Source organism: Haliotis rubra, unplaced genomic scaffold, assembly GCF_003918875.1.
Source record: "Haliotis rubra isolate DU_JTF1 unplaced genomic scaffold, ASM391887v1 Scf504, whole genome shotgun sequence".
Classification (NCBI taxonomy): domain Eukaryota; kingdom Metazoa; phylum Mollusca; class Gastropoda; order Lepetellida; family Haliotidae; genus Haliotis; species Haliotis rubra.
This window is the reverse complement of record NW_025767196.1, coordinates 649,960-794,138: the sequence shown is the minus strand read 5'-3', so window position 1 is coordinate 794,138 and position 144,179 is coordinate 649,960. Positions and strand designations below refer to the sequence as shown.

Here is a 144,179-nt window from a genome sequence, read left to right as displayed (position 1 = left end):
TTGACGACAGTCACCGCGCGCATGACAACGAGAAACACGGACTGTATACTGACCAGCGCGTCTCAGAGATGAATTTCCTACACTGACATTTGGGCTTATCCCATTCAGCAAAATCGTGACTGGGAGTTACAAGCAAGGTCATGCTACGAACTCCACACTTTGTTTATATCAATATATAAGTCAGCAAGTATTACCTCTGTCAGAGCATGGAGCCATTGATTGCTGCAAGACGATTGGTCGTGACGATGTGACGTAGTCGTATGACGCAGAGCACTATTACATAAACTCGGTCTGGACGTTGCAAATTAAGAACTGGGGACGTCGTGAGCAAGCCCGTGGTCTCAAGTATATCTGACCAGAGTGATCGTCGACATAGGTATTTGTCGCTAACTTAAAAGGCCGAGGAAATAAATATCAAGGCACTTCAGACCCAACTGACTGAAGGTGAGCATGGTTACAATGTGTGAAACCCAATTCTGGTGTCCCCCGTAGTGATATTGCTGGAATATTTCTGAAAGCGGCGTAAACGTAAACTCACTCACTCATTTCACTGAATCTGAGGGAATTAAGCTTTTCAACCAGTGGACGTATCTGTTTCCAAAATCCTTTTCCCCACCCTTACCATCAGCCTTCTCTAGTAAACATTTCACTAGGGACACAGTTGGTCCACTCGTAATGTCAAAATGTTTCACATGTTGACCACTTTGCTTGGAGTTTCGTCACTTAGTCATGTCGTGGGTTCGACTCCCGTGATTTAACACCAAATGTGAAACTTTACCATTAAATGCGATAAACCTTAACTGTTTTTTATCATACAAATGAATATTGTTGAAAGCGGCGCCTTATATTGTCTCACATTGTTTCCAGAACGAGTTGTCAACACACGTGGCTTTCGTTCCCTCCCCTAACATCCGGGTGCCATCGACGATCACATACTACCATCTTGACATTTCTCAGAACCCTGATATTATCCACCAGATTCTGTAGAAGTAATCAAGAAACATCTTATCTGCAATGCTCAACGATGACGCTTCAAGAATCGTGACTGAAAATCTTGCCCCATCTGAAGACTTCTTGCCAGGACGCCAACCGGAAGTCCAGCCAGAGAGTCCCGTGACCCTGCGTGAGTCAGATGCTGACGATCTGTTCGACTCCCAGTACGTCCTCCCCTCCGACTGCAAATGGTGGCAATACTTGCCAGATCTCCCACATTATGAAACTGACGGCGACTTTAGCGTGATGGACCTCTACGCTGAAGACTACTTGAACTGTTCCAGTCTCCGGGAAGATGTGGACAGTGCAGATGATGACAACGAAGGGGTTGCTGTTCACGAGCGTGTATACCATTTGGACACTAGGTGGACAACAATATGGGGACTGGACATCATCTGGGAGGAATGAAGATGAATAGTGCATATACATGTAGTCGTAAGGGGAATGTTACAGTGAGGTACATATGCCCTGTACGTATCATTGTAATAAAGGGTCGTTATCGTCTGTCACTTTGTTTTTACTGTTTGTTTGTTGTTTACCGCCGCACTCAGCTATAGGCGGCGGTCTGTAAATAATCGAGTCTGGACCAGACAATCCAGTGATCAACAGCATGAGCATCAATCTACGCAATTGGGACACGATGACATACATCAACCACCGGGTGAATGAACACCCGGTATTCTTCTGGCGAAAACACACATCTCAGTTTTCAACATCCTTTGTGGATTTCGTGAGCACGAAGACATCGAACATCATACTCTGCAACGAAAATGACAGCAGAAAATAATACAGTATCACGCACGTCACCTCTAAAATGCACTATTCAAATAATAACATAAGAAATTACATTGTACCTTAGACAAGAAGAAAACTCTTGAAACACCATAAACGTTTTAGAAATAGTCTGGCGGTAAAATAACATGGGTTTTTTTCGAATCTTGAGTTTTACATGAAACCTGTCATTCCCCTGTAGTGTCTTGTCAATGAGAATAAACCGTTATTTACCCCAACTGCGTATACTGATACTCGTAATGTCGATCACCGCATTGTCTGGTCCAGACAAAAAGCGTCATGCAGCAGGAATATCTTTGAGGATATTGTGAAGCAATAAACAAGATATCAAAACAAGCCAGTTCGCAAGCCCGTTGATTAGTTACTGAAAGAAGCGGCTGTTAAATCTAAATAACGAAGTGTTACTAAAAAAAGTACTGTCGGAAATAGAAAAAAACTGGGTTTTTTCGCATTGATATCTACAATTTATGTAGTTAATGTGTGTAAATATGAAATATCTGTTAAACTGAGTTCGGCCTAACTACAGTCTCAGTGGTAGGGAGATAAGAAACGCGGGACTTTACTGAGGAGTGAGTGAGTGAGTGAGTGAGTTTAGTTTTTACGCCGCACTCAGCAATATTCCAGCTATATGGCGGCGGTCTGTAAATAATCGAATCTGGACCAGACAATCCAGTGATCAACAGCATGAGCATCGATCTGCGCAATTGGGAACCGATGACATGTGTCAACCAAGTCAGAGAGCCTGACCACCCGATCCCGTTAGTCGCCTCTTACGACAAGATAGTCGCCTTTTTATGGCAAGCACATGGGTTGCTGAAGACCTATTCTACCCCGGATCTTCACGGGTCCTTTACTGAGATTAGTGCAGAAATGAGAAATGCGGTTTATTTCAAATCCCAAAGCCATTTATTTGGAACAGGAAATGGCTTTATGCAAATTAGTGTTAGATATTATATTACAAAGGACAAATTTTAAATGACCATTTTGAAATTAAACTTAGCTTCATTATAAACGATATCTGACTTAAAAAATAATAACTTTAAAGGTCACATGCAACGTAAAACACAACTTTGCAGATTCTGATACCTTTCGGTGTGGATTTACCGAAACAAATCATCAAAAATGCAAAATCAACTTATAAAGTTGAAAAATAACGAGATAAAAGAAACCGCGCGAAATCGGAGTACAAACGATTCACTAATTTTCCCCAGCGCTTGGGGGGAATTGAAGTGGTTTCAACAGCTGGGCTGGGCTCAAAGCACATGCGCAGTGAAATAGGTTCGCGCAGCTTGGAAGCGGGATGTCCGGTGAATACTCGGTGAAGGCTTTGGTGTGAGCTATTTTGGTGGTTGGGGTCGGGCTGGGGCATAGAGATATAAGGTGAGATAAGATAATCCTTTAGGGGAAGCAAACAGCATGTCATAACAATTTACAAATAATATCCAGTCCTGTCGATCTTCGGGTGGTCATGCCACCTTTATATTTTGAGACATTTAATACGATGGCTGATTTAAGGGCTTTACTGTCCTTTGTCGGCAGGTTTTTGTACTATCTATATATATTCTATTTCAATGTCAAGTGTTCTCGTCACGATATGGCTGAAATATTGCCGATGTGACGTTAAATAATCACTCACTCACTCACTGATTTAAGGTTTCCATGGGTATCATTCCCGTTTGCGTATCTCAACAATACGTTTAGGGTACAGAGCGTCGAATTCAACATAAAAAATCACGTTTCGCGCCTATATGCCTTGGGCGTGATACATACTGCCAGCTAGTAACACCATCATCATCATCATTTGATGTTTAACGTCTGCTTCAGGCTGTAACCAATGTAGTATGGTGATCTACCTTCAGTTGTTGGCGATCTCTAGCCATTTTTTAATATTGTATTGTCCAAATAGTGCTATTAGTTTTAACTTTCTAAGCTAGTTTTAATTCAAATTGTGAAATTCTAGTTGTTTTACTGTCCTTCGTCGGCAGGTTTTTATAATATCTATATATATTCTATTTCAATGTCAAATGTTCTCGTCACGATATGGCTGAAATATTGCCGATGTGACGTTAAATAATAACTCACTCACCTACTCACTGTAACCAATGTCGCCGACGGGGTTGGTGGGATTTAATATAAATAAATAAATATTAACTAAATAAGGAATAAACCACCATACCGAAAAAAAGTAAATGCTGGGGCTAACATTTACCTTAATTTGGAATAAAAGAAGTTTATAAACACGTAGAAAAAAATAAAGAAGAAACCGAGATTAGGAATAGAAAGTAAAAATAAAATGATAGTAAACACAACTTCGTCATGTTTATATTTATCGCCAACTGATGGCAAATATATAACAGCGCTTCTCAAGTACGTAGTTTTGACTAGGGCTGTAACGATGCATAGAACTATCGATGAATTGCAATTGTTGAGTCTCCGATAGCAATTAATCGATGGCAGAAACGAAAAATATCGATAGTACGTGTGACTATCCATAGTTTAGTAATTGACTTCTTTTGATAAATGCCCAGCGCAAAATACAGGAGGTTTGGGTTCAGACTTGCAGCTTCATTGAGTTTATGTGCTAACTTGTTAACTTGATCTGTGTTTCAAGTTTCTTGTCAGTTATGAGAAGAGACTGAACGACGACGAGTTTGATGATTTTACGTCGGCTTCTGGCGGGTGCCAATTTCGCCGACGGGGTAGGTGGGAGCTACGATAATAATTAATAATAATAATAATAATAATTGCTTTGTATAGCCCCTATTTCCAGCTATATGCAGCTGCTCAATGGTGCTTTACACGTTACAGTTCAATCACTAGATGAGAAAAGAAATGTTTTGAGTTTTCTCTTAAAAGTTGGGAGAGAGTCACTGTTCCTGATGTCAAGGGGGACCGCGTTCCACAGGGCGGCAGCTGCAACTGAGAAGGCACGATCTCCAGCCTTTGTTGATGTTGATGGAACAACCAGTTTCTCCTTCTGGGCAGAACGTAAGGTTCTAGATGGGTGGTAGACCGATAGCAGGTCCTTTAAATAAGTAGGCGATGATTCAACATAGAGAGCATTGTACGTCAAGACGAGCAACTTGAAACTGACCCGATGTCTAATGGGCAACCAGTGTAAATCTCTGAGAATTAGCGTAATGAGACAATTAATAAGTTATAATAAGGGATAAACCACCATACCCAAAAAAATGTAAATGCTTGGGCGTTAACCTACATGAATTATAATAGAAACGTTAAAACATAAGAGAAAAATAACAAAAAGCCGAATTTATAAAAGGAAAGGAAGGAAAAACAAAAGGTGGAGACTGAAACTACTTCAACTTGTTTTTTATTTCATATAAACTGTACATTCATTTGAGAAATGACTTCAAATGAGACAATTAAAGGAGAAAAAACTATTGCAATAGTTGGTCGCAATAGTATGTTGCAATAGACTATCGCTATAGTTGTTTCCCCTCAATAGTCACCGCTAGTTTTGACAGTAACTAGCGGATTCCCTTCTTAGAAACAAGCTGCATGCCAGACCTACACAAGGCATTCGGAGTTCACACACCTACGTCACGGCAGTGAACAGCAATCAGGGCAGACGAGACAAATGTCAGTCAGACGGCTGAATACACGTTCACCCATGACGCGATACACGTCTGGAGAATATTTATCTCGTATGACATGACTGGATTACGATGTGATGACAGTAGTATAAGTATTTGTGCGCTTCAACGTCATCGTTCATCTGAGAGAACCACTGTGAGAAGGCAGTTGAGAGAAGAATTCAGATTCTTGGTATAAAAGCGTGAAGTCTTGAATACAGCTTCGCACCACTCTACTGTGTACGAATCGGGTATGTGTCTTGGGTGTTTGACTTTTACTTTATACGTCATCTATTCCACAGCTTGTCAGATTAGTTTTCTTTCATGCAAAACTCTTACCTCTATTAATCATGTATTTAGAAATCTTAAAAGGTATCAGGTAGGACTTGGACGGGTCTAAATGTTCTACCCGGGTAGCCGACCCCCTGTTACCCTACCCAAGGATACCCGATATGTAAATTCCTGACATCAAATTTATAAGAAATGGCAATATGTTCTTCAACTCGGAGGCTAAAATTTCGAGTTTTTCATTATCTTAATCATGTATTACATTCAAAACAGCTGACTGTAAATAATTTCTAAATCTTCTAAGTCAGTGCAAACTTTTAATCATGAAAGAATAACATATTACATTGTTGAATCTATTAGTCACATCATCATAAAGGGTCCGGGTATTGAGACGGCTACCCGCGTCCAACTCATTACCCACCCGTCCGGGTTACCCGTCCCAGCCTTAGTATCAGGATCTTGTATTATACTGAAAACATTTTTCTCTCCAGATTTCCCTTATTCGTTCACCATGGCACCTGATATCACCACCGTCTCCATCGACATCCGAGTCCCACCGATCTTCATCACTGATCCTGCCGTCTTGGACAACTTCCCAGAACTGGGTTATTCTGAACCGGGAAGCTTCGCAACTTTCTACCAATCGAGGTCTCTCAGAAGCACTCCCAAAACGATTGCCATCTCAAAACAGGAAAATATCTCTTCCCCTGAAAATTTGAACGAACTCATAAGTTTGTTACCAGGCGTGACCAACACTGAGGTCATAAGTAAAACACATCTGTCGAGAGTCCAGTGAGTCACGGCGGAGAAGCAGACGATCTTTTTGACTCGGAGTACGTTCTTCCAGACAACTGTCAATGGTGGGAACAGGTAGAGGATCTATCATTTGAAGCGCTACCTGGTGATTTTGATATTGTGGATGTGCCTCACTTTGGGGACAATCTGAATTATCCCGGTCTTTGGGAAGATGTGGACAATTATGTCAGTGTAGTTGACGTCACTGACGATGAGGTCACAGAGGAATGTCCTTTATACGAGCCCGTGTATTGTCTGGACACCGAGAAAGACAACAGTGTGGGGACTAGACATCATCTGGGAGGAAGACGAATGTGTCAGTGAAATGTTGGACTGAAAATATTCTGTGTATATGTAATAAATACCGTTCATATGCGTGAAACTGAGTTCTTTTGTTTTCCTTTTATGGGGTCAATAAATGGTCTTATAGCCGGAAGTGTTTTTCTTTAAAGAAAAACGTTTAATCATACAACCTCTCATAGCGATGATATAAACGGGTGGCCTACAGCGCTTTTATGAATCTTCCATGGCAATTTTCTTCATCCATATATCTAGGCTTAGTCTGTCGTACAGACCCTGAAGCAAATATATCCAAGAAAGCCCACGCAAGTCTAGAAAATGTGGCAAGTCTAGATTTCCACAGCTTCAGGAAAATGAAGAAAGTCTTAGGGCTCCTTTTCATTATATTTTTTTTTTTTTACTATGAACTTTTTTTCAGTAAAATATGTTCATTTCAGAGACTAGTTGTTAGTCTTATCTAGGCTTGAAAGGCTTAAAATCAATCATGTATTTTTCTATTTCTGTATTAATCTTCAGCAGTATTTTTCTCAACTTCACTGAGGTGATGCCCAAAATCTTTATTCTGTAATAATTAAGACTGCACGGTATTACCGGTATATCGCAATACGCTTTTCAAACGATACATATTGCAATATTTTTTCTGAGAACCGGTATAGAATAGAACAGAATGATACTTTATTGCCTTTTCAGGAATTTGTGTTACATCAACAGAGTTACTGACACATCAGAAAGATACAAATGCATAACATAATTTCATAAATTCATGAATTTAAGCATCTTCACATTTGTTTAAAAGAGATATGGTACTTGGAATAAAGGATGTACGGGCTCTCTTAGTTTTCACAATTGGAACTTTGTAGCGGCGGCCTGAAGGGAGGAGGTTGTATTCCGAATTCATGTAGTGAGTTGGGTCAGATATAATTTTGACAGCTTGATTCACGATTTGCAGATCATAAATTGATGATAAACATTCAAATTTGACTCCAGCAATTTTACTTGCAGTGTTATCAATTTTGTCTATTTTAGATTTGAGATGAACTGAGAGAGACACGTACCAACAATGGAAGGAAAATGTCAAAATACTCCGAATAAATGCTGCATAAAATGATGACATCACAGATGGGTTAACATTAAAAGATCTCAGTTTACGCATGAGATGAAGACGTTGCTGACACTTGTTGTATAGAGCTTCAGTGTTAGAGTTCCAGTTCAGCTTAGAGTCAATGAAGGTTCCCAGATACTTATACTCCGACACTGTCTCAACACATTCACCGGAAGCATTTTTGTGGGCTCACTCCGAAAGTCATTTATTAGTATATTGGGTAAAGAACATATGATTTTATGCGATTATCTTTATGGTGTAAATAAAAATCTACACATACTTTTATTCACAGTAAATGGTTTCCTTCAATTTTTAATGACAAAACGGCATACTGTAATGCTATAAATTGTATTAAAATGATAATAGAATCCATGTCAATGCAACCTACTAGATTGTTGTTATCAGAACCATAACATATATGTCTGGGGACTTATTATGTAGAAAATATGTAGAAATGAATTCAATCCTGCTAATGTTGCAGGACTATTATGACTAAAACAACGATGTTGAATTAAACACACCTCTAAACACCCCACTCCGCAGAAAATAGGATTGACATGCACAATTAGTGTCACTGACTGTCAACCACTTAAGTTCCCAATATATCGCAATACGAAACAGAGAAGAAGAAGAACAATATTTTTATTATTGTGTCTCATGCTAATTAATATACGGTACATAAAGACACAATTAAAACGTTTACATAGCATCCGGCAATTTGGTCTATGAGACACATTTATATATCACAATAAAACCTTTAAGATAAATAAAAATGTATATTGCACATACATCACAATGTTTGCACACATAAGTACATTCATGCATGCGTCAAACTCACCCACACACCCACCCAACCCTGTACTATGACATATTTAATACGTATCGCAATACAGGTACCTGAATCACAATATATTGCAATACAATTCATTTGCCAATACACAGTTCAAGTAACAATAGCACCTCACAGCGGGAATCGAATATGCTCCAGGAATTAGATTTTGGCTCTTTATTCATATAGTATGCCCTCGTCAAAAGTAACTTTTTTAATAACGCAACTTGCTCATTCAAAGCATATTTATGTCTTATGTAGGCCCCTACTGCGCGCGATCCACAAAACATTGGCATCCCTTCGCTTGTCGATTTTTTAAAATAGATTTTCGATTGCAAAATATATTGCTTCCCATCAGTAAAGATGATAGTTGTTTGAGACTTTGTTGATAATGAGGTCATAATGAGGTCAAAGTATTAAACATAACTCCATGCTAATCGACATTTATCGCATGCAGCTTCAGGTTCAACGATCAAACATCACGCCTTTGCCACATTGTTTCGTGTCAGATCGTCTGATTGAATTATCCCTGCTAATAAGCACAATCTCAGGTTGACATTAATTGCGAACTGATGATAACTCTACAACAACGCATAGCATCTCTAAACATGTTTTAACAACAAACAAAGGATCTCCCTCCTAGGTAGAAGCTGCACTTGAAGTAGACCTGATTCTGTTAAATTGGGTGATACCGGAAAATCCCGTTGGTTAGTTCATTCATCCGTTAAGACGGGTGACAACTTACAACAACACACTTCCTGACTCCATAGTGTTGACAGTTAACATTGGAAGTCTCTACCCGAGGAAAGTGACGGTCAAATGTCAGACGAGAACGTCACGGTGACCAAATAACGAGTGATACAGATAAACGAGTGATAAAGATAAACGAGTGATAAAGATACACGAGTGATAAAGATAAACGAGTGATAAAGATAAACGAGTGACAAAGATAAACGAGTGATAAAGATAAGCGAGTGATAAAGATAAACGAGTGATAAAGATAAACGATCTTTATCTTTATCATCAGGACGGAAGTGACAAATTGAATGTCTGCGAAGTTACTTTTTAAATACGTTTATTGTGATGTAAATCTCGGTAATACAAAAAAGAGGGAAGTGAATTCAATCCTGCTAATGTTGCAGGACTATTATGACTAGAACAACGATGTTGAATTAAACACACCTCTAAACACCACACTCCGCAGAAAACTGTTCTCGTTTCTGTTCTGTTACTTTTGCTTTAAAGCATATGTTTATTTCGCCAGAGCTAAAACCTGAATAGGCGAACAGGCCTAATGGCTTATACAAACGCCGCTCCAGTACCGTATTCCAATAGCTGGATACATGAATGAAATAATTTAACAACAAAAGAACAATACTGACAAAAAATATAAGATATACGATTGAATAATTGCTATGTTCGTTATGGTGTTGGTTATGCGTAGCAACGAAATGAGCTGCAGCAGAAAATCCAATTACATGTATGTAAAACGTGACGTACATTGAGTATATATGTAGTGGTGTAATGAGTTAAGAATGTTACTATTAGTTGAGTTATTCAATGCGCCGTTACGGTATAGAATAGTTTAACATCGTATCCTTGAATATAAAAAATGCATAGTCGTTCTTATTTTGATAGTTCTGACATGTAAAAGGGTAGTGAAAAACGTCTTCATTAAAATGACCACATGAGTGAGTTTAGTTTAACGCCGCACTCAGCAATATTCCAGCTATAATAATCGAGTTTGGACCAGACAATCCAGTGATCAACAGCATGAGCATCGATCTGCGCAATTGGGAACCGATGACATGTGTCAACCAAGTCAGCGAGCCTGACCACCCGATCCCGTTAGTCGCCTCTTACGACAAGCATGGGTTACTGAAGATCAATATTCTAACCCGGACCTTCACGGGTCATGACCACATGAACGCTAGGATGTTTCCGATATATGTCGATTGTATCTGTCTGTGTTCATTTTCTGTTACAAGTACTAAACACCCTGTGTCTGTGGTTCATCTGTTTTACTTCATCTCAGTGTTCCACGCGTCCTCATGTATCCAACAAGCTCTGCATTTATCCACGAGTAACAATTCTACTGCCAGGTGATCTATCCTAACCTACATATCCTTTATAAAGCCTCCTTGGCAATGTTCTTCATCCATATATTCAGTTCTGAAAGGCTAAACATCAGTAAAATATTTCAGAGTAAAGTCTTGAGCTAGTATCGAGCCCTTATTCTTATGTCCATCGAGGGGAAACGCAGTCTATATTCTTTAACATGTGCACCTTTCAGAGAGAATATGAAAAAACATGCGCTGGAAACTAAATCTTAGCATATGTATGTACATTATCCCTCCGTCATGCCCTTGTCATGGGGCACCACGACTTGCTCATTTTAAAATTACGTACGCTGTCTATGTAGCACCCCTGCCCTCCACTACTACGATCCATAAAAACGACCATATCGCTCCGCTTGTCAATGCTTGAACTCCAAAGAGTATACATGTATTGTTTATTGTTCTTAGCTATCATAGTAATAATAACTTCTATGGGTATATAGTTCTCATATTGTGTGTATATGTTCTTAGCTAATAGTGAGTGAGTGAGTTTGGTTTTACGCCGCTTTTAGCAATATTCCAGCAATATCACGGCGGGGGACACCAGAAATGAGCTTCACACAATTTACCCATGTGGGGATTCGAACCCGGGTCTTCGGCGTGACGAGCGAACGCTTTAACCACTAGGTTACCCCTTCGCCCCTCTTTGCTAATAGTCTCTCGTAACCCAGAAAGGGTGGCTCACTGTTTTATTGTACTTGTATTGTGTATTGTGACTATGCGCTTGTGAGGTGAGACTTTAATAAACTATCTGTCTGTCTGTCTGTCCGTTCAGATAAATTCTTGTTGACATATTAAGGTCATTGTATTTAACATAACTGAACGCGACTTATCGACATCTTTCGCATTTGGCGTCAAATTCAACACACACAAAATCACGTGTCTGGCCCCATTGTCCAGCGCCAAATCGTCCGATTCCATAATCCCTCCTTATAAACACAATCTCGTTATGGGAACTGCGAATGATGACAACGCCACAACAAAGTGGTAACGTAAAACTCCGTAGTTTGGGACAGCTAACAGGGGATCTCCCTCCTCATTATCTGAAAGGAGACGCATCCTGGACCAGCGCGTGACCGTCTGAGGTCAATCAGTGACGTCACGGCCATGAACAGCTATCAAGAGCAGACGAGACAAGTGGCAGTCAGATGGCAGAATACACGTTCACCCATGACGCGATACACGTCTGGAGAATATTAATCTCGTATGACATGAATGGATTACCATGTGGTCACAGTAGTATAAGTATTTGGTCGCTTCAACATCTTCATTCATCTGAGAGAACCTCTGTGAGAAGGAAGTATAGAGAAGGAAGTTGAGAGAAGAAATCAGAATCTTGGTATAAAGTCTTGCAGTCTTGTATCGCAGCATACAGCTTCGCACCACTCTACTGAGTACGAATCGGGTATGTTTCTTGGGTGTTTGATTTGCTTGTCAGTTTGGTTTTCTTTCATGCCAAAAAAGTCACTTCGCCAGATTTTGAGTTATAACTCTTACTTTTATTAATCATTTATCAAATCTTAAAACGCTTCGGGATCTTCTATTAAACTGAAAACATTTTCTCTCCAGATCTCCCTTATTCGTTCACCATGGCACCTGATATCACCACCGTCTCCATCGACATCCGAGTCCCACCGATCTTCATCACTGACCCTGCCGTCTTGGACAACTTCCCAGAACTGGGTTATTCTGAACCGGGAAGCTTCGCAACTTTCTACCAATCGAGGTATCACAGAAGCACTCCTAAAACGATTGCCATCTCAAAACAGGAAAATATCTCTTCCCCTGAAAATTTGAACGAATTCATAAGTTTGTTACCAGGCGTGACCAACACTGAGGTCATAAGTGAAAACACATCTGTCGAGAGTCCAGTGAGTCACGGAGGAGAAGCAGACGATCTTTTTGACTCGGAGTACGTTCTTCCAGACAACTGTCAATGGTGGGAACAGGTAGAGGATCTATCATTTGAAGCGCTACCTGGTGATTTCGATATTGTGGATCTGCCTCACTTTGGGGACAATCTGAATTATTCCGGTCTTTGGGAAGATGTGGACAATTATGTCAGCGTAGTTGACGTCACTGACGATGAGGTCACAGAGGAATGTCCTTTATACGAGCCCGTGTATTGTCTGGACACGAGAAAGACAACAGTGTGGGGACTAGACATCATCTGGGAGGAAGACGAATGTGTCAGTGAAATGCTGGAATGAAAATATTATGTGTATATGTAATAAATACCGTTCATATGCGCGAAACTGATTTCTTTTGTGTTCCTTTTATGGGGGTCAATAAATGGTCTTATAGCCGGATGTGTTTATCTTTAAAGAAAAACGTTTAATCATACAGTCTCTCATAGCGATGATATAAACGGATGGCCTACAGCGCATCTTCCATGGCAATTTTCTTCATCCATATATCTAGGCTTGGTCTTTCGTACAGACCCTGAAGCAAATATATCCAAGAAAGCCTACGCAAGTCTAGAAAATGTGGCAAGTCTAGATTTCCACAGCTTCAGGAAAATGAAGAAAGTCTTAGGGCTCCTTTTCATTATATGTTTTGTCTTTTTTTTGCTATGAACTTTTTTTCAGTAAAATATGTTCATTTCAGAGACTAGTTGTTAGTCTTATCTAGGCTTGAAAGGCTTAAAATCAATGATGTCAGTAAAATCTTCAGCAGTATTTTTCTCAGCTTCACTGCCCAAAATCTTCATTCTGTAACAATTAGGACTGCACGGTATTACCGGTATATCGCAATACGTTTTTCAAACGATACATATTGCAATATTTCTTCTGAGAACCGGTATTGAATAGAACAGAATGATACGATATTGCCTTTTCAGGAATTTGTGTTACATCAACAGAGTTACTGACACATCAGAAAGATACAAATGCATAACATAATTTCATAAATTCATGAATTTAAGCATCTTCACATTTGTTTAAAAGAGATATGGTACTTGGAATATAGGATGTACGGGCTCTCTTAGTTTTCACAACTGAAATTTTGTAGCGGCGGCCTGAATGGGGGAGGTTGTATTCCGAATTCATGTACACGTAGTGAGTTGGGTCAGATATAATTTTGACAGCTTGATACACGATTTGCAGATCATAATTGATGATAAACATTCAAATTTGACTCCAGCAATTTTACTTGCAGTGTTAACAATTTTGTCTATTTTCGATTTGAGATGAACTGAGAGAGACCCATACCAACAATGGAAGGAAAATGTTAAATTACTTCTCCGAATAAATGATGCATAAAATGATCACAGTTTACGCATAAGATGAAGACGTTGCTTACACTTGTACAGATTTTCAGTGTTAGAGTTCCAGGTCAGCTTAGAGTCAATGAAGGTTCCCAGATACTTATACTCCGACACTGTCTCAACACATTCACCGTTGATTATCACTGGAAGCATTTCTGTAGGCTCACTCCGAAAGTCATTTATCAGTATATTGGGTAAAGAACATATATGATTTTATGCGATTATCTTTGTGGTTTAAATTAAAATCTACACATACATTTAGTCACAGCAAATGGTTTCCTTCATCTTTCAATGACGAAACGGCATACTGTAATGCTATAAATTGTATAAAAATGATAATAGAATCCATGACAATGCAACCTACTAGATTGTTGTTATCAGAACCATAACATATATATGTCTGGGGACTTATTATGTAGAAAATGGTTTAAACATATTTTTATTCCTAGAGAATCTGGTTTGGTAAACAAGCAGAACTCTGCTTATATCAATACCTCACCAGTACATAAATCATTTAAACAAATAAACAAGAACTGGATACAAAAAACCGACAAATTAAATCATATATGTGCGTTGTAGGTGCTTATAAACATTGAGCTTGCAGCTACACTTCATTAATTGATTGCATATAATTGTTAGTATAATTTGTCAAATCGTTTAGACTTAAAGATGTATTGATGCAGGGACTCTATTATGTTCTTATTGACGTTGTTGTTTGTCGGAGGTATTCCGTATAACACAGTTTGGAGATTGTGGCCATTTACATAGAAGTAGGTATTATTTCTAATAGCAGTGTATAACTAACATGTAAAAAGATAATGAACAGTGTCTTCATTGTGGTATCCACAAGCGCATCCAGGGTTGTTAGAAATGTGTGAAATGTAGAAAATAGGATTGACATGCACAATTAGTGTCACTGACTATCAACCACTTAAAGAACCACTAAACTTTGTTTTTTGTTACTCTTTTAACCATTACATATGAAAGATTTGTGGTGAGTCTTATGCGGAACACCAAATTTATTCTTTAAAAACTTGTGGTTATTTAATACCGAGCGATTAAAAGTTGCCAAAAAGTCGCCTGCTTCCCTCTCGCCCGCCAACGAAACCACAGACAGGTAACTCTGTCGCCGGAGCACTGCAGTGACGTCATATGAGGAACGATTTTCAGTTAGTTGTATAGAAATGTGTAGCACGCTCATCATTTTGATGATTTCTCGACATCAACGACGACATGCCGAATCGTTGCTTTGTCGTCAATTGCTCCCTAGGGTCGGGCGATGGTGTCCCCATGCACAGATTTCCACAGGACCCGCAGTTCGTGCTAAATGGGTTATGTTTGTGAGTGCGAAGCGAGCGTTGTGGAAGCCTGAAACGATATCTTACTTGTGTTCAAGATCGCTTCACGGAAGTTAAAGGATCAAAACTACTTACTAGTTGTAGTAAAATATGCATATGATTGATGACCATAAAGATTTTCTAAGACACAACTTGTAACATAACGATTTCTTCCTCGGAAGTGAGGTTGTGGTCGAAGTAACAATAATATTGTAAGTAGTATTATATTGACACCCACCTCGCTGCCACGAGAGAAATTGTTATGTTATACGCTTTAATCATGCAAAATCTATTGGCCATCAATAAAATACATATTTTACTACCAGTAGAAAGTAGTTTGATTTTAACTCGGTGGAAACAAACCTAAATACCATTTATCCTCAGACTGGCGGATGTTCCCGACAGGGGCACCGCCATTTTAAAAATAAAAATCTGTTAGAATTAATGAGATTATAGTTTGTTTTCATCAAGTTAGAAAATCAAGACTACTTTCTACTCGTAGTTAAATATGTATTGGAATCATAACCAAACGGATTTTGCATGACACAACTTATAACATAACGATTTCTTCCACGGAAGCGAGGTGGGGTCGAAGTCACAATACTGCGCGATAAATTTCTTGCTACATTCCATGGTTAATGTCCACTCACCAGTATGTAGATACTAGTCAATGTGCGTCTTTATATTTGGTCTTATAATCCTAATTAGTTTATTATCATACTTGTATGCATTTTGAAACTAAATAAAAGCAGACGATCTGCTGATACTTATAGTGAATTTATAACAGAACTGTAATATCTAGACATTTTATAGTTTGCCAATGTGAATCATAATTCGCACACACACCCTAGTGCATGTTGTCTGTCTCATTACACTTCACGGCGAAAACAATGATTCTGTTGAATGCTACGACAAATGAATAAAAACAAAATGCAAATATTAAAAATTAAAACAGATTAAAGTTATAGGAACAATATCAGGCCATTACCTTGTTCGAGGAATGTATCCATCAATATCCACAAAACTGTTCCAAATGATGTGTCTTTTAACAGTTTAATATACGAAAAAGTGATAAATCTTTTCAGGTATTGGTGTATAGTCTCATTGGTCACCCAAGATAGCACACCTGGCAACCAATTGCATAATGTCCGCCTTTCTTTAAAAACAGTAATTTAGTTAGCCAATAATGGGCAATCAATCAATGTATTGCCGGTTAATCCTTTGAAGAAGGACGTTGTTTTACGCAGACACCGACACGACAGAGTGTATTCAGTATAGATTAGTAAATCTACATACATAAACACTACTGCTTTGACAATTCCGCTGTGTAAGATAAAAGTAATTAATCAATCACCGTGTTATCGGTTAATCCTTTGATCGATGTTTATAATGTTGAATATTTACTCCAGACACAAGAAATGCCAAATGGGAACCTTTGTCGGGTAATTTAAGTGTGTTACCACTAATTATACCTGTTATAAATTCATTAACTGACCATCAAGTGAATGATGACAAATAACATGTGTAGTATTAATTGCTGTATTGCATGTGAAAACTTATGGGCCGACACTGTTTTGAGAATACAAACAGAATTTTACATGACATGATTAAATATCGAGGTAAAAAAACACAGAAATGGGATCAATTTGGATCAGTCATTATACAAATAGGGCCTAACGACACCAATCGATTTTGACAGAATCGTCTATGAAAACAAGTTGTAACTCGGAAACTAGGCAAAGCAGGAGACAAAATTAAATGACAGTAGATTGTGAGAACATATAGCTTTCATTTTCCACAACAATTGTCACGATTTCAGGTTTATACAAGCCTGTAAACAACATAATTTAACCCCTAAAATGTAGATGAATTCTGCACAGGCCCTCCAAGCTATTCCTCATATGACGTCACAGAGTCGCGCCGCTCTGATTGGTTGAAATTTCGTTCGCGGGTGAGAATTGTGCACTGTTGTCAAAAAGGTCGATTTAAGTCAATTAAAGGTCGAAATGAGTAGTTTTAATGACGAGGTTTCATTGATAACGATGCGAGTTAGTGATTTATGTATTTTTACCCCCTAGGGTTTATGTGACCTTTAAGTTCCCAATATATCGCAATACGAAGAAGAGAAGAAGAAGAAAAATATTTTATTATTGTGTCACATGCTAATTAATATACGGTACATAAAGACACGATTAAAACGTTTACATAGCATCCCGCAATTTGGCCAATGACACACATGTATATATCACAATAATTCATTTAAGATAAATAAAAATGGATATTGCACATACATCACAATTTTTGCACACATAAGTACATTCATGCATGCGTCAAACTCACCCACACACCCAACCAACCCTGAACTAAGACATATTTAATACATATCGCAATACAGGTACAGGAAATCACAATATATTGCAATACAATTCATTTGCCAATACACAGCTCAAGTTAAAACAATAGCACCTCACAGCGGGAATCGAATTATATGCTCCAGAAATTAGATTTTGGTTCCTTATTCATATAGTATGTTCTCGTCAAAAGTAACTTTTTTAATAACGCAACTTGCTTATTTAAAGCATATTTATGTATTATGTAGGCCCCTACTGCGCGCGATCCACAAAACTTTGGCATCGCCTCGCTTGTCGATTTTTTAAATAGATTTTCGATTGCAAATTATATTGCTTCCCTCAGTAAAGATGAAGTTGTTTAGACTTTGTTGATAACTAGTCACATAATGAGGTCAAAGTATTAAACATAACTCCATGCTAATCGACATTTATCGCATGCAGCTTCAGGTTCAACGATCAAACATCACGCCTTTGCCACATTGTCTCGTGTCAGATCGTCTGATTGAATTATCCCTGCTAATAAGCACAATCTCAGGTTGACATTAATTGCGAACTGATGGTAACTCTACAACAACGCATAGCATCTCTAAACATGTTTTAACAACAAACAAAGGATCTCCCTCCTAGGTAGAAGCTGCACTTGAAGTAGACCTGATTCTGTTAAATTGGGTGATACCGGAAAATCCCGTTGGTTAGTTCATTCATCCGTTGAGACGGGTGACAACTTACAACAACACACTTCCTGACTCCATAGTGTTGACAGTTAACATTGGAAGTCTCTACCCGAGGAAAGTGACGGTCAAATGTCAGACGAGAACGTCACGGTGACCAAATAACGAGTGATACAGATAAACGAGTGATAAAGATAAACGAGTGATAAAGATACACGAGTGATAAAGATAGACGAGTGATAAAGATAAACGAGTGACAAAGATAAACGAGTGATAAAGATAAGCGAGTGATAAAGATAAACGAGTGATAAAGATAAACGAGTGATAAAGATAAACGAACTTTATCATCAGGACGGAAGTGACAAATTGAATGTCTGCGAAGTTACTTTTTATATACGTTTATTGTGATGTAAATCTCGGTAATACAAAAAAGGGAAGTGAATTCAATCCTGCTAATATTGCAGGACTATTATGACTAGAACAACGATGTTGAATTAAACACACCTCTAAACACCACACTCCGTAGAAAACTGTTCTCGTTTCTGTTCTGTTGCTTTTGCTTTAAGCATATGTTTATTTCGCCAAAACTGAAACCTGAATAGACAAACAGGCCTAATGACTTATACAAACGCCGCTCCAGTACCTTTTTCCGATAGCTGGATACATGAATGAAATAATTTAACAACAAAAGAACAATACTGACAAAAAATATAAGATATACGATTGAATAATTGCTATGTTCGTTATGGTGTTGGTTATGCGTAGCAACGAAATGAGCTGCAGCAGAAAATCCAATTACATGTATGTAAAACGTGACGTACATTGAGTATATATGTAGTGGTGTAATGAGTTAAGAATGTTACTATTAGTTGAGTTATTCAATGCGCCGTTACGGTATAGAATAGTTTAACATCGCATCCTTGAATATAAAAAATGCATAGTTGTTCTTATTTTGATAGTTCTGACATGTAAAAGGGTGGTGAAAAACGTCTTCATTAAAATGTGCCAATGTATTCCTTATATGAACCTATCAGTGTATACCATTAGCATTCAGATATTGTTATAAAATAAGTTAAAAATTCCAAATATTATCGTGTAATATGACAAGAGATAGTGTTGCATTCGCTGTGACAAAAAGGTTTCGATATTCAAATATAACATTTAATCAAAGTGACTACGAAGTAGGCCTGCATATCACTCACAACAGAAATAGATACATAATAATGTTTTGTTTCTTTTCCTACACATCAGTTGCGAGAGCAATGTTTATGCTAACTAAGTTTTCGTCAATTTATGTAGCATTTTTAAAAGATGATTTGCTTCAATTAAAACATTCGAAGAATGAAAGAAATGGGCCTATTGCTGAAATGATTAGTAAAAATATAATTAAAAATCCATCTATGGGAAGGGATGCCAGACGGACATATCAAAACAAAATCGGATAATTACTTGGAGTATAGACTTTCAAAAATATATTAATTAACAATGATATCAGTTTTCTCATAAAATCATTACTAATTCTGAAACGTTTCCGATAAACCTGGAATCGTGTTCAGATGTTTTCATAAATACACTCCACACGAACGCCAGTGCACTTTGCGCCCTATTGGATAGTGTTTACAAAATCACGTTTCGCGAAGGCCGGTATTGAAACGCCAATTACATCACTTATATTCTTATTCAGCGGCGACAAATGAAGCACTGAATTCTAAGGCTTGGACGGGTACTCGGGTACTCGAATCCGGGTCGGGTACAGCTGGAATCGAGTCCTATTTCTAGGAATCGAGTATCCGGAATGGGAGAGAGCTCTGTAATGACAAGGGCAGACAATAGCTTGTCTTTTTCATTTTTGAGTGAGTGAGTGAGTTTAGTTTAGTTTTACACGGCACTCAGCAATATTCCAGATATATGGCGGCGGTATGTAAATAATCGAGTCTGGTCCAGACAATCCAGTGATCAACAGCATGAGCATCGATCTGCGCAAATGGGAACCGATGACATGTGTCAACCAAGTCAGCCATCCTGACCACCCGAACCCGTTAGTCGCCTCTTACGACAAGCATGGGTTACTGATGATCAATATTCTAACCCAGACCTTCACGGGTCGTGACCACATGAACGCTAGGATGTTTCCGATATATGTCGATTGTATCTGTCTGTGTTCATTTTCTGTTACAAGTACTAAACACCCTGTGTCTGTGGTTCATCTGTTTTACTTCATCTCAGTGTTCCACGCGTCCTCATGTATCCAACAAGCCCTGCATTTATCCACGAATAACAATTCTACTGCCAGGTGATCAATATCCTAACCTACATATCCTTTATAAAGCCTCCTTGGCAATGTTCTTCCTCCATATATTCGGTTCTGAAAGGCTAAACATCAGTAAAATATTTCAGAGTAAAATCTTGAGCTAGTATCGATCCATAAAAACGACCATATCGCTACGCTTGTCAATGCTTGAACTCCAAAGAGTATACATGTATTGTTTATTGTTCTTCGTTATTATAGTAATAATAACTTCTATGTGTATATAGTTTTCATATTGTGTGTATATGTTCTTAGCTAATAGTCTCTCGTAACCCACAAAGGGTGGCTCACTGTTTTATTGTACTTGTATTGTGTATTGTTACTATGCGCTTTTGAGGTGAGACTTTAATAAACTATCTGTCTTTCTGTCAACTGAGAGGGTACGTAAGCCCCAAAACTTTCAAAGTAAAATATAAATTATCACATTTTAAACGTAGTATTTTTGTTATTTTAACTGTTGGCTACATTTTCCTACAATCGCCAACAACTGAAGGGATGGTGTAAATCCAGCTAGGATCCATGCAGGTAGCAAAAGTAATGTAAGTCCCCATGGTTCCTAGCATGGTGATCTACCTTCAGTTGTTGGCGATCTATAGCCCATTTTTACATTGTATTGTCCAAATATAGTTTTCTACTTTTAAAGTTATAAGCTAGCTAGTTTTAACTCATATTGTGATAATCTAGTGGTTTTACTGTCCTTCGTTGACAGGGTTTTATATATTATCTGTATGTATTATAAATTTAGAACTAGTTTTAGTCACGATATGGCTGAAATATTGCCGATGTGACTTAAAATTTTAACTCACTCACTCACATACTCACTGTATGTCTGTCCGTTCGGATGAAGTTCTTGTTGACATATTAAGGTCATTGTATTTAACATAACTGAACGCGACCTATCGACATCTTTCGCATTCGGCGTCAAATTCAACACACAAAAAATCACGTGTCTGGCCCCATTGTCCAGCGCCAAATCGTCTGATTCCATAATCCCTCCTTATAAACACAATCTCGTTATGGGAACTGGGAACTGATGACAACGCCACAACAAAGTGGTAACGTAAAACTCCGTAGTTTGGACAGCTAACAGGGATCTCCCTCCTCATTATCTGAAAGGAGACGCATCCTGGACCAGCGCGTGACCGTCTGAGGTCAATCAGTGACGTCACGGCCATGAACAGCTATCAAGAGCAGACGAGACAAATGGCAGTCAGATGGCTGAATACACGTTCACCCATGACGCGATACATGTCTGGAGACTATTAATCTCGTATGACATGATTGGATTACGATGTGGCGACAGTAGTATAAGTATTTGGTCGCTATAACATCTTCGTTCATCTGAGAGAACCTCTGTGAGAAGGAAGTATAGAGAAGGAAGTTGAGAGAAGAATTTAGAATCTTGGTATAAAGTCTTGCAGTCTTGTATCGCAGCATACTGAGAACGAATCGGGTATGTTTCTTGGGTGTTTGACTTGCTTGTCAGTTAGGTTTTCTTTCATGCAAAAAAAGTCACTTCGCCAGATTTTGAGTTATAACTCTTACTTTTATTAATCATTTATCAAATCTTCAAACGCATCGGGATCTTCTATTATACTGAAAACATTTTCTCTCCAGATCGCCCTTATTCGTTCACCATGGCACCTGATATCACCACCGTCTCCATCGACATCCGAGTCCCACCGATCTTCATCACTGACCCTGCCGTCTTGGACAACTTCCCAGAACTGGGTTATTCCGAACCGGGAAGCTTCGCAACTTTCTACCAATCGAGGTCTCTCAGGAGCACTCCCAAAACGATTGCCATCTCAAAACAGGAAAATATCTCTTCCCCTGAAAATTTGAACGAATTCATAAGTTTGTTACCAGGCGTGACCAACACTGAGGTCATAAGTGAAAACACATCCGTCGAAAGTCAAGTGAGTCACGGCGGAGAATCAGACGATCTTTTTGACTCGGAGTACGTTCTTCCAGACAACTGTCAATGGTGGGAACAGGTGGAGGATCTATCATTTGAAGCGCCGCATGGTGATTTTGATATTGTGGTTCTGCCTCACTTTGGGGACAGTCTGAATTATTCCGGTCTTTGGGAAGATGTGGACAATTATGTCAGTGTAGTTGACGTCACTGACGATGAGGTCACAGAGGAATGTCCTTTATACGAGCCTGTGTATTGTCTGGACACGAGAAAGACAACAGTGTGGGGACTAGACATCATCTGGGAAGAAGACGAATGTATCAGTGACATGTTGGACTGAAAATATTGTGTACACATGTATAAGTCGTTGTAATAAACATCGTTTATAGTGTAAAACTGAGTTCTCTGGTAATTACTTGGTATTTTAGTCGCACAGATATTTTGTTTCATTACCACAAGACATTACATTTCAAGCAACAGCTTAATTCGTGAATCCCATCACATTTATTATAGGACAAAGGGTTTAACTATTATCTACATGATTTAATAATGCTTTTTTCTGGAAGTATTTTTTCACAGTGTTGATATTGTGTGAACCCTATCTTTGAAAATTGGGTCAGAATGTATTTTTCAGCAACCCATCCAGGCTGCCGTTGTACAAAGCGATCTTAGCGCTAAGGTGACCGTAACTCCCATATCTTAACATAGACTTAAGGTAGTCAACAACACCCAGGTAAGAGGTGAATAACAAGATCGGGTCCCGACCACGTTCTTCTGTTATGTGGTTATAATGAAAGAAAGAAACACTAATGCAAACACTCACAATCGTATTTAAATTTTAGTCTTTCATTTCCAAATTACAAGCCATACTTAAGATATAGGCAGTTCGCAGACGCATTAAAACAACATTTACGGTTCAATGAACAGGTTAGCTGCTACCTGTTACCTACATATTTCAATGGAATAGTCCAAATAAAAACGCAAGATTAAAACTGAAGCTATAGTATTTACTTTGAAAGATGATCGAAATGACATTAATTTGAATTTTGATTGCTGCAATGTAAAAACATTTGGCTTTAACCTTCTCATCCAACGGGAGGTGGTATCATCATATTGAAAACATTGTCAAAAAAGACATTTAAAATGATTGGAGCATTTCGGAAATTAGTTCCTACTATATAGAACAACACCAGTTTTTCTTCAGGATTTACCACCTGTATTAGGCAACCAGACAAGGTATGAGTTAAGAAACCCCGATCATTTTAGCCAACTATGTACAAGACTGATGTTTCTCAACATCATCTTTTATTCCATCAGCAATTAAAATGTGGAATAATATTCCCTTAGCTTTTAGAAATTGCATCGTTCTAATCTGATATCCGCGTGAAAGAAAAGTGTGCACCTAAATATTATTCATATGGAATAAGGAAGTTAAATGTTTTGCACACAACATTAAGATATATGACGAGTACACTAAGTTATCATTTATTTAGAATAAATGTAAAAAATGAAGCATCATGTCAATGTGGCCATGGTTGTCAGAATATTTTTCATTACTTCCTTGAATGTCCATTGTATGCTATTTAAAGACATAAACTGTTAAATATTGTCAGAAAATATTGTTAAAAATAGAACAATGATTGGTGTTAATTTTATCTTACATGTCAATGCAGTTCTCCAAATTACTGAAAATCAGTTGGTTTCAAATATGTACATATCTATATCTCTCAAGCAAAACGTTTTCTCAACTTCTGTTGTACATATACATTTGCATATGTCTGTCACTTGTAAGAAGTACATTGTTGTAGGAAGAATTGTTTAATTATTGGGAGAGGGTTTTATAAGTTTGATAACTTGTGCCTAATCCTTTTCTTCAATGATTAAAATATGTTTCAATTACAATCAATTATCAAACCTCTCAGTGACAAACCTGTTTTATGTTCAGTAGTAATTGATAGTAAAAACAATCTGAGAAGAGAAGACAGATAATCATTTAATCACATCAAAGTCCACACAATCAACTTCTCATTAACAAACCTGTTTCCGGCTCACCCTACTCTACTCACTAGACAGTGGACTGCTCCATTATACCAGTAGGTGTTACCCTAATTTACCTTCTAGTTCAGTGTCTGTCAATCGACTGTCTGTCAATTGGGTGTCAGTCAACTGGGAGATAACCAACACATATACAGTTTTCTCTTACAAATACAAACTTTGGAGTCGATTGCATTTTACCTGAGTGCCTTGTGTTACTGCTTGAAAAGTGAGCGAGCCAAGCCAAATATCCCTTTTGAAAACAGATTCTGTGAATTGTGTGATACACCATATGTTAGTGATGAATTTCATTACTTCTTTGAATGTCAATATTTTAAGGAAGAAAGAGAGTTGTACGTGCCACGTTTCTATTATGTAAACAGGGTTGGATATAGCTTTTTAAGAAAGGGGGTGTACACTATTGAGTAAAGGAGGGGTGCACACTTCATTTCCACCCGAGTTTCCATGCACACACCCTGTGTATCCGCCTATATATACTCCCAACTTTCCTAAGGTTGAATTGCTACTTGGGCAACTGTCTCACCGCCGCATGCCATATATCCGTAAATTATCAAAATTTATCAAATGCATACTATCTACGTTTGTCTAATATTATTACTATTGTTCTCACAAGACATTGTAAATGTGCACAGCCACATCATATTTGTAAAAATGTGTATATCCATGTACCACGGTGAGTGTTTTTTTAAATAAACTTGATTGATTGATTGATTGAGCCTGACCATTAGATCCCGCTAGTTGCCTCTTACAACAAACATGGGTTGCTGAAGACCAATTCTAAGCCGGATCTTTGCGGGCCATTTAAAGTGAAAATTCAAACCAATGAGATCATCTCAATTGTCTACAGGACAGAGAACTGAAGGTTGGTTGTTGACCGCTTTGTCGCGTGAATGCCGGATGATATAAAAATGTTATTTGTTGTAGCACTGCATGACACTCAGCATTTAGAGAATATACAAGGACAGGAGGAGGTAGGTATGCTGTGTCTGAAACTGATCGCTTTATTTTTAGACATTCTTACTTTCTTTTAAATCCGGTATATCAACCACTTTTTAACATTTACACGTATACGTTTTCACCAACGTAATGCTGTCTTCCTTTCAATGAGAACTGCATTCGACTGATAAGCGTGATGTACCTGATGACATTGAATACGATAATTTTCTCTCACAAATAATAAAAAGTTCAGAATCTGTGATAGCCTGGTAACAATATCAAGAAGAGTAATTTACCTATATGTATACTATATACATAAGTGTAGGACACACACGCACACGCGCGCACACACATACGCAAATGAGCTTGTTGTTATTTTACAATAATCCAACAAAATCATGAGGAGGAAATGAGCTTCACGCGTTGTACCCATGTTGGGATCGACCTCGGACAAAAGATTTCCACCCTCAGCTACCTTGTCAACCCTGCACGGGAGCAGAAACATCTAAAATCTGGTATTTTAGAACCTACGGTCTTTTGTCCGGGAAATTCTTACAGGCAAAACACACCCTCAGCGATATTTAGCAAATGTGATCCTTTCACCATACAAACAATTTAATGTGAACGTGACTGTAAAATAACCTCTACATGCAGCAATGAGCAAGAAGTTTCATCGTTAGTTAAATAAGCAGTAAACAGTAGTGTTGTTATTTAACATGTATATACTGACACGTGCTTTGCAAATTCCAAAGAGTCATGCTGTCTCAAAGAATTTTAAAACCTAATTACAAAAGCCGAAAACAAGATTTATATTGATCTTAACTATGGCTCTTGTTTTTGTCAAATCGTTCACTGCCGCCTCAGGCTCGGATCTAGCGACCCAAACGCCGATAACTATAACAGACATTTAATAGACAGTGCATGTTGCTCTTATGGATATCAACTACCCGTTATAACCTGGATAATGTTTTGAACAGAACCAAAGAATTTACTCCTCGTGTAAACCAGAAAATAGTTGAATCCGTCCACGAGTATATCATCAAGACACAACCTTCAGTAATACTTCACCAATCCCAATTCAATGAACTATTTAATGAACTCGTCAATGAACTATATGCCTCCTGTGGGTACTGGGCTGGGCTGATCCCACTTTCATTGTAGGGATGTGGAAACACCACATATGTGCGCTGAACCATTAATTAATGTGTCTCACAACTGGGAGTTCTCACAAATGGGAGGACACCATATATAGTCATAGTGTAAACAATAAATGTAATTAAATTCCACAAACTGACACTTATCACATATAGCGTCAATACAAATAAACAAACGTCAACTGTTTGCTACTATGTCTGGCGCCAGATCGTCTGATCCAACTGATTGAATAATCCCGGCTAATGAACACAATCTCGTCACGTTGATGTTAATGATTTGATGACAACTCTACAACAGCGCACGCTTGACCGGCGCGTGACGGTCAGAGGTCAGACGGTGACGTCATGACCGCGAACACCGATCAAGAGCAGACGAGACAAATGTCAGGCAGTTGAATACACGTTCACTCAAAAGGGAATACACCTCTGGAAAATATTTACCGGCTGTGACATGATTGGATTACGATGTGATGACTGTATATGTATTTGTTCGCTTCAACATCTTCATTCATTCGAGAGAACCATCGGGAGAACGAAGTTGAGAGAAGAGTTCTAGTAACTTGGTATATAGACCTGGATTCTACAGAACCTGAAGAGACAATCTGTATCTGCATCTCAGAAACCAGGTAAGTCCGTGTCTAAGCTGAATTCATTCATCGTTTATCAACTATTAATTTATTGTCCTATTTTAAGATTATTGTCACGATAATCAATAACAGTATGATATATATAGTATTGCTTTGCTTTAATTTGACATGTTTATGACATTCTGAGAAAATGTTTTGTTCGTGAATTTATTTCTTTTTAGTGTGGTCATTTCAAATTTACCCTAACACGTTTAAATTGGCTATGTTGAGTTTTGACTTCTCAGTCATTCAGTGAAAAGGTAAATGCCCGCCATTAATATAGTTATTAAGTTAGTTCTAAGTTGCACGATGAAGGTATTAGAATTTAACGTCGTAAAAATATAACGAAGGTTTATGTATTCTACAAGTCTCCTGTGCAGTTCAGAAGCTGAAGCCATCCCTCTCTTCTATGAAGTTGCAGGTTAAAAAGTTATCCTACTTTTCAAAAAGTTAAATTTTGATTTGTTTCTTTTCAAAATTTAAACTTTGTTTCACTTCTTTTCAGTGTTTTGATCGGTCATAGTTATACCATGTCACCTGACATCACCACCGCTGTCTCAGTCGACATCCGGGTACCCCCGATGTTTATCACAGATGCTGCCATGTTGGACAACTTCCCAGAATTGTTTTACTCCAGTCCAGAGAGAGACTGGCAAACCACAGTAGCATTTCACATGATAATACCAGGAAAAGCAGTCACAAAAAGACCGTAAACAAAGATGCCAGATCGTTAATAGACTCAACCCATACTGAAGGATTTATTAATGATGATTCATCAGAGAAGAGCCTTACGTGTGACGGAGATCTGTTCGACGCCACGTACGTGCTTCCTGACAACTGTCAATGGTGGCAGCAGGTGGAGGATCTTTCATTTGAAGCGTCACCTAGTGATTTTGAAGTTGTGGATCTGCCTCACTTTGGGTACGATCTGAATTATTCGAGTCTTTGGGAAGATGTGGATACTTTCGTCAGCGTTGTTGATGTCACTGATGATGACGTCACGGAGGAACGTGCTGTTTACGAGCCCGTGTACTGTCTAGACACAAGGAGAACAACAGTGTGGGGTCTAGACATCATCTGGGAGGAAGACGAAGAATATCTGTGATATATTACAATGGAAGAAGAAATGTGTATATTCATGCTTTGCTGTAATAAATAGTCATTGGTGTGAAATGGCCTTAGTTACATATATTGTCACATGCTTGCTTGGCATGTTCTCTATTCGCCCACATCCCATCTCGCCCACAGTTTTAAAACAACATATTGGTTAGGGATTACATAATGATCAACTTGTGTCATACCTATGACTGAAGAATGGACTCTCCTATTTTGAAGATGTGGGCGTATTGAGATGTGGGCAAATGAAGACAAAAGTAATTTACATTTTGTTTTTATTTCTGTAACAAAGTTTCATAATGTTCAGTTCAACTTGATCAGGTGTCCAGCCGCGTCCAGAAACTGTAGCGGTGATCTTCTGCCAGTTTCCAGTTGCTGCTGCAGTCTGTGCAGGCGGCTGTCCAGGTTCTTGTAGAGTCTGGATCTTGGGCGGACAGCTGCTCCATGCTCAATCTGTCTTCTGGCCACTCTGTTCGTTGTCTCGAGCTTCTTCATTGTGATCACAAACTCGTAAATGTTCGGGTGGTGCTTCTGAACCAGCTTCTTAAATCCAAGGTGGAATCCCTCCAAGTGATTGTTTGTTCTTGGCCCAGTGTTTCCATGTTGATTCCAAATGCGAGGTGGGAATCTTGCGTCGTAGTCAACCCATGTAGATGTGATGTAGTCGTTGAACTGGCCGATTCCGTCAACGTCGGGAGACTGGTTCAATACTTCCATCCAGGCATCTTGGATCTGATCCACTGGGAGGAGGGGGAGTGCTGCAGCACGTCGCACGTGGGTGTTGAAGGCACGGTTGTCCTTGTAGGTTTTCACAAGGCCTTTCTTTGAAACCTGCCGCCAAACCGCCAGTCCAGGAACCTTAAAAACAAGCAAGTGTGTTAGACGTTGTTTTTGATGAATGAATGAATGAATGAAGTACACTGTCAAGAAATCAATTGAGCATTATGCAAATATCAGTAGATAAGTTAATACTTAAAAAGGTACCTGTGAGGTCTACATCAGCACGGGTACGTGGGACTGGTGGAAGAACCTTGGCACGCTGACGGTAGAGTCCAGACTTGATACTGTAGAAGGAAGCAACAGTAGCAGCAGCTTCTTCGTCTAGGTTCTGGGTCTCTTCATTGTAGATTTGCTGGACAGGCTTGATCTCTTCTTGAACGCGTTGTCTAAGTCTGGTGAGAAGTCGACTCTCTTCTTCATTCACTAGTGGAGGATGGTTGTGTTCTGATACTGAAGTGATGTGATCCCCAATGGTGCTGCATCTACCCTTGCACTTGTCGATGATACACTTCCAGTGAGTGGCTACCTGTCTGTCAACGTGCAGTCGATACTTGTGACCTCCGTGTAGAACCTGTTTTCTCCTCCTCTCTGCGACAACGTGAACTCTGCTTTCTGTAGGTTAGCCATTGCGACTGCCCATACTTTGCAAACTACCATACTTATAGGGTTGCAGTGAGTTACTAAATTGAAAGGAGAGAGAAGTTATTTCCGATTAGTAGATACATTAATTAATAATACTCTCTACTTTATTTAGACAAAATTGAAATATACTTTTAAATCTTCTCTAAGTTTCCTTCTCCATCCTGTATAACTACCACAACACTGAAACAAGAGCACTATGTCAAAGTGACTCAGAGATGTATGTGATTTTAGACTAATCCCCCTTGTCAGGACACCCCATTATGAGAGTAGGGTGCATTGTCTGACCCTAATTAACCTCTGATGTTTTGTAGGGCCAATTGGGATGTGGGCAATTAGGGATGTGGGCGAATAGAGACTAAGCCGCTTGCTAGATGACTCCAGGCAATCACTGAATACATAATGCTATTTACAAAGTGGTCGAATGAAGCATATGCTATAATTCGGATTGCATTTTCTCATTAAAGCGGGCCCGGTGGGGTAGCCTAGAGGTAAAGCGTTCGCTTGTCACGCTGAAGACCCGGGTTCGATTCCCCGCAATGGTACAATGTGTGAAGCCCATTTCTTGTGTCCCCCGCCGTGATATTGCTGGAAAATTGCTAAAAGCGGCGTAATACCTAATTCACTCACTCTCATTGAAGTACAGATTCTAGTACTTTTGTCAGATTAAGTCCAATCCGGGATTCGAACCCACACATACATTATATATCTAGACTGGCATGACTTGGAATTATGATTCATATACTTGATGATCAGCATGCCATAAAATAGCTATGTTCTGTGCTATGAAAAATTAAAAATGAATGTCTACCTCTCGATATCACATTAGAGCAATCGATTTTTGATACTGCTGTACAAACACCACAACGAAGTATGCTAAAATTATAATCGTCTTTTTTCTTTTTAATTTTCACCTGCCATTAAACTATCTACGTGCCACATTTCTGTTCAGGACGAGGAATAAAGCTCGATTATATAACTCTTTTTTTCTGTGTTTTTGATAATTGAAATTTGAGACAACTGGGTCAATCGATGTTTATACATATCTAGCAGTATTGACCAGCTTCAACCAGAGTTAACAGTGAAATCCAAACATAGACTGGTGCATTATCCGAAATAAAGCGCAGAAAATGCAACGTCATAAGTAATACAAAATGGCGGTTAGATGATGGGGAAACACGGCAGCCATGTGCGTTGACGTACACCACAACTACGAGATGTTAATAACCTCAACGCGTGTGTAAGTGTGTGTGTGTGTGTGTGTGTGTGTGTGTTCACTAGATGTGTAACCTACTACATGTATGTATATGTTATTTTAGAAATAGATCACTTTATAATTTCCTTATATTTTAGTTGAGTAAATTGAGTAAATTTATACATTTAAGTGAATTTGAGGTTGGAAAACTATTTCACGTCGGAATGGAAATTTGGGGCTGGGGGGCGACAGATGACGGCAGTACATTTCTTGACAAAGCTGCCATGGAACCCTTTGTATTTAGTCCATGTATAACGAAACGTAAGAACAAAATAACTCGAAGAACTTGAAACAGTGATGCGAAATTGTTGTCAAAATGTATTCTAAAATATTTTTGTCAGTAATGCAAAGTTAAATTGTCTTTATTAATTATGCTTATTAGAATGTTTATGTCCATGACTGAATCAATAAATGAAACGACCTGGCTTCAACGATGACGTCATCTGTATTGTACCCCAGATGTTCGGTAGACACGGTCAGCTTTGGTGAAACGAAGAACGTCGTAAATCAGTTAACACGTGTTAACATTGGTCAACAAAGGTTAACTTCGGTCATACCTTGGTCAGCACGGTTCACCTGGGTCGTCATGTGTTTTGAACTGGCACGCAAATAGTATTTGTACCTTTTAAAGAACTTTGCTCGTTATAAAGATCTTGTAAAATTATACATCAAACCTCAATTTAAAGCTACATACGTTGTCACGAAAAAGGCTTTTAAAAAATACACGAACTATATTCAAGACTCTCAGACAAGGAACGATTTAAGGAACATAGCATTGTCGTCTTTATCCGTTATATTTAGTTTAATTTAATTCGCTTTTATGGACATCTATTGTTTGGCTTTAACCGTATTTGGTTGAATATTGACTCACTACATGAACATTGTCGTACAAGTTTCATGATCTGTGCAAATAATAGATAACTGTCAGCGGCGCTTACTGAGAACGGCGATTTAATTAACAAGATAAGATAAGATTTCATTTAAGTGTCACATGGTATATATTGCTAAAAAGTGTCACACAGATAAAAAGTTAAAGGTATACCATCCGGCCATATGGCCTACGGGACACTATAACAGATAAAATCGTACATAACAGTAAAACACATGTATGCATATGCAGCATTGAAGTTTAGTGTATGTTCTAACTCTATGACACCGGCACCACGGCAGCCCACCCCATTAACGTTTTAGCCACCGTGTTGAAGATTGGTTGTGACGCTCTAACAGTGCGCGGTCGTCAGCGTCATACAGCCTATTGGATCGTCTGTTGCATAAACATATCAACGTGACGAACTTCGTTAACAAGTGTCGACAACACAACCAGTTCCGAGTTAATTACTTCTGGTGGGAATCATCAAATTCATTACCTCCATATGATGTAATTAGACCTCATTCATGACCTCGAGGATTCATGACCTCATCCATGACATTCAAAGATATCAATGAAGACAGACGAATCTTTATTTAAGTTCACTCCATGTCATTAAACTAATGTTACACAATATAATATATACGTAAAGTCACTCCTTGCGGAGTTCGGTAAGAAAGTACTAAAACGTGTTTACAAGTTTAACGTAAAAATAAACAAACAAACACTATGTAACGGCTGCGCATCTTCATTTAAGTCTGACCCCACATCATTACAACAATGTTACACAATATAATATATACGTAGGGTATTCCAGAGAGACTTACTAAAACGTGTTTACAAGTTTAGCATGAAAAATAAACAAACTGAAACAATGTAGCAGCTGTATAAAACAGTTTTTCTTTTCTCTTTTGTTGTAAAATATCGCTGCAGGGCTGGGCGGTCAAATGACATAGACAATAACTGACAAAAATATTGGTTGATAAAATATTGTTATTTTGAGTGTAATGAGAAGAAACAGGTAAGGTAAGCCGTTGTAACCCGAAGGCGAGTAGTCCTTATCCAGTTTTGACCTTGTTTATTAAGGTCTATGCGATCAGTCATCAATAACTGATTGACCTCATAGTAGGCTGTATCACAAGAGATGTGTCAACTAGGGCTGCGCAATGTAACCGGTTTACCAGGTATTACTAAACAAGGTATCAATGATACAGCTCAGCTCCAGGTTATCTGTGTGATCTAGTAGAAGTCTATGTCCCTACAAGAACTCTCCGTTCCAGTGATCAAATGCTACTAAAGGTCCCCAACATCAGGCTCAAGACATTTGGCGGAAGATCATTCGCATATAATGCTGCTGTTGAATGGAACGCTCTCCCATTTGATCTGAAATCAACTCCAACTCTAACTTGTTTCAAGAAACATCTTAAGACCTACCTGTTCAACAGAAATGGACTGTAAACACACATGTGATATCTACGAACTCTGTTAGCGCTTTGAGCACACTTTGGTGTGGAATTTAGCGCAGTATAAGAATCCATATTATTATTATTATTAACCGGTTCAGACATGAAAACGATACGTATTGCGATACGGTGATCGAAAACCGGTATTTTGACATGCATTCGGAAAACTTCGTAACACTCGGAAACCTTGATGATCGTTGCAACTAAGGTAATGGTGGGTGAGAATGATAGTGGTGAAAATTACATTAAACTGAGAAAGCAAAGATTTATGGATGTCAACTTCTATATAGTGAATGAAGTTGACATACATAAATCTTGCTTTTCTCATGCATTCCACTTCTACATGCCCTTCAAAGATTTTACCTTTAAGGTTTGTTAAGTACGATTTGAAGTTGTGTTCTTAATTTTTGTTCAAGTGTTTCGCAATGTTTTAGATGAGAATGTTTTAAATATTTACTCATTAATGACCAATGATCCCTGATATGTCCTGACCAGGTCAAGTTGCTGTCTAAAATCTCAGGGCTTTTTTTGAGAGTGTAGAAAGTAATTCAAACTAGTAACCACTGTTGATGTTACATTATTCTTTTCCTTGTTTCATTTGTGCCAAATATTATTTATATTCTTATTTTGTCATGATTGAAAGATTTTATTAAAGCATAACCGAGCATAGTGACTTTGTTGTGTTTTTGCTTTATAGATAAAGCGTTAACTCGATTATAAGTAGTTTTTTGTAAAAAAAACAACTTCTTGCAATATATTGCAATGCATATCGTAATATATGCTTTCGCATCGCAATATATCGCAATGTGAAAATTCTCTGCAATACCCACCCCTAGTGTCAACACAATAAGAAAATGGATTTTGAATGAATTTCAACAGATTTGTTATGAGTGACCCTCTTAAATATGGGTTCACAGAATAGAATCGAGTGAATTTCTTTCGTCAAGGGTCACAAATCATTTAAAGGTTAACAATGTCGGTGGCGGAGAGTAGTTGCATGGGTGATCGCATGGCGCAGCTTGACTTCTGATTATTTTTAGGGCTTCGGTCCTGCCCTGCAATGTAGCAAGAGTAGGAGAGGTGACTTTATTCAAAACATGTCTGCTCACCCAGGTGCAGGATGAGATTGTGATGTGATTGTTATCTTCCTGAAGCCTGACAAGTCAGTTTAAGTTCAATATTCGCCATAGAGTCGACAATGAAATTCAAGTGCACACCGGTCCATTGCCCGGGGATTAATGTAGCATTTTGCCATCCTTTTTAGCTTAGATTTGGAGCATTATAAAAATATATACATTATTATCATTCCCATATCTATTTTAGGCTGATAATATTCGCGGGGTGTAATGTGTGAAGCGCCAGTAAAATATCCATTGAGATTGATAGGTCGCTTTAAGCAACAGTGACCCGATATTTTAGCGTTACGACACTGACTGACTGACTGAGTATGGTTTTACGCCGTTTTAGCAATATTCCAGCAATATCACGGCGGGGGACAGCAGAAATGGGCTTCACACATTGTACCCATGTGGGGATTCGAACCTGGGCCTTCGGCGTGACGAGCGAACGCTTTAACCACTAGGCTACCCCACCGCCCCTTAGCGTTACGACAAGGACACAAGGGAAAACACCAACAACCTAAAGAGTGAGTGAGTTTTAGTGTTACACCGCTTTTAGCACTATTCCAGCTACATCACGGTGGGGGACACCAGAAAAGGGCTCCACACATTGTACACACGTGTTGAATCGAACCCGGGTCTTCGGCACGACGTGTGAACGCTTAACCACTAGGCTACCCCACTGCCCCCAACAACCTAAAGATTGGCATGGTGCCATAAAATAGAAGTCTAATCACTAGACAATGTTCCTGTAGATTAGAATCAACGGTGGTCTCCATTTTGTTGTATCAAAATGATACAGCAGTTCAATTTCACGAAGACTTAATTGGCGTTGCGATTAATTACTGTCAATAATAATGGTATTGTTTATTGGCATGTGTTACATATAGATTGGTACCAACTGAGAACAACGCTATGTTTGTTTAACTGTATCAACATAGCGACATCTCCGTAGCAGCTCTTGATCGATGTCAACAAGCAGGTTGTTACCATGGAGATTAGTCTTGACGCTTTATGGTAATGGGGTTGTCAGTTTCCAACATATCTATCATAGATAAATATATAACGTAAGAGAATATCCAGTCTCGATTATCTGCCGAAACTCATTCCACAGGACGTAAAAGGCAAAACAGGATGAAAAGCATCTAGTACTTATGACGTGATATTTCCCGGTTGTCGCAAAAAGAAATAGCATGTCCTGTGCTAAAAAAACCAAAAGTATTCGTTCACTGGTTAACGCAACACAGCGCTACTCATGCTGTACGACGACAGCTTGTAATAAATAGTCAATCGTGTTATTATCACAATAATAATGATGAAATAAGAATATGTTTAACAATATTCCAGCACCCGAAATCGGCCTCACATTGTACACACGATGTACTCGAACCCAGAAAAACTCTTTAAATCCTTGGCAAACCTATCATCCCGACACGACAGTAGAAAAATCAAAGTTCATTATCGAAGCGAATCTAGGATTCGAACCCTGATCTTTGATCCAGCATCCTCTGATAGTGCAACTCGAGTCCCCGAAACCAAACAGGAAAAGGGACTTTTACACCATATACACAAATTTTTAAACGAAGATTATGACAAATCCCGACCGTTTCATTTGTGGTTTTAAATGTGGACGTTTCATTGTTCGGTAAACAAGACTTTAGCAGTGACATTTGAAATACAGGTATGTTAATGACACGTAATTTGCAAACGTCAAGTAAAATATGGAATTAAATTTCACCAAATTGCCATTTATCGCATATAGCGTCAATATCAACAAACAAACGTCAATTGTTTGCTACTATATCTGGCGCCAGAGTGTCTCGCCCAACTGATTGAATAATCCCGGCTAATGAACACAAGCTCCTCACGTAGATATTAATGATTTGATGACAACTCTACCACAACGCCTCTCAATCTCCGTTGGTTTGATAGTAAATAGCGGATCTCCCTCCTCAGTGACGAGCTGCATGCTTGACCGGCGCGTGACGGTCAGAGGTCAGACGGCGACGTCACGACCGCGAACAGCGATCAAGAGCAGACGAGACAAATGTCAGGCAGTTGAATACACGTTCACTCAAAAGGGAATACACGTCAGGAAAATATTTACCGGCTGTGACATGATCGGATTACGATGTGATGACTGTAGACTAGTATATGTATTTGTTCGCTTCAACATCCTCATTCATTCGAGAGAACGATCGGGAGAACGAAGTTGAGAGAAGAGTTCTAGTAACTTGTTATATAGACTTCGATTCAACTGAACCTGAAGAGACAATCTGTATCTGCATCTTAGTGACGAGGTAAGTCTGTGTCTAAACTCCATTCATCGTTTATCAACTATTAGTTTATCGTACCATTTTAAGTATTTTCTCACAATAATCCATAACAGTTTGATATATAAAGTATTGACTTCATTTAATTTGACATTTTTGTGACGTTATAAGGAAATGCTTTGCTCTAAACTGAAGGCATTCATTGTTTATCAACTCTTTATTCATCATTCCATGTTAAGGTCACCACAATCCATAACAGTATCATACAAAAGATGTTGACAGGTTTATGACTGACATTTTGAAGACGTTCTCAGAAAACATTTTTATGGGTGGGTTCATTTCAAATCAACGTAACTTTACTCGTTGAATCGCCTATGTTAAGTTCAACCTTTCTATTCTTCGAATGAAAAGATTCCATTATCAATGTATTGCACAGTTCGGTTCTAGTTTGCACGAAGAACAAGTATTTACAGTAATCAAGGAGTGTGTATGCTGTTCCGTTATGATATAGTCTTAAAATATCACTTTCTTTTCAAATGTTCAACTTCAGTTTGCTTCTTTTCAGTGTATTGAACTGTCATACTAATTCACCATGGCACCAGACATTACCACCACTCTCTCCATCGACATCAGGGTACCTCCGACTTCTATCACAGATCCTGCCATTTTGGACCACTTCCCAGAACTGTTTTACTCCAGTCAAGGGAGACTGGCAGCTTCCAGCCTCATTTCACGTGACAGTACAAGTAAAGGCGCTAAACAAATGACTGCAATTTCGGGAGAGGAAAGTGTTTCCATATTGAACAAAGATACATATTTGCTACCTGAAGATTATACCAAAAGTATACATCAGGTAACAGCCCTGCCTGGGAGGGAGGAGATCTGTTTGACTCCGAGTACGTGCTTCCTGACAACTGTCAATGGTGGCAGCAGGTGGGGAGCATTCATTTGAAGCGCCACCTGGTGATTTTGGTGTTGTGATTCTGCCTCACTTTGGGGAAAGTCTTGATTCCTCAAGTCTTTGGGAAGACGTGGACACTTTCGTGAGCGTTGTTGATGTCACTGATGATGACGTCACGGAGGAACGTGCTGTTTACGAGCCCGTGTACTGTCTAGACACGAGGACAACAACAGTGTGGGGTCTAGACATCATCTGGGAGGAGGATGAATCTGCATGAGGAGATATTTGTATATATTTATGCTTTGTAATAAATATTCATTGATGTGAAATGGTCTTAGTTATATTTATAGTCTGGAATATATGTATGTATGTATGCATGTATGCATGTATGTATGTGCATGTGTGTGTGTGTGTATGTACAAAGAATCACATCAAAATGGAAAATACTGCATTCAACGGCCTGAAGTACACACACGCATATATATATATATATATATATATATATATATATATATATATATATATATTATAGATAAATAAAAACAGAATGCCGTTTTTCTCCAACATGTTTCGTTTTTACTCTTCAGGAGATTGACAACTCAATATCTAAATCTCCCTGAAGAACGAAACATGTTGGAGAAAAACGGCATTCTGTTTTATTTATCTATGCAATATTTATGACTGAACACCTGTACTACTTTGGACATTTTGTGCGTGTATATATATATATATATATATATATATATTCTCCCTGAAGATAAAAGTGAAACATGTTGGAGAATATCCGTGTCGTGTCATTATTTCAGAAACTTCTTCTTATATATGTACTACTGTACGCTCGGTATTCTCATCACTCATATATATATAAACACATACACACACACAAAAATCAATGTGTGTGTGTGTATATATACTTGTTTAACAGGGATTACTAAATGGAGCTCAGAGTAATCCTACTCCCATGGCTATTACTTGTCAAGGTTGGGCGTCGTCGCTTCACTGGACCAGGATTGTGCACGTGTCTCACGTGTCTCACGTGATACAACGTTCACGTGGTTTCATTAATGCTATGGCATCGTTCCTCCAACATAATACTGCTTTGAACGGCGAGGTATCCATGGCTCTTTAGAGCGGATTGAGTGTTAATGAACAAGATACCACCCGATACAGCAAGAAGAATGAGCTCTTGTCCACTTCCTCAAATACAAAAAAAACAACCTACAGCTTTTTTGACAACTGTATCTGCGAATTATACCGGCACTGTTGTTGTCTGGACCCGTCACTGTTGATATCCTTTTATAAAAACACATAACCAGAAAACTATTCTTTAAAAAGTATTTTTCATTATTTTGAAGAAATCAAGAAATATATATATATACCTTCTCAACTGTCTCTCTGAGTATCCAATAATAGTTTAAGGTTGGCGATCCACAAAATAGAAGATTATTATTGGAACGGGTTCAAAATGAGTAAAAATGATTAAAAAAAGTAAACCTTTAAACTATTTACGTACTACATATACAAATTATTGTGTTAAGATATAAGACGAAAATATTCAATTCTCTTCGTGCGGAAGACAAATGTAACTCTCCGCGTTCCACGACTGAAATTCGGGTCGACCAATGTTACCACATATCTGGTAACAAGTGTGGACTAAATTCAGTATGAGTTATGCAGAGTGAACCATAGTGGTGATCCGATTAATTGAAATAATCGAAGATTGGTCGCAGTGACTAAACGACCAAGCAATCGATCATGTTTTCTCCTAATCGATCACAAGCAATTCTGGAACACTTGTTTTGATCAACAATATTTTTCACAAGGTTGGTTTTGTCTGTTGCATTTTATAAACACTATAAGCTCGTTCCAAGTCATGATTGAATTTATCTTAAAGACACTAAGAAATTTATGGTAACATACTAGTCATCCTTTAAAGATGTGAAATTTTGCCCAAACCCCCAAAATAACTACATGTTTTTTTCTTTATTTTTGTGTGCATTAACAAATTTCATAAATGAGGCTAACCAATTATTTTCAATGATTGATCGGTGGTAGTGAACCAATCATCAATTATGAGATTTTAACAATTCCCAACACTAGTGAATAAGTATATATAACCTAGGGCTGTATACTCCCTGTAACACCGATGAGTTGTGAGTATAGTCCAATACGTCATAGAGAGCATGAATATGGAACTCGTTTCTCCTTTCGTGTTCAGATGTAATAGGATTTGGCATGTTTGGGAGTGCTGGTAATCAGTTTGAAGACCTGCCCAGAACCAGGCGTATTTTCTGTTCATGTGGATTAATGCCAGTGAATGTTGTGTGTGCGTTTGTAGTCTAATGATTCGAGAGTATTGTGACACTTCTGATATTTAGAATTATTTTATTATACACCCCAGTTGTGTTACTATTTGCTGTATACACATGGAATATATGCGGTAAAAATAGAGATATCGCTTGTCTTTTTGGTTTCCTTAACCGTTCTAAAGGTTAATTGACAGGCACCCCGTAAAGTGCTGGCACTGGCTTATCAGTGTTATCACCAATCAGCACCTTCCTACCTGTCTGAACTCACACAAGTCTACCACCCATCTAGAGTCCTCCGATCTGCCCAACAACATCTCTTCTCTGTTTCCAACCCCACGTCTGAGACGATTTGGTCAGAGATCATTTACTTACAATGCCACCACTCTCTGGAATAAACTCCCAGATTATCTTAAAGGAATCCCTACTCTGCAAATGTTCAAAGACAGTCTCAAAACATTTCTCTTCACTCAGTTCTATAGACTCTAATCATTTCTAGCCGCTATCTCTTAACCTCGTGATGTCAGAATCTCTTATGTAGCGCTATGAGCATACACTTCGTGTCTGATTTGGCGCAATATAAATGTACTTATTATTATTTTTATTAAATGTTGTTATTTTAAGGCGTCTGTGAACTGCCTGTCTGCGTTATGGGAGGATACCGTTCTAAATTACCTATTCTAGGAAACTATATTCGACGCGACCCCCTAATTTTCCCTTTTCTACTGTCCCAAACTGATCGATACTGACGCGAGTTTCACCAGAACGTTATTCAGTTGCATTCAGGAGAAGATTGAGTGAGGTTTTATGCCGAGTTTAGCAATATTCCAGCAATAACACGACCGGGTGAACAAGAATTTTAGCTTCACACATTACACCCCATGGGTAATCGAACCCGTGTCTTTGGCGTGACAAGCGAACGCTTTAACCACAAGGCTAATGCACCTTCCCCTTCAGTAAAAAGAGGAAACACATGTGTACTGCTGTAATATCAAGTATAACATTTCTGGCCAAAGCTGCCATTGTACCATTTTTAGTAAAGTATGTAAACCGACAAGAAAGGTCAAATAACGCGAAGAATATGAAACAATGATGCAAAGTCGTCATTCAAGTTGGTTACAGCGTTCGTTCGTCAGGCCGAAGACCCGGGTTCGAATCCCCACATGGGTACAATGTGTGAAGTCTATTTCTGGTGCACCCGCCGTGTTATTGCTGGAATATTGCTAAACGCGGCGTAAAACCATACTCACACTCTGTAATCTTGGCTGATAATTACTGTCAGTGGCACTTAATGAGAATGGCGACTTAATTAACGCTTTAGGATACGTGTTGATACAAAAAGACAGATTGAGAGGCTCTGACTGTGAGCAGAGTTCAGCGTTAACAGGAGCTAAACATATCAACATGATAAAGATAAATTTCGTTAATAGTGTCCGCAACACAGCTGATTCCGCGTTAATTAGTTCCAGTGAGATTCAACTGTTTCCTTAGAGGCTGTACCAGGGGCGTGTGTAATGTTTGCCCTTGACTCGTGTTTTTTTGAGACCTTCAGAGTGATCCAGACAGTAATCACAATTGATTCCAGTTATGTTGGAGCTGCCTCATAAGTATTGTGTCAACGGACCAACGTTAACCAAGTGAATTTCAACAACCCTGGTATGACTGTCAGTTGGTGTAAGCTAAACTCACTTAAATATATGTTTTGAAATCCAGAATCTTTGGAGTTTCGTTCTTCACAATTGATGTCTACAAAGCAATGACTGCCCCAAACTCAAATCAACTGATCTGACATATTTTCATTTTATTTTTATCACATACAGTATAGCGTTTCTCTTTCCATTTCAACCACATTCCTCAGTATGGCATCAGAATTCACTTACGTCAATGCCCACACATCCGGGTACCGCCGATCATTCTCATCGACCGCACAATCATTGCCGTCTTTCCAGGGCTATCCAAAGCAGGAGAGTCGGCTATAATAAAGGAAGCGCCAGTAAAATATTACATAGTTCTTTTCGATCAGCTCTCTGCGCGCGTTATTTGGCTGTCAGTGTCACAGTGACTGGAATCAATGGATGCTTTGAGTGTGGAAGCAAAGCAAAAACTTTTCACTGTGTAGGATTTGTTGGATGATGCTCTTGGTAAACTTTCATCTGTGCAATGTTTTTGTTTAGAAGTATCCTCCATTGTTGGTTTGTCACTGTAAGTAGTAACACCTTTCACTGTTTTTCAGTTTAAGAGTTCTGGACAAATCGCCTGAATCGGATGGTGATATCCGATGGTAACATATTTACCTTCTTACCTGAATTCAATAACCTTGTGGAAAGTCGTCAAACTGTTCTCGTCTAAACAAACGCGCAATCTTAAAATCTTGCTATGTACATTAATGTAATATTAAGTCTACAAAGATACATTAACCTTTGGTTCTTTTTCGCTTTTATCTGCCATCTTGACATATATATATTTATATGACTATAGTAATATTGTATTCTCATGTACCACCGTTGGTGGTGTTTTGAGTAATAAATTGAATTGATAACGAAACTCTGAGCTGTACAATTTCTCTGTTTGGAAGTATCCTTTGCATTTTTAAGCAACATTGTTGGCCGTATTCCAGCTATGCGACGACAATATTAAATAACGTCTGGATCAGACAGTCCAGTGATTAATATCATGAGCATCGATTCAATAGGATACGGCATGCAGTCAACCACGTCACCGAGCTTAGACGCCTTTTACGACAAGCGCTGGTTGCAAGGTGCATTAATCTCTAAAAGTACTTTCTCTGAAAACTTAAGAAAATGTGCATGGGTCGGTGACAATATCACTTGAAAGCATTTGTTCCACCATTAACAGTAAGAAAAGTAACATTAACCGGTGAAAGCACTGTCCACTTGCATAAAGCAACGTAACTGCTTGTGGCAACATTATTCACGGTTAATAATACAAAATATAATGATTATTCCGTTTTTTAAACAAAAATCCTAAAAATAATAGCAAGATTCAACACGAATAATAAAATATGTATATATTTTTTTAATTAAGCAATATAGGTAATTAAATACAGTATTCAAAAGGAATATCCAAAATTATAATAATCATACATGTTTGAAGAATCAAAACGGGCCTAATTCAAAACGAATTTAAATTAATGTCACACCTTATCGTATCTTACTCACTTTCCTACCGAGAGCCTGGAATGATGTTGTTTTTTGACATGCGCTCATATTTGTCTCAAGCCATGGCCCTTAATTACTGCAATTACTGCCACCGTGTTCAGGGGATGTTGCCACGGTGCCTTAAAAACATGTTGTTTTTTGGCACGTGTAACATATAGATTGGCACCAACTGGTCTCCTCGTTGTGTTTGTTTAACTGTATCAACATAGCGACACCTCTGTAGCAACTCTTGATCGATGTCAGCAACAGGTTGTTACAAAATAGATTAGTTTTGACGCTGTGTGTAGGAGATACGATCGTGATTGTCATGTGTCTATTATAGATAAATATATAAGGTTTTGTATATATAAATCTTGATTATCTGTCGAAACCGAATCTATTGCGCGTAAATTGCAAAGGTGAGGTGAAAAGTATCAAATGGAGCCCTGAAAGTCAGTCACGGCAACAACTTTTCGCAAAAAGGGTATGTCCTGTTCTACACCACACAAATTGCGTGAAAGGTAAGCATTCTTTTACTGGTTAACACCAAATTACAGCAATCGTAGAATACGACAGCCCTTGTAAGCAATCGAGTCTTGAAGAGACAATCAAGTGATTGTGAACCAGAAAATTCTGTGATCCTCTTATCAGATATGTAAATCGGATAAACAATTATATTTTCACTCAAGTCAATTATATTTTCAAGTCAGTAAGAAATCGAAACTTTTGAAATCATAATGTAAGTGTTGTTTCCATCCAACCAGTCATGAAGGTACGTATGACATTTGTGATGGAATAATCTCATCGAATATGAACCTGATTAAATTCAAAATTCGATTTAAAATCAAAATAAATTGGAAGTGTAACGACTCCATCAATGCATCTGTGGTAGTTGAGACGTGCAGAATCTATCGCAACTCTATCAGGATCTGCTGGTCACGACCATATCTGTTTATTTCCGAATATGGGTTCAGAAATAGAATCATGTATATATGCACTGAACTGAGTGGGAACAGTTCTCTCTAAGACATCGCTGAAATTCAATCTTAAACGTGTACAGTAGGCCAAATATGTCTGACACGTGGTAATCAAACATTGTTTTGGCATAGCATTTTTACATCAACTATTACCTTCTGTACACAGGTCCTGTGTTATACTTCTTGTATTAATCATGATTGTAGTGCATAAATGTTTTAAATGTCTTTATCATTGATGAGTTTAGGAGATGTGAGAAATATTGGAGGAATTTTTAAATACCTTCGGCTAGACAAGTATCACTTAGTGCCAACTTATTTGTAGTAAATATATTTTTCTCTTACCTTCGAGTATGAAATTATGAAATTTTAATTTCAGTGCATGATTTACCTTAGACATTAGCGTTATTTATAACAACCCGATACGTAAATATTTTGCAGATACAGAGATGTCTCGAGTTGTCTCCCTTAGATTACACAGCATTTTCGACAGGTGTCCGTTTAGTCAACATGGTCGCTTCAAAGCGAGTACAATGCTGCAGTTCTAAGATATTTTATGAACGAAGAATTTCACCCTTCATTGAACTCCTACGAAGCAATAACCCGCCTTCTGCAGAGCTGAAGGCAAATTCATAACACTCGGTTTACGCGCCACTAACAGAATACCATAGTAACTGGTAAATATTCCCTGCGGAGTGATACACTGTCATGTCAAAGGTCATATAGCACTAACGTGATTGGCTGGACCTGAATGCAATGGCGTGACACAGTTTAGAGAAAATGTGAGGAAGAAACCGCGGAGACTCGAATGTATGCAAGTCGCATATATGTGTCATTTCCTGTCCACTATCTTTCCAAGACCGCACGTACACAGGACTTGACAATGTAAAAGAAAGTTGTCCTTTCCATTGAATTCAGCGAAGTGAACCGGCACGCAATAAGCTGAATGATCCCCCGACGTAATCTGCAAGCTTATTGCCGTCTCAGTGTTGTGAATTTCAAGGCCTGTGCATGCTTCTACCTGTCTGAGATTCTGAGCCATTGTAAACACTGAGTCAAATGGAATGTTATTCATCAGACCAGAAGGAGTATGTGTTTTCGGTGCGGTTAGGACATTCGGATCTTACTTACTCTCGCCTTTTCTCAGAAGAAATTGCAAGATCGAGAGTTGTCAACAACAAATGAATGACATCTAGGAGCTGGATCCCCACGTGTGGATTGTGTGTGTTTCAGTGGAGGAATTTCTTTATCTATTTTGTCTTGATCTTATGGTTAGTTCTATATCTAGTCCAGTGTTTACAAAGCCAGCATCAGCGTGAGTATGAGGCTGATAGAGCGACCAACGAGGATTTACCTGTGAGAAAACCCAAGCTTGAAAATTTTGAAAATGGCAGAGGACAGGGCCTACATGACGAACCCTCTTGTAGTGTGGGTGAGTGTTTTCAGCGGAGTCTGTCGTGTTACGACTGAAATTACATGTATTTTTAATTTTTGTTTCTGACATTATGCAGCACGATAATAATGAATTCATAACCGAGGTTATTGAACTGCGAGCAAGAAAATAATAGGACAAAAATGTTGAAGTATTTTCAACATTTATTTTCGTGTATTCCTTTTGTTTTGGGATAGATGCAGCACGCCAACACATAATTTACGCTAGAGCCAATTTAACGGAAAATTAATTAGACAATTATGTCTTCTGAGGTAATTTTAACATTTAGTTTACTGGCAGTAGACCTAAATATGATATGATTTTAATATTCTTCATATCTACAGGCCAACACTGAATTAAGATTAATTGTGTTATTTTCAATTCAGGTGGAAACTTTTCGAGGCAGTGACAGCCCACCTCTGAAATACAAGGATTTATACGATGGAGTTTTCCTGTGTGATGTCATGCAACAGATGTGAGTAGAATCTAGAAACAATGCCGAGTAAAATTGTGTCCATATCACGTTACCATTGTCAAATTCTCATAAAATTGTGTTAATTTGTTTTAAGACCATTCCATGATATTCCCATTCTGGACATGAAAATCACTCCAGTAAAGAATGCAACAGAATGTCCCCAGCAGCATGGCCAAGTTTCTTTGTGGAGTATTGAGTTGATCACACCGGTTATTCCTCAGATAGGATAAATAATTGATTGTAAAGTGAATAGTCTCATGCTAGCAGGTGCTATATATGTGACTGAATATTTCTCGACTGCGCTTCATACCTGTTGTGACCTTTCATGTCTTGATGCTGGTATGTTACTGATTTGTATTAACTCATGTTGAAATATCACACAATAACTCAACATGGACTATACTAGTATAGTTAGACTAATGCTTAGTTTCTGAATATATATAATTTTGATAGTAACAAACAAGCCCATTTAAAGTGAAAAGGAGCCCTAGGGAGACCAGAGATTCAGAACCTGAGGAAATCTAGACTTACTTATTTAGGGCTTTAGCACTGCAGAGAGAGCTTGGCAGTAGGGAAAATAATGTGGTTCAGGGACTGAGACAGACTATAGTATAGTCATCCAGTCTCTAGTAAATAGATTAGCCTGATAAGGGAATATAAACCGGATATTGTTTGATAGCCATCAATGTGTGGATATTGTTTGATATCGTTCGATTATGTCCCTTATCAAGAAAAACAAAGAGTAGTTGCATTTTTTGCACTTTTTTTAGGTAAAAAAATTAATGTATGTTTTCTTTAAATACGACATGGAAAGTTTAAAGATATATTTGATTTGTTATAATTGGTTCATTGAGTGTCTGTGTCTTTTGGCAGTAGTTTGAAGCCTGACTCTGGTAAAAGTCTGTTCGGTCTAGGAAGCTGAGCAAATAATTGTCCACATAATAACTTAAACTTCTACTGAAAATGATATCGAGCCATGGGCTAGTAGACTCAGGATTTTTTGCCGTAAGCTGCATCAGTTTCCTATTGCAGATATTCTTTGGTACAGCTTATTGTCTAAATAAGAAAACTGGTTCCCCTGACCTACCAACCACTGACCCTTGAAAAACGATTGCCAGCATAGCTTATCTATCAATCGATTAGGGGGTTAAACTGAAGTGATTTGGTTGTCAAGCCGGTTAAGTGGGAACTATTATTTTAATTCGATATTCTGGTCATTTTGTGTCCATGTATTTAGCCACAGGCACCTCAGTCAGTTAAATTCAGCTAGCCTTGCATCATTAACCGTCATCAGTGCCTGCATGTTGGTCACGCTTCACTGACCATGTACAATGGTGAGGAAGTGCGGAGGTGGAGGTAGGTGGGGAAGGGGGTGTTTGTTCCCAGGGGTATTGTAATCTCCAACTGGCTAAACTGCACTCAGCATGTTCACGCTCCACAAAGGTCAATGTCACCCGTGGTACGTGTCAGCGTACCTGTAGTTGCACCTGTGGTTAGATAATTACTTGATTACAGGTAAGAACTTCAAAGGCTGATCTGGGCAGGTAGAGTGTGATGGGAAGAAACTGTGGAGGGGAATACTATAGATATGGGGGATCAGTAAGATTATTTGCACAGATGAGAGGACAAGGGAATTCCTTCAAAATAAACAGAGGTTTGACATATCAGACAAGTTGTTATCATATCAGCAGGGTTATATATTTGCTGGTGCTGTCATGTTGCATCTGGAGACTGATTGAGCCAAAAATGGACCTAAAATTATGAAAAATGGACAGCCTGTTTTGTTTTATAGATGTAAATAATGAAAGCTTTTGTCAGTTGGATCAATGATGTCAATGTTTCACATATTAAAATGTTTTATTCTGTCAATAAATTGAATTCACCTACCTTTCATCAATAGCCACCATCTGTTTTTCAGGAGTTTTAGTCACCTTAAAGTTTTATTTGAATCATTTTGTGATAAAAATAATTAACCAACTTCACTTGGTCTAGGTTTTTGTAAAAATCATCGGACAAAAATGTGAGGTCGGCATCATTTCATCGTCATTTATATTGTCCAAGCACCACAATCAGTGGGATAAGAAGAACTTTGTCATCTGGATTATATTTTATTTTTATGGTCGATGGATCTGTAAAGTAAATATAAAGTCTGTTTTTATAAGCAATTCTGTTAAGTAAAGGGTGTTTAACATGAGTTGAGTCTGTCTGGACAAATGTACCTTCAAGGCTGGAGTATGATTTTAAAAGGGTGTGTCTCAGTTGGCTAAACTTGAAGTGTTTGCTGAGATCATTCAGAATATTTTTCTTCTTTGAAGATTTACTTTAACATGTCTAAGAAAACACAAAACACACCAAGTAATCAAACAGTATATACATCTTGTTCAAACTTCCAGTTGCATTATTACATCAGTCAAACAATATTTGCTATTTGGTTTCGTTGTGGAAGTTTTGTTGAGTCTCTCAGAGTAGGACTATTTACACAAAGTATTCTGTTTACTTATATTGTAATGATAATCTCCAAAACAGTCAGTGACAACTGTCAGCTGATAAGATATTGTATTATTTCCTCATTTATTAGAGGCAGCATTTAGACAACTGGCCAGTAAAATACCAGCAATACTGAGCATGTTCAAATTATATCCTGTAAACAGAAGTGTCGCAGAAAGAAACTTGACTGTCACTGTCAATGGTTCACTGTAGCATATTTGAGTATTGAATTGAAATTTTTAACAATAAATGTGTTAATTAACTAGGGTGAAAGGTATATCATGTAACAGTTTATTTTGTCAAATATAATGCACATCAATATAATTTGGCTTTACCTTTTCTATTTTTAATTAAGTTTATGAATGGCTTTTAAAGCTGTGTATTGCCTGAGATCTTGTGACTATTGTGATGCTGATGTGCAACAAAAGATAGCAATAAATACCTGTTTAAAACCTCTTTCTAAACACTTATTGTTATCATAAAATAATAAATAACAATATGCATGAAACCCACTTTTGTCTGATGATGTTTTAAACCTGAAATGTGCTGAAACTGAAGGCTTAAATGTCACCAGCTCATTTATGTGTTCACCATACTTACACATGGGCTATGTTACTTACGAGAGGGAACTACATCCATTCCTGTTCTATAGACAGCATATCATGATTCCATAAACCAGCATTTAAAGTATTGTTTTTACCTAAGTATCTATGACATCATAAGCATCAGTGTATCGTTATCACACAAAATTGTTGTAAGAAATGTTTTTACATGTATGTGCAGAAAGGTATGAAAAGGAACTGTATAATTATGCAACAATAATATTCATCACTTGTATATAGAACCATAGAATATAACAATTATTAATCCTTGAAGATAGCTTCCAAGGGCTTTAGTTTAGAATCTCGAATGCAACCAACAGTATGACCTTACCCCTGTTGCCTGTGTTGTACAGAACACCTTGAACAATGATTCTGTTTCATGTCTTCTGGAGAGGACATGACAAACAGAGCATTGTTTTACCATGCAATTACATTAATTTACAGGTCTGTGATTAAAATCTGTCAGTGCAGTATTGCATGTGAGTTATTATCACTAAGAGATAATGGCTTTGTTCAACTTGAGGTGAAACGCAAGATAATCAGTGTTGTGTTGCTGAATTAATGAGGCTGGAGGCGTCTGACATTGATGTACTGGTCAGTGGTGATGTAAGAGACGCGTCTGCTCATCAGCACGGCAACACTAACCCAATGGGGATTCCAGGAAATAATAGGTCCTCAGTTTTCCATGCTTATTATAGGAGTGTGCTAATGAAAATCCTTTAGTCTTTCATTGACTTTTGTGATGGCATTAACACTGAGATTTACTGAAAAAGATATTAAGAGATTTGGGTCACTAACCCCATGGGGATTCAGGAAAGAATAGGTCCCTAGTGTTCAATGCTTATTATAGGAGTGTACTAATGAAAATCCTTTGGTCATTCATTGACTTTGTGATGGCATTAACACTGAGGCCTACTGAAAAGGATATTAAGAGATTTGGGTCAGGTCAGGCTAGCTGGTACATTCAAAGTTTTGGAACAGACTGCATGGCGTCATACCTGATAACATGGATCGGCTCTTTAAGTTTAAGTCTATATCAGGTCAAGAGAATCAGCCACCTCATAGTGCTGATCCACTGTCCTTGCACCCTATTGTATTCAAAGTTAGAACTTGTCGAAGTAAGAACCTATACTGGTCCTCAGTGGTGATCCAAGTCATCTGTTGGTCACGCAGTGATTTGGTTCATAGCTTGTCATAATCCCAACAGGGTGGATATATCGATCACAAGATCGCCACAATACAGATCACCAGATTTTCTGGTCCAGATTCAATGATATACAGGCCACCATTATAGTTTTATGATATTGATGACTGTGGGATAGATGCAGCATGCCAACACATAATTTACTTTGAAGCCAATTTAATGGAAAATGAATTAGACAATTGTGCCTTTTGGGGTAATTTTAATAATCTGCTGGAAGTAGACCTACATGACACTGTCCTTGTTCTTGAATTGCGCCTGTTCTATATTTTTATCTTTACTTTAAGCAAGTTGACATGACTGCAATAGTACAATGGTCAGAGAGCTAAAATAGTTTGGTTTTTTAAAACAGGACCCTGGTCAAGGGGTCAAAAGCAGGGTCTCAGCTGACATGATCTCCTTAGGTCATGTGTTTGCCTAACCTTGCACAATCAGCAACAGAACTGTCCACCAACATCAACAAAGCCAAGAGGGGCAAGTGGGCTATGGTCGTTACATGTCATTGATCCTCATGAGGATGTGGACATTGACAACTACAGCACCAACATCAGCGCTAACAACAGCATCAATACAGTTACTCAGTTGTTGCAACTTGCCGCCAGGGTGTCACTTTTCACAGCTTCAGGGGAAAGTGTTGTCAGACATGTAGTGTGTTATTTTACATTGGCAGGAAACTTGCAACACAATATGTCTAGTGACAGAGGGGTCTCGAAGCCCTTGGGGTCAAAATCATTACGAACCAAAATAAACACTCTACAAGCCCCCCTAATAACTTGTTGAGAATGTTTTAGCAGAGATGCTGAACATTTTGTTTCTTTAAATGGAATAAAATCCTATTTAATCATTCTTCAAAATGGATTAAAACAAGAAAATGTGCATTTTTTTAGAACATATGCTAATTTTTGTCAACTTGGTCATTGCAGCTAAAGTGTTATATTTGTCTGAATTATGGTGAAGACAACTTCGCTAAGTGAATCGATTTCAGTTTTAATTATCAATCTTAACTGATGGTATAAGTGTGTTGCTTCCAGATGTTGCAGGTAGTTTCTTCTATTTCAACATGTTCAGTGTGAATGTGACATTTAGTTTTAAATTTAAAGTTTTAAAATTGTCTTGAGTTTATAGACAAAAATCAACAATGCCCCATTGGGCTACATGCTTTCTACATCAGTACATGTGATTCTTTGACAAAGGAAACATGGCAGTCCAGTACTACATCAATACCATGCATTATAGGTGAGGACTCAGTTAATATAACAGGGAAGTTTTTTCAAGGATGAAAGTCAAATTGTTTCCAGAGTCAATGAAATATTCCAATACTTCCATGAGACTGATGTTATGTAGAATTTTGCCAGTCTTCCATTTGCAAATGTGCAAGTGTGCAGCATGTGATACCTAATCGTTCCAGTTCCCCTATCTCTACCCACAATGCACCAGCTTGCTTTAATCACAACCACAGTCTATTTGGGGCAGTTTATCCTATACCTCTCACCTGCTTTGTATTGATTTTATTTCCCATTGGAAGTATAAATGCCAGTGCATTATAATGTGCTCTGGTTAAAGTAATTCTTGGCCAGGACAAGCACCCCTTTTGTTTGCTCACCATTGTGATTGGGGGTCATTCACCAGCAAGAGAAAAGCCATTTACTGAAGCTTGGAGATCAGTCTGACTAACAAAGAGTTTTCTCGTTCAGGTTTGATTTTTATATCTCCATCATGGTGGATAATAGGTGCCAATTCTGAAAGCAGGGTAATATAAATGTCAAGCCGTCAAGATCTTAGATTTTGAAAAACTGCAGGTGTACATATCCCTCCTCACAAAACAAAAACACAAATACATTGACTCTAGAGTAAGGCCTAGTCTCTGAAAATATGCAATTTTTAAAGGAACAGGTAACCACATTTAAATTGAAAAGGAGCTCCATTGAGATTAGACTAACAACTAGTCTCTGAAATGAACATATTTTACTGAAAAAGTTCATAGTAAAAAAAAATAATAATAATGAAAAGGAGCCCTGAGACTTTCTTCATTTTCCTGAAGCTGAGGAAATCTAGACTTGCCACATTTTCTAGAATTGTGTTGGCTTTCTTGGATATGTTTGCTTCAGGGTCTGTACGACAGACTACATTGAGATGTAAGCTTCAGCAATTGAACATGTGGAAAAAAATGTAGATTTGCTTTATTCTACAGCAATATACCAAGGATGGAGATGCACACCCAATTCACCGTCTATCTGGATCAACCAGACCTTCATTAGACTAGTGTTTAGTCTCAGATTTTAATAGAAACAAGCAATTTCATTTATATTGAAAAGGAGTCCCAGTGAGATGGGAGATTCAGAACCTGAGGAAATGTAGACTTTGCTTCACTTAGGGCTTTAGCATTGCAGGGAGGGCTAGGCAGAAGGACAAATATTGCGGTTCAGGGACTGTGCAGTAAAGGTGAGGAGAGGTGATATGGGGTTTAACGTCGTGCTTGAGAATATTTCGCTCATATGACGACGTGCATGCGTGTGTATATGTATGTGTATCTGTGTCTGCTTGTACAAGCCCAGACTTAAGCTGGTTTTATAGTGCTAGCCCACTGAGATACCATGCCGCAGTGAAGCATGAATACCCCACTCAGACACAGTATACTGACTCCGAGCCGACCAGTCCTTGTTGTACCCATTATTGCCAAGTGCCAGGCAGGGACCAACAAGTACCATATTTTAACGTCTTTTGGTATGATGCGGTCGGGGATCGAACCCGCGACCTTCCGCTCTCCGGGCGGAGCTCTAACCACTACACCACGGAGGCGGTCTTCACTTAAGGCTTTAGCATTGTGGGAAGGGCTGGGCAGAAGGGAAAATAACGCGGTTCAGGGACTGTGAGACAGACCAGACCATCATCGCCATAGAAATGTGTCAGAGTTTGGTTCATGTATCAGTTCAAGTGAATAATTGTTTGCAATATTTTGGTCAGAAGTATCGATACAATTAAGAATCTGGTCATCTCTTTTATTGTTCATGTTCCAGCATTAGAGTCAGTATAATAGCATTACATGAGATTTAATGTGTAAACCTACTTAGCCTCACAGCATGAGGTGTGCAGCCCAGCTTGTCCAGCTGAGGTCATTTAATACCTTCTCATTATTCTCCACGAATTCAATCAACACCTTTAGCCCATTCCTAATTACGATCACTTAAATTCATTCATCATTCTGAATCCGATTCATAATTACACCTGGTTGAATCATTCACCTGCTGTTTCCTGTGTGGGATAGTTCAGGCCTGATTACAACCTGCTTATCTGTAAACCTGGTCGTCTGGAACATGACCAGACTGGCTGGAATCTCCTCTCAATCAGAGAATTCGTTCTGGCAAAACCATTGCAAATTTTAGCATTTCCTTGTAATCATAGTATTCTGTAGATTGGTTCCTGAGGTTGACAATGACACCATGGTTAAATATCAGTTGTAATGGTGAAGCTATGAGACTGTGACCCTGCTGGTAATCTTGAGACATGCTATTTGTAGATTTTCTGATTTGTGTTTGCTGTCATTAACATGATTAATAGATTTGGGATGTGGCAGGATTGATTTACACATGGGCATGATAGGATCTTAGATACCAGTATTTCTACCTAAAGCGTGTTCAGATATGTCTATGCTATCTGTGATGTCCCAAGCTGTAACTTGTCCACACTAGGTAACATATTACTGATCACAGCATTGCCATAATTTGAAGCATCTTGATTGCATGGCTGACCAATGGCTTCATCCTTCACAGGCAATGTGGTAGCCTAGTGGTTAAAGCTTTTGCTCGTCACACCGAAGGCCCAGGTTCGATTCTCCACATGGGTACAATGTGTGAAGCCCATTTCTGGTGTCCCCCGCCGTGATATTGCTGGAATATTGCTAAAAGCAGAGTAAAACCCAATTCACTCACTCACTCATCTTCACATGCATTCATTGCAATGGTTTTACTGTAAGATTTAGATCTGAAAGTATGCTGCGAGCAGCTGAAAAGTGTTTAACATGGAACATCATACTCATAGTTTAAATGTATTAATTATTCATTTTCATTTTGATGTGAAAAAGCACTAATAGTACAATGTAGTTTTTCTCCTCTCTTTGTTAAGGAATCTGGTTCATTAATGGCACAAATGTTCTGTATTCAGAACATTAAATTATTTGAATGCGTATCAGTCACCAATATGCTTTGTATCCCCTGTTCTTTATGATGGCATGAGTATGACCCCTGTGAAGGTCCAGGTGAGAACGAGAGCAACCCATGTTTGGCATAAGAGGCAGCAGAGGAGAGCAAGTGGTCAGACCCGCTGACCAGGTTATGTTCTTGCCATCCCATTGATGTAGATTGATGCAGAGTCTTGTCCAGACTCAATTATTGACAGACCGCCATATAAAGCCTTATTATTGCTGTGTGTGGAGTTAAAGAATGAACGAAGAAACCAACAGAATTCAAACCCTCTTATTATCATGATGCTATCCCCTCCCTCATGATAATCATGATGCTGCCAGAGAGAGAATAATGCTATGCCATTTACTCACATAGGTTGTGACTATATAGACTGAATTTTGAAAGAAAAACAACAATTCCTTATGAATTGAAAAGAAGCCCCAGTGAAAAAATGAGTCGAGATTTAGACTTGCTTCATTTAGGGCTTTAGCATTGCAGAAAGAGTTAGGCGGAAGAGAAAATAATGCGGTTCAGGGACTGTGAGACAGACTCACACTTAGTCTCTGGAATATATATAATTTTGCCAGAAAAAAATTAAATTCTTTTTAAAATCGAAAAGGGGCCCAAGTGAGAAGGGACATTTTAGAAATCTAGACTTGCTTCATTTAGGGCTGTAGCATTGCAATAAGGGACAGACTAGTAACTATACAACAGTATACCATTCATCATATTCCTTGCTCATCATACAACTCACGTTCCCCTCTGTGTCTCCACATACAGTTTCTCTGTGTTTAATATAGCTCTACCTGGTCCACAAGCCACCTTTTCATTAGAGTTATTGCTTCACTCTATGTGGACATGAGTTGTGAAGAATTCAGGGTCCATGAACACAGACTCACCAGATCACTGGTCAGGTCCTAGTCTGTCTCACAGTCCCTGAACCACATTAATTTCCCTACTGCCAAGCCATCTCTGCAGTGCTAAAGCCCTAAAAAAGCAAGTCTAGATTTCCTGAGGTTCTGAATCTCTGGTCTCCCTAGGGCTCCTTTTCAATATAAATGGGCTTGTTTGTTACTATCAAAATTATATATATTCAGAGACTAAGCCTTAGTCTAGTCAGGTCCCTGTCTGCTGGATTGGAAACAGTTCGCTGTTGGCAGTTTGCCAGAGGTGGTTCTTTGTCGAGTTCTGTCATAAATCATATGTGAAATACACACTGTGAAATTAAGTTTGAATGACAGAAAGGCAATATGACGCTATTGAAATATTAAGTGACCTCACTTGAGCAGATTCGCTAAGATTAATGGCAGGAGATTATGAACACTTTTTCCGACTCTTGCTGATATTGTTGTATTGTAGTGTTGTCATTGACTCTAGACCTTAGTACATCATCAGTCAGCTCCACAAGAGCATAAGCAGGAAATATATATGCAAGACAAATATGAAGTGGTTATTGTAGTGACAAAAACACTCAGAACCTAACAGTGACAGTGATATACTGGGCCTGTGATTGTAGTGGCATGTCTGTCACAACTATGGCTGAAATATTGCTGATGTGACGTAAACTTAACTCACTCACTCACTTTGTTGGTGTTGAGAGTTACATCAGTCTAGCACTAAGATATTCCTGTGAAAGAGACCAGAAGTGAACCCTTCATTGATGCTGCCTTCGGTCAAAGATATTCATGACTCTTGTACCTTATCAAATTATTTCAACAACGGCATTGCTGCAATCACGTTTTGAAACACAGCCATATCAGTGATGGGATTATGGCTCAAGGGCATGCACTTACAAGAACATTGGGTAAGAGGAGGAACAAAGCAATGGTTGTGCAGGTCACCAGGGGTTTGTGGAGACCTGGTCACCTCACTTGACCCTGAAGTGAAGTGACCCTACTTTGTACTAACTTGGGACTTTTGAAGTTTCCAAATGCAAGTGGACCTAGTGATTTAGAACAGCTGCAAGAACATATGCTAAGGAAGTAATTTGATTTTGAGCCTTGGTGCTTTGGACAGTCTTAGTAATTCCAATTCTGAGGTTTTGTTGGCTTCTACAGCTTGACTGGGACATTGCAAGATCGTATTATCCTTAGTGATGCGTCTGCTTATCTGGCTGCACATCCACCTGTTCCTCCAGGGCATGCATGCATACACATCCATTAGAGACTTACAGGTGTGCAATATTACTCGCATTCCACCATTTCGGATGCATAGAAATTAATGGTATATTATGTTTATCAAAGGCATGCATATTTTCACCTTCTTGGTAAAGTTTATATAATCAAAAAGCAGTAGAACTGTCTTCATAAAGATGAAACTATTGGCAACCATATAATGTGTCAATACAGCATCCAACAAAATAGCAAACGACTTTGAGGTTGCTATAAATGTGGGTTATATTTATTCAGAATCTTCACAAAGTACTTGTGATTGAATGCATGCAATATACCATGGTATGTATTGCAGTTTATGAATCATTATTGTTATTCATTGCAATACAAAAGTCTGGCTAATACTCATCACTACACACGCACACACATTCTGCTCTCATCTGGCAACATGTTCAGGATCACCTCAAGGTGCTCCCTGCGTCTGCTGAAGCTCTGACTTGAACTCCTGCCATCTGGTTCCAGTTTTCATAGTTTATGCCTGTTTTACAAACAAAACAAAGTAATGTCTCCTCCAGGTATTTAGGGAGATATTTCAGCCATGAAGTCACTGTTGGAACAGAGATGTACAGATGGCATCAATCAAGTCTGGATGAAGACTAAACAAGGTTCAAGGGGATACTGGTCAGTTCTTTCAACAGATGATAATGGCCATTTACATACATGCATGGATTACTTACATGTCGGCCTTCAAGTTGTCTTCAAGAGCAGTTAAGGGCCATTACTGTGAATCTGACCATTGCAGTGACATCTGCTGATGCTGCTTGAGGCTTTAATGGGTTTAACTCTCATGGTAATTGTTGGGATTAGGTCTTCCTGGGTTTAATGGGTGCTTTGTGGTTTGATTAGAGTTTCAGGTGACTAATACTGATGGACTGACAGATTAATTCAGTGTAGATACAGGTACTGCTTTTGAAGATAGCCTATCCCTGAGACTGACAACACAATAAGGCCAAATTTAAAAAAATGTTGTAGTTCCAATTACACCTCTTTAAAATTTAGTGTAGGTAGGTCGGATATTTAATTTTTTACATTTTTTTTGAGAAGTAAAGTACAAACTAATGACACATTTATTCAATCAAGCCAAATGACCGATGACCATCGGTGCTGGGAAAGAAATCAGTGGTTTCTGAAAGCTCATTTTATTCATACCGCTTTAAAAAATAGGATCTGCACCAGAATTCAAGGGTTGGTCAGGTAATCGGAACCACAACATTTTCTTTTTTAGGCCTAAAAGGCAATGCATACATCTGCCTTTATCAGGGTTTTACACCACTCAGAAATGTGCATTTAGTCCACAGGAATTTGTAAATGACACAAAAATATTCATTGTCCCATATTGTTGACAAAAAGTATAAGTGTCCCTTAAATTCAGTTCTCATCAAACCTTACGGTAAAGGTGCTCTATGCATCAGTGTACACCATTACCATACTTGACAGGACGTCATATTTCCTACAGGAACCTTTACAATCAATAATTGTGAACTTTGACCCACAGTTTTGTAAGTCAAGGTGAAAACCTAACTATATTCAATGGAAATAATGCTCAGAACTACTTTTCTCTCTCTTAGGATAGTAGGAGTAGAATGTAACATTACTTGAAACCATTTGGATTAACAGTTGATTAAATTTCGGTTTTAATCTGATGAATCAATGTTGTGTACTGTTAAAGTTTTGAAACATGTTAATGAATGGTTGTGGTTTCTCGGGACCTGTGAGTCCTGTTTTCGCATGTGATATGTAGTATGTATATTTGTTAGGCTCAAATTTCTGAAGGATTGGAATTGACTATAAAAGCACTGACAATACTTACTTTCAACTAAGGCAGACCCTGTTCAATATAGACATTACAGTGTTATCACCTGTCTTACATCATGAACTTCTACACAGATAGCTGTCGTAGTGCTGAGAAAGCTTAAGGGAATAGGGCCAAGGCTGTTTAAATTGTCGTTGTCAAATGACAAACTTTTCCTGTTTAGAAGGACAGGAATAAAGGGGTATGCACAAATTAATCCATCAAATGTGAAATATGTTCGAGAATTGTTAAATCTCTTTTAGCACTCTGCAAGTTCAGATGCAGGTAGCATGTGTTTTTAACCCATAAATCTGGTGTTGGCATTATGGCCATTGGGTGTGAAAATGGTGACCTTGCTTTGTTTATAATTAATGCTGGTTGGTGGCAGAGTCATATTGCTTTAGTACACAGCGAGACCTCCTGACATCAGTGACACAGTATTATAAACATAGCATGCCACATTCCAAATGCAGCTAACAGGTTTTGTATGTCTGTAAACATGTATTTCAATAAGCACCAAGATAAAGAATAACATAAATTTTAAAACTGATATGTGATTTTCGATGTGAATGTAGAAACTGTGTCATTTTTAATCCAGTTCATCAGTTGGTTTTAGTTTTGGTTTCACAGAAGTGATTAACATCCGAAGTGGCGGTGGGGTAGCATAGTGGTTAAAGCGTTCGCTCGTCACGCAGAAGACCCGAGTTTGATTCGCCACATGGGTACAATGTGTGAAGCCCATTTCTGGTGTCCCCTACTGTGATATTGCTGGAATATTGCTAAAATGAGTGTAAAACTAAACTCACTCAATCACTCACTCATTGAAACTTACTCAGTCACCACATTAAGTTGACCTACCTTGGTATAACCGGAATACTTTTCAACTGGTATAAAACCTCACTCACTCACTCACTCACTCTCACCTTCTCACTCACTCACTCATATACAATCTACACAGTTATTTCCTGCATAACTTCCCTCAAGTGCAGATTTATGATAGTGTTTGTCAAGCAGCAGTAAAACAATTCAGCCCGAAGTGTAGGAATTGATTTACCATTGTGTTGTGTGAAGTTCCTAACAAGGAGCCGTGAATGAAGATATAAACATTATAGACACACTAACACAATGGACCAAGCTACAAGCACCCTCCAACCATAATATGTCACTGAAATGCTCTTATAACTCATGCCCCTCTACACTCATGTTTACACAATACTGCACAAGGTTTGGTCAGTTACTAACCTTTGAATGTGTGTATGTGTGATGGTACCATGGAAACACAGTAAACAATATAGTCTTTGAAATTCTTTATTTGCATATCTAGTGCCCACTTGGTGTGAAAACAAAATGGACATTGATAAAGCAACTCTGACGTAGGTATTGGATTTCAAGTAAATGGCGATTTGTTCAGGCTGCGAGGTTCTGTTACACGCACCGGGTAGAAACATGGTTACTAAGCTTGCATTGATAGGTTGTCTCGTGTGTGCCGCGTATAGGGGCACAGATAACCAGGTAAATTATAGTTCTGTAACTTTAGGAGTGAGTAATCGGGGTGTAAGTACTTGAAGCGTGTGTCACGATGTGATTGTACAATGTGGAGCGGAACAGATGTAGACACTCGCCCGATTCAAGTCGGGTTGACGTTCACTACGGAAAACTCATGGGTTCCGTCAGGTGTGGTGACACAGTATAGTGAACAGTAATACTTATCATTATCCGATACCAGTTATTACCACAATCAAGATGGTTCATGACTTGAGCATAGAGGTATATCATTGCAAAGATGATGAAGAACACACGTTCCTTGATAGCTGTGTTGCACTAACCACAAGCCAGTAGTAACAATAGTCAGTGAAAAATTGGGGTTTTCTTTACCTTCTTTCAGTAGTAAATATCCAGGTTTAATTTAGCTTGACATAATGTAATAAAGTTTTAATATTTATGGTGAAGACTGTGTGTTTCACCAGGTTGTGAGCACTGGAGTTTTGACAGTAAACATGTTAATGCTTTCATCCTCGATGAGTCAAGAGCTGCTTTATACAATTTGCTGTGTTTAAGTACAAAGAATTGCCATTCCTTCATGAAAGCCCAATAACTTGACAAATTCCTGGGCAGGTCACCAGTAGCTTGTGTTGGTTGTGGACGTAGATCAGTGGTTACGATGACTGAATCATCATCTTTCCATGATACCATTTAAGGAATGTTGTAACTATCAGCATATGTATCTGGTCCACAGACAAATGCAGGGCTTTTCAGGGTATATTTGGAATGACACTGACACACCACTCAATAAGGAAAGATGTTTCATACATTTGGCACCTTCAAGAAAGTGACCAATGAAGTTGTTCAAGCTTTTGTTCGAGTCTGTTCTGTGTCATATTTTATGTATTGTTATTGTTGTATCATATCACAAGCATAAAATTATAATACCCTTTCATCCATGATAGTAATGGAATTATTTATTATCCTGATGGCCTCAACTTAGGGATTCTGGATAAGAAAGGTCGCATGTGACCAATGTTGGTTATAAGAGGTGACCAAACCGTGACTCAGATGGTTCCCTGATTGTAGAGGATGTTTCTTATAATATGAACCACTGATGTACAAACTTTATGGATTACAGCATTTTGTGAGTGCGACGTTTTGATGCACATCCTTGTACCGAATGGTACCTACTTTTCAAATACAACTCGAAGAAGTCGACCATTGATGTGTCTGGCCCCGACTTCATTATGTAGAGGTCGAAGTGATATAAGCTAATTATTGCTGGACAAAACAGCAAACATATAAAATACGATTTTGAGATATGATTTTGTGTTTCAGTGACCCCAGACCTGCATACCAGAATCTACATAGGGTAGTGGAGGATGACGCTTCTATCCGACAGCTGAACTGGGATTTGCTCATCAAGAACATCCGAGCGTACTATCTGGTGAGTCCTTGTTTTGGGGGAGGTTTTGTCTCTTGTTATGTCATGGTCAGGTTATATTAAACAGAACATTGCTTCCAAAGAGACATGGATGCTCTTTGCTTCATATCAAAATCATACCTTTATCCTATTTTTATGAAACACCTCATTTTTGAAAATGCTGGTATTTTTATATGCTTTGTACTAGCAGACATGTAAATTTATTAGCCTGTGACTTCAGCCACTTGTTCGAAAGCTCAGACTCGTAAAATTATATTTGATCTAGAAAGTTCACCTAATAATAATCCTTATCATAACACTAAAACCTAGTCAAAGTAGTGTTGTGAGCCATGTTAAGGCAAACATACTGAGACTTTTCTGGAACAAACTGCCATTTCCAACCCAGGCACCCTGTATATTTCTATGGATGGAATTGCCAATTAGAAATGCAAGCCATCGTGAAAAGTCAATAAGTATTTGCCAACTCAGCACTTCTTGAAAATGTCTGACAGTGCAAGTGTAGCATTGCTCCTATATGTGTGTCCTCTTTCCCTTTATCCCACATCCTAAGTTTTGTCAAATCAGTGATATTTCCCCTGCTCTGTTCTGTACATTGTCTGAGACATCGACCTGAAACTGGTGATGTTGATATTGGACCCAAAGATGTTCTAGTTGTTACCATGGAATTTGCATTGCAAGAATCACTGATGCCTGGCGTGGTATTATTTACCCGACAGATCCGGACAAGGAAGAATAGCTACCAATATCTTATAATTACAATTGATGGCAATCAATGACATTCCTGTACTCATGACAAACTTATGAATTAATTATGAAGAAATTCATTGTTTACACACTCTTGAAGAAATACAAAAGGAAATCAATTGATTGGATGATGAAAGTGTCAAATTGTATGTGATAAATGTTTTCAGGCACGATATGAAAGTTATTCATTATAAAAGGAAATAAATGAAAGAAAGGACAGACAGTTAATGAAAATATTTATATTTTTGTTTAAGGGTCAAAGGGGCGGTGGGGTAGCCTAGTGGTTAAAAGCGCGCTCGTCACGCCGAAGACCCGGGTTCGATTCCTCACATGGGCACAATGTATTAAGCCCATTTCTGGTGTTCCCCGCCGTGATATTGCTGGAATATTGCTAAAAGCGGAGTAAAACTAAACTCAGTCAGTCAGTTTAAGGGTCAAACTGACTTAATTTGATAAAAAGGCAACATATCTTTGAGTTCTTGAAGAAAGTCTAGAGTAGAAATTATTAAAGACTACAGGTCTTGTTTTCTTGATGCTTTTCATTTTTGTTGGGGTTTTTTCTGTTATTTTTTAACTAGGTCTTTGTCATGCCAAGGAAAATATCGATGCATTTGATGTAATAACTTAGGTTCCTGTTGGCATGAAGAATGGTAGTTTTCAACAGGAATTTAGCCAACTGGAACCCTGATGTAAGAGATGTATTGTGATAGTCCAAGGTTGTCAGTGAAGTCAGTGTTTTCCTTTCCCACCAGATAGTGGTGATTGGAATGTCAGTCAGTCAGTGGCGTGGATAGCCCAGATAGGTGCTGCAATCATACACTGGGCACTTGTCCAGCATTATCATTTTATGGGGTCATAATATGCCAAAATCTCTGTCCAGGACACTTTGTATCAATATGTCCCTGTTGCCGAGCATGTGTCGTAAAAGTGTGATATCTGAAGCCCAATTGTGGTGGCATTTCACTTGGCCACCCATGTTGGCTTGAGACGTGAACCAACATGGCCACCATAGGCTGGCATGGATGATTGTGTAACTTGAGTGTGGGTTACTTCATATTGAGTGACCAACACCCAATAACAGATTATTATGACTGCATATTTACAGGATATGTTCTCATAAAGTGAACATTATATGAAAGTCTGATGAGGCTAGATTGGAACATTGTATTGCAGTCTGTTGAGGCTAGATTAGACTTGCACAAGTCTCTTAGGTAATAATTCAAAGTTTACATGATAATTTCTTAAAAATATATATAACAGACTGGCATCCATAGACTGTCAGCTTTTCTAGACTTGCCTCTTTAAATGATAGAATTACTATACTTCCATGGACTTAGCATTCAGTACAGTCTTGTAGCAAGACTAAGGCTAGATGTGGACTTTGTATTACAGTCTCTTGAGACTAGATGTGAACATTGTTTTGCCGTTTGTTCAGTCTAGATGTGAACATTGTTTTGCCGTTTGTTCAGGCTAGATGTGAACATTGTTTTGCTGTCTGTTCAGTCTAGATGTGAACATTGTTTTGCGGTCTGTTCAGGCTAGATGTGAACAGTGTATTACAATCTGTCCATGTTCCATGTCTGTGACACCTCCGTGGTGTAGTGGTTAGAGCATCCGCCCGGAGAGCGGAAGGTCGCGGGTTCGATCCCCGACCGCGTCATACAAATAGACGTTAAAATTAGGTACTTGTTGGTCCCTGCCTGGCGCTCGGCATTAATGGGTACAACAAGGACTGGTCGGCTCGGGAGTCAGTATAATGTGTCTGAGTGTGGTATTCATGCTTCACTGCGGCATGGTATCTCAGTGGGCTAGCACTATAAAACCAGCTTTAGTCTGGGCTAGTACAAGCAGCCGCACATACACATACACACGCATGCACATCGTCATATGAGCGAAATATTCTCAAGCACGACGTTAAACCCAATTTCCCCTCACCTCACTTAGCACTCAGTACAATCTAGACGACTACAGTATGCTACAATGTAGAAGGCGCATGCTACCAGGTGTCAAAACCAACACAACAATCTCATCAAGAGCAAATGTAAACCACAACCTGTTCACGCTGCATGTAAACATCCTACCAAATGTACTGGCATGTTTTGCATCTAGCCTGACCTCTGATCGGGTAAGATTTGAGGCCTGTATGGAGGGTCAGCTTTGACAAGCAAGTAATAAGGGGATATTGAATGCCCAATATGAATGGTGAACCAGTGCAGGGCTTTAATCCTGTTATTGATTGTGTGTTATGGGAGTGTTGGGCAGGGAGTCGTATAGCAATCGGAGCTAGTCAGGGGTGAAATGTATCCGACAATTAAGGGCATAAACGTCTGCTGTCTCAAATACACATCATGGTCACTCATTTTGGACGAACATGGACAAATCCTATTTTATGTGCTAGATTATTGTACTTGTACAATAAATGTTTCTTCAGGTTTGTGTGATTTCTAATTTGCACCTGTTCATGTGCTGGCCCATGTGAGTCACATGTCTCTTAAATTGACTACTTGAGTTACAATAAGTGGGACAAAGAGCTTTTGTGAATTATTCATGATAGTTCACGTAGTGAGTTCATGCATTTCATCAGTAAATAAAACTGTTAAGAATGGAGGCAGGCTGAAGAAGTTACATTGCAAAATATGCACAGTGTTGTAACTGTAGGGTTTAGAAATGGCTCATCATTGGGTAATGGTGGTTCATGTTACCAGGCTAGCTATTCTCGAAGCGTTCGTAGCCCTACGAACTTCTTAAGCCCATTCTTAACACATTGGGTATGATCAAAGTTAAGAATTCTTAGGGCTACGAACGTTTCGAGAATAAGAGCCCTGGTGTGTCCGGGGCAAGTACTGTGACCCTTCTTAATTCAAGTTCAGATTTTCCATAAACGGTTGTAAAATATATATTGACTTATTAATTCCAAATGGCCTGGTTATAACAATTTTAATGTTTTTATCGAAATATGCACTTTTCCGGAGCTCAACATAGCCCATCCCATAATATGGACACTTTGTGTAAGTCATGAAGATGGGAACAGAAGTTCTTAGAACAAATTAATTAATGGCAGCATCAAGAATGTTTTTCATATTGTTTGATTAACTTAGATATTTTGACAGGTTTTATATCCCTGGATAAGCATTAATCGTTAGGACAGTCATATTTATCAAGTTTAGTATCCATATATGTATATACATCCTGATAAATGTAGACTTGGAGAACTGATGGACTCAACAAATCTGATAATTTATCATTCTTATCTAATACATGATACTGAATTGAGCATCTGTTGTCCATGTTTATTACATTCAGTATTCTGGGTGTATCTTCTTGACATGTAAGCTGGATTTGATAGGACAGAGTACTTGTCCTATAGAGTAACAGATAATCTAACTAATTCATCTAGATCGAGTCCAGTCAGTCTGACACAAGGCTGTTGTTGTCCTGGTCCATGTGTAACATAAGCAGATGATGGTGTACGCGACTTCTGTAATCACATCACTGTGTGTTCACATTCATCAACAGATTACAGTGACATTTACTGCAGTGTTTATGTTACCAATTGCATTGTCTCCTACGGGTTCTGGGAAAAGTACAGGTTCCCAGCGACCTGCGAATGTCGTGAGAGGCAGTTAAACGGTCAGACTCAGTGGCTTGGTTGATTGCATGTCATCGTGTTGCTCATGTTCTTAACCACTGGATTAGAAGATCCTGACTCGGATATTTGCAGAGGGTCGTCCTAATCTTTGGGTTTAAACAACAGAAAACCAGGGCAGAAGGCAGATGAAGTTCAAACTTTGTAAACAGTTCTAGACTAATGGGATCGGGTAGTCAGGCTTGCTGACTTGGTTGACACGTCATCGGTTCCCAATTGCGCAGATCAATGCTCATGCTGTTGATCACTGGATTGTCTGGTCCAGACTTGATTATTTACAGACCGCCGCCATATAGCTGGAATATTGCTGAGTGCGGCGTAAAACTAAACTCACTCACTCACTCAAGAATAATTGTTGAAATTTTTGTCTAAGTTGATGATCAGAATGATTTGGGAATTTTGTGTACCATTGTCGAAATTCCATGATATAGTTCCATGGTCGACCAGCTTTCTACCTCAGCATGCTCTTTAAAAATACCGATTGCATTGCAGTAATCTCAATCTGTAATACACGTTGTTACCACTGACTAGAGAGGCAGTAGTTAAAGAGAAGTCTGGTGTGTCACTAGGAAGATGGGGAATAATCACCTATAGTGTCTAAATGTACGATATCTTGGGGTTGGATATGACAATTATAAACGTTAGGGAGAAGTTTGGCATCCAAACTGAATGTGTTTGTTACTTAGGTGGAAAATTCATTACCATCAACAGTCATAGCCAAAATAGGAAGCTACCAGACAGAACTTAAATTTTAGCATCATTACAAGTACATTTTACCCTCGATGCATTGACTGTGGTTTCTAGCCTACTGGACAGAAATCCATTTAACGGTGGACTAGTGGAGGTAAGATCGCTTTAGTACCCTGTAGGGTTGATGTATTTAGTTTCTCTGGCCCCAAACTATGCATATAAATCTTTGATCTGGATCCTTGTGATCCGAGTTCATTATCTCGGATTTTTGAACACCGATGGTATGGCTGTAGCCTGATTGTTTTCTTGTGTTTCAAAGAAAAACATTGTCATGGTGCCACCAGGACTCGCACTTTAGATGCGGCATGTCCTGACTGAACTCTTAAGGCCCTCGTGTATAAGCTACAGCTTTTTGTGACATAAAGATCAACACATGATAAAGTCAGTGCAGGTTATAAGGACCCATACAGATTTGAAACTACGAGCCTGACATGGGGTATTACAGGACACAAATTCCTGCGTCCTAAACACATAAAAATTGACAATGGACCCAACGAAAGTTATTAGCATATCCACAAGGATGCAGAAAAAGTCCAAATACTTTTGTAAAAATTCCAATCAAGTATCAATAAGTTATCACTGAGTTATCTACTAGCTGAGTTATGGTATCATTTGCAATGTCATTACTGTAACAATTAAAGTGTTGATCATGATGCACAATACAATAACAGTATTAGTAATAATATTTAAGTGTCTGGGACCCCCATTTTGTTGTCCAAGACCCCTGAAAATTATAACCATGAGTCCCAAGGACCCTCAAATACAGGACTCAAGGTAAATCCCTGCTGACACAAGATCTTCCTGCTTCTGTCCTTCGGGGAGGAGCATATTTTGAACACTTCCCTTTGGAAGATTTGATAGGGGATGTTCAATATGACTTTTCAGGCTATGTGGTTCCAGGTTGTCAGTGTTAACCCTCCCTAATGGATGTCAATATACACACTGCCTTCAAGCATCTATGTCTTGTTGTATCTGTAATTGATTGCATTCCTGGAACTGTTTGAAATACTCTTATTTGACTGGCAAATTTATTCATGGTAAATAGCCCAGCTCCACACATTGGACAGGCTTCGTGTGCCTGGTCTGTTGTTTGGGATGTGGTTCCATATTGGCATGTTCATTAAACAGCCTCGTTTAATCAGCAGGAAGCACGACAGGAAGCACCTTCCCAAAATAATAATCATAATGTTGGAGTCGATTGATATATTCCTGTGACCTGCATGAATCTGCCAGACGCTGTGTGCTGAGATGTCTATTTTGTATCCTGTCCACTACAGTAAAACAGCCTGATAGTTTATCATCGGGGGTCACTTGTGGCGCAGTTGTCTCATCCCTGATTCATCCTGATTATTGACCTCACACTCTCTAACTCATTTATCCAACGACTCACTCACTCACACACTCACTCACTCACTCAGCTGTGAAGATCCGGTTAGAATTGGTCTTCTGTAACCCATGCTTGTCATAAGAGCTGACCGGATCAGGTGGTAGGGCTCACTGACTTGGTTGACACATGTTATCATATTCCAATTTCATAGATCAATGCTCATGCTGTTGATCACTGGATTGTCAGGTCCACTCTATTATTTACAGACAATATAATAGCCATATAGCTGGAATATTGCTGAGTGTGGTGTTAAACAACAAACAAACCAAACCACTCACTCACTCACTCCATCACTCTGCAAAAATTACTGAAATGTTGAACATTGATGAGGCATCAATGTAATACCCTCGTAAACATGTATACCAGCTCTAAAGACTGTTGAACACAGAAAATGATGGTTTCAAGACTAAATCATGAAGTATTCCTACAGATACCCCAAGTTTTTTATGTCTATTTTATTTGGGGATTTGTGTGGCATGGGGCAGTTTGAACAATCAATTTGTCTTGCAACAGTGGAAATAGAACATATTCAACCCTAAACTCACACAATAAAAGATGGCAAACTGTGAAAGCCCCAGAATGTCGCAGCCCAGATTGCCGGTGCAAGTCACATTACGATCTACCTTTGCTTCAGCTTTTCTCTGATCTTGCAGCTTTCAAAGACAATCTACATACAAATGACCACGGCTTTATCCCAAACAGGCGTTCCCACAGGTAGTCAGGGTGCCCCACAACCCCTGTCGAGAAACTGTTAAGTTTAGGGATTTATTGACCAGCTAAATATACCCTGTTATTGTCGCTAGATTACAGGTAGGTAGTGCTGGCATGTGGGGCTATGGTGAGGATCGGTTTCCATTCTCAGCATATCCAGGGTAAACTCAAGTACCATGGTTCGGGACTTGTCCAGAAATCTTCATTTGGCCCGTTGTTGTGTTCAGGATTATGCGATTATCTCAGCTTTAATCTGCAGCCATGCTGGACTTATCCTGTTGTGACCGATTCGTCGGGGTCATTTGTCACTGTTGACCCCCTGTAAATAGAGGAAAATATGGTGTAGCCTTTATTCTGTTCTTTGTGAATGAGTTTGTCAGAGGTCAGTTCTCCAATGTTATATGACAGGATCATTATTGATAACAACATGGCCTCTTTATGACCTGTTGGTGGTAGATTTGGTGAGATACTGGTATCTCCAGGCCTTTGTTGTAGCCGATAACCCAGATAGTCATCTGTTTGTGTAGTGAGGTATATAACATGATTCTCATCATCTGATGATATTGGACAAGGAATGCAGATACAGGTTAAGATTTCCATAACATGTACCCACTCAGATCCCAGACGATGGCTGATGTATATATATTATGTCTGACAGTGTACTGGGAAGATGACTATCACCTGTCAGTCAGTCACATGCTGTCACAGTCAGGTCTTTGATGTGACACGGTGCTGTCACGAGAACTGCTCATGAAAACATTTCCCTCATTAATCAAGGTTATGGCCATCATCTCAATACAGTGCATGTAACATGAAACTTGGGTTTGATTCCATGGCTGTTCAATCGGCTGGTAATGACAAGGAGGGGATTAGTTGCTTGTTCAACATTGTCCACAAATAGGAAGTTAAGTGCCCATGGTATTGTTATTAGATGGATAAATGGTAATAGAAGTTTGTATTTGTTTGTTACTGGTTGCCAGTAAGATATAGTTTTCAATAGAGATAGGTGAACAAGAATTTAAGCATTTCATGACAGCTTTCCCAAAAGGGGTGGTATGATAAGGTAATGATAAATTAAGTTCCAAAATAATATTTTTTCTTTATTAGCATGAAACTTATGAGACGTATACTAATGGCTTGGGACAGGTGTTTTTTCTATTGTTTTTGGTTTGGTTTGGGTTTTTGGGGGGGTAGTTATTAAAATGCAAATGCAATTGTTTACCTCCCTCATTGCGAAATGCACAAATGTGGGAAAAATGCTTGTAAATGACATAATTTTCAAACTTCAAATGAAAATCCAAGTAAGAGCATGTCCCTGCCCTAAGATAAAAATATTGTCATTAGTTGCAAACATGCAGTTGTTAACTTTCTTAACAATATCTACAGGGTTTGCTTAATTCTTGAATCCTACAGATAATGCATGCATCGTTTAACACAACTCACTCACTCACTCACTCACTCTTATCAAAATCAAATCAAATCAAATCAATCAAATCAAATATTTATTGTGCAAACGTTCCATACAGAAACAGTGACAATATTCTATAAACTACATAAACAAGATATATAATGAATCACATATATATGATAAGCAACAAAACATATAATAATACAAATGTGTATAATAATAATGATGGCCTAGGACAATCAGATCTTCTATATTTGTTTAAAGTTATACATGTGGTAGCAAATAATTTCTATACTATTTGGATCATTATTTCTAAAAAGGAGGTTCAATTTTTCAGTGGTAGTAAGTCTGAGAAAGTTATTAATTTTAGAGGAAAGGGAGTTAAGTAAGGATTTTCTTGCATCTGAATATTTAGTGCAACACATGAAATGTGGAGCAAAACTGAAACCACAAATATATACAAGTACAGACATGATAGACAGAAAATGATCAGATTAATTACATTTTCAGGCTGAAAATTATTGACTTCTTAAAATCTATCCAGAATTGATCTGGTTTACATTCCATCATACAGGTTACAGCATGACTGCTCAGGTCATATTTTACAGCCCTGGAAGGCCATTGTTGTAGAGAAGTTCAATATGTTAATCATTGATACATTGACTGTTCTACTCCACATATGTTACCAGTGGAACGTGCTCGGCCTTGTAATGTTTAATACATATCAGTTAACATACCTCTCGTATACATGTGTTACAGTATGTTTATGTTAAGAGCAAGTTTTGTTCGTGTCAGTGTGTCGATCACCTATTGAAATCCACTGTTGACACAGTCAGGTGCTCCCATGTTGATCTTTTGAAATCTTAAATGGCATGCGAAGAAAAATACTCTGAGTAAATCAATCTCCATTATCCAATATTTACTGAGAAAATACATTATGATTGTAATGGTGAAATAGTGTGTAGAACAGGCTTTTGCTGGGATAATAAACACAGTTTTTATGAAGGCACATGTTCCTACTATAGGGTTCAATGTTTTAGGGTTCAACCCAACATATTATTTTATTTTGGTTATTTGATTATGTTTGCTGAGTCAGTTCATCTAGTGTAAGATGTATTCCCTGGATTATTACGATTTTACGATTTTTAAGTGACATTGTGTTATAACTAATCAAGTGAATGTTTTTAAAGTACATGTTCCTTCTCTGCCTGACAATGGCGGTGATTGTTGCTCATGCTTTTAATCATTGGTTTGGCAGTGCAGGGCAAAAAGATGGTTGGTTGGTTGGTTGCTAAATGGTGCAGCTCAACAGCACTCAGCATTGTTCCAGCTATATGGTGGCGGTCTGTAAATGATCAAGTCTGGACCAGACAGTCCAGTGATCAACAGCATGAGCATCGATCTACGCAATTTGGATACGATGACATGTGTCAACCAAGTCAGCGAGCCTGACCCCCCGATCCTGTTAGTCGCCTTTTGAGACCAGCATGGGTTGCTGAAGACCAATTATAACCCGGATCTTCATGGGTCTCATCTACTGAGCTGTATACAGTAGTATACTGTATATATACATATGTTCTTTTCATAGTTATAATGTAAACATTAGTGATTGTTATTAGAGAACATTTTCTATTCTAAAATCAAACATTTAAATGCCGCAAGGAACACAGACCTCCCTTTGTATCTAAAACTGTTTGTGATGTTCCGATGTAAACCTGAAATTAATCTGATCATCTGGTAGACATTTCACCCTGCAGTCTGTATTTACAGTTGTCAGTTGAACACTGTTCTGTTTCTGTTAGTCTTGTATCTGTAACTACCGTGGACGTTTAACTGTCAGCTGGGTTCAACACTGTTGTATTGCTCCTTGTATCTTTGCAAAGCATGGGTGTTAACAGGTGTTGACAACATGGTGTATTGGAATTGTATCAGCTTACATGATGGTCACTCCTAGCTTGACCTCATCTGACCTGATCCAGACCATGTGTAGACCATGTGTAGACCATTAGTGGACTCATTCAGTGAGGTCTTGCAGGAAATGATGGTGGAGATCTGGTGCAAGTGAAAGGAGATTGGCATCCAAGTTCATGATTCCACTGAAACGTGCAGTAATTATGGATCTGATAGCTTCTGAAAAAAGGGCCATGTTTGTCTTGAGGCATGGGAACAAATTTCTTGAATGATTTGGCAACTTTAGATTGCTTCAGCTCTGCAAATAAGCATTGTTCTAGCCCTATAATCTATATGATTATATTTTCTATATTGGAGATCTGTTTTATGCAAGACGAGTATTTCTAGGACTAAATGTTAGGTCTCCAGACATGAGTATATCTCTCTGTACTTGTGTTGGGGGTGGGGATTCCATTAAGCCAACATGGTAGCCTACTGAGGCAATGGCTCATCATAACAAAGACCCAGGTTCAATCCCCAGTGTGTGAAGACCATTAAACCCCACGTATATGACCCTGGAATATTACACCAAACATGTGATCCTCTATTCACTCCCTTCTTTACTGTTAGAATGTTCACTGCAAATAACTGCAGTGTTAAGTACCAGTAGTATTCACTGACTGACTGTTAGAGTGTAAGGAACGATTCCATGTCATGCTGATAGTTGTAACCACTGTGGTTTCAAGTCACAACTAAGAATACCTACCACAAGAGGATTTACATTAGATCGTTTCCCTCGTGATCCTTGCTGAGTGTGATTGGCCATTGTGAGTGCAAAGCCTGGAGCAATGATGTTACTCTGGTGTGATGTTTGAGCTGCCTGTTAAACCACTGTTTCACCTCTGTTTACCAAACCATGACAAACCCTTGTGTCAACCTGTGTTTCTCTTCTGCCTTGCCCACTGAACCAGTGACTGATTGTGTGTAAACGGGCAACAAGCGGACAATTCCAATATCTGAAGTTAGATCTTTCCAACTTGTTCAATTTTAAAAGATTTGAGAGGCATTTTAGAAGTTGTCAAGATGAAAGAAAACTAAGTTCTATGGATAGTCAACTTCTTTATTGCAATATATGCGACATTTTGGTGTAGATACTAACACCACTTGCTGGATAACTTTGTTAGTGACCCCTCCGTGGTGTAGTGGTTAGAGCGTCCGCCCGGAGAGCGGAAGGTTGCGGGTTCGATCCCCGACCGCGTCATACCAAAAGACGTTAAAATATGGTACTTGTTGGTCCCTGCCTGGCGCTCTGCAGTAATGGGTACAACAAGGACTGGTCGGCTCGGAGTCAGTGTAATGTGTCTGAGTGGGGTATTCATGCTTCACTGCGGCATAGTATCTCAATGGGCTAGCACTATAAAACCAGCTTCAGTCTCGCCTAGTACAAGCAGCTGCACATACACATACACACGCATGCACGTCGTCATATGAGCAAAATATTCTTCAGCACGACGTTAAACCCAATTTCACCTCACCTCACCTCACTAACACCACTTGCTGGATAACTATGTTAGTATCAGCACTGAAACGTTGTATTGATTGCAGTGAAGAAGTTGATATCCATATAACTTAGTTTTCCTTGTTCACTATTGAGTGAGGGATTGATTTAATGCCACATTTGTATCACAGCTTTGTAGGGGAAAGTTAAAACAAAGGTCATGCATGTCTCTAAAACTTTTGAATCTTCCTGCTCGAACATCATTGGTAAAAGCATAAATTTCTGCAGATTAATATATATACATTAGAATATTACTAGCTGAGCATACAAGATGGAACAGAATTTGATGAGACTATATATACTGAGGTAAACAAATAAGGGAACACCACTTCATGGCAGTGTTCCTTTATATAATTCTCAGATTTCTTCCCACAGCCCTATTCAAAGTTGGTGATGAAAACTGGAAAATATTAAAAGGAACGCTTGAATTTTCCTGTGTTCCTTTTTTTGTCTCTCTCAGTATATATCCTTTGGAGAAACCCATTATCCTCAGATTGTACCGACAGACCACTGATTGTTATCAGGGTAAATTCTAGGATTCGAAAGGGGCGGTGGGGTAGCCTAATGGTTAAAGCGTTGGCTCGTCACGCCGAAGACCCGGGTTCGAATCCCCAAATGGGTACAATGTGTGAAGCCCATTTCTGGTGTCCCCCGCCGTGATGTTGCTGGAATATTGCTAAAAGCGGCGTAAAACCAAATCAGTCTAGGATTCGATCCTGAGATAAGCAGATCCTAGGACAGCAAAGTATAGTGAATGGTAGTGCTGTAGGCAACAAGGCAACCCATGCCCTGCACTTTTAAGGAACAATAGATGGGCTGTTTGAGCAGTGACTGCATTGAGCAGTGTCTTTGGAATTGTCCATCACTGGCCTGATCTTGTGATGGGGTAATGTCCACACTGTCAGTGACCATCAGGATGTGTGAAGTCATGTTGGCTGTCCACTGTCGCCTACTCAAACAGGAACAGATCAGGGGAGGATTGTTTTAACATGGCGCTGACCCGAGACATTTCACACCTACATGTCCATAAGGATGTTGGCGTCTAGAGGTAGAGTGATGGCTCATGTATGTATATATATGGTGACCTGTACATAATGGGTATGAAAAACAGTCAGATATGTTTTGAAAGCAAAATGGCTAAACAGATGTAGTTAATTTATTATTATTATTTAACCCTTTTTTGTAGTATCAGTAGTATTTCAATAAGCACACAAAATTATATTTGTCTTTTGAAACCAGTTAATTTCAAGGATGAATTTCTTCACTTACCGGATATTTTATTTAGGTTCACTATGCCAATACAAGAAATGTAACAACCAAGATAAAAGTACTGACTTCGTCAACTCATACTCCGTAAAAAGTTTCTGACTACTGTCACAAATGACTAGTCACATTTTCACCCTATTTCTGACCCTGAAAAAGCTTCTGGAAACCCTAATTTATATTTTCTATGAAATATGTCATGCCATTGTTTTCTGTTAAATTACGCAAGTATCTTTTGTCTGTTGAATACAAATTTCCACACACATGAAGATTAGTTCCAGTATGGCAGCAGCTCATACCCTGTGTCCACCGCCTTCAGAACAGGTCATCTCTCAGCAACACAAACATGGCTGCCTTGGTGCCTGCATACCAAACATTGACATCTTGCTCCAGCAAACTTTGACCAAAACCAAATTTTATTTCATCTTTGTTCATGTGATGCTGACACAAGGAATGGACATATTTCTTTTATTTTTTCCTTCGTTGGGTTTTTCAACGAGTGCCTTGTGGAGGTAACCAAACTGAGTCCAAATATTGTGATTAAAAAAATAAGATATTCAAAGATTTAATGATCGCATACCCGTGTGTTGACCATGGGCATTTGAACAGTCACATCAAACACAGGAGCTTCTGGTTAGCTCAGCTGAAGCAACATAGTTAACTCAAATGAAACCTTTGATATTTCAGACATAAAATTTTATAGAAAATAAACTTGCCCTGAAATGACCTTGAACTGAACCAAAGGTGCCATTGGCAACAGTTCCATGGGTATCATTTTAGTGTTTTCCCAATGAAGATTTGCAAGTGATTTGTAAAGCAGTGATGGAAGGAGAGGGGACCCTCAGGTTGTGTTTGATAAGATTTGCTTTTATTATCTCCAGTTTTCGACAAGAACCCCATTACTTCAATGCTGTTTTGAGAGCACAGCATGACAAACATTCCGTCGATGCCATTACTACAACAGTGTTCTTGATACTCAATGACAAAATGCTGGGGGGAAAGTGAGGATGGTTGTACTCAAAATCTTTATGAATGTATACTGGTACATCACAACCTTCTATAAAACTATGTATGATTTTGTGTTAGGATAATGCATGAGGGGTTAAAGTTCTGATCCTGTTCCACAAAGAGATATTAGTGCTACGATGATCATAAGCCTATCTTAACATATGCAGTTACGATCACCCTCGCTAAAGCGTTATGGAACGTCCCAGATTACCATCATTTGGGTTGTAATGATTCTGAAGAATGTCTTTAGTCATTGGGACTTGAAAGCGTGGCATCAATGATTAGCTGATGCTCTCTGTGGTGAAGAGCCATGCTGGAACTCTTTAAGTCATTGTTATTGATTCCTCCATATGTTGACCTTGAGTGCATGGTTTATGACTGCTGGTATTGATGGGGGATGAAGTATGCATCATTACGTGTGTAATTCAACGTCATGTCCGTGTTGCAGGAAACTCACATAATGATCACTCCACAAACAGTTCCAAGGAAACAGGTGTTTTTATCTTGTTATATAAGTACAATGGATATAATCAGATTCCAATGGCCTTCATACGTCTTGCGAATTCCTTTGTTGTTGCATTGAATCCTACCAAGCCGGCATTTGAAATTAATTTCCTTACAAAGCACAAGTGTCAGCTGTTCAGGGTAGCTGAAATAAGTAACCGAGGACAACACAGGATCAATGCCATCTTGTTTTATCTACTGGGTAATTTTTGTTGTGGTAATAAACAAGGCGGGAGACGTATTTCAGGTTTTAGTGGAGCAGGAGGATCGTTACATACATGTAACATGAAGCAGACTGTTGAGACTTAATTAGCATGACAGAGCTTATTGCGTCTATTACTTAATCAATTCTGTCATTCTGACGGTAAAAGAATCTGTATCCAAACATGGCAAAGATATAAGAGAACTTGTTATCCATAAAGTGTTGTACTCCCCAACTTCCTAAATGCCTCTCAAGGAAGGTAATTTCCAGTAAGAATTTTGATTTCCTCATGTAGGTTTAAGTTGGACAAGACTGATGAAGTTATCATGTTTCAGTTTTTCATTTTGCCTTCTGTCAGTATTGGGGTGGTGGGGTAGCCTAATGGTTAAAGCGTCCTCTCGTCCCGCCGAAGGCCCGGATTCAATTCCCCACATGGGTACAATGTGTGAAGCCCATTCTGGTGTTTAGAAAGGCAGACTTTCTGGGTAGACTTAATTACACTTTTTCCACTAATCCATAGAGTTTATATGGTTTTGAACCTTCAATTCAATTATAAGCAGTAATGTCCACAACATCCATCAGTTTAGGCTTTCCTCTGACAGTGACCCTCTTGCATGGCTGTAGTTAGGCTGAAGGGGTCGTTGTCGGCACGGGTACTACAGATATGTACCCCAGATACGTTTCTATATACAGATATGTACCCTGGCCATAATGAGAATACAGAAACGTAGCCTAGGATGATTCCATTCCCATTGTGTCGTATTCTTGATCGGAACTGTCATACTGTTGTATTAGATACATGTGATTGCGTTATGTAATTAATGAGAATACACAGTAACGGATATTTTGCGATGCATATGAATACCAATCGCAATCAGTTGAACGGGAACAACTACATGCGGTTTTGGTTTCGGATTGCGGAATATGGACTCATCCGCCTTTTAGGGTACCGGCTACGTTTCTGTATTTTGACTTTGTTTAGGGTACATATCTATATACAGAAACGTACCTGGGGTACGTATCTGTAGTACCTGTGCTGACAATGACCCCTTCAGCTGTAGTTAGTGTTCACAAGTCATCAAACCCTACTTACAAGAAAACGGATAATAGAGTAATCACAGATATAGGATCCTTTGTATGCAGAAGAAAACACAGAATATGAAACATGTTAAGAGTTATCTGCAGAGTGAGTGGTGATGTTTGGACACACCTAACCCCCAGGTCAGCAAACAGAGACTGACCACAGAGTATGGAGCTTGACCCTATACACTTGTGTGGGAGGACCCCACCTGGACAGTCCAAACACAGCATCTCACCAGCACACCTGCCTCAACACAGGCTGCCCTGCATGGTGAAGATGGTCAGGGTGTTCACACCTTTTAATGAAGTGTAAATTCCTGGTGAATAAATATTTGGAAGGGGGCCAAAGCTGATTGATAATGTTCCGACAAATGGTCATTGATCGATAATTATCTTTGAGTAGTTTGTGTAGTTAAATTGTTATTTTTTGGTTCGGGGATTGTTAGTGTTTGATACATATCCACTTTAAATATGTTCATGTTTAATCAATGATACATATTTGAGGGTGTCCTGCTTATTGACCCCTAAAAGAATATGGCCCTTGGATTTGATTTTGAACAGGCCATCAGTGTCACATGTACTTGGGAAGGCTTCACAGGTACAGGCTTTAACTCATACATATTCGAGTCAGAAACTCGCCAATTTGTAACTAGCTCATCTTTTGTCCAGGTGCTGAAAAGTCTTCTATTTAACATGCAGTTTGTATAGGCACACTCAACAATGTCCGTCTAACTCCCCCTCGCATCACACCCACGTCTCTGGAGTGAAATCAGCAGGTCACGACCCTTACAATCGGCTGCGATAATGACATAGAGTTACTTCTCTGCATCAGCACGTCCTGCCACTTAGCGACTCTGAATGTTTCATTCGTTGGTGTTGGACAAGCCGCGGTCCATCATTGTCCTTGCTGTCTGCTGTCAATACAGAGTCTTGTGTTGGAGAGGCCATAGCAGTCATTGGTTCTTGCATTAGAGCTGAGTTGGGGCATTTATTAAAGACTTGTCACCCATAAAGCTGTGGAAGGTTTTCAGCGTCATGCTGAGCATGTCCCTGGTTTGAGAGCAGGTGATTATAGTGGTTTATCTTGACTAATGATGTAATTTAGTTTAAAATCCTGGATGAAAAATGTGGCCAAGTTCGACATTATTGAATCTAATTCTGAAAATTTATGTTTGTAAATTGTGTGTAATTTCAAAGAGTACAAAATTTTAAGATTTGTTTAATCCACAAGCATCCACATAAAAATCTGAAACTGCATCACACACTCCATCCAAAAGTCTGAAGGCACAAGCTACTGCTGCTCTAAGTGTCCCTGTCTACAACCAGCAGTCCAGAAGACATTGTCTACATTGGGCCTCCACAGGGCCTCCGAGTCACTGTTTATCTTTGTTCTGCTTGCTTCAGTGATCCAGGGAATCACTCTGGCTCAAGGCTGCACTCAGGAACCATTCAACTGATACTAATTTATAACATCAAATTGGCATGAACAGAACTTCAAAACCAGCAGTCTCCATATTGGTACAAGTTAGCCTGGCAGCAATGACCAGTGACCGTTCCCCCTTCCTTGCTCACCGTTCTCTGTTCCCTGCTCCCCATTCACTGCTCCATTCCCTGCTCCCCGTTCCCTATTCCCTGTTCCCTGCTTCCCGTTCCTTGCTCTCCGTTCCCCATTCCCATTTTCCGTTCCCTGCTCCCTGTTCCCCGTTCCCCGTTCCCTGTTCCCCATTCCCTGTTCCCTGTTCTACAAATAAATTTCAGCAGTTGCATTTCCCCTGCTTTAACATAACTTATGACTGTCATTGTGTTAAAATGGTTTCCTGGAATGGGGCCAAGGCTACAGTAGGGCAGGGGTGATATAGGTGGTTGTTGCTTACAGGCCTTGTAAGGATGACTCATTGAAGGTATATCTTGAGGTGCATGTCATACTCGGGTAGGTTTTACTCCACTGAAGATTGTCAGGTGTCTGGGTTTTTTCAGGACCTTAGGTTTTATTGAGGTTAGTCAAGCAAAAATATACTCTTGCTAATTCTTGAATGATATCAAACAACAAAAGTGTCTATAGATTTCCACAAAAATATAAGTTGATAACAAACCCACATTTAATAGTATTGGAGACAGGGTATTTATTCAGTCTATGCTTCCAAAGATTTGTTTTCATTACTATGTTGGAAAAGTTTAGGATATCCACCATGTCCAGAAATTAAAAAGAATATATTGTCCCCCAAGCCCTATCCTTTAGACAGTCAAATGCTTGCAGACTTGGTTGTGATCTTTTGATCAGTGTAACTATTGAATGTCTGGGGAAAGCAGATGGGTTTCTGTACATCATCCATAGTGTAACTATTGAATGTCTGGTGGAAGCAATGTAGAGTTTCTTTACATCACTTACTGGATAACAATTAAAGGCCCTGTTTCCTGCCTGGGCAAGCCAGGTACAGATATGTATGTTGTCGCCAGGGATGTACCTCAGACACAGTCACACACAGTGTGACATAATGTGCCTGTGTCACAGCTAATAACACTGCAAATATGGCCTCACCTCGTCATGGAGCTTCTCACGTTTGCTGATATCCCAGCCACTCAACAAGCGTTGATCAAGTCACTAAATCAATCAGAGAACACACAACTGTCTCTAGAGTTCTGAAGGATGGAGACACTCCGATGTTTTCTTGTTGACTTGAAAGTTTGCCTCTGTCTCTCGAACACACCCAAGGACATCAGCCAAATTCATGGTTGCAATTCTTAGCTTTTAAGCTTTTAGTTAAAATGTGATGTAATGGCAAATATTCCCATTTGCTTGGTATTAGGTTTCAGAATGGAGATAAGTAAGTCAGTGTGTTCAAACCTGGCCCAAGGTTTACCAAAGTGTTGTATCCATGTGTCATGAGTCTGTTGCTCAGTCTATTAATCACTGGTTTGTCTGGCCCAGATTTCATCATTTCTCTGTTGTATCCATATGTCATGAGTCTCTTGCTCAGGCTATTAATCACTGGTTTGTGTGGTCATTATTTCCTGGATGCAGCATGTTACAGCTATGCTAAAAGTTACTGTAGGACTGTGTATTCAACGATCGCCATGTCACCTTTCTATCTGCCTTTTGTGTATTGACATTCATAGGGGGTGAAATGTGGATCAGATCAACACAATGGCTGTTCTATACCAATACCACATGCACATAACCCATGGGACTGTCAGACTTTAGTGTCAGGGATGTATCCAGGATTGAACTTCCAGCCATGCTGAGAAACTGAGGGGGAAATTGGTTTGTTCTTTTCAAAGAGCTCTTCTAAGATTGCCAGCAGCGCAATACTGGTCTGGTGATTGGTAATTACAGATATTCCTGCAAGCCTCAACTTGGGTTTGGTGTCTAGTATTTAATGAAACTTAAATTGAATATCTGTAATGTGTGAACTTTCCTGACTGCTAATCTTCTGGTCATTGCGTAGGCCAGAAATGGTTTCAGTTATGGGATCAGAGATATTTCTAAGCTTTTATCCACATACTTCCAACACGACATTGTGGTCAAGCCTCTTACATGGGCTTTGATGGTATAGCTAATAGGTAAACTCAACACACTGTCTTTATGTTACACGAGTATTCACCTTGTGCATGGATATGTGAAAGCCCCATTAGACTTGGCAAGTCCTTCAGTAGATAATCATGGGAATGTGTGTGTTAATGGTTGGATTTACTGAGCTTAATCCTCAGTTTGAATTACAAACTTTAGTGTTTTGTTACATAAGGTCTTTGAATTGGTATAACAATACATTGATAGAGAATTATATCACGATACAAGGTCCATGATACAATGCATTATTTACGACAACTGTATTGTAATACAAACGATACATCACATTACAGGTTAAATTAGTGTAAAAACATGTGAATTATAACAGAAGCTGTCCATGAACCAGTTTATACAGATGTCCAGGCTGGCTATAAGTAACAGCATTCACAATGCCATCTAAACGAAGACCCTGGTTCGAATCCCCACATGGGTACAATGAGTGAAGCCCATTTCTGGTGTCCCCCGCCATGATATTGCTGGAATATTGCTAAAAGCGGCATAAAACCAAACTCAGTCAGTCAGTCCTGATGCATCCAGATGATATTGTTACCTGCAGCATGAAGATGATTATTAAATTCAGTATTGGTTATTGAATGAGTTATTTATAGAGTCAATTGTTGAATTCTACATGGTTACTGTTTGTGAAGTCCGTCCTTGGTATTCTCATCTGTAATACATCTTGCTGGTGCAAGGAAACTTAAATTATACTCATTCCCCTCCAGATGAAAGCATGTTGACATATGCTTCCTTATCAGTTGCCCCTAGCAAAGATTCAATGTTGTTTTTTGAGTTATTATTATTTTTCATTTGTGATGAGTGGTTAAATAATGGGATCAGCTCACCTGAAGACACCTGTCGGTGGCTGAAACACACCTGCACAACACACCTGTACAACGCACCTGTTCAGTGACAGTCAGAGGTCCCATGCAGCTGTCTACAAATTATCACTGCACTGATGCAGGGATTATTCCACTCAAATGAATTCATGTCCACTTTAGTATGTGTCTTGATTTAGGTCAATGCCTAAGTGATCATAAATCTCATGATTGGCAGTCAAAAATAAATCTGTGTGATCTGTCTTTGCACGGAAACCAGCGAAACTGGTGTTTAAAATCTTAATATAGATGCTCACTTCTGCTTGACTGTGGACTTTTCAGATACAAGGGACTCACATTATGAAGCGATAAATGGAAAGATGTGTTTTCCTACGTAAGTGGGCATCTCATTGTGAACTACTTAAGAGAAATTAATCTGTATCATAAATTGTAATGCCAGGGGTGGAAATAACCCATTGCCCGACGTCCGAGTCCAGTGTTTTTTTCTGTTGGGCAAGCAAATTTGTATATCACACTGTACCAGTATCCAGTTGACTTTCCAACGTTAATTATGTTGTTTATTTAAAAAATCAACAAGAAAACGGCCGGTATAGTGGAAAAATTATCAGGGCAAGTGATGTTACATGTGCCACTGTACCGGAGTACACTAGCAATTTTAAAGTTATTTCCACCCCTGAATGCATGTGACAAATTGCTTGATAATTAAATTTGTCGCGATGACTTTTTCTATTTGTAAATTAAGTAATGTTATGAGGAAATGTGTATTTTAAGAAACTGCTTAAACTTTGTAATTAAAATGTTTATACATGCAGACTTGGTCTCGTCACTATATGACTGAAATAATGCCAATGCAACGTAACATTTTAACTCACTCACTCCCATACACTAAGACCAAAATGTACAGAAAATGATGATGAAATAATAATGATGATTATAATGGTGCAAGTATGTGTACTCTGTGATGTTGATGTTAGCAGGAAGAATGGAGGTAAGAAATGTGATACTGATAAGTAGAGTTTCATCCAAAAAGATACAAGATTTTGGTTTGTTGACTGATGTTTTTGGCACAAAATGGAACAACAACATGCAACCAATTTATGGATACCAACTTGCTTGTCAGTTGAATTAAATGCTGTGACAGAATGTACTATAGGTGAAGCAAGTCGAGATTAAAGACTGAACCCCTGACTGTCTGGTGACATTTCCACATCAGCTTGTGACACAGGTGTAGGGGATGTGGTCGAGGAGATCCTCTGTGGGGCAGTGGGGTGTGGAGGGAGGCAAGGTTCAGCTTCAGTGATGGGTGTGAATAGCAGTCCTGACTCGCTGAATGCAGGAACATTTTTATTTGAATTTCAGTTCATAATCAAATAGACGGCTTTGTTAACAGACTGCATGAGTAGGGCTGAATACACTTTACTTAATGTGACTATAATGCCTGAGAAGCTAGGGAAAGTATTCTGTTCTATTGAGGAGAATTTTGTGTCGTTAGCATTTTACCTGTCAAAATATATTAGCTGGATAATGTACATAATGGATTTTCTTCCAGAGCTCAAAATTGCATAGGCATTTCCTTTTGAACTGTTTGACATTGCTCTGTGTAGATCTGCACGGGACATGTGGCAGGCTGTGGTTAGGGTGTCACACCACTTACATATGATTTTCCATATGTACATGGGAGGCATTATCCATTCTGAGGTATTTGATAAGTAGCATAAAGACTTGCTTGCTTACTCACTCAGTCACTCACTCACTCACTCACTCACTCTTCAAAATTCATACTAGTTTGCTATCTGGAAATTACTAAATTGAGACGAAGACAAGTAAAAATCCAATGATTGTAGTCCTCATCGATAAAAGGCTTTTGAGGGCAATATTTCTCAACCAGGTCTCAGCGATCCAATTTAGCTGCAGTTCAGAACTGGATAAAACTAACAGGAAAGATATGGGTACCTCTTTTTGCCCCATACAAGCGGGGCATACAGCAAACTCAAGGCAAATGAAATCAGTTTTCCATTCATCAAAGAATGAATTTCTTTCACACTCACTCATTGACTCTGGGTCCTGAGGCTTGGCAAGAAATCAGGTGCCATAAAAATACTTAAAAAAAAAATTAAAGAAATTTTAAAAAAAATATGAATTTAATTGTCACATTAAAATCCTTGTTTATTCCCCACATGGGTAGAATTAACAAAGGTCATACTTGGCTAAAGTAGAATGAATAAATACTAAATACTACTATTAATGGCATTAATCTCACTCACTAATGTAATTACAGCGAAAGTTTTTGGCAATTCATTCTTTCCGTTACTCGTGTGCAGCCGGAGCATGTTAAGGCATGGCTTGGTAAACAATAAAGATCAGATCAGAAAGAAGAGTTCAGAACTTTTTATCGTGTCTCCGGTGTCGATTGTGAATGTTTGTTGAGTTGTGTATCGGAGCATGTCAAGCAGCCGCGTTACGAGGGAAAGAGTTATTTAGACACATTGACCCCATAGTAAACACAGGGCTGGGGGAGATCCTTGTCAATATTGACCAACTATTTAAAGCAAGTTTGGTGTGAGTGCACATTGCGCGGTAGGGAAATGAAAGATAATGCAGTGCGATTGCATTGGGTTTTCAGTGAGCCCTAGCTGAATTCATGGATATGTGTTCGTCAGGGAATGCTCAGATTAAATCAGTTTAATGTTCTCTTTGTAGAATCTTTCCTCGCCTTAAAGGTCATTGACTGAAGTCCGTAGAGATAAGAATGTGAATTGTTCATTTTCTAACAGAGCTCTTTTCCCATCTTGAATGCCATAAAGAAAATATTCAAATTTCAAAGTGTTTGACAGACAATTGGCTTGTGTCCCATTTCTGTTTCTTCTTGTAGAAGAATGTGTTTACTTATGTAATTTAAGTGTATTTATTGGGAATGGAAAACACTTTATTGATTTTAAACGTCTTGAGCTTGGAGCAATTTGGCTGCCTCGTCTTTTGTTGTTGCTAATGTGTAAACTGGATTAACTTTCTGAAGTGGCTGTATCCCTTTCACTGCTCTCCACACCCTTTACTAACTCAAACCTTCTGGCTCCTGCCCATCACAACCCACCAGTGTTCAACATGGCGTAAATTTCTTTCTCACATGGCCTCTTGTCCTGCCCTACTGTCTGTTCAACATGGCCTGGCTCTTCACACTATTCCCTGTTTCTGATATGGCCTCTCATCCTGCTCTGAATCCAACATGGTCGATCTTCTTACTCCTCACCCCTTTCTGTATCTTACATGCCATATCCACCTGGCCCAACATTCTGTCACATTCTCCTCCCATCACTTTCTGTGCTGAACATGCCATATCCTTTTCCCATCCTGGCCCAACATTCTGTCCATCCTGCATTGTATGGCTCTCATCCTGGGTTTCAACCTGTGCTGAACATTGCCACCTCTGCTCTTTCCCTTATCCATGGGTTATATCTCCACTCCTCTGTCCATCCTGGGTTATCTCTACCCCTTTGTCATCGTCCTGAGTTATCTTGTATCTCCCTTCTGTCATCCCTTATCCATATCATATATCTCCACTCCATCTGCCCTTAAACCAAATCTTATATCTCCACCCCTCAGTACACCTTCATGATATTTCTCCACCCCTCAGTACACCTTAGGTCATCTCCACCCGCTCTGTCCTCCCTAAACCAAATCTTGTATCTCCGCTCCCTCTGTCCCTTCATGACTTATCTCCACCCCTCAGTACACCTTGGGTCATCTCCACCCGCTCTGTCCGCCCTAAACCAAATCTTGTATCTCCTCCCCAACCTGTCTCCCCATATGGCCCCCACTGACATGGCTAGTTGGTCGGCGCTGTGATCCCTGGCAGCGCCCTGCTCAAGAGCTGGGATAATCCTGATCAATGTGCAGCTTACTGTCCTCATCCTGGATTTAGAACAATTACATCCAAAGGCAAGAGACGTTAGAGTGAGGATTGGCTACTCTGATTCTGCAACTTGTGCCAACGTTGAAGTTAGTTCCCAGATCTCTCTGTAAATAGGCTTGAGGAAAGATGTCTCCAGAAGTTACTGCGGAGGTATTTTGGACTTTTGGCATAAAATCAGTCAGTTGAAAAACCTGACATTGTTGTCGTGTTTTAACACCAGCGCTTGACAACAGTTTCTGTGCATTGAGACGATCAGGACCTCCTGACTGGATGCAGTCATCTGTTGACATGTGTCATAGTTCAGAGTGAGTGAGTGAGTTTAGTTTTATACCACACTCAGCAATATTCCACCTACATGGCAGCGGTCTGTAAATAATCGAGTCTGGACCAGACAATCCAGTGATCAACAGCATGAGCATCGATCTGCGCAATTGGTAACCAATGACGTGTCAACCAAGTCAGCGAGCCTGACCACCCGATCCCGTTAGTCCATATTTCAGAAGGTGTTTCCAACAGTGTGAAGACATCAGAAAAATACAACTTTGTTCACTTTTATTGTCTCCCTTGATATGACCAGGATACAGACTGTGGAATATGTGACATACAATATACTTGGATATAGAATATACATGCACACAGACACAATTTTGTGAATGCAAGAGTCTACTTTAAACTCCACAGTGATGGTACGTTGTTCTAGATGCATCACCAATCCTGTGTACATGATCCTTAAATATTGCTGACTAGCATCAAGCAACATGCTCTTTATCATTTTGATAATCCACTGTCCAGTTAATGGGGGACTGGGGCGGTGGGGTAGCCTAATGGTTAAAGCGTTGGCTCGTCACGCCGAAGACCCAGGTTCGAATCCCCACATGGGCACAATGTGTGAAGCCCATTTCTGGTGTCCCCCGCCGTGATGTTGCTGGAATATTGCTAAAAGCGGCGTAAAACCAAACTCAGTCAGTCAGTAATGGGGGGACTGGTGTAACCTTCCTGGTATTTCATCCAACAAGTGTAAAGTCACGAGAATCATTATTTATAAGGAATGACGCCTGTAGTGTTTAATGATAGTCACAAGGACTGTAACAATGTAGCAAACTATCCATAAATTGCAGTTGTCAGTGTCCTGATAGACAGTACTGATGATACACCAGGCCAGCAGGAAAGAAATTGCTATGCTGAAACACTAATTCAATACAAGTCTCATGTACTGATAAGAAGTGTAACAGTACTGTATCATAGGTTAATATGGGGGAGTGAACTCTCTTTGTTGCCCCAGTTTTGTTTACACTTGGATTATGTTGATAAATTACAGACATCTCCCTAAGCTGTTGCCAAGCAAGCAAGGAAGCGTTCTTAAATGTTCTAGTGCAGTGTTCAAACTCGTCTTTTGCATCATTTCAATTCCAATATTCAGAAACATTAATGTTCTCAAACTTTAAGTTTCGTAATAAGATTGAATAAGATTGTTGCAAGAGGCAAATGAATAGATAATACCTGAAACAAATTCAGCTGTTTTTTTAATCGGTGAGGATACAAATGTCAAAATCAATATCCATTATGAGATTTACTGAACATTTGCTGTTCATTTGCTTTTTTAAGTCATGAATCAAGTAAATATTGCTAAATTTGTATAGAGCACCCTTCTTCATTAAAATGCTCATGCTATAAAATGTTCATGACCTGATAGTTATTATCTTGTGCAAAACTGTAGTAACAGTGAGAACTTGTGTATTAACACTGTACATGTCAACAGAATGTTGGTTAGTGAAGATTGACATCAATGGGTGTATGGTGAATGTTGTAACCCCAAAACCTACCTACATTCGTCACATACATACATGACAGCTCACAGGTGTCGTTTCCTGTTGATTACCCTGAAGGTCGTTCCTCCTTAAGACTTCATGGTGGTCACACCTGGACATACCTACACGATACCTACACTGGATGTCTAGCTCCATGTCTCATAACACAAACACTGTGTTTTGATAATTCTGTTGGATGTGTTGTGTTAAAATCGGCAAGACTTCCGCCCGTATCCCCCATAAATTTTAACCATGAGGAAAAGTTTCTTTGAGTGGCATTTTTAAAAGTTGGATATGTCTTTCAGTATGTTAAGATACAATTAAAGAAACATGCTAAAACTCATCCTTACCAGATGAGGAATATATATATTCAGGTGATATGATTGACTAGAATGAAATTTAAGGGGGGATACGGGCGGAAGTCTTTCCATAAAATCAGCAATATTACATGTAATATAAACAATAACACAATGTTATATACTCATGGAAACAAATAAGGGAACACATGAAAGTACAAGTGTTCCTTTATTCTTTACCAGGTTTCTTCACAAGGTATGTATTGCACTGTGGTCGAAATTCTGGAAATAAATATAGGAACACTTGTACTTTCGTGTGTTCCCTTATTTGTTTCCATGAGTATATATTAGAAATAATACATTTTGGTAGCTGAAAAAATTACAAAAATTACAAATAATATGTTGTGATGGTTAAAAAAATGTTACAAATAATGTGGCTATAGCATAGTACAAAAGACAGTAACTGAAAGGTTTTACGAATAATGTATCGCAATAGCTAAAAGCAATGTCACTATTGTATCATTTTGCCTGAGAAATCTTACATTTAATATACATACATACAAATATTTATATAGCGCTAGTTTCTGGCATCTGCCACTCAAAAGCGCTGGAAATGAGTCTGGAAAGACATTGGTCAAGTTCGGTAGGCAGCACTGAACAAATGAGTTTTCAGTTGTGACTTAAATGCTGGTAGATTCTCTTGCGATCTCAGGTGCATAGGTCGACTGTTTCACATTACTGGACCAGCTTTTGTGAATGAATATGTGACAATGGTTAAAAATTGTTACAAATAAAATGTCACAGTGGCTAAATATATTACAAACTGTACACCACAGCGGCCTGTAATAGTCATGCACAGTATTCACTAATAGCGTCTGACCCTCTGACAAATCTGGCAGATTCCCCAACGGTCTGATAGAAGTCTACAACCCGCCGTCCCCAGTGTCGGACTGTATATTTCACAATAACTTTGACTGAAGTTGTTATATGTGACATGTGACACTTGTTATAAATCTTATGTTTGTTAATAATTTCAGTGCCAATTATAACAGATGTTAAATCTGAAATGTGTGTTTAATTTTATTCTATGGGTCCTGTGAATTTTCAACGAGTCAGACAGACATCTGAAACTTACAGGACCCATGTCCTGTTACTTGGAAACACCATTAGTGAACACTGCATGCCAACCAGATATTGGGCAACATCAAGGTGTGGTGACTCTATCAACCAACTAACTTGGTCTGAGATCCAACTGGGTTACTTGTTATGACAGGCGAGACAGTACTGGGACTTGTTGTAAATTGGGTCCCCCATAGTGGATAATGAAGGTGGTCAAGGGAGCATGTGGCCATACCGGTATGAACAGAACTTTGTGAAACTGTCATATAGGACTCAGATCACAATTCTACTGCGTCCTCTTGATTCAACTTTGACAGGTGCATTCATGCTATCAAAGGTGTGGTCCTTCCAGATAGACAAAGTCCATACACTATCACAGCTGGGTAGGGCTGTTAGAAAGACATGGTCAATACATTATCACAAAAGGGTGGAGCTATTGGGAAGAGATGGTCAATACACGACATGCTAGTCCTTCGGGACATTCTGGAGGATGAGTCCTGAGTGACTTGTCCGCAATACATGCTTCACTTCTAGTAATGAGCTGGAATCTCCACAAATCTCTGTCTGTTATCCTACCATAGTCAATGGACAGTTCCCCCCTGCCCCCTGCCATGATCCTGGAGACAAGTCAGTGGACAGTTCCCCCCCGCCCCCTGCCATGATCCTGGAGACAAGTCAGTGGACATTCCCCTAGTACCTGCCAGACACAGTAACAGGCTATCAAACCATGGGCCTTAGTCTAAGTTCCCCTGACATCCAGGGGACATCATACACAGACACAGTAACAGGCTTAGTAACCATACATTCATGTATACTCAATACAAACCAATTATAGGCACATTTGGACATGCCTGCTTACCTCAAAGATCCCGCTATAATCTGACTGATAAGTATTGATAATGTGTTCTCATCATATATAATATCTGGCTGTAGTAGATCATGACAGTGTGTGAACATAATTTGATATATAGCCTGGCAATCTGCGGAATCCATGCCAGCTTTGTCCATATGGAACTGGCAGTATTCAAATGCATCGGGATTATTGCAGACTACGTTTTAGTAGGTATGCTTTTCCAGTATCAGAAGACTGGTTGGTGTCAACTCTCTCAGTTACTGACTGTCAATGACTACCACCCCAACCTTTGCTAAAGATGCCCAGAGACATTGATTGTGTACACCTCCTAAAGTCTGTTTGCAGTGAAAACGTAGCGATGAATTTCGCTTTAAACAAAAAAGTAAATCAAATAAAGTGAAATTAAGATTGCGAATCCTCTTAATTTTACCTTGCCAATTGAACATTTAAATATCAGAATTTTATTCATCTTAGGATAAAAGTTGTTTTACAAACGATCATAGATTCCAATCGCTATTATTGGTTTGTATTACAAGGGGGTAAGCGTAGTGGTTGGAACAGTGAAACAAATGCACGTGCGGTACATGATGAGCGTTAACTTAGACCAACCATATTTGTTCTAGGTGTTTCATCTAATGTGCATACCCCCTTGTAGTACAAACCAATAATAGCGGTTTGAAACCATGATCGTTTGTTAAACTTATTTTATTCTAAGTTGAATAAAATTCTGAGAGTTACATGTTCAATTGGCAAGGTAAAATCATGAGGATCCGCAATCATATTTTCACTTTATTCGATTTACTGTTTTGTTTAAAGTGAAATTCATCACTACGTTTTCACTGCAAACAGACTATAGACATTGATAACTTATTCCAACTCCATGTCATGGACCACACTCATACCACTGTGTCCACCCTCCCAGTGTCCACCTACCCAGTTTATACCACTGTGTCCACCCTCCCAGTGTCCACCTACCCAGTTTATGCCAGTGTCCACCCTCCCAGTGTCCACCTACCCAGTTTATACCTGTGTCCACCCTCCCAGTGTCCACCTACCCAGTTTATACCTGTGTCCACCCTCCCAGTGTCCACCTACCCAGTTTATGCCAGTGTCCACCCTCCCAGGTTCACTCCCACACTTCCCAGTTGTCCCATTGTGTACTGTCCCACCCCATCAATCCATCCTCCCACTCCATGATTGTGAAACCTACCCTTCCACTGTTCCACTAACATTAATGCCTTCCAATCAAGTTCATAGTTCCAATACCTGCTGTTTGATACCCAAGTAGCCCTGGGTTTCTAAGCCCTACCTTCCCAGTCCATCATTTTGATGCCCACCCTTGTACTCTGTAATTTGGACAACCAATATTTCATTCCTTGAGGGTGATGGCATACCCCAGTAATTAAAGCATTCGTTCACATGCTGATGCCTGGGTTCAATTCCCCATGGGTTTGTACACGAAGCCCATTAATCCTTTGGAGATCCAACCTCATTTACATCATAGCCATAAATTCCTCTTTGGACCTAAAATAAATCTTTAGAATTTTCAACAGTGGTCCTCTTTACTGCTAACATGGCTAAAGGTTTAGAGATATACCCACTCACTTACATGTCACTCAGCTACAAACCAATTTGGATATGTCTGTGAAAACTATGTACAGGGTGGCTAACATTTACTGACTACATGTTTAATCAACCAGAACCTACTGAGAACTTGTAGCCATGCTACTGGCAGAGAGCCAAGCATGTTTGGGAGACAACATACTCCTGTGTGGCAGGTTATATGGTACACTGCAGAATACTGCAGATAATAGAGTTTGAATCAATGTGTACCCTACCACTCATTTATGGTTGATTTAATGAGAGTACAATCAATATTTGTCATGTATGTAGACATATCCGTGTAGAGATAAGCTGATGACAGTACAGCTGAGGTACTGTTAGCTGCCAGGTAACTCAAAAGTGTTCACTGCAAAAAAATTGATAAAGAAATAATTAAGATGTTAAACTGTGTCCATGTCTTTTAAGACAGTGACAGCTGAAGAGAGTCATATTTGTTTAGTCCAGTAGAGTATTGGAGTCCTCCTCTCTCAATTTTGAGGGTAGACATCATGAGTTAAATATGATTTGTCATTCAACATATATAGAATTGTTATGCATTCTGGACTAACAGCTTAACTTCAGTGTAATTTAAAGATAAACCATTAGTCCTTAAAGCCCTTTATTTAGGACAGTGACTTTAAAACCTAGGCCATGTATGTATGTATAAAAGTGTTTTTGTGTCAATTAGTCTAAACATGTTTTTAGGGCAGTGGGGTAGCCTTGTGGTTTAAGCACTGGCTCATTACGCTGAAGACCCGGGTTCGATTCCCCACATGGGTACAATGTGTGAAGCCCATTTCTGGTATCCCCGACCGTGATATTGCTGGAATATTGCTAAAAGCGGCATTAAAACATACTCACTCACTTACTCACTAAACATGTTTTCAGTATCTTCAGGGGCAGTGGGGAAAGCCTAGTAGTTCAAGTGTTTCTTCATCATGCTGAAGACCTGTGTTCGATTCCTCAAGTGGTTACAATTTGTGAAGCCCAAGTCTTGTGTTTTCTGTGATGACATTGCTGGAATATTTCTAAAAGCTGCATAAACAGGAATCAGTCACTTCTTTCCTTTGTGGTAAATTTCATCTGAATATTTTAGGATAAACATACTTGACTGAAATGTAGTTGAGCTCTTGAAACTGAAATCTCTGAAATTGCATCTAGTCTCAAGATGTGTTTTAGGGGTTTTTTCAATAAATTTGTTATTGTCAATAGAAGTGACCGAAGCCACTGCTTGCTTCGGTAACATTTATGTTGCAATATTTCATTTTAGACTTCAACTGATTTTGACTTTCTTTCTTCCAGGAGGTACTGCAACAACTGCTCATCCTCAAACTTCCCAACATCCACGCCATCTGCCGCGACCCACATAAAGGTAATGTTGTCATTTTGTAGCCATCAAGTTGTATACCAATGCATCCTTTACATGGCCAGTTGGGCTTACCGTCTTCCAGTAGTACACCATCAAACCATGTCATCTGTATTGATTCCAGCCTGTGTGTAGATATAGATGCTATCTGACATGTCTGGGTGCACACAGTACACTGAGGGCCAGTCAGGACTTGAGTGTGTTGAGGAGGGAAACTACTCCACTGATAAAACTGTCATGTCTGTCGAGCAGACGTCTGTCAGCTGAGTTGCTACTGTATTGAATTATTGTAAAATTAATGGGAGTGTTGTCAGTGTGATCGGTTGAAAATGATTTAAACGGGATTTGAAGCCTGGATATATCCTAGACTGTTCACTGCCTAGATTTCCTGATGTTATATCTCGAATTTGAAAAGTGTGGCAGTTGTCATGGCAAGAGAGTACTGCATCCATTGTGTATTGCATAAATATTTATTAAAACAAATTAGATACAGTTATGAAAAAGTCTTAGGATATATTTACTTAACTTTGGGTTAGTCAGTAAATATCTATGTTGAAAGTTAATTGTCCATCTGTGTCAAACTTTTAGTCACAAGTTCCATGCAATTTCTTTACATCTGAGTCGATTGTAACATTGTCTGTTGATCATGTCAATGAAAAAGTTTATGTGACCAGTGAGTCTGTATCCTTTGCCAGTCCAACCTCTATTGCAAGGATTGTAAGGCAGAATAGTATATCATCACCTTCGACTGTTTGAAGTGAGGAACTATTAATGTCAGTGTTTGTGGGTAGTATATGCATGTTTAACAAACAGCTCAGTGCCCTCTTATTACCTGTTTATTGTATTACAGTCTTCTGGATCAGTGCTCACACTATTAGTTGCTCATTTGTGTGCATGGGTCTTCTCCCCTTCAAATTCGCTATACTATATGTGCTATATTGATTACAGTGGAAGAAAAACTAGTTCTTGGAAGTATCCTCTTTTATTTGCTTTCTGTCACTTATGGAAATTCTGGGCTGGAGTAGATTCTCAACCCTGCTTGTGAAAGAAAATTTGCAGACTTGAGGATCAAATAGCTACACCTGGTTGATTATAAGTCTTCGTACACCATCGACCTGGATTGGTTTTCTACTGGATTACATTTACATGCCATGATATTATTGGTGGACGATTGTCACAGTGGCAGGAGACCAAGGAGTCCAAATTGAAACCAAAGGGTTCCATGTGAGTATGGGCCCTTTACCATCACAAGGGAACTAAATGGCTCAGGTGGACAGTGGCTTGGTTGAATACATGACTTGGTACCCTGCAGTATACAGCATTGCTCATGATATCAATCACTGGGTTGTTTGGTCCAGAATCGAATATTTACAGAATACCATCATATTCCTGAATGTGGGATGAGACATAGCAGGAGAATGACATGAGTAGTCATTGTAATAAACTAATTGTGTTGCAGACTCCAGCTTTGAGGAGATCCGCAAGGTGCTGCTGCTGGTGCTGGGATGTGCTGTCCAGTGTGAACACAAGCAGAGCTTCATCGAGAACATCAAGCAGCTCGAGATAGAAGTGCAGCATGCCATCGTGGAACACATCAAGGAGGTACGTACCGTTCAGGAGGCAGCAATCATTCAGCTCAATATTTCTTGGGCATCCAGTATATCACATAGTTGTTATCCTAAGGTTAGCCTCTTCAGCATACCTGCATTTGTTTGGATCGTGTGGAGGTTTTGAGGCATGAGGCAGAACCCTGGCTTAGTAATTGTCCTGACATTCTGTAAGTTGGTTAATTAGTGGACTCTTCCAGTGTAATAGCATCCTAATGGTTTGTGTTTCCTTGTCGAAGCTGATGTTAAATTCACAGTGGGGAAAAGTGTGTGAAGCCTTTCTCAAGTGGTATCATAGGTATATTGCTGAACTCTGTATAATCATATTCATTGTTCAGTGGTCAATGATGTAGTTGTGTTAACAGTCTTTGTCAGAAGACTACCATATTTCATTGTTTGGAGACCTACCATCATGTGATAGTAACCTCAACTGTCATAGAAGATTGTCTTCGGCAGCCCGGGGTGGCGGGGTAGCCTTGTGGTCATAGTAGTCGCTTGTCATGCTGAAGACCCCTACATGGTTACAATGAGTGCAGCCCTTTTCTACAGTGATATTGCTAGAATATTGCTTTCTGACGTCATATTGCTAGAATGTTGCTAAAAGTGGCGTAAAACTAAACACACTCACTCACTCAGTTTGTCAATCTAAGTTTGTAGTAAGTGGTAGAGACTTGTGGGATCGGGTGGTCAGGCTTGCCAACAGCATAGCTTGATGCTCATGATGTCAATCATTGGACTGTCTCGTCCAGACTCTACTATTTACAGACAGCGTGTGCAGCATTCAACAACTATCACACACACAAGTTGTATGGGGGCTCATTACTGTTTCGGGACCGCCTCCGTGGTGTAGTGGTTGAAGCGTCCGCCTGGAGAGCAGAAGGTCGCGGTTTCAATCCCCGACCGCGTCATACCAAAAGACGTTAAAATATGGTACTTGTTGGTCACTGCCTGGCGTTCGGCATTAATGGGTACAACAAGGACTGGTCGGCTCGCAGTCAGTATAATGTGTCTGAGTGGGGTATTCATGCTTCACTGCGGCATGGTATCTCAGTGGACTAGCACTATAAAACCAGCTTCAGTCTAGTCTAGTACAAGCAGCCGCACATACACACGCATGCACGTCGTCATATAAGCGAAATATTCTCAAGCACGACGTTAAACCCAATTTCACTTGACCTCACCTCATTACTGCTTCATAGCTGCCAGTAGATTAATGGCTTGTATTCCCCTTGTCCAGACACAACTGGAACTGAGATCATTTCCCACTGCAATCCAGGTGTCCGATGATGTGTGTCCATTGTAATCAGCTTGTGATAGGTGTCCCACAATAAGGAATGTTTGGTTTTGTTCAGGTTAGATAATACAGGTGTGTGGTATAATTGCTTGACCTGGTGAGACTTTGACTGACAGTGGGTCACGATAACACGTACATGTCTCGACAGAAGACGTTTAGTAAGGCCAGGCAGTCACTTGATACTTGAACTGGTATATTGAAACATGGTGATTGCTCAATTATAGGAAACACATACGGTACGACAAAGGCGACACAACTTTAGGGTGATCCTTAACTCGAGCAGAGCCACCTGCTGGCTTCTCACATTTGCACAAGATACCTCAGAAGTATAACATACTAAATATACCACTCGTCAAGAGGTTGTCATTATTATGTTCTGTATCTACCACTGAGCTACAACTTCAGTGTATTAAGTGCTAAAGATCTCTACCACTTAACTTGTACATATACTGAATATAATGTCCTAAAAGTACCACTTATCTAGGACATCTATAAATTAAGTGTTGTGAAGCTCTATCACACAGCTAGCACAACTGCCGAAAATATTGATGCTGTATGCAAAAGCTAACACTAAATTAGGATTAATTAGGACATGTATAGCTAGCACTTAATTAGGACATTTGAATTGAACATGTTACAGCTAATACTTATCTTGGACATCTCCTGAATATAAGATGCAAAAGCTACCCCTTAACTAGGATATCTCCTGAAAAAAGCAACCACTTAACTGGGATATTTCCTGAAAAAGCAACCACTTAACTGGGATATTTCCTGAATATAGTTTGACTAACACATACAAGCTGATCTCAAATATACATAGAACTTCAGTTTTCTCTTGCTGATGTTTTAAAGCACTTCATTTAATAACTTAAACATCACTGATGTTTGTTTGTTATGAAGTGGTCAGACCTCTGCCATTAAGTGTAGGGAGGTAATCAGAATAGCATTGACCCCCTGAATGTAGAGTCAGTGTCCAGCTGGGCAATGTGTGTGCTAAACAGCTATCAAAGACAATTGCTAGGTGTGTTTAAGGACAGATGTATGGAGTGAACTTTGATGTTGGGGAATTGTCTCATTACAGAGGCACATTTGTGTCTGTGTAGACATCTTCAGTTTATCCCCTCCCTGCTGGAGAGTGAGCCTGCTGTAGGGTAGCAGCTTGCGATTCTTTCATGTTGGGCCTGTGCTGAAAACATATGTCCTTCCTTTAATTAAACTGGATGTTGAATTATTGGCAACACTCTGTGATTGGAATAGAAGGGAAGAGTTGGCATCTTAAAGATCCTTCAGTTATATCTTTCATCTTGAGTATTTTAAATATCTCAGGAGCATGGATAGATTTGTTTGTTGTTTATCGCTGCCCTCAGCAGTATTAATACTTGAGTCTGGACCAGATAGTCCAGTGGTCAACATCATGAGCATCGATCTCAGCAGTATTAATACTTGAGTCTGGACCAGATAGTCCAGTGGTCAACATCATGAGCATCGATCTCAGCAGTATTAATACTTGAGTCTGGACCAGATAGTCCAGTGGTCAACATCATGAGCATCGATCTCAGCAGTATTAATACTTGAGTCTGGACCAGATAGTCCAGTGGTCAACATCATGAGCATCGATCTATGCAGCTGGAATATAATGATGTGTCAACGAAGTCAGCATTTCTGACCACCCAATCTTGTTAGTTGCCTGTTATGAAAGCAGGGGTTGCAGAAGATCAATTCTAACCTGGATCTCAGTTGTCATAACAGCAAACACCCATGAGTTTCAGTTTACTTTTGTGTCTGGTATAGAAGATGATTGCCGTCAGCTACTGGTTTGCCTGGTCCAATGTTCCCTAGTGTTATGACTAGTAATTATGATATAGCCATGTCATTGACTGTTATGATAAGACCAGAGGTGAGGTGAGGTGAAATTTGGTTTAACGTCGTGCTTGAGAATATTTCGCTCATATGACGATGTGCATGCGTGTGTATGTGTATGTGCGGCTGCTTGTACTAGCCTAAACTGAAGCTGGTTTTATAGTGCTAGCCCACTGAGATACCATGCCACAGTGAAGCATGAATACCCCACTCAGACACATTATACTGACTCCGAGCCGACCAGTCCTTGTTGTTCCCATTAATGCCGAGCGCCAGACAGGGACAAACAAGTATCATATTTTAACGTCTTTTGGTATGACGCGGTCGGGGATCGAACCCGCGACCTTCTGCTCTCCGGGCGGACGCTCTAACCACTACACCACAGAGGCGGTCAAGACCAGATGTGACATGTTTGTTGTGTTGTGTTGCATCCCAGGTCACACCATTAACCAGTTCTCCCAGATTATGTTTATAGTTTTGTCATCATCATACCTGTGCTCATGGATTTCACCAAAGCAGTAAGGTAGTATTAAGGGTTTTCTTCCACATTAAGCTGAGATGCAGTGAAATATCTGATATGCTATTCAAAGCTAAACCAAAATACCTGTGTTGATTAACATTTGGAGTGTTACAAATGAAGGAATTGTATGGTTACATAAAAGATTATTAACAAAATATAAGATCTGCATCGCTTTGGGCTTTACTCCCACATCAAGCGGACATGCCGTAAAATGGGCCGTAAAATGGACGGTGGGGTAGTTTAGTGGTTAAAGCGTTCGCTAGTCACGCCGAAGACCCTGGTTCGATTCCCCACATGGGTATAATGTGTGAAGCCCATTTCTGGTGTCCCCCATAGTGATATTGCTGGAATATTACTAAAAGCAACATAAAAGCATACCCACTAACTCACTCACATGCCATAAAAGAATGGAATACTGTTCAATTTAGTGACATTAAACCCAACTCACACAGTATCAGTTAATCTCACACCATCAGCTTAACACTTTACTAGCTTCCTGAAACAGCTTCAGTAATTCTCAACACATTGCTGTGTGTTCAACTGGGAACAGAATACCTGCACAGTAATTGTCATCCATCACACGTCTACCATGTGTACAGTACAAGGAGAAAGTAACACATCCTTAACAAGTCCCTTGGTAAATTCTCATGTATAACACACGTACTCTGGGGATGTTGTAAATACAGGACGGGATCCATCTAGCAGTGCCAGTATAATTGATTCTTTATGCAAAGCCTTCAAAGAGAGGCGGCAAGGGGTAAGTGGCTTGTAAATACTACAGCAGCATGTCAGATGGCAGATTCTTCATTAGTCTGTCTCACAGTCCCTGAACCACATTATGTTCCCCACTACCAAGCCCTCTCTGCAGTGCTAAAGCCCTAAATAAAGCAAGTCTAGATTTCCTCAGGTTCAGGAATCTCTGGTCTCCCTAGGGCTCCTTTTCAATTTAAATGGGCTTGTTTGTTACTATCAAAATTAAATATATTCAGAGACTAAGCATTAGTCTAATTCTTCATCAGCTCCCTCGTGGGTGACGCATGTATGAGCTTTTCAGACACGTGTGTGTGACCACCTTCAACCACCATACCATGCTTGTGTAATGAAGCGTTCTGTTTATCATAAACTTGAAGTTGACATGGCTCTCTAGTTTATCAATAAGTGTCTTCATCTCGAAGGCCTCAGCCAAGATCCATGAGCTTGTGATACTGTCTGGAGTAGAGCTGCCAGTAGGGACTGGAGAAACGTGCTGTCTCTTAGATTAGGCATGGGGACTGATAGTCCCTGAAAATATGTAGTTTTGAAATAAATAGCTTCACTTAAATTGGTAAGGAGCCCCACTGAGACCTGAGGTACAGGCGTGGGAAATCTAGACTTTCTTCATTTAGGGCTGTGAATGGAAAGACAAGAGGACTACTGGTAGATGGAGTATCATTTCAATTCATTTGTTATTCTTGTCTTCTATCAGCACCTTTTGAAGTTGTTTTTTATTCGGACAAAATGGTTTACAGGGATGAGTATTTTCCGCGGAATTCCGGGAATTTCATAAGGCCTAGGGTCATTTTTGTGAATCGTCTAAATCTGTTGACAATTGTATGAATGTGCTTCAGCAGATATAAAGTTTTTTAATGGTTGCTGTGTTCATGATATTGTCATTTCTGAGCCAGGTTTAAAGGTCTAAAAATCAGGAGCTTTGGCTAGTTTTCAGAGTTTTTCTCAAAACTTCATTTTCATCCCTGGGTTTATTCACTTATTATTAAGCGTCCGTTTGATAAGGAATTTTATGTATGTTAGTGTAATTAAGTTTTAGATTCCTTCATCTGTATCTCAATTCATCCATAATGGTTAGACCAATGATTAGAGCTGTACAGTTTGCTATTTGTAATGAGATATGGAAATACAAGCTTGAAAAGTCTCATTCTCTATGGAATAGTCAGGTGGTAGTACGGTGGTAGTACCCTGGTACATGTAGCCCATCACACTGAGCGTCTCTGACATCTGGAAGCTGCTGCTGTATGAGCAGCTAATCTGTATCACCTCACTTCCCCTCACTGGGAGTCACTCAGTCAGAACATTGCCCTCCTCGGCTTCTGACCCATGTCAGCACAACAGTGTTGGACCTCCACTGTATCACTGACAGATAGTCAGCTGATGGCCACCGTATCTGTCAGCTGGGCTCAACACTCTCAAGTAATCGTGGAAATATTCAAGTCCATGTAATGTAAACCAGATTTAGGATGTCAGTGTGTGGAAATCTGATGATGGATATTTATGTGAAATAGATTTTTTCTGTCCTAATGGTATTGACCTGAGTGTGTTGGTGCTCAATGGCTTTCCATTCTACTGCAGGCGGTGGGGTAGCCCTGTGGTTAAACTGTTCACTCTTCAAGCTGAAGACCCGGGTTCGATTCCCCATATGAGTACAATGTTTAAAGCCCCTTTCTAGTGTCCCCAGTCGTGATATTGCTGGAATATTGCTAGTGGCGGTGTAAAATCATACTCACTCACTCACTCCATTCTACTGCAGATAAAGATGATATTCAGATTTGTTCATACAAAGCTGTGACAGTCTGAAGGGTACAAATGATGCTTGAAATGATATGAGAAAAGGTTGGGTTTAATTTTTTGGGGTAAAATATGAAATAGATTCGGGCATGTCAGATATTTACAATCAGTGATTGTTTTCAGACTTTAAACATTACATTGTTGAAAGATTCCAGAAAGATAATTTCAGTGCCGGTGGATTAGAAAGGTATTTTGCTTCACAGGTTTGGTCAGTAAGTTAGAAGTTGTGTTTGATACACAGGCCTGAGGTGTTTGTTGGAAGGTGTATCTGGTCAGTGGTAGAGGGGCAGACGCCACGGATGTTTGCTTTGAGACTGATGGACAACAAACACAGACTGGGGTGGTAACAGTCTCACTTTCTGTTCAAACAAAACAACTAAATACATACACCTTAGTGATATCCTGGCAACTCACTCAGTCAATATAATTTATCTTACCTCACACAGAAATGTCGTTTTCTGATTGGCTGAGCGCTCTTCTATTATTTTCAATGTACCATCTTACAAGCGAGTAACATTTCAGTGTACCCCGCTGTCAATGGCAACTCATTTGGCACTTCGTGGTAGTAATTCTTTATCTCGAATAACATTGAATCATGTATGATGTACGGAAATTACCGATGTTTTGCGAATGCAAATCGATGGAAGGAAGATAACTCTAAATCTGTTTTACTTGTCAGCAAAATCTAGCAATGGCTACAAAAAATTTGTACCCGTGCTTCAAGCAATTCAAAATTAACATTAAGGTGTTCAGTAAGATAAATACTTTGTTCACTGGTCCCTCGGGGTCCATGGGTTGATGTACCCTCGATGTTTGGGCTCAGGGAACATAAACAAACATCGAGGGTACATCAACCCATGCCCCCTCGTGACCAGTGAACAACTTAAAATGTATATGTTATGAATATTTTCATCTTTGCTCACATGACCCTTGACAGTCAAGATAGCTGTTGTAGGTTCAGAATGATCAAATATAAATCTTTCATTTAACTTACCTCTATTTCATAGCCATAATTTCCATTTTGGCTCAATTCACATTATAAAAATTATGGATTTCTGGCAGAGGTCCTGTTTACTGACAGTGATCTAATGAAGCAATCAGAAGGGAGGTAGTATCAAAACTAACTGAATATTTGTGAACCAAATGACCAGAAGTGTGAATATGAGCAGGGTGGAAAATTAGGACAGAGGGACATTTACTCCGAAATGGACAATTATTTGTTGATGTGTTTCAACTCTGTAGTATTATCGTAGAAGAATTATTGAAGAACGATTGTGGGAATTGGGCTGTTTTCCCTGATGATGCATAGGGTTTGGAAAGTCAAAAGAAATCATGAATCATTTAGGTTATGATGTTGCCAGTTCATTGTGGTCGCCAACCATTCTTCTTTGTTACATACTTTCTTAGACTGTCTCCATTAGGTACGGCTATGGCAGGACAAGATATTTATAATTTTGACAATTACTGGCAAACAAGGATAAATTGAGCACCGACCTGACAATTGACCCATATTAGTATGTATGAGTGCTGCCCACTATTGTTGGCAAAGGGGCCCCAGGTTGTCCACAATCAAGAGTAGTGCGACTTGCTCCACCAATGTGAGAGTCTTATGAGCAAGGTGTGTGCATCTACGTGCGAAATCAATTTCATCGTCATGCAATGCACGTGCACGAGCCTACATCTGCTCTACCTTTCACAAACCAAACGGTTTTGCTCATTTCTGTGCACTGCCTACTTTTCGTAAACGCGTTCTCTGCGCTGGTCCAACTTATCCTTGTTTGCTAGTAGTTTCAATATCACAGTCAGTCTTTCACTGTTGATCATTTGATCAGAAATTGGCGAGCTCATGGTTAATTGTAGGATGACCTTGTTAATTATTCTGACATGTTAAGTGATTTGACCTGTCCTGTGTGATCGTGAATCTTGTGATAGGCTGAGGATGGGATGTTCTAAGATAAAATGAAATATACTCACAGAAACGAATAAGGGAACACATGAAAGTAAAAGTGTTCCTTTATATATTTCCAGAATTTCACTCACAGTGCAATACATACCTTGCGAAGAAACCTGGAAAAGAATAAAGGAACACTTGTACTTTCATGTGTTCCCTTATTTGTTTCCATGAGTATATGCATGATGAAATGACATTCATTTTTGGCGTTACGTGTTCCAGATCACAGATGACAGTGAGGCTGTCCTCCCCATCGAGCCCCCAGCAGAGCTGGAAGCGTACACGGAGAAGATGTTTACGCACCTCACCAGGCTGATCAAGGAGAGGGACGATGTCTCAGAGGTACTTCTATTGCCGTTCACTTGGAACGTTTATAATGTTTGAGCACAAGGTGAACATGTCTCAGTCGTGCAAGAGTTGTCTCCCTTTAGTGTATTGACAGTGTTGGTTAAAATCTGGTGTATTAGGCACATGCTCCTTGCTGCAAAATGACAATGGGCCTGTTGAGTCAGGATGGTGACTTGGTTATGTCATTATGTGTCAGAAATATGGGCTTAATATCAACCTCTGGATTGTCTAGTCTAGGCTTAGTTGTTTACAAGGGCCATGGTAGAGCTAAAATAATGGTGACTGCCGCATTGAGCAAAACTTCACTTGCTCACTCACTCACTCACTCACTCACTCCACTCACTTAAACTCACTCACTCATGCTCACTCGCACTCAATCAAACCCACACACTCAATCAAACCCACACACTCACTCACTCACTCTCTAACTCGTGAGATAATGGAAAGAATTGGTACAATCATTTCACTGAATTGTAGACTTTGTTTCCCATTGCTGTTTGTTTCTGGTGGTGTCAAGAAGAGGCCGACCCAATAATTACATGAAGGAAAACATCAATATGGAGCCATCAGAACTAATTGGTATTGATCGGAATGTCTCAGTAATCTTCCATAAAAGATGTGAAGATAATCAATAGTGCATCTGTGTTGATGAAGCTCAGCAAATGATATGCAAACAAAGCAAGATTGAAGCAGAACGGCGACATTAAACAATCAATATTTGTTTCCTGGAGTGTGAAGACCCACAGCCACGCCCTCATCCAAGGACTTTGTAGGTGCAGATCGATGATGAAGCTTATGTGTGTGCTCTCACAAAATGAAGATGTTATCTACCTACAAAGCCAAGCACGGTCTTGCTCCCAATACTTGTCTAACATGTTGTCACCATACTCCAATTCACGCAATCTTCGTTCCAACAGCCAGGATCTTCTCACTGTGCCTTCCTTCAGACTGAAAACTTTCGGACAGCGTTCTTTCACCTATGCAGCCCCTACTCTCTGGAACTCTCTTCCTTATGACCTCAAAACTATTGACAATTTCGACTTGTTCAAGTCCAAACTTAAAACCTACTTCTTCCAGCAGTATCTACCTTAATGTGCTCTTGTATTACTTCTGTACATATGTTCATACTTGACTCTGTAGCGCCTTGAGCATGTCTGTCGAGGTGGATTGGGCGCACATATAAATATGCATTATTATTATTATTATTATTATTACTGTATTTGAGATCAAGTAACAAATTTGATAAACGACCCGGTCAAGTAGGCAATGGAAGGGACAAAATCAGTTTCATGCTCTGAATCTGAGTAATATGCACAAATATGAACAGTCAAAGACTGATTAAGGAAAGATAATGTATTGATTAGAATCAGGATGTGGGAATCACATATTTTATCAGTGTTGATGAGTCAGTGATGCTGCTGTAAAATCTCAGTCTGATGAACCCATCAGGTGTCAGTCTGTCAGTACCTTGTTATGAGTTGAAGCAGTTGTAAAATATCATCAGCTGTGAGTCTGTGAGTGTGTCACCCTGTTCAATTGTAAATGATAAATCCATGTTCCGAATGTACGTGTTTCAGTTTTTCATATGTCATGATTTACTGCTCTTACAAACTTCCTCATTTGTTAAAAATGGAAAAAATTGAATTGGACTATTCTCCTCATGAAAGGTCAGACTTCATTGGGGTGGTGGGGTATCCTAGTGGTTAAAGTATTTTCTCGACAGGCCAAAGGCCCGGTTCAATTCCCAACATGTAGTACATGCTCCCAACATAGTACAATGTATGTAAAAAGCGTGCACTCCGCACACACTCATTCCTGGTTTTTGGCTGGTTGGTGATATTGCTGGAAATATGGCTAAAAGCTGCATAACACCCAATTCACTCACACACACACACACTCAAACAGGTTGGGTTTTTTTTTTTTTTTTTTTCTTTTTTTTTTTTTTTATCATTGCCCCTAAACTGGGTCTGCCTGGTTGTGGTTGTGTTATATCTGGAATACTGCAACATACAACAGCATAGACCACTCAGTTAGATGTTCGGAGTTAGTCACTGGGAACAGGTCGTTGAGCAGGTCCAGTTGATGGTGGGTGACACAGGGTTCCAGGGGCATGATATATATGAAGGAGGAAGCATGGATGGCAGTTGGTGATTCAGTCTGACGTAATGTCTGCAACTGCACACTTGTCAACTACTGTCTGGTGTTGACGTTGCTGCCATCACCCTTTGATGGACGGTGCACTTTCAGAACTCGGGACTGAGTCACTCAGTACAACAGAACTTGCATTGTCATACATGCCTGTATAAGGTTGAAGCCCTGGTGAGGTGGCTAACATTCATGTTATGAAAATAATTACTGCTTTGCCTTTCATCCTTTTAGTTGGTGTATAGATATTGTTTTAAAAATTGAATGATCAGTTTTATGTTTATTTGTTCTTGTTTTGGTATCTTTTAACACCTGTGAAGATCTGGGTTAGGACTGGTCTGTTTTTAGCCATAAGCAGCAACTGATGGGATTGGGAGGTCAAGCTCCCTGACTAGGTTGACGCAAGTCATTGTGTAGATCGATGCTCATGATGTCAGTCACTAGATCGTCTGGTCCAGACTTAAATATTTACAGGCCACTGTCATTACTGAGTGCAGCATTAAACACCAAACAAACTGTACAAGGGATTTTTTTATACAATGGATATTAAAATGTGATTGCTTATGCGTATTCTTATTTGAATGATAGTCAATTAGTATATCGGACACTATAGTCCTAACTTTAGTGAGTGAGTTGGCTGGACAATAATTTCTGTTCATTACTGAAATTAAGTACTGCACTCAACAAAAGTAGATTTGGTTTTATTCTTCCCATGTGATGTTCAAGTTATTAAGAAAAACAGCATTTTTTGGCAAATGTTTAAGAAGTAATTAATACATGAATCCACAATGTACAACCATTACTACCTGTCTTCAAGTAACCTATGTGTATTCAAGTACCTTCTTTATTAAGGTACCCCTGGGTATTCAGGTACTCTGTTTTCAAGTATCCTGTATGTATTCAAGTACCTTGTATATTCAGGTAAACCTATACATTCAAGTACTCCATTTGTGTTCAGATATCCTCTCTATTGATGTACCCCCTGTGTATTCAAGTATTCCCTCTGTATTCAAGTATCCTTTGTGTATTTAAGTACCCCCTATGTGTTGCAGCTGATGACGGACCTGTCCCAGGAGCGAGACTTCTACCAGTCCCAGGCTGAGGGTGCTGCAGCTCCTGTAGTCCCCACAGTCACCCCCGAGAAACATCATCTAGCAGTGGAACTCGCTGAGTCCAAGGCCAAGCACGTCGCACTAGACAGGAACTGTAAGTCTCGTTATAATTTTTGTATGCTTCAAATGGGGACTTCGGGAATTGAGTTTCAAACATCAGGACTGAAACGTGTGTTATATTTGGGATTTACAAAGTGTGAGGCAGCTGACTTTACGTGTTTGCGATTAAGTGCCTGACTCTGAGGGTGTGGGTTCAAATCCCGGATGGGACTCAACTCAACTCAAAAAGTACTAGAATTTGTACTTAACTAAGAAAGTGTAATCCCAAATATAACATGTGTTACATTTGACCACTTTCTAATTGGCATTGTGTAATCATCAGGACTGAAGTTTTAATTTTGTATTTCTGGGTGCGTGCCATTTGCATGGAAGAAAAATAAGACCTGCCCGTACAACAAACTAAAATATGCAGTACAAATACAGTAGACTTGCTCTGCAAATTTGATTCAAGACATTCCAGATGTAATGTTCGCTAAATTCTGTTTGTGTGGTGGATGTCTGTCAGTTAATGATATACCTATTAACGCAGTCATATTGTCCCATTTACATGGAGGATACAACATGAAAGGAGAATGGGCACCAGTTGAGCATAGTTCTTTTAGTAGAGAAAATTCAGTATGCCCTTGACCTGTTGGGATTCCAGGTAAAAAAGCAGGTCCCCATTAACCTATTTTTGTTGTAAGAGGTCACTCTCTTGGACCTTGTTCCTTGTGGTCGGCCAAAGGCCAGCAAGATGTGGTGATGTCACATCATTAGTCTGTCTCACAGTCCTAGACATGCTCCAAGGCTGTCCTGAATGCTGAGCCCATGGATGTATTGTAATTCAAGCCTTCAAAGAGGCAAGTCTAGATATGCAGACAGTACAAGGACATCAGTCTTGTTATTTATTATGTTTAAGAAATTATCATTTAAATTATTAATTTTTACCTTAAAGACTTGTCCCAGTCCCTGAACCACATTATTTTTCCTTCTGCCTAGCCCTCCCTGCAATGCTAAAGCCCTAAATGAAGCAAGTCTAGATTTCCTCAGGTTCTGAATCTACCATCTCACTGGGGCTCCTTTTCAATTCAAATGAGATTATTTGTTACTATCAAAATGATATATATTCAGTGACTTAGCCTTAGTCTATCACATCATATACAATCTCTTAACCCATTCAACACCGGAAAACCGGCCAAGACGTCACAGTCCCCAGACACCGTAGGCGGTAAACCAGCCAGGCAGTAGTCGCATCAAAATGATCTATAATTTTAGGAATATAACTAACATATGATTCTTTTATCAAATCTATCACTTTTCACAATGTCTGAAAAAGCTTATTAAATTTCAAATGTCCATATATTATCGACAGGATTAGAATTATAAACTATTTTCGCAATGTTATTGAAAAAAAAACAATTCTCGGACACATGTTTCGGCAAGGGTCCACAGCAAAGTTGTCAAAGAGCAAAGTAACGATGTTTCGAGAAAATAGTTAAATAAACTGAAGAATAAAATCCACAACAGTACTCATAAAAGTTGTCAAATGTACATTATAACTTACTATTTCCATCTTTTTTGAGCGATCGTGTATTGTAATGCAAGTGACATCTCGGCTTTCGTCGCCTTGAACTTCACACTCGGACATGATGTTTAATGCTAAAATATATGCATGAAGCATATTTGTCAGAGGTCATAACCTAGCACAAAACGTCCACTAAGTTCCATAATATATATATATATAGGTGGTGATTTATTGCGTAACACGTTCAGAATTTACCCAAAACTTTCGTCTGAATCATTAGTTTTCGTTTACGAGAACGGTATCCATTGCTGTAATATGATTGGCTGCCTTAGGTCATGTGTACGATTTTAACCAATCACAATGCTTATATCAGACTGTGGCGAAAAAGCATCATTAGAAACGAATTTTTATCCAATACAATCGCTTCTTACAACTGTGAAAATACTCTTGGCAAGGGTACAGTGATATTGTTGATGTTCAGAGCTTTCGAACGATACCCACCAGCAAACGAATCGTCTCACATGTTATTCATACGAAGCTTCGAAAACCAAGGTATTTCCCGCTGTTGTATCATATTACTGAGCGGAAAGTCACTGATATCGGGAAATAGATGACCATTCATATTATTTGAGAAATCTTTTTAAAAATAATTTTCCGATTACGTAAAAATGAAAATATAGAAGAAAAAGGTAAGGGGATATTATGACATGTAACAAATGGAAAAAATTGCTGCATTTTTTGCTCCCTTCGTGGTTTATCTGGACATTATAAATTTTTAAGCTTGCATTTTCATTAAAAATTAAATTATTTACATTGTAGTTGGATTATTTGAATAATATGATCAAAAATAAATTCATATTTATAAACAGTAGGATTAGACCTTTCAAATGATGTATGATATGTAGTAGCAATAATGTTTTACAAGCTGATATTTTCCTTGATAAACATAGGCTCCATCTATGACCTCAGAGTCTCTGGGAACTCGGTGTCATGGCAGTAAAAGGCTTTTGTTGACTGGTGTTGAAAGAGTTAAGCAAACTACAATACATGTTTCTTGTTTCAGTTTTAGATAAACATCTTATGAAATTGAAAAACTAACCTAATATATGAAAAATATTTCCATTTGCAATTTAATTGCCTCTTTGTAATGTTTATATGGTGCCACATACAGACATCAAAGCCCTGTAGTTTTAAAGCTTTTCTCTAATTATCCAAAGCAATTTTAAATCACTTTGCAAGTCTTTCATAACTCAGACTGCTCTCATTTCAAGATAAGTGTGTTTGTTAACAAACAAGAAGAAAGTCAGTCATGTGCAAATTAAAAATGGTGTGATGGTTAGTGATCGCTGGGCTGAGTGTGGATTAGATTGTCAAACTAACTTGGCTGACGCATGTCATCATACCCATTTGTGTGCAGACCTGTGAAGATCCACGTTAGAATTGATCTTCAGTAACCCATGCTTGTCTTTAGAGTCGACTAACGGGATCGGTGGTCAGGCTCACTGACTTGTTTGACACGTCATCAGTTCCCAATTGCACAGATCGATGCTCATGGTGTTGATCACTGGATTGTCTGGTCCAGACTCGATTATTTACAGACAGTCTCCATATAGCTCGAATGCTCCCGAGTGTGGCATAAAATCTTAACTGACTCACTCACTCAATTGTGTGGATCAATGCTCATTCAGTCCATCACTGAATTGCCTGGTCCAGGGTCCCCATCCACAAAGCGTTCATAACGTTATGACCTGTCGTAACTCTATACTTTACGAATGTCGTAGCACAACAAACGTGGATCGGGACCCTGGCATTTACTACCACCATATGTTGAAGTGTCTCATTACACAACAAACATACAGTATACCCTTGTACCTACTGAGTGGACCTGTTGAACCTGCCACGTTACCTGACATTATGAACTGCCTGTCTTTTGTTGTTACCATGTCCATCAGCTGTCTTCTCAGATGACCGACCTTGTTGCCCTGTCAGACACCATGTTGCTATGATTGTCCGTCATGTTCGGCCCATTTGTCTGGGATGACAGTCTATAGTGACTTTGTCTTTGTACTTAACCTGGAGGGAAATAGTGTCATGGTAGTGTTCGTTTAGCCCACGTTTCTGTCATCATTGTTGAAGTCAAGGATTAAGATTGTCTGCTGATTGCTTAATTAGTTTACAATTAATTGTGTCGCACTGATTTAGGACATTTTCTTACAGGAGAGTCTTCTGATCATTTCTTAATTTGAAAACATCTGCTGGATGTTTTAGACATAGACAATTTCTGGATATGAACCAGCCAATCCTTCATAATGTTTGTGTGGATCCCACAGGGAAGTAGTTCCACAAATACATGCTTGGTATAACGGTGGTATTGGGTTGCCAATAACTCTGCTCAACATGTACCATAAGTATGGTCACATCAGTAGACGTAGACTGACATGCAGTCCCAGAAAGACACAGCCTCCGTATAAATATTGCTGACTGTGCTATATTTACAATTCATAAAATTCAGTTTCATGGTTCAGTTTTATTACCCTCACAAAGGGGGGAATCATTTGTACTGCTGATTTTGAGCTATTATCCCTCTGTTTTCAAATAGCCACATTGGCATATGCCACTATTTTAGTATCATGAAACAAATATGGCTGACATGGCGTAAGACAATTGAATCAGTGATGATGATGATGATGATGATGATGATGATGATGATGATGACAACGATGATGATGATGATAGTGACGATGACAATGATGATATTTTGTATGGTATTTTCTTCGGTATGTGTTGAGCTTCAGGACTCACCTGCACATACTATTTCTCTAGTGTGAGTGTCATCATTCATCTCAACTGAAGCAAATCAGTAACAACGCCTTTAAAATCACAAAGCGTGGCCCAAAGTGAAGGCTTACCTTCCAACACTTGATTACAGTTATAAAGCCACATTAAGAATGACAGGAATGCAGAGATCCTGAACTGCTGTACAGGCTCCTTCTAGAGTCAGGCCTGTACTGAAATATCACTGTGTGTCTGACGCAAACTATAGCAACATGGATGTGAACGGGCTTCACAAGAGATGCCCAGCTCTGTGCTAGTTCCACAATGTCTGGTATATACTAATAGATGTCTCTCGATATCTATTGGAACAGTGATCAGCTATTTTTTACTTCTTTATGTCAGGAAGTAAAATATCCCTGATCAGCTATATTAAAATATCCGTCAGGTTTTAACAGAGATACTGTGATGTTTACTTCTGTGTATGTTGGAAAGCCTATTAATAGACAGTTTGGTGTATCATTGAATAGTAGTTCTTGAGTAGTATCCTTGAATTTCTGGATTGGGAAAAACATTAAAATAATTTGCTCCTGTTTGGGGAAATGGTATTTGAAAAAAGTTCTGTTGTTGAAATAAGAATATACCCTGTTTTAAGGGGAACCAGAAATTATACCCCAGTCCAACTTTACTAACAATCCCCTTTTGCCTGTTGCTCAAAGTGATCTTAACACTATGACTGTTGTCGGAAGTATGATTGTGTTAGTACTGAGGTCATTTTGTGTAATGGCTGGTCAGTTATTATTGGTTTGGTATGTCCGGGACAGTGGGGTAGCCTAATGGTTAAACTGTTCACTTGTCATGCCGAAAACCCGGGTTTGATTCCTCACATGGGTAAAATGATGTCCCCTTCCGTTGTATTGCTGGCATATTGCTGAAAGTGGCGTAAAACCATACTCACTCACTTACTCACTCACTCACTCACTCACTCACTCACTCACTCACTCACTCACTCACTCACTCACTCACTCACTCACTCACTCACTCTCTCACTCACTCACTCTGTCCAGCAACATGGTTGTTTGTGATGAGCAAAAATGATTTAAAACCAGATGCCCCTGTCATTCCTCTATCTCTATGAGACTGCGTAGTTGAAACGCTGAGATAGAGGAAGTATGCTTGGCATGCTTGACCAAGTGTCCAGTCTGGAGCGAGCACACTCCCCTACACCCACTACAAACATAGAGCAAGCCCCTCTCTGACATACTAATAGAGCTTACCCTCCAGCGACCCCCTTCCTGAACCCCCTTATACAAAGTAAACACAGGCGTGAGCCCCTATAATTGATTCAACATCCTTGACCATGGGCCATGGGTTATCAGGTGAAGACAGGCAGATGTCTTCATTTGTTGGTATAGCTAGCAACATGGCTGGCAGTTAAAGTTTACTGGGATTTGAGCAAAGGGTTTTTATCAAGTCTGTGCATTTAGCCATGACTAACAGACAACATCTAGTTGCAGAAATAAACATATTTTATAATTAAACAACCATCTTGATAAAATATGATGAAAATGAGCCAAGAGACTTTCTTCATTTTAAGCCTTAAACTGCAATAATCTAGACTTGTAGACTTGCATGGGCTGTATTTGACATATTTGTATCAAGGTCTGTATGGCAGTTTAGCCACTGTAGGCTGAATATCTAGTATAATTCTGTATGGAATAGTAAGCTTAACTAATATAATCCACATAACATTAAGTTGGATGAAACTGATGCTAAGAGTCATGCCAAGGTTAGCTGAAGTTTTGGGCACAGACTATCGGGATACATTGAAACACTCAACTACAGTGAATGTAGAAAGATAGTTGCAGAGAATTTCCTGGTGTAATAACAATAATATGTTGGTCAGGTTCATGATGTGAAGGTTTGACTGTGGGATTAGGAACAAAATCCTCTCAAAATCGCATTGTTTTCATGTATGTTGAGGAAAGAAAATTTCGTATTGCACAAACACAAGCTACTGACACAGAGAAGCTAACAGAACATAAGTAATATGAAAGAAATGAGTCCTGTTTTTATAGAAACATTTGAGATATGGTTGGAAATTACAGATGCTGAGCTTGTGCTAGTGTGCAGTATTTGTTTACGTGTTATTTGAACTTAAGAATGAAAGTATGGGTTATTTTCACATTCAGTACATACAGATAAAAATAGGAGAGAGAGCAGCGAAATATTCAGGCTCTTCAGAACCTCCTTGATTTCTTGTTATGCATTGTGTAAATATTTCTACAGCAATTGAATATTCTTAATTCTGTTTTGCTAGGTTGTTTATGGTATTGTTAGAACTGTTTATCCTGGGACTGCCCCGAGCATCTGTCTGAGACTGATACTGATGCTCCTGTTGTGGACACATACAAATGATAGTGTAGAGTGAGGTCCCAGACTCCACAGGGCCGTTTGTTTCAGGGGAGGTGTCACCCCTCTCAGCTGACCATCATGAATGGCCTCAATTAGCTGCCTCCCAGGTGGTCAAGTACCACAGGTCTTTGTCCATCTGGTCAGCCTGATTCAGACTATTCTGCTAGATCACAGTGCAGCAGGGAGAGGGTTAAGGTGGACATCTGTGCTCTAACTGACGAGGGAGATTCAAACACAGTCTGTAGCTATGGCAGCAAATTCTGGGGAAGGGAGGACAGAAACAGCTTTGGATTTGTTGGAAAACTAACTTGGTACCAAGATAGAAATTAAGTTGTCATTGTTGATATGATATGATGAAGTCTCATTCATGGATGGTTGTTATGTATGCGGGTTGGATGCAGTTATATGATGTAGTTTACTGGATCATGAGAGTGTTTTACAGGTAAATGAACTTTGTTTTTTGTTGCTTTTGCTGCTGCCAGTATCTTGGATCTGTTGATATCAGTGACACTCCTTGTAGATATACATATGAAGATGACCCTAACATGCGTTAATAGATATAATATATATAGCGCTTTGTTATCCTAAGTTATCTGTTCATCATTCACTTCACAGCTGCCAAAACAAATAACATAATATTAGGCCAGACCAATTTTATTTCTTGTTTAATGGATCCACCGGTTGTATTTTTTCAAGAATGAGAAAAAATATTAAAATTAATTTTCCCAGCTCAAAAAATAAAATTTTGATATTTTTATTGGCCAAAAATGTAAATGTGCAAGAAAATGTTTTAGATTGTTTTTTGCCCCATATACACTTCATAAATTCCCGAAAGTAAAATACTTTTTGTATTTCTAAGGAATATTACTTTGACTGGTGATATTTATTTATTTTTTGGTTTTTTTTTATTTCTTCCTCCTGCTTTTACGCATTCTGAGGTCAAAAATCCATAAAACAAGAAATATAATTGGTCTGGCCTTATTTGATAAAAAAATAATATTACATGGAAATATGGTTACTGATGCTGGCATTGTGTGTATTTGCTGATTGAAATTTGACTTGGAAGAGTAGATTTTCTCCGTGTTGCTATGACTGTGTTTTCCTATGTGGATTCTGGTGTCCCCAGCCGTGATATAGCTGGAATATTGCTAAAAGCGGCGTAAAACTAAACTCAGTCAGTCAGTCCTATTTGGAACGTCAGTGATTCATGACTACAGAAATGGTGTTTAGAAACAGAAAGTGGAGAGTGGTCTTGTCTGAAATAATAAGTTTCACTGTGTACTATGTTTCCAAGAAGCAGGTCCAGGATCAACTGATCCTAGTTTTGTCACATCAAACTTTGCTTGATGGACTGGTCTGGTAGGCATCTACAACCTTCATCCCATATTAACCTAATGTAATATAAGTAAACTGAGGAACTGTTCAAAGCAGTGTCCGATGTCTGTCCATGTGTCATTACCTTCTGTTTTTCAAGGTAACCAGGGGTCTTGGGTAGCCTAGTGGTTAAAGCGTTCGCTCGTCATGCCGAAAACCCATGTTCGATTCACCACATGGGTACAATGTGTGAAGCCCATTTCTGGTGTCCACCGCCGTGATATTGCCAGAATATTGCTAAAAGCAGTGTAATACCAAAATCACTCACTCACTCAAGGTGACCACATTGGGTGCGATATTGAACATGGATTCTGACAGATAGATCAGGAAATCAGGTTCCGGCTTGGTTGGAGGCATCTCATTGTTCCCAGACAGCATGGATCATTGCTGACAATATCCATCACTTGATTGTCTTGTCCACATATAGGCCACTGTGATATATAGAGAATACTACACTTGGTCTCATTACATACGAATTATATGAAACGATATCGTATCTGAAACGAAAAAAGCGAAGGTCGAGTTTGTATAAGTCGTGATAATTCGTATGTAATGAGACCGAAAGTGTGGTATTTTATTTATTACCCATGTCTTACATGCATTAAATTGACAAAATTGCGTATTTTTGTTATGTTTTTGGTTTCAAACCGAAACCGGTTCCATAAAGAGGTTGCAGAAGAGTTTTGTACTGTAGTACAATATTTGCATGACGTCACACTGTAATGATGTCACTGCCTTGGTAACCGACGTCACGATGCATGTCAGTTGTCATCGCCTCGTACAGCCTCCTACAGTAAACTACTCCGTAGCACCTCGTTTCTTGGTTTCCAGTTGCTTCATTCGGCTAACATCACTGGTGGAAACATTGCGTTTATGTTTTGTCTCAGTTCAACTCACAATTAAACAGCGACACGGCAACCTTCGCAATGTTTACATTCCCACAATGCATTTAAGTTGTAGAATGAATGAATTCACGTGTTTGTTATGAATGAAAAAATAGTTACATCAGAATGTGACCTAATTGAGAGGTCATCGGTTATCCAATCAAATCGTTAGAATCTGAGGTCAAGTCACAGGTCAACGCGATACGACACTTGTGTGACGTACGATATTAGTATGCAACTACCCATACGTTGACCTTGTGGGTAATAAAACCAGGATATTGCTGAGTGTGGCATTAAACAGCTGACTGACAAAACCATATTTAGCTTTGTCTGACAATCTGTTTCTGTTCCAGGGAAGAGAAACAAGAACAGTTGTCTGACATCAAGGATGAGCTGGAGGACACGAAAGGATCAATGGCCAAACTCCGGAATGAGGTGAGACTCAGTTTCATCATTTTATCATAAAAAGGTTACTTCATTGGGCTCTGTATTGGCAAAAACATTGCATATCAATATATGCCAATTTATCATCCAAAACTGTGTTCCACAGTAGATATCGCTTGTGTGAGATATCGTTTTGACAGTAGATTTTGTACAATGCCCTGACAATGCTATGACGTCATGAACTTGTTGACGTCACAATGTTATGACATCGCTACACTGCAAATCTAATGGCAGTACTTTGTTCAGAGATGTACATTTTTCATTGAAAACTAATGAAGAGTGATTTTTTATGATAAATAGAATCTCACCCTCGTGTCTTCTGATATCAAATATATCAACACTCATTGATAAAAGTAAAAATATCCTCAGCAAGCCTCGGATATTTGTTACTTTATCAACTAGTGGTGATATATTTGATATCAAAAGACACTCGGGTGAGATTTTCTATATATCACAATACAGATACCTGTATTGCAATGACATGTATTGTGATATAATTGGGAGCTGATTGACACTGAGTGTACATGCTGATCTTATTTACTCAGCATGGTTAATCACTTGCTATTGCATGGTTGTCGATACAGGCAGAACATGACATAAGAGAAAATCGCTTCTGATTTTCTGAGAGTTTGTCCATCAATTTTGAATTGAAATTTCATTTGTAAATTGATATCTCAGATTTCATGTTAAACTTTAAGATGTAGTGTTTTTATCCAGGAACATAGAAAAACATTTTTCATCATTTGAAAAGCATATGTTCGTATGCTGTAGTCTGGTGTCGAAACATTGATTATACATTTATTGTGACTTGATCTGATGAAGTGTTAAAAATATTAAACTGAGTTTACAAGTACTTGTCATGAAACTAAGGTAATTTGAACGAAGGAAAATTGTGACAAAACTTGATCTGATGGACTCAGGTTATTCTTTTCTTTTTTTAAAAAAAAATTACATTGTTGTGTGACAACCCCTTCTTGTTCAGTCCCTGATAACGTGTCAGCCACTCTCATCTAATTACATGCACTATAGAATTTCTCCAGCCCATTGGATTACATCTGACAGGCTTGTAAGGACAATAACCTGATATTTGGGATTACATGTTTTCCTGTTTAACTAGATCCTCAGATTTGAGTTTACAGTTTGAACAGGTTACAAACTACATGAGAAGATGAGAATTAAACCAAGCCTCAGGTTAAACATAGAGCTGAGGTTTCATTACAGATCACTATCTGGGTTTCATATAGACGATGTGGTGAACTTGAGACATACATGTCATTCTATGCTAGAAAAAAAAACTTGCGTAGTGGGTAGCATTCCTTTCCGTGGCTATTTTAGTCTTACTTGACTGACTGCTAGTGTTACGAGTAAAACCCACTTTTTGAGATTCCTTAAGCCGACCCTAGTATGTACATTGTGCGATGATAGGATCCGCCTCATCTCTGACAAATAAGTGTGTTTTGAGTGAGGCTGTGTTCCGCCCGAGTGACCTCACCGTATATGTGCGGGCTGCAAGCGTGTCGACTTGAGGCTGGTTAAGGAGACCTATGAGTTTGTTTATCTGATGGATAATAGTGGAATGGAATCATTCAGATTTACGGTGGGAAGTCCATTGACGATGACTTCACCGTGACAGGATGTGTTTTGTGTGAGAGTGTTATTTTGTTGTGGTTATTTCAGAACCTTGATCTGACCCAAGACGCGCGGGCAACTCGGGCTCTGAGAGACGAGCTGGATATCATTAAGGAGAAGGTCAGTATGAAGTTAATGGACATGGTCCAGTTTCCCATCATATTGTCACTCTGTCCATCAGCTGAGTGATGGTTGGCAGGTGATGATGGACTGTCATCAGAAATAATATGTGTTATGGGTTGATGGTAAGCAGGTGTCCACTTGGTGGCAGGTTACTTGAGAGTGACTTGTAAACACAGTCACATAGTGTTGACAGAAGAAAAGGCTGAAGTTGTCTGATGCTTTCACTAAAACACAGGTTGACCAGTGGATGCAGTATCGATACTTTCACTAAAACACAGGTTGACCACTGGATACAGTATCGATACTTTCACTAAAACACAGGTTGACCAGTGGACACATGGCTTCGGTAAGGACTGATATGCAACAGTTTCTGGTCTTAAAATAGTTTATGTCAAAATTCAGGTGTGTACAGGTGTGCTTAGAATTAATGGTATGTGTTGGCTGTGATCAATTTTAAACCTTCTAGGAAAGATTTTGAAAAGCATCAAATTATTATTTTGATGATTATGATATTTGTTGCATTTTCTATATTCACTATTATTTATGATTTATTCACTATGTCACAGTCCCATCAGATATATTTTGGGTTTGAAAAATCAGTTACACAGTAGTTGGAGAGTTTGGAATTTGACAAAGTTTATCAGTTGTCACTGATGTCTGGTGCGGCTGCCAGTGTGTTATCGACAGTGTTATCTGTTAGCTGTTACAACAGTTGCCCACACCAAGGTATACTGGCCTCCTTTCCAGCAAGTGTATCTGTAGCTGAAGTATTAGGCCTGTAAATAGAAATCTAGAGTTTCTGTCCGCAATGACGTGTAATTGTGTCCACTTTCATGAAGATATCACCTAGTACATAGCAGTGAGTTATTACCTGCAGTTTTACCACTTGTCAATATGTTTTACTGAGCCAATGGATGGGTGCCTCTAACAAGCTGTGTGGACTAACAGTGATAATAGGAAATTATTATTGTTATATTTTATCATTTTAAAAACCCTTTATTTAAATAATGTGTCATGATGGCTTCAGCTCAAAGCCAATTTAAAAAATTCTATTCCTGTTATATAAGGAATGGTCAGTAATATGATAATTCATCATAATATCACTTCCAGATACATGTGCAGGTTGTATTTCTAAACGAGCCCATCCCACCACCAGCTTACATGGTATGGGACAAGTATGTTCCTGGGTATAAGGTAAAGCAAATGCCTTTCCTTACTGTAGACTGCTTGCCACATTCTACTTGTGATCCAATATTACGGTACCTATACCTCATGAAGATCCTGGTTTGAAGTGGCCAGCAGCCTATGCATGCTTATCATAAAAAGCAACTGACAGGATGGGGTGGTCAAGGCTTGCTGATTTGGTCAAAGCATAAAATTGTAGCGAAATGCACAAATTGCTCATGATGTCAATCAGTGGATTATCTGGTCCAAATTCAGTATTTAAAGACCACCATCATACAGCTGGAATATTACTGAGTGTTTATTTAGATCCAAACTACTGTTAATTATATAATGTAGTGTTACAATTTCCAGTTAGCAATTCTCAGGTTCAAATTTTGTTATAAGAGCTTAACATGAATGACCATGAGGCAACTGCAGTATGTGCTCATGCTATCGACCAGTGGTTTGGTCCAGACTATTTATGTCATGGAGCTGTAGTATTGTCAGCTGATTGTACTGAAGTTACAGTTACATTGACTGTCTTATAATATAGGTTATTGTCAGAAATTCATCAAATTTGAGGAGGCAGGAGACATATTTCAAGTTTCTATTTTTCAAAATTGACTTAAAGTATGCTCCTTGGGGGTATTGTGAGCAACTGTTGACCATCAGGAGGAAGTAGTGTGTAGGTTGAGACAGGAATTAATACTTGGCCTGGTGTGTCAGTTGGGAAGAAGGAAAGGTTATGAGAATCACCAGAACTGTTTTTACATCCTGCTGAAAGTCAGTCATAGTTTGATCCCTGAAGTGATATCATGCAATCTTGGCAGACTCTTTCAGATAGAATTAAGATTATAAAGATTGATTTCCTTGTTCGAATTGACATTTTATTTGATCAGTATTGTTGTTTACAATGCATTGGCTGTAGTGTATGTAGGAAAAGGCTTGTAACATGGTTGTAACATGTAACAGTGAGTACAGACTGTAGTGGGTTATATGCAGGATAAGGGTTATGTTAACATGTGCTTTGAGACCATGCTGGTTCTATAGCTATGTGTAGCCTGTCTCAGTACAGCCTGCATTATAGTCTGTTTGCAGCGAAGAAAACGTACCGATGAATTTCACTTTAAAAAAAAAAAGTAAATCAAATAAAGTGAAATTAAGAGTGCGAATCCTCATAATTTTACCTTGCCAACTGAACATTTAAATCTCAGAATTTTATTCAACATAGGATAAAAGTTGTTTAACAAACGATCATAGTTTCAAGTCGCTATTATTGGTTTGTATTACAAGGGGGAATGCACATTAAATGAAACACTGAGAACAAGTGGGTTTGGTCTGAGTTAACGCTCATCTCATACTTCACGTGCATTTGTTTCACTGTTCCAACTACTGCGTTTACCCCTTTGTAATACAAACCGATAATAGCGATTTGAAACTGTGATTGGTTGTTAAACAACTTTTATCCTAAGATGAATAAAACCGATATTTAAATGTTCAATTGGCAAGGTAAAATTATGAGGATTCGCAATCTTAATTTCACTGTATTTGATTTACTTTTTTGTTTAAAGTGAAATTCATCGGTACGTTTTCACTGCAAACAGACTATAAGTGGAAATGTCTGAAGACACACCATGTTAACTATAGCAGAGTGGTGTGTTGATAAGACTCTGCAGAGCTTGTGGCAGTACAGGTTGTATGTGATGATGTTTCATGATTCACCACAGTGGCTGTAGTTGTGTGGAGGAGAAAGCTTTGTAGCATGTCTCACTAATTTCCAGCTGTAGAAAGAGGAGATGTGTCAAGATACGCCACACAGGCGCAAGTGGAGACATGGCATTAAGATGTTAAACAGAGCAGGGCTTTGCTTGTGTGGAGTGAGGTATTAGTCATGGACAGAGACATTTGGCCTACTGTAATGTGTTCATGCTTTTTCAACTCTTGTGGTAATGATTTGTAGCAGCATTTATTGAAGTCAACTTCTTGGATTTTTTAACTTGTATAGTAAGTTTGCATATGCTGACTCTTCAGGACTGTCGCCATGGTGTAGTGGTTAGAGCATCCGCCCAGAGAGCGGAAGGTCGCGGGTTCGATCCCCAACCGCGTCATACCAAAAGACGTTAAAATATGGTAACTTGTTGGTCCCTGCCTGGCGCTCGGCATTTAATGGGTACAACAATAACTGGTCGGCTCGGAGTCAGTATAATGTGTCTGAGTGGGGTATTCATGCTTCACTGCGGCATGGTATCTCAGTGGGCTAGCACTATAAAACCAGCTTAAGTCTGGGCTAGTGCAAGCAGCTGCACATACACATACACACGAATGCAGGTCGTCATATGAGCGAAATATTCTCAAGCATGACGTTAAACCCAATTTCACTTCACCTCACCTGACTCTTCAGTAGTTGACACATTGGGTGAAAGGGTTTCTTAGGGACCAGTCATGCATTATGGTAATGGTGGCAAGGAATCCGAGGTGACATAACATGACTAAAAAATAATTCACATATTTGGGGAGGGTCCTGTTGAAGTTGACATTGCATAATGAAATATTAGTGCTTATGCATTTTGTCCTTTCAGTGAAGGTCATGAATAGAATGTAAGAGGACATTGGGAGAGTCATCAAACGATATGACAAGCACTACTGGAGGGTTACTGTTAAAGCATAGAGAACTTCTCACCCACCAATCCCTGTAATGAATAATGTGTCACTTGTTACAAGCCCAATGTTAGGCCAGACCAATTTTATTTCTTGTTTTACAGATTTTTGTCTTCAGAAAAGTTAAAGGCAGGAGGGGGGGAAATACATAAATAAACTCACCAGTCAAAGTAATATTCCTTCTAAAGACACAAAGTATGTTATTTGAGGCAATTTATGAAGTGTATATGGGGTTAAAAAAAAAAAATCTAAAAACAAAATTTCATGTATGTTTCCATTTTTGGCCAATAAAGACATAGGGATTTTATTTTTTGAGCAGGGAAAATTGGTCTGGCCTACAACAGTAGATCCAAAAACAAAGAAATAAAATTGGTGCCTGTATGCTAGTACCCCGACCACATGGACCTCGTGTCTTCACATTATATTTGAACACTCCTATAGGAGTAGTGGCAGTGGCAGCATGTAGATGGTCCCAGTAGGCTGACAGGGACTCAGTTGAAATGCAGTTAACCATGCATGAAATAGTGTAATGTGAATTACAGCCAGATTCTCTCAAGCATTGATTGGCTGTTTTATAGTACACACACTGATGCTGTTACCACATTCACCTGCTCCAGAGTCCCGGTGAGTCTCTGGAGATTATAGGCTGGATTTTGTGCCTTATAACCTATTTGTCATAACAGGTAACATAAACTGACCTGGGCCCCGTTTCACAAAGCTCTCGTAGGCCTAAGATCTTGTAACACCTACGATATATCTTACGATACCACGCTAAGGGCGTTTCACGAAAGTATCTTAGTACTCTTGTTGTTACGAGAAAACTTACGGTTTTGTTTTTGACTTATGAGAATAAAGCTCATTTACGAGAGCAAATACTTACCGTAACTTTTATTGTAAATTTAGGGTATCGTAAGCCTACGAGAGTTTCGTGAAACGCCCATAAAATCGTAAGATTGTGCTACGAGAAAAGTTACAAGATCTTAGGCTTACAAGAGCTTTGTGAAACGGGGCCCAGGTTGTCGGACTCGGTGACCAGCTCAATATGTTGTTCATGATATCAACCACTGTTTTGTGTGGTTGACTGGTTTGGTTGATGAAATAATGGTGACTGCGATGTTAAACACCTTTCTTCAACTCGCCTGCTCGAGAAAACAACAAGCTGCCATGGTGCTGTTGATGTAAAACAATACTGTTAATCACCTTTGGACTGTTTCCTTGGCATTAGGTAGCCAAATGGTTAAGAGGGTTTGGTTAGACAAATCAAAGATTCAGGTCCTCAGGTCCTCAGAGGTACCGAATGGATCATGGTCAGACAGAGTGACTTGGTTGAAAGCAATTTTCAGAAATATGTTTTGATAATTGTGGAGATTCACACATGTTTGTTCCGAAAAGTTGATCAGAGAAGAAATCTTCAGACTTTCATTGCAATACCTCAAAGTTGTGTTTTAGTTCTCATGAGCGTTCTTTCCCTCCACAGGCGAGCAAGGTTGACACGTACGAGAAGGAGATCAGCAAGTACAAGGAGCGACTGAATGAGCTGGAGTTCTACCGGGCTCGCATGGAGGTGAGCTACAGGCCCTACATACAACAACAGTAACAAACATTGTCCCATTTAAAAAACACAGAAATAATTTTTAAGACCTGTCTTGAATTTGGAAAGATTTATTGTAGTGTTTGTTGTATAATGTGAGCTGTGTGTTTGAAGATGTTGGTGTTACCAATACATCCATACACTACCATTTGGATTGTGTACAGCACAATGTTCAGGGACTCAATTTAATGAATGTATAGGGTCACCCATTAAAAGTCTGGAATTACTGGCCTACTGTACATTAGGGAAATAGACTTAGTCAAGCTTACTGGTAAATGGGCATAAATGTTACCTGATGTATTTTAGCATTTTGTTGTGTAATTGGATCTCACAATTTAGAAACAAATATATGCATTTTTGATGTGAGAAGGCAGTTTTTAATCCTTATATTCAGAGCATGTTTCAGTATAGAAAGAAAAGTATTGTCGCTGTAAATTTTACTTTTTTTTTCCAAATACAGACATGTTTCCCTTAAGCATGCCATAACGCTGTGATTGTGCCCATCAACTCCACTAAAGTAGGATTGGGCCTGTTAAACTTAGGGCTTTCATCCCACTTTAAAAGATACATCAGAGATATAACTGGTTACTGTTTAAAGCAGCATTAGAACAAACTCACTCTTGCTACTCTCTCATACTTGGTTTAACTGAATCACAGCACGCACTCTCACTACACTTACAACACACACACACACACTCACTCACTCACTCACTCACTCACTCACTCACTCACTCACTCACTCACTCACTCACTCACTCACTCACTCAATGTGTGTGCCTCCTTGCAGGAGCTGAGGGAAGAGAACAACATCCTAGAAGAGACGAAGACCGTTCTGGAGGACCAGCTGGCAAGCAGCCACAAGAGAGTTGAGACTGTTCGCGAACTTGAGAATGAACTGCTCAAATTCCTCGAGCTCACCCAGGAAATGACTGCTGTAAGTATCGGCTGCTTGATGGCTACTGATGAGCTGAAACTTTGACAGAAACAAACAGTCATGACTTGAGACATGCAACAGAGGTTGAGGGATAGGATGTATGTCTTGACGTAGGTTCATTGCTAATGAGATGTGACTTTTTTATGTTGTCTGTAATGTTGGGATAATCTTAGTGAACAGTTTGAGAGGATTGTGGATGTTCAAGTTACCAAAGACTATATGTTTGACTGACTTCAAGCTTAAAGAGTTAGAGTAGATATAGATTGTTGTGTGCTCTGTTTTCTACAAATGATGCAAGGTTTAGTGTTATCAGAGACAGGGTTGGTGTTAACCCAGCTATATGGGCTCTCATTGCTCGTGCTGTCTGATGTAACATAGGGCCAAATGGGAGATGTAGGTTGTCTTGAATAAAACACCGACTATAGAGTCAGAGGTACCCTAGACTGTATTGTACACATTGCTTCTGTAGGAGAGAGATGGTGACCGGGAGAAGATCCAGCAACTAACTGAAGACATCTTACGACTGGAAATGGACAAGAAGAACTCAATGAACGAGAGCGCCAACCTGGAACAGGAACTTCAGGATGCCAGGCACAGGCCAGGAGGTGAGGACTGCTGTAGTGTTTATTCCTTCATGTCATGTTCATTCCTAGGTTAGCACATGTAGGGTTACGTCGGCGCCATGTTTCTATATCAGAACGAGGCTCTCTATGATGGGACCCATGAAGATCTGGGGTAGAATAGGTCTTCAGCAACCCATGCTTGCCACAAAAGGTGACTATGCTTGTAAGAGGCAACAAACGGGATCGGGTGGTCAGGCTCACTGACTTGGTTAACACATGTCATCAGTTCCCAATTGCGCAGATCGATGTTCATGCTGTTGATCACTGGATTGTCTGGTCCAGACTCAATTATTTACAGACTGCCGCCATATAGCTGGAATATTGCTGAGTGCGGCGTAAAACTTAACTCACTCACTCACTCTCTATGATAGTCATGTGACCATGTACAGAAAAGCTATAAATAGCATGCATTACACTCATTACACTGCTGTGGTACCATCTGGTTCATAGACCTGCCAGCAACACTAACTCATGAAGGTTGATGTGAGGAAACCTAATGTTAATTATGTGGACTAGTCACAACGTGACCTTGACAGTTGTAGTATTTTGTTGTGACCAAAGTACTGGTACAGTGTATTACATTAATGTTCTCTGTTTCAGTTGTAAGTGGCTCCCTGTCTGACCAGCTGAGTGAAACGTCAAATGCTAGGATCCTACGACTGCAGCTGGAGAACCAACAGCTGCACGAGAAGCTCCAGGAAGCATCAGAGAATGCACTGATCCAGAACACAGCCATCAACCTGGAGAATGAGAAGGAGATCCAGAGACTCTCCAAGAAGCTGGAGAAGCTCCAGGAAAGCAATTCCTTGGCTTCCCAGGAGTGTCTGGACATGGAGGAGCAGAAGGACGAGCTTTGTCGGGAGAAGGAAAAGTTGATCGTCACCCTTGAGATGGTGAAAGAGAACAGTGATCGGCAGGTGCGCGAACTGGAGGCTGAGAACGAGCATCTCGCCCAAACCATCGATGTTCTCCGGGAACGTAATGAGAAGTCAAATGATGCTCGGACTAAAGATTTGGAAAGGGAAAATCGAAGACTCCACGAAACAGTGACAACTAAGAATGCTATGCTTTCAAAACTTGAGTTCGAAACAAAACAATTAAACAGGTCGTGTCAAAAGTTGAAGGAAAATGTTGATAAGGTGCCAGAACTTGAGGATGAAAATAATAAACTGGAAAAAGAAAATTCTGAAATGCATAAACAGATTACCACGCTAGAATTAACCTGTGATAAACTTAGTACTGTGGAACAAGAGCTTTCTGATTTAGATGTGGAGAACAGGAAGTTGTCCAAAACTGTGGAAACTTTGCAGAATTCTCTCAGGAAGAAGGAACAGTTGGAGGAACAGAACATCAACTTGACAGTGGAAAATCAGAAACTACAGAGAACGTTAGACTCTTTACGTGATTCCTCAGAGAAAAATTTCCAGTTAGAAAATGATAAGGATGTGTTAAATAGAGAAATACAACAGCTGAAGAAATCTTTGGAATCTCAGAAGCAGCATAAAGCAAAACAAGAACAGATGGAATTTGAACTGTTAGACATAGACAATGAAAATCAAAGACTTCAGAAATCTCTAGATATCACCACGAGGAGGATGGAGCAGTTAGAAAATGATAACAGCGATCTAGAAAATGAAAATGAAAAGCTTGCTAAGACATTAGAATCAATGAAAGTATCAATCAAAAGGTTAGAAGAGAAAGAGAAAGAAGCTTTGGAGACCGAAACCGAATTGAGCGAACTGCAAAAAGAGAAGGTTGCTCTGGAAAAAGAGAATAAGAAAATTAGGCAGTCGCTTGATGTACGAGAATCGTCTTATGAGGAGGTGACGGCACGTAACGCGGCTCTGGAGCAGCAACACAAGTCTCTGAAGAAGTCCATGGAGAAACTGAAGGAGACCTGCGCCCGTGTCCGGGACCTGGAGAAGGAGAACAAGGATCTCCTGCAGGAAGTCCATCTGGATAAGAAGACCATCCCTGCTCTCAGAGAGGTAAGTAGAACACTGTCGTGTGGTGGTAGAACGCAATGGCTCACCCGTAGGTATTTCTGGTAAAAATATTGGCCCCCTCTAAAAATCTTTGGTTGTCATAAAGGGCGACTAAATGGATCGGGTGGTCAGGCTCACTGACATGGTCATTGTATCCCAGTTGCATGTGGGGTGGTAGGGTAGCCTAGTGGTTAAAGCATTCGCTCGTCACGCCGAAAACCCGGGTTCGATTCCCCACATGGGTACATTGTGTGGAACCCATTTCTGGTGTCCCCCGCCGTGATATTGCTGGAATATTGGTAAAAGTGGCATAAAACCAAACTCACCCAGTTGCATGTTTTGGTGTTCATAATATCAGTCATTGGATTGTTGATTATTTTGAAACCACCATCTTATATTCAATGTATTGCTGAGGGCTGTGTTACAATGTCAATGAAAAATACAACAAATCTTTTGCAAATCATAGGTATCTGTATATAAGTGTAACAATAGTCTCGTGCGCTTTTATGCTGGACCCAAAACTAATTCTAGTAACAACTAAGAGTTATTTTACAGACAGTTATATTTTGTCCGTTTTAGTTTTCTGACTTGAACTTCTGTGTGCTTCAGGACCTGGTGAATGAAAAGATTAAGTCCACCACTCTGTGCAATGAGTTGGAGACCTTGAAACATGAGCTGGAGCGTGTAGGCATCAACAAGGAGAAGCTGGTCATGGCTGAACAGATGCAGGACGATAGGTAAGACGGGAACTTTGTGGACCCAAATTCCAGTAACTCCAGTATCACTACAGACCCAACAGAATCCTTGACACAGGTTTAATGTTGACACTTTGATTGGCAACATACACTGTAACTCATTTCATGACTCCACGGGAATTTCAAATGATTAAGTTTCACAGTATCTTTTTAATGAGGAAATCAGATACCTTATTCAGTGTTTCTTACACTGATGACTCCAAGCTTGTGGATCCTTTTCACACCCAGAAAGGGAGTTTAGTGTGTTTGTAGGGAAGGAGTAATTGTTACACCATGTTTTTATTCAACCCAGATGTTTAGCTAATGGGATTGGGACAGGTCCAGATTTTCTACCCGGGTACCCAACCCCCATTACCCTATCCTACCCGGATACCTGTTATGTTAATTCCTGACAAAAATTGTAAGAAATGGCAATATATTCTTCAGATCAGAGGCTAAAATTTGGAGTTTTTCCATATCTTAACCATGTATTTTATTCAAAACAGATGGCTGTAAATTATATCTAAATCTTCAAAGACAATACAACCTTTTAATCATGAAAGAATAACATATTACATTGTTTAATCTATTAGTCACATGATCATAATGGGTCCGGGTATTGAGACAGGTACCCGGGTCCAACTGATTTCCCACCCGTCCCGGGTATCTAGGTTACCCGTCCCAGTCCTATTAGCTAGGTACTCACTACATGTGGGATGTGTTTGATTCTTGACAGTCGCTACCAGGCACTGGAGTCCATGATGGAGGATGCCTTCAAGAAGAGCCTGGATTTGAAGGAGCAAAAGATACAGCTATTAGAAAGCCGGTGAGAATAACTGTCCTTTTTAAATCTGCATGATCTCTTTCAATAGACATTCATTGTCCACACATTGTTTACTGCAGGAATGTAAGTGATGTCTTCAAAGTAGGAGTCCCTTTTTTGTGTTGAGCATGTTCAACAAGATAATGCTTTCCACAAAGTTACCTCTGAGTTATGGCTATTTTACATAGACGTACACAGACTAATGAAAGTCATAGCACTTGGAGGAGCAAGGTCTGCTCAGCTATGTTTTGAAAATTGCCTTTAATCAGTTGTGACAGTAGTTCTATAGCTATGTGGGATCACTGTATAGAATGGGGTGCATTCCACATGTTGTGTGTTCTAATGTTCTGAGGGGACGGTGGGGTAGCCTAGTGGTTAAAGTGTTCGCTCGTCACGCCGAAAACCCAGGTTCGATTCCCCACATGGGCACAATGTGTGAAGCCCATTTCTGGTGTCCCCCGCCGTGATATTGCTGGAATATTGCTAAAAGCGGCGTAAAAACAAACTCACTCACTCACTCACTCTAATGTTCTGATGTTGACTTCCACTCATTAGTTTAACTAAGACAGTTCCAGCAGGTCAAGGTCACTTTTTGAAAATGATCCAGCACATTGTGGTCCTAGAGTTTTTGTGTTCTGAGAGTATCTGCAATGAAGTTGACTTGTTTGGTGTCTCAGGTTGGAGGAGTCAAAGAGCTGGAACCAGAAGCTGAATGAGGACCTGCGAGAGGCGCGACGTGAGTCCGAGATGCTGAAACAGAGACATGAAGAAGAGGAGATCTACAGGGAGAGTGACAGGTCAGGAGCTTCTTCCTGTAACATTACACCTGTGATGTTCATTATGATGATTAATTAAGCTATAGTATTGGAGAGTTTAAATTTTTTGTCATGTTTACTCTGTTGCTGTTGTAACAGGAAGAATGAGTCTGTGCGGTCAGAGCATCACCATCATCATCATGCCACACAGGACATCCTGGATCTCAAGGACCATCTGGTGCAGGTGGAAAGGACGGTAAGTACTTCATATACACCTCCAGTAGGGCGGTTAACACACATGGGGTATGTTCCCTTCCTCAAGAGGATTTTATGTTTGCATCAATGCATTAGTACTATATACAAAGTCTATATTCTTCAGTTCAGGTTGGCTGTTCCTAGATTGATGCTCATGATACTGATCACTGGGTTGTCTGGTCCAGACTTGATTATTTACAGACCACTGCCATAGAGCTGGAATATTGCTGAGTGCGTCAGTAAACAAAAACAACAGCAAGGTTGGCTGTTACTGTACGTGAATCAGTGGATGGATATTTTGTTTTGATGGCTGCACAAAAATTGTGTTTAAAAACTTACAAATTGGTATCAGACACATTGTAGCATCAAGTAGAGACTTTTGAGTATGTCTGTCTTCTATTTCCAGAATGCCACACTGATGTCAGAGAACAGTAACCTTAAAAGCCAGAACACCTACCTGAATGACCACATTCAGAAACTAGATGATCAGAATCTCAACCTCCAGTCCCGGACATCCTCCCTCCAAGAGCAGTTCGTTGCCTTACAGTCTCAGAATGCCAAGCTCCAGGTTGAAACAACGACCCTCCAGTCCAAGTGTTCATCTCTCTTCTCACACAACAACGCTCTGCAGAGTCAGATGTCCACCCTGGAGTCGGAACACGAACTGTTGATCCAGAACCATGAGGACCTCCAGACATCACATGAGTCCTTTGTGTCAGACCATGAGTCCCTGCAGCAGCTTCATGAGCAACTGACAACAGACTACGAGTCCCTCATCTCCGAACATGGGTCCCTGAAGTCCATCCATAAGTCTCTGAAGAACGAGCTGAAGGACCTTCAGGAGCAGCTGGACTCCTTGCTGCAAGGGAAGGATGATGTCAACAAGCTGCGAGAGGTTCTAGAGCGGGAGAGAGAGCAGCTCAAGTCTGAACTCAGGGCTCTGGGCAATCTTCAGATGGACTATGACAAGCTGCGGATGAGCATGATCGATTGAGAAGTGGTTACGATAAACTGAGTCAAGATTATCGCGGGGTTTTGACTGATCACAAGCAGATGAAGAAGGACAACCACACACTGAATCTGAAGAACACGGAGATGACGGGGGAGGTCGGGGAATATAAAGACACCGTAACCACCATGGATGTGGAGATGCAGAAACTGGAGAACAGGTTTGATGTGAGTATTGCATCTGTATCAGAGGCATGGGATAGAATAATGGAGAAGCTTTAAGTCTTGTCCAATGGACTACTCTTGGTTTAATAGCCATATGGGTACTCTTTGTGAAGCCCTTCCATCCTCTCTGGTGTGATCTTGCTAGGAAACTAAAACCTTCATTAGACAATACCATTATCAGTGTCCATAATTAAGTATGAATGTCAAAGGGCCTTGTCACTGCCCTGATGTCAACAGATGAGAAAGCACCAAGATTCAGGTACTGTTGCCAGGACCTATAGGAAACCAGCAAATTGGGTGATAAGCATATTGTGTTACATTACCATGTTAACTTCTGGTGTGTTTTTTTTTGAGGATTTGATGGCTATATTGACTTTCTCCCCTGCAGGCACTGTACCAGGTGAACCAGAAGTTGGATGAGGAGAACCGCGCATTGCTGTACCAGGTGCAGCAGCTTCTCAATCAGAACCAAGACCTCCTTACTCAGGCCCTCAACAGCAAGGACCAACAGCAGGAGGAGCAGAAGTCCTACATGTAAGTAATGGTAGACTCATTGCTGTGATACTGTACCTGGTGGGATGGCAGTCACCGAGAGTCCTGTGTCAAGGTAATAGCAGACACATAGGTGTACTGGATCTTGCTTTGGTGTGTAAGGTCTGGAACTACAAGCCCACATGAACATAGTCAGAAGTCCTACATATAAGTAATGGCAGACTCATCATTTCACTGTACCTGGTAGGACGGTAGGTTCCAAAAGTTTTGTGTCAAGGTAATAGGAGACATGTAGGCATACGGTACCAGGTTATAGTAGCACAACAGGCACCAGAAGTCCTGTGTCGAGATAGTAGCTGATTTGTTGGTGCACTGTGCCTGGTTATAATGGGAGAGCAGGCATCAGAAGTCCTGTGTCGAGATAGTAGCAGACTTGTTGGTGCACTGTGCCTGGTTATAATGGGAGAGCAGGCATCAGAAGTCCTGTGTCTAAGTAACAGGCAACACATAGCTGTACTGTATCTGGTTCTGGTGGGTAAGGTCTGGAACCAGAGGCCACACATGATAAAGTCAAAGACTCCAGGGTGCTCTGTACCTGGCTGGGATAGGACAGGGTTATTATTTTCATGAAGAAGCCCTACATTGAACTGTACTTACTCATGTTAACTACCACAACAGAGAGAAGTTGGCTGACCTGCGTCGGCAGAAAGAGCGTCTGGAGGAGAAGATCATGGAACACTACAAGAACAGATGGGACTCCCCCAAGAAGTAAGTTGTCCACTGTATTCCTCACTCCTACACTGCAGACTATACAACCTGTACACATCATCTCCTGGTTGCGTGACACTTCACAGCCTCAATGCTGACATGTCTTCAACACAATGTATGTCTGTCTGTTCCAGGAACAAGGGTTTCGGTGCAATGATAGCCAGGAAGGCCAAGGGAATTATTTCTCGGGTAAGAAATATGTTTGTTATTTATACAGTTACCGGTTGTGTTTTTCAGGTTTTGAGTGAAATTCACCAGAATATTTATGCACACATGCTTCTTAAAGGCTACAGTATATTATCGGGTATTCCAGAGACAGCGAAGTAAAAGTCGACCAAATCTGGCATCAGAGAGTCCTGAGAACTCAACCATGGGATCTATGTCACATGCAGAGTCAGGCGACCACATCAACGACAGTCGGAAATCAGGTAGGCTGGTTGTGGGTAGCTGGAGGTGGTGCATGTGGTATAAACTATATATACAACTCATGTGGACGGGTTGCACACAGTACATACCTGGTAATGGTGATAGTTAAACACCAGGGGCTTCTTTAACGAAGCAACCTTTACTACGGTTAACCTTAACTCCCATTCTTTAACATTGACCTAAGGTTACCTTAGTGACTTACAATCATCTTAGTGCTTTGTGAAAGGGCCCTAATTCACAAAGCGTTCGTCATGTTACGAGCTATCGTAACTATGTAGTTAATTATTGGCTTCCGAATATTGTAGTGCTACAAACTCTTTGTGAATGGGGCCCCAGTGATGAAAGTGGTGTAAATATCAAGCTGGTATAAAATTGTATCTGACAAAAGAGGTCCGTGATCATGAATATTTTTAGGATTTTTTCTTCTTCTTTTTCATAGTGAAGACTGAGCACACGATTTCATACAAGATATCCCAAAAATATTCATAATCAGAACTATTTCAGTTCAGTACATTTCTTAGACTGGTAGTTGGACGGTGTAACAATAGTTCTGTTAGAAGTGTAGCAGTGACTTCCAACTTGACTGTAGAAGACTAACATCATTCCACATTAGGGATTTCAGTTAATTCATTAGGTGCCTTGATTAGGGCAGTATTGGGCTGGTGTATATGCACGATTGCTCACATTCACCTCTAGAAATAGTGGGTGCTTCATCTTGAAAAAAAAAGCTGTTTTTAACACCTGCATGTTGTTCACTTTGTAATTTGTGTACCTTGCATGCCGCATGATCAATTTCTTCTGCATGTGATCTTAACATCTTAACATCATGCACAGATTATCCTCAACATCACGTCATTTGGACACTCGCCTGCTTCTGTGCTCTGTTCACAAGATGCTGTTAGAGCGGCAACTAATAAATGGTGCATACCTGAACATGTAGCATCACAATAATATCGCATTTTGCCAGTGAAAGCACAATTGCACTGTTTAACTTGATTTTACATTGTAACACAACACATGCATTGTAACACTGTGCCTAACACCGGTACAATGTTTATTACCAAAGGGATGAAATTTGAAATGACAGGTTGTGAGACACTAACACTCACGTCATTCGAGGTTGACCCATCCTAACTATGTACTAGCAGTGCAACAACCACTTCACTCCAGGGGAAAATTTCTGACTGCACAAATGGCTATGCTATGTGGAGTTATGTCCCCTGGTTGACCTTTCGTGACCAACTCTTGTTATTCCGGGACAAGCCGAATAGCGACAGGCTTTCATATTGGCGCATGAACATCAGAACTATTTTCAACAAGAACAATAACTCTATCCTTGTTTCATTCCAATGTTCTTAATATCACCTAAGCACTTGTACATTGTATTGCTGTTTTGGTTTTTACTTATTTATTTTAAAGAATTAAACCTCTTTGATACAACTAAAAGAAGAAGAAAAACATATTTGTTAAAGACATATTATTACCAGCTGTTCAACTTCTATTCCAATTATATTTCTAAATAGGGTTTCATAATCACAAATGGAAATTGTTTTATTGAATATGCCCCCAAAAATATTCTTTTTCTTCAGCTACATTAAATCCCAAAGAAGATATTCAAAAATTACTTTAAAATATTTCTCAAACTGTCATACCCCTGGTAGAATTTTAAATGAAATCACTGTAAATAAAATGTGAATGTTCTCTTTCTCCTCTTTCTTCCCCCCTCCCCCCCCCAAAAAAGTCAGATATCCCCAGAGATGTGAAATATAAGCACAATGTTAAAAAATAAAGTTCATTAGTTACATACAGATATAATATCATTGTTTTGAAACTCATAGCGATATATAATTACATTTCCTAAAAATGTTGGAAGCGCACGTACAATCTCCAAAACAAGCCCGCAAGATCGTTAGAAATACACTCAATTGGACCCATGAGAGCCGTTAAATCAACAAACACACGTGCATGTAATTGAATCTCTTACCATTCAGGGCATTATTCTTGTTAAAAACTTCACATTAGGCAACAGAATCCTGTTAGCTAAGTTCTTTGTACTTTCACAATGACGGTATATATTTTTCATGATTTATTGAACAAAAACGTAATGCCAAAAGCGATTTGAGTCCTCGGGATTATTTTTGTCAAAGCACTGCAATCATTACGTGCGTTCTGATTGGTTTGTCGTATTTTCTTCTTGGAGGTTACGGAAAGGGGCAAATGGTGATGAATGCTGGTTGACCAGATCTTCTCATCTTTGGTTTTCAATGGTTACAATGCTTGGTTTGTCAGAGCATGGCCATGTGTTCCTGCAAAGGGGAACTGTCTGCAACCAACACATAAATACCAAGCTGATATAATTAAAATACTTTTGGATGCATGGGTAAGACCACATCTCATTTACTTGCTCCGATCCACACCTCTCCAACCTCTAATCTCCACTCTTCTCCACTCCATTCCATCAACACAGCACTGTTATTCAATGTAATAGTTGTACATCATTGTACAGTTCAAGACTTCATTGACCACCCTACAACAATGTACAAGTTATGTGCACTGATATTTTCACCCAGTGCTAGATCTAGCTGCCTGCCATTTCAACCACAAGGGAACTTGGGAAGCACTCTAACACATGATTAACATTGGCATGATTTTTGTCAAGAATTTACTTGCATGGTCAGTTTATTTGCACAGTGTTTTTGGTTTTTTTGGTCTAAGAAATTTGTTTGACAAATCAAAAGATTAACTAATGGATTGGTCTGAAAGTATTTAAGCATGACAGACAATATAATAACAAAGTTGTCATCTTTCCCAAAGTACTGTATTTATTTAAAAAAAATTAATTGTAACTCTTTTCTATGTAACGTTTTACGATGAAGTGTTATTTAACAAGTTTTGTTTCTGACACGATGTTTTGTTTACCACTAACTCAGACAAACGAATGAGGCGGAGTAGCGAGGGTAGTGCGCTACTGGCCACACCCAAACTGGCAAAGCAAAATAAAAGTCTAGCCAAATCAACCACTGCTCTCAACTTCACGCAATCTCCTAAGGATAGGCCGAAACTCCGAGGTAATGATTTCTGTCTTGTGCAGTTCTTCCGTCCCTGCATGGATATCGCAGTCTTGGTGTTGTGCTTTTCTTATTATTTACCTATTGTGGTTGTGGAATAAATTATTTCTTATTTATTTTGTATCAATCCAGAAAAGGCATGTCAATAAAAAAAAATTCAGTTGGTTTAAGTTTCAACTCGCGTCAACCATCATACTGTTTATGCTAATAAGGGAAGACCAATTAACCATCATTTTCTTCATGCCTTTCAGTTAATGTTACGTCATATCAACATTTAGTTCAGACAATTCTAACTACTTCATAGATTTGTGTTCGTCTTATTCTTTGTACTAATATTCGTAGTATCTCAATGGATTCTTGTCAGCAGATTTTTAAAGATAATATGTGGAATAAATTTGAGTTGGTGCAACCACTGCTCTACTTGGCCCTCATGTACAATAATTCCCTCTTCATAGTGCAGGGAGGAGTTTGAAATATTGTAGACAGCATTTCATGTGTGGTGTTGTCTTTGGTAAGGGCCTTTCGATGGCTCTCAGTGAGTTCGATGTTAGTATATCTCAGGGGATATTTTTGATTATTTCCTCACAATTTGTATTCAGCTCTATCCTTTGTGCATCGAGCAGCAGATTATATTTCACTGTTGACTATGTAGATTCTGTGTTGTCCATGTTGTGTGTTGTTACCATGGTGACTACAAGCCTTGTGTAGCACCTGCTGGATGTCTTCAGAAAGCATGTCCTCAACAGATATGCTGCAAGTAGAGATATGTGTTGTACTTAGGCTAGAACATGTGTGTATTTGGCAAACCTGTCCATCACCAGACAACTCCTTTTGACAAACTAATTCCCTAGTTACTAGGGCTGTGTATCGGCAAATAAAGTGTATTGCAATGTATTCCAATTCTGGTACTCGTATTCCAATATGCAGTGTTCACGAATGGTGTTTCAGAGTAACAGGACATTTGGTCCTGCAAGTTTCAGATGTCTGTCTGACCCATTGAAAATTCACAGGACCCATAGAATGAAATTAAACACACATTTCAGATTTAACATTTCTTATAATTGGCATTAAAATTATTAACAAACATAAGATTTATAAACAGCAAACAAGTGTCACATGTCACATATAACAACTTCAGTCAAAGTCATTGTGAAATATACAGTCAGACACTGGGGCCGGTGGGTTTTAGACTTCTATCACACAGTTGGCGAATCTGCCGGATTTGTCATAGGGTCAGATGCTATTCATGAACACTGATATGTATTGCTATATATTGGGAGTTTCAAGCCTAGATTTCCCAAGTTCAGGTTCTGAATTTCCCATCTCACTGGGTCTCCTCTTCAATTAAAATGTAACTATCAAAATTATATATATTCAGAGACAAAGCGATAGTCTAGCTTTGGCATGACAAGTGAAACTTTAACCACAAGGCTACCCTATTGCCCGACATTACATGGTATAACAGGAATACTGTGTTCTTGACTTAAAGTTATAGTTCCGTCTCCTATTCTCACGGGTTTCCTATTCTCACGGTAAACACGTTTTCTGCCGATATTGCTGATGCGTGACACCGAGGGGTTGTTAACCTTACCGACCGGTAACTAGGAAGTGGCCCAAGTCAGCGAGAGATCAAAATCTTGCAATGTCACAAATTTTGGCTGAGTTTATACCAACTTGGACATATGATTGCTCTTCCATACACTCCATAACGTTACTTCCTCGTTCTACCGGAAGAATGGGAGAAGCCTCATGTCGTCAATGGCAGATGGAATTGTTTATCACCGGGCTCACAAGTGGTAACTCACCTGATGGATCTAGCAGCTGATAGATGCAGATGTTAGAGGAGAAGGCCCTTCATTTAAAAACAACAAGCATTCATACGAGAAGAATTGTTTGTGTTATTTTTTCAGCCGATATCTGTAAGTGCCGCGAGAATAGGAAACGCCTTCATGTGAGCTCAGGTCAAAGAGCAATGTTACTCATATCTGACCAGGTTGTGCATGCAATGGTGGACAGGTTTGCCTCGATGTTGTTGCTTTGTTTGTGTACATGTGCTGGGATAATGGGAGCTTGGTTGTTCGCTGCAGGTGCAAAATCCACTGAGGATATCGTGAATGACTTGTCACACAGTGGGAGCGGGGAGAAGGACTCCTTGTCGTCAGGCAACTCCACACAGCTTCTTCCAGGTAGTGCACACAGTATTTAGAGTTTTGAGGGTGATGCAGAGCTATGTAAGCCAGTCAAAATGTAGTGGTTGTGGGACTTTATGTGAAGCATTTTGTAAAGATTTGATTTTGGCTTGATGGAATTAATTATTCCAAAATCCTCAAAGGGTTTACCTTAATTTTAATTTGCTGTTTCCAGGTTACAAAGATCTCAAGTAACCAATGTTGGTTGTAAGAGGTGATGGTCACAATCAGTGACCTGGTCAAACAGCTTGCCATCATATATCAACGTCATTGTTTACTGTTCAAAATATCAATCACTGGATTGTCTGGTCCAGTTTCGATTAAGGCTGATGTCATTTAGCTGGAATATTGCTGAACGCTGTGTCAAACAAGCAAACTAGACCTGGCAAATTGTTAGGATTCCACTTGGCAGCAGATGTCTTTAACATGCAGAGAATTGTACCATAGGAATCATGTGTGAGCTTTCAGTTGATATGAGAGAAGCCGCTTTGGGATTCCAAGTTAGGGTAGGTCCCCAGCAACCTCTGCTTGTAAAAAGCGAATTATTGGATGGGATGACATGGAAGATGATTGGACTTAGTAGCTGCCCAAAAATGGTTTAAGCTCTTTAGTTAGCCTACTGTAAGTATCAGGTAATATTTGGGATATAACATATGTTATATTTGGTATTACCCTTTCCTGGTAAAGTACAGATTCTAGTACTTTTGTTGGGTTGAGTGCCATCTGGGATTCGAACCCACATCCTCAGAGTCAGGCACCTAATCACCAGCATACAAAGTCAGCCGCCTAACCCACTCAGCTACCGCAACTTCCCTTTGTGTGCTGGCAACTCAACCCAACAAAAGTACTAGAATCTATTCTGTCCCGAGAAATGGTATTCCCAAAAATAACATATGTTACATTTGACCACTTTCTAAATGGCATTGTGTAATATTTAGGATAGACTGATTTCCCAGAGATGAGCTTTTAAACCATATAGCCCAGCTGGGATGACATGTTCTGCATCTTGTGTACAAGCGCTGATATGTGTAGGTTTGGGGCGTCAGTACCAGGCTGCAGATGAGGAGGCTGGCTTCATGCCGCTGTCACCTAAGTCTCCTGTTGCCCGGCGACCAGGCTCACCTGGAAGTGAGATGCTCACCTTGGCACAGTTCCTTAACGAGGCCAACAAGCAGAGTCCTCCAGTAAGTCAGAACATGATCAGGCTGTAACATGACTTGGTCAATAGATTTTCATTTACATGCATATTATCAGTGTATGAAATAAGGCCCGTCCAACTGCCCAAGACGGGCTAGATTTCAAACGGACGGTCTAAAGTTTACGGCCAGCCAGCCCAACCGTCTGGTAAAAAATTTAGATAACATGTTCCATACATCTGAATAATTTTCTTTGGATTGTTTGGTCTGGTTAAATCCATTTTGGGCTGGTAACATTTTGAAGTTACCAGCCCTGATGTCTGGCAGGGTTTTTGGCTTATTTCGTACACTGATATTATCGTGCTGTGCAGTCATATGAGTGGAATATTGCTTGTGTGAAAATGTTTTAATTTTTATTTAATTGCTGTAATAGTTTAACATAATATAACAACTGCTAAACAAGGACCATGTAAGTAGGCAAAATTGAATCCACATAAAGTGAAGCTTTGCTTTTAAGTATAATTGTATTTTCGTATGATTTTAAAGCCAGGGATGAGTTCTACCGTAGTTCTTGTTCTTGTGTGTAATTCTGAACTACTTTTCATCTCATTATCATTTTCTCAAGTTGTATGAATGTTGTGTTCCAGAGGAAGTCTGTAGACCGGAGGAGCCAGGATGAAGAGTCCCGTAGTACGGGGAGTGCTAGTTCCGACCCGGCAAGTCGTGCCATGAGGAAGCCCTCGTCTGTGTCCCAACAGCATGACATGAGCCATCGCTACAGTACCCATGGCAACCATGGCAGCCACATCCCGGATGTTGCCGCATCAGCACAGCCAAACACAGATCTGAACATGTCTGTACTGTCAAGGATATCAGGTGGAAGTGCTAACATTCCAGAAACATCTCCACCTCCAAGCAACCGACAAGATCTGAAAACATCCACTCCTAAAGCTAATACTGAACTTTATGGTCCTCGAGCCTATACATACGAAAGATCAAAAACACTGGAAAATACAAAATGGCAAAATATGCAAAACTCTTCACAACGCCTTCCAGTTGAAGATGCCCGTTCACCACCTCACACTTATGCAAAGAGATTGGAGGACTATAGGGCTCCTCAGGGAGCTGAGACAAGTCTCTTGAACACGTCCACTGTGTCTTACCAGTACGGTCAGCCCATACCTCAAATGTCTAGTCCAGAGCCAGTACGTTCTCCTCCTCCACCTCCAGGTGCCAGGCCGTCCCAGAGAGAACTACCTCCAACTCCAGTAGAAAGAGTCAATCTGGCTCCAGCTGAGCGACTGGACCGTCTGACCATGATGGGCAGTGGCAGCTCATCCACTGATCAGGCCTCCCTTCCTGGTCACTATAGCAACAGGCAGAGTCACATGGGTGATGGTCGTGGGTACGATAGAGAGAGCAGCTCCGGACATTTCAGTCGGGAACCAAGACCACAACCTCAGGGAGGTATACGCGGTCAGTCACCAGCTGCACCTAGAAACTACAGGTCTCACTCGCCAGGAGGAAGTAGTAATCACTATGCAACACCAAGCAGACCGTCCTTGCCCAGCACTTCTTCTACCAGCTCCCAGGAGAGAGGGCAGGGAGACAGACCTCCACCGTATGGTAGGCCAACAGGAGCAGCAGCACAGTTCCAACACAGAACACAAAACAGTTTGGTTCCTAACAACCGTCCTTCATCAAACCGTCCTGCTAGTGTCATGGGTCATCCAGCCTTCCAGGTTTCATCTCAGGGTTCCTCCAGGACTGACCCTATTTATTCCACAGTAGATAAAGTCCGATCCAGCCGACCAACAACTCTGGAAGGTGGTTCTGGCACAAAGCCTCATTCATCGGCATCACAGACTAATGGCCCTTACACTCAGAACAGCTACACTTCTCGGTCACAAACGGCAGAGCGGCCAAAGTCTGTTCCACCACATCTGTTCAATCAGAACATGAACAATGACTATCAGCCCTCAGCTCAGAGGCGAGGTAATGTTCCTCCTGTGCCTCCTCCAAGGAGGAGTAGGGAACCAGGGCCAATAAGCCAGCCAGGAAACACGGTCAGTTTAATTCGTGAACCGGGCAGTCTAGGATCTCGGCCCTCAATTGACGGCTCCAATGTTCCTGGTCCTCAACAACCGTCCAACAGTCAGATGGGGTTGTCAGCCACAGCAAGGCTCTTGCCCAACACTGCCCGGCATCAGACTCCTACAGCCCGTATACAGCCGCAGGCCAAATCCTCATCCAGTAAGACTGCTCAGGCTGTCAGGCCAGTCAAACCTGAGGACCAACCACAACAGAGACCTGACCAAGGTCAAGGTCAAGGTCAAGGTCAAGGTCAGGGACAGGGTCAAGGACAGGGACCAAACAAGAGCTCTGTGTGGTATGAATATGGTTGTGTGTAGCCTTGTGTGTGTCTTTAGGTTTTATCAAATTCATTCCAGTTTATATGAAGCAAATGTTTGAACATATGTTTATGTTGATCTTGTAGTAAATTAATATCACAATATTCTCAGTTAATGTTTGTAAATAAATCACAGGCTATAAGACTGAAATTAGTACTGAAAGGACTGTTCCAGTTCCCAATGCAATATCAGGGACCTGTTATAAGAATTCTGTGATATGTTTGGCTCCAGATACCAAATGTATATTAATCATTTTAGTACATAAACATTCCAGCATTTAGTGCTCTGTAGATTCTTAACATGTACCATGCAAGTATCCCATTTTTTCATGATCGTGTTTGATAGGAAAAGATTTTACAGTCAAAAATGCATTTTTAACCCTTAAGCATTGATGGATTATCCCAACTGCTTTGGTAATGACCATGATTGTCATATTGCTTGATTCATTCCCATACATGGCTTTGTTATATGTTAACGCTTTGCATCTACTAAGTTGTTACAGCTCAATGGAAAGCTATGTAAATCTAAGCACTACAATTGTACAGCTCTATCTCCAAGAAATGAGGATTTTACAGGAAAAGGAATTTCAATAAATTCACCAAATTTCCAGAAAGATGTGTCCAGTCGTACATTTAATCACGTAGCCACCTGTTGCCTGGCTTCCTTCTATCCTGAGCATCCATCATTGCTGCTTACTAATGGGTGCTGGTGTTTTTCTCTCTCCAACAGGCATCGCAGATGACTTGATTTACTGACTGCATGCTGGGTCTCTACCCAGGTGGCTCGTCTGGGTGGTCACCAGTTGTCTCCCTTGGAATGGGTTGTTCAGCATGTTGGAGTCTCTGTTCTTGTTTCACACAGTGGAAGCTTTGTTTACTTTGGTTGTATTTTTTGTTGATTTATTTCCCTGTTAGACTGTTGAATTGTTTGTGTTGTGCTCCATAACCCATCATTGTACGTTGGTGTTGTGACTGGTGACGACTCACGCAACACTCAGATTAATCCTGTACGGCCATGTTGAAGTAATGTTCGTGTCAGGAATCTGCAGTGGTGTTCCAGATAATCTGTGCATATTTTGAGTGTTGTGGAAGTGAATGGTAGTTGACTCATGCATGCTTTGGTACCCTCGTAATCTTGGTGGCTGGTAACATCCTGGTAATCTTGTTGCCTGGTAACCTCATTCTTTCTGCTCTCTTGGTAATCTTGCATGTCCTTTACAGTAACTTTCAGAGCCTGAAGAACTCTGTCATGTAATCAATAATCATCAACTTCATATTTTACCCCAAGCTCGATTGGATTATCTGGTTGAGACTTGATTATTGCCACTGTCATAAAGCTGGAATATTACTAGATGCAGCACTGAACAACATACTAATCCTGATTCGGGTTCATTAGAGCGTCTTATCCCAGTGGTAAAGGGTTGGGTATCAGAGAATGACAGCTTTGTGCAAGAACTCTAGGAAGTGGTGATTCTACAGATATTCTGAGCTCTCCTCTTTAGCAGGAGCAGCGACTGTCAAGTGAGATTTAAGGCTTCTTGTCATCCACATAACCCAGGAAAATATATGTATGCAGGAGAATCAAATCTGAGAAGGATTTGTTTCAAATTGCTTCATCCCGTGCTTTACATTAGTGTTTCATTGGCTGCATGTAACGGATCTAAGAACACAGATGCATGTAACGGATCTAAGAACACAGATGCATGTAACGGATCTAAGAACACAGATGCATGTAACGGATCTAAGAACACAGATGCATGTAACGGATCTAAGAACACAGATGCATGTAACGGATCTAAGAACACAGATGGATGTAAGAATAACCTGTATTTAACGGATCTAAGAACATATCTGCATGTAAGAGTTATCTGCATGTAACGGATCTAAGAGTTATCTATATGTGACAGATCTAAGAAATATCTGTATGTGACGGATCTAAGAACATAGGTGCATGTAATGGATCTAAGAGATGTCTGTATGTCGCGGATCTAAGAACATAGCTGCATGTAACGCATCAAAGGATATCTGTTGGTGCAATATTTGAACAGAAGCAAATTGTCCTGTGTATAATAGACTGGTTTGGTTGTGTCCCCATTCCCCTGTCGCCTTGTGTCGTGAGTCTGGTTTATTTATTGTAGTTGTATGGTTGTGAAGTGTCTATCTGCATGACTACCTATGTCCCAGACTGTTCGAAGGAACGAATTGTTTTACCTATCCCATTATGTCAGAACTGTTCAAATAGTTGGGATCAGGGTATCACATTTCACTAAAGGTTCAATACTTTGCCATAAGTACATTGAGAGATTGTGTATTGATAGACCTATTTATTTATATAATCTGATAAGAAAATAAATTCCGGAACGTATTTTCTGATTTTATGTACGAGCATTTTCAAGCCACTGCTATTTAAACTGACTTAAATTTTGGATTCTCATTCTCATTGCATGTGTTGTCAAGCTTTCATGACTCAAGGTACCAATAGCATCTCCACAAAGTGGATCATTCAACCATGTTTGGGAACATAAATGAAAGCAATATACCATTATATTCAAAATATGGCATGAATACTTAGTTTTATGTTCAAGCATTTGTGATGGTTTATGTGTATTCTGACTGTAAAATATAACTCGGCTGTCGTTTCCTCCGTGATGGAAGCCATTGTTTTAGCAATCCTGTGTATCCGTCCAAACAGTGTTATCATCGTGTATATTACCAATCATCATGTATTGTTCAATCACCCCTGGCAACCATTGCAATTCTCTTCTCACTTTCGGGAGAAGCGAGCATTACAAAAAATCAGTTTACATGGAACTAACCTGTGTGAACCTTCATGGCTTCTATAAAATAACAGCAAAATCTTTGTTCAGCAATAACAATACACCTGCAATATATGCCTCGAAATATGTTTGGATAAGCTCTCTTTAGACGAAATTGTACTAATTTGAGAATTGAGTGTGTGCCTTATTAATCGTTATGAAAATTTGTACGACTACCTAAGTTTTCATTTTGTAATGGTAGGTTTTCAACGTAACCACATTGGTGAGTACATGACTTTAACTGCTGAGAGGAGAGTGGTCTGTTGTGTTTGTCCTGGCCCAAACATTCAGCTATGTGTTGCATCAGTAACAAGGCAGAGACTTCTACAGGGCACAATATGTAGATCCACAGACAATGTCATAAAAGATCATTTTGATCTGCAGATCCAATGGGCAAACAGTCCACATAGACTACGGATGCTTACATATGTTATCAAACTTACATGGTGTTGATCTTCAGTACATATCTGACCGAAATCTTGAAGATCAACAGATTTTTACAAATGTAATTCTAT

The 144,179-nt window shown here is 39.5% G+C and overlaps 1 protein-coding gene across 1 annotated transcript; it reads left to right on the top strand.

Annotated features, from left to right (window-relative positions):
* Positions 1-45,033: 45,033 nt before the first annotated feature.
* On the top strand, positions 45,034-141,457 carry LOC124291980 (girdin-like). The gene is given in 28 exon segments (XM_046729058.1): positions 45,034-45,713; positions 46,100-46,188; positions 61,446-61,554; positions 92,997-93,066; positions 94,520-94,662; positions 103,077-103,196; positions 106,400-106,534; positions 109,754-109,773; positions 115,822-115,903; positions 117,590-117,661; positions 122,964-123,050; positions 123,865-124,011; positions 124,481-124,616; positions 125,235-126,622; positions 127,229-127,356; positions 128,090-128,179; positions 128,854-128,973; positions 129,091-129,187; positions 129,593-130,157; positions 130,160-130,362; positions 130,748-130,893; positions 131,530-131,619; positions 131,754-131,808; positions 131,933-132,047; positions 134,976-135,113; positions 137,201-137,299; positions 138,335-138,486; positions 139,086-141,457. Coding segments are annotated over 28 exon segments (6,405 nt in total). The 5' UTR covers positions 45,034-45,668; the 3' UTR covers positions 140,850-141,457.
* The last annotated feature ends 2,722 nt before the right edge of the window (positions 141,458-144,179 follow it).